We start from the raw sequence: 144,179 nt of genomic DNA on the forward strand, positions 1-144,179 counted from the left end.
TCTCCCCCGCAGAGGAGACCAACTGGGCTTACGATCAGGGAACCTGCCATCCCCCATCGAGCGGAGAAACCCTTGGTCCCCGAGGGCAAAGGGAAACAAAAGGTTGCTGAGCCTACCGAACTTTCTGACGATTCGTCGGACGAACACAGTACAATAATCTCACTTTTAAATCATTTGCCAATTCCCTCTCATCTATTTGATGGGGATGGAAACTTTAGGAATGCTCCCTCTTTAAACTCAGATTCCTTCCAGGAACTAGGTAGTTCAGTAAATAATGCTACGACTAGTAGTTGTAGCCTGGGTACTTTACTTGTAATCCTTTTACTTTTATCCTTGTTCCCTGCATGACCATTTAGTCTTATTGCTTGAGTTGCTTCCTTTTGTGCAGGTATGGACTCCGAGGATGTCTTCGAGCACTATCAGGCTGCCGCTGCCTCTTCTGTCCCAAAGAAGGATAGCAAGAGGGCTCAAGGGGAAAGCAGCAAGACCCCCTCGAAGAAGGCTCGAACAGACGATGCTCCAGCCACCGCCCTTCCAAGGAGAACTCACCACCTCCGCCCCCCATCGAGCAGACGACTCCCACACCTGTTAATCCACAACCTTCTTCTAGGGCCGCTGACAAGGAGGCATTGGACAACTTGCCCGAAGGCTCCCTGCCCAGCTTCGTGGTCGGATCAGCCAGAGAGAGGATATACAAACTCTCAAAGCACAAACGCAATCAGGCCGCCATCACCGAAACTGCTTCAATGGAGGCTGATCAGGTCGTCAACAGAGGGCTGAACGAGATAGTTAGCGTAAGTCATCTCCTGCTACTTTATCATTTATGTCTGATTTTTTTTCCCTTACTTTGTCTCATTTTTTGTCTTTTAGGGGCTGCTAACTCTAACTGCTAGCTGGCGCCGTGTTGGGGTGTTGGTTTCTCGGGGCAAGAACTTTGACTCCAGGCTTGCCCAGACAAAGCAAGCGTTTGAGGCTGATAAGGACAAGCTGCTCGAGGAGAATAAGGAGTTGTCTAAACAGTACGAACAAATGTGTGAGGACCAAGCTACTCTCACCAAGGAGCTTCTGGACGCCCAAGACGCCTTGAAGAAAGCCAACAATGCCCAGGAGAAATTCAGGGAAAGTGCCAAGCTTATCGCCCAAGAATGTAAGCAGCTTGGATTTGATCCGACCGCCAGCAGGCAGGAGACGAGGGAGCTTGAGAAGCGAGTGCAGGAGCTCGAGGAGGAAGGGGCCAAGAATTTGAAGAAGTACAAGGAGGCCACTCACCTCTGCTTCTACGAATTCTGGAAGCACAACCGGGAGGCCAACTTCAACTACCTGTCCGAGCGGTTGAAGAGGACTCTGATGGCGTAGTGCGCCATCCGGCTGGAAGAAGAAGAGAAGGCCAAGGTGCCTGCCACTGACACTGAAGCTAGTCCTCCGGTCAACCAAGGCACTCCTCCTAATCCTCAAGACCCTCCTGCTCCTCAATAATTTTCTTTTTATTTCGTTTTATTTTTATGGCCCACGGGTCGTATTGTAAAGACAATTGGTTTTTATTGCTGCGAGGGCGGCTTTACTTTTAATTAAACAATTACATCCGAGCAGTACTGCTCGCAGTATAAAATAATGCCTTTTGATATTAAAATATTTCTGTCTATTATAACATCTGTTCGCATGACCGAACTTAGCATAGCACTTTAGTTTGATTTAACAAAATATAAATTTGGAAAAATACTCTAAGTACCATAGCATGCTTTCACTTGTTTTGTTCATGTGTTTACATACTTATTGGTATGCTTTGCTATCGATGTACCTTATATGCCCCCAAGTGATCGAGGAGCTTTAGGTCCTTGGTCACTTGCCTTGACCACGACATGTGCGAACATTACTGCTCGATAGGAAACGTAATACTTATAATACAGCAAAACAACACACGTAATGAACAAATACTTGTAAAAATAAATTTACAAAGGTTGGCAAGAATGACTGGTTGCGCACAGTCCCTTATAATCTCGTATTAAAAATGGACTAAACATGTCTTTACGAGTGATCTTAAAAAGATCTTACACTTATAAGCGATTAGCCATACAACGTGGCTAACCCTTTTTCAAAACTTGTAAAAAGTAAAAATTAATACAAGCCAGTCCTTTAAAAAGGACTGTTTATTGGTAATACTTGCGCAGGTGTTCACCATTCCAATAGCGTGGAACGAGATCTCCATTTAAGTGTGCAAGCTTGTAGGTGCCTGGATGAAGGACTTCTTCAATCTGCTAAGGTCCTTCCCAGTTTGGTCCGAGCACTCCAGTAATGGGGTCGCAGGTATTTAAGAAAACTCATCGTAGCACTAGGTCACCGACGTTGAATTTCCTTTCTTTTACTTTTGAGTTAAAATACCGGGTGACATTTTGCTGGTACGCAGAAACTCGGAGTTGAGCTCTTTCTCGTTTCTCTTCAATTGAGTCTAGGGACTCCATCATCAGTTGGCTATTCTGGTCCTGGTCGTATGTAATGTGTCGGTGTGAGGGGGGATCTAACTCGACAGGTAACATAGCTTCATACCCGTATGCTAAGGAAAATGGGGTATGACCTGTCGCTATTCGATGAGAAGTTCTATACGACCAGAGTACTTCAGGCAGCTGTTCTGGCCATGCTCCTTTAGCGTCTTCAAGTCTTTTCTTCAGGGTGTCCTTAAGCGTTTTATTCACTGCTTCAACTTGCCCATTTGCTTGTGGATGTGCAACTGAAGAAAAGCTTTTGACGATTCCATGTCTTTCGCAGAAGTCTGTGAATAAGTCACTGTCAAACTGGGTGCCGTTGTCTGAGACAATTTTTTGAGGCAAACCATATCAGCAAACAATGTTCTTGATGAAAAAGTCAAGAACTTTCTTGGTCGTTATGGTAGAGAGCGGCTCAGCTTCGGCCCATTTGGTGAAGTAGTCGACTGCTACGACTGTGTACTTCACTCCGCCTTTTCCCGTTGGCAGGGATCCAATCAAGTCTATACCCCATACTGCGAAAGGCCAAGGACTCTGCATCTGTTTTAACTCGTTTGGTGCTGCGCGTGGGATTTTGGAAAATCTCTGACACTTATCGCATTTTCGCACAAACTCCATTGAGTCTTCGTTCATAGTCGGCCAGAAATAGCCCTGCCTTAGAATCTTTTTCGCCAAACTTTGCCCCCCAGCGTGATCCCCGCAGAAGCCTTCATGTACTTCCCTCATCAACTCTTTAGCTTTCTCTGGTGTAATACATATGAGCAGTGGCATGGAATATCCTCTTCTGTAAAGAACACCATCGACCAGTATGTACCTAGCAGCCTGCCTTTGGAGGGTTCTGGCTTTATTTCTATCTGCTGGTAATACACCATTTGTAAGATATTCCAAGTAAGGCGCCATCCATGTGTCCCCCATCCGGATTTCCATACTGGTTTCATCTGCTCGTATGCTTGGCTCGCACAATCTTTCTACTAGCACAATATTCAAAGTGTCAGCATCTTTCATGCTTGCGAGTTTGGCTAAGGCATCTGCGTTCGAATTCTGATCCCGAGGTATTTGCTGGAGGGTATACTTCTCAAACTGAGCCAACAGATCTCTAGTTTTGTTCAAGTAGGCCACTATTTTGAGGCCTCGTGCTTGATATTCTCCTAGAACTTAATTCACTACCAGCTGTGAATCACTGTAAATATCCAGCACCTTATACTCATGTCTTTTGCCAGTCTTAATCCAGCGAGGAGTGCTTCGTATTCGGTTTCATTATTTGACGCTGTGAAGTCGAACCTAATGGCGCAGTGAAATCGATGCCCTTCTGGCGTTATCAATATCACTCCCGCTCCTGCGTGAGATTCGTTGGACGACCCATCCGTGAATAACTTCCACGAAGGAGTATCTCCTTGGGGCTCAGGCGCACTACACTCTTCGCACTGCTCGTTGTCTAGGAGCTCAGTGAACTCTACAATAAGATCAGCCAAGACTTGTCCTTTTACTGCTGCTCGCGGTGAATATGTAATATCGAACTGCCCTAGTTCGACTGCCCATTTTAATAATCGCCCAGCCGCCTCTGGTTTTTGGAGGACTTACCGAAGGGGCTGGTCAGTTAAGACTGTATTGGGATGGGCTTGGAAGTAAGGACGTAGTTTCCTTGAGGCCAAGATTAAACAATAGGCTAACCTCTCGATGGGAGGATACCTTAGCTCTGCTCCGATTAGCCTTTTGTTTACATAATAAACTACCTTTTGTACGCCTTCTTCCTCTCGTACTAGTACCGCACTAGCAGCAACCTCGGTAATCGCCAGGTAGATGAACAAAGTTTCTCCTTCGATAGGCTTGGATAAAATAGGAGGTTATGCCATATGGGCTTTTAAGGCCTGAAAAGCCTGCTCGCAGTCTCCTGTCCATTCGAACTTCTTGTTGCCTCTAAGTAGATTGAAGAAAGGGACGCATATATCCGTCGACTTGGAAATGAATCTACTTAGGGCGGCAATTCTTCCAGTTAAACTTTGTACATCCTTAATCTTTTCTGGCGATTTCATGTCGATCAGGGCTTTTATCTTATCAGGGTTGGCCTCGATTCCTCTTGAATTAACGATGAACCCCAAAAATTTCCCTTATCCAACTCCGAAGGAACATTTGAGAGGATTTAGTTTCATTTGGTACTTGTTCAATACATCGAAACATTCTTGCAAATCCTTCACATGTCCTTCTGCTTTTTTTTTAATTTACCAGCATGTCATCCACGTACACCTCCATGTTTACTCCGATCAATTCCTTAAACTCCGATCAATTTACCAGTATAATCCCGTATCGGTCCGAAAGCTGGTGTGATCCTCGTCAGGGGGATGCATACTAATCTGATTGTATCCTGAGTATGCATCCATGAAGGAGAGGATCTCATGTCCTGCAGTTGCATCGACCAGCTGGTCGATCCTTGGGAGTGGGAAGCAATCCTTTGGGCAGGCTTTATTGAGGTCTGTGAAATCCACACAGGTTCGCCATTTGCCGTTAGGCTTGGGAACCAGTACCGGATTAGAGACCCACGATGGATAAAACGCCACCCTGATGAACCCATTCTCCTTCAATCTTGCAACTTCTTCTTTTAAGGCTTTCGATCTATCCCTATCGAGCAGCCTTCTTTTGTGTTGCACGGGTGGAAAACTTTTGTCAATGTTCAGGACATGGCTGATAACTGCAGGATCTATCCCAGCCATGTCTTTGTGTGACCAGGCAAAAACTTCCTGGTTTTTTCTTAGAAATTCCACCAGTGCATGCTTCGTGGTTGGTTCTAAGTTTTTCCCGACCTTTACAACTCTGGTCGGGTCTTTTTCGTCAAGTTGGACCTCTTCCAGGTCCTCGACGGGTCCAACATTTTCCTCAAAATCCCCAAAGCGAGGATCTAAATCCTTATCCTCACTTTGGGCAACACCTATTTGGTGACTCTATCACCGGATTGGGCTTGTGTATCAATAGCCATCTACAACCTATATGGGGAAGTGCTTTTTGGCGTTCCCTTCTTCGCCTTTGTGACTGAGGCATTGTAGCACTCCCTGGCTTCCCTCTAATTTCCCAACACGCGTCCTACCCCTGCGTCTGTCGGGAATTTCATGGCTAAGTGCCATACTGAGGTGACGGCTCGAAGATCAACCAGTATGGGCCTTCCAATGACGGCATTGTACCCGAGGGACATTCGACTACTATAAAAGTAGCGAGTAATGTCCTGGTAGCAGGCGTTGTACCTTCTGTCACTGGAAGTCTGATTGACCCCGTTGGGGCGAGTCCCTCACCAGAGAAGTTGTAAATCATTTGGTTGCAGGGCTCCAAGTCCTTAACGGACAACTTCATGTGTTCCAGCGAAGATTTATACAGGATGTTCACTGAACTTCCTGTATCAACTAGTACTCTTTTCACCATCATGTTGGCGATTTGAACGTCCACGACCAGTGGATCGGAATGTGGGAACTGGACATGGTGGGCATCGCTATCAGAGAAGGTTATCTCACCACCCTCTGATTGAACCTTCTTTGATGCCCTGTCCTCCACAATCATCATCTCGATGTCCTGGTCGTGACGTAGGGTCCGAGCATATCGTTCCCTCGCCTTTCCACTGCTTCCCGCGAGGTGCGAGCCTCCACAGATGGTGAGTAAAGTGTCAGCAATGGGATCAGGCTGCAAAGGTGGCGAGCGTTGGTGTGTGGGCGCATGCTCGTTGCCACCTAGAGCTTCTCGTTGGGAATTTCCCGAGGCCCGTATATATCTTCTCAAGTGTCCTTGTCTAATAAGGAACTCGATCTCATCCTTCAGCTGGTTGCATTCATTGGTATCATATCCGTAGTCATTATGATAACGACAGAACTTGGTAGTGTCTCTTCTCGAAATATCCTTTCGAATGGGGGCAGGTTTCTTGTAAGGCACACTGGAACTCGTGGCCTGATAAACCTCTCCCCGAGACTCAATAAGGGCAGTGTAGTTAGTGAACCGAGGTTCATAACGATTACCCTTGGCTCGTTTATTGTCAGAGGTGGAAGGCTCATTGTGCGGCCGTTTCCCCCCATTCTTGCCATTGCCATTGCCGTTGCCGTTGGGCTTCGACCCATTGGCGGCTTTGGCGGGCTCAGCTGTCCCCTTATCTTTGCCTGGGGGCTTTCCTTCATTGGCGATGGCATCCTCGAGCTTGATATACCGATCAGCTCGATCCAAAAATTCCTGGGTAGTCCTGACCCCATGCTTTCTGAGGCTGTCCCAGAGAGGCGTGCGGTGCTTAACCCCTACGGTTATGGCCATCATCTTGCCTTCGTCTCCCACTGTTTTCGCTCCAGCAGCTGCTCGCATAAAACGCTGGACGTAGTCCTTCAGTGGTTCTCCGTCTTGCTGGCATATTTCGACCAGCTGATTTGCCTCAGTCGGGTGCACACGACCCGCATAGAACTGTCCGTAAAATTCCTTCACGAACATTTCCCAGGAAACTATACTTACAGGAGGGAATTTGAAAAACCACTCCTGTGCGGCATCAGAAAGTGTTGCAGGGAAGATCCTGCACCGAGTGTCTTCGGACACTTTCTGAATGTCCATTTGTATCTCAAACTTGTTGACATGAGATACCGGGTCACCATACCCGTCAAACTTCGGAAGCGTAGGCATCTTAAACTTGCTAGGAGTTTCTGCCATAGCTATCCTCTGGACGAAAGGAGTGCCATAATTTCGGCAGCGCTTTCCTGACTAGCCCTCAGATTGGCCAGTTCATCCTGCAATACCCCTAGGGTATTCCTCAACGTCTCGGAATCCATTTCTTCCTCATCGAATTCCAAATGTGGCTCATCCTCAGTCACATTTGGAGGAGGAGGAGGCGGGTGAGATGGTGCAGCGCTAGCCGCCGGTCCAGTTTTCTTGGTAGTTTTCGCCATTGATATTTCAATGATACTGTATCAAGCTCTCAACGAAAGCACCAGAATGTTGACCCTGATTTTGGCCAACTGACACGGAGTCAAATATGCTTGATGTGGACAAATACGTTGAAATGAATGTGATGACAAAAACGATAAAGCACACAAGAGTTTATAGTGGTTCGGCCCCAGAATCTGGTAACAACCTACATCCACTTGAACTGTTATTGATATAGGATTCAAAGGAGTGATCAAAGAACTTGGGTTCAATGAGTTTCACAAACCTTTGAAGAACAAAACAATATATCAAATATGGTAACTCTAATCTCAGATAATTAGAAAGTAAAGAGTCCCCCTTATCTTTCTCTATTTATAGGCTCAAGGAAGATTACATTAATTTGTTATAGATATTATTTCATAAATAATCAGATATTCAGGAAATCATGGGAGATAATTTCGGATTCGATCATAACTGCATAAGATTTTCTCTGTATATCGCGTGTATACGACTAGGCTGGTCGTATATAGAGATTGAGCATTGCGCCAATAGATATCTTCCTAGTCGATAGTTGAGCAAGAATTCTGCCAGATGTCAGCCACGTGTATTAAATGTCTGCCATGTCATCCATGCCTGTTTTTTGGATAACAAAACGGTCTCCAATATATTTTCTAAATTCCCAGAAATACCCCCAGACTCACCCCGAGCCGGGTATAAATCTCCGCCGTGACTTTTCCGCTAAACTACTCACTAGGATCGCCTCGAGTCATAAGTTACAAATATATCCACATAATAATGTGGTCTCAACAATTTATCACAAATATTTACATTTATGCCCTCAACAGGCCAAATTACGAATATACCCTTATAACCTAAACAAGGCCTACATGCATACTAGTATACATAGTCATGCATCACATTTATCCAATTAGTCATATAAGCATACATATAATCATTCAAACCACTCATAATCCAGTTATGCCCTCCCGACACACTAATCAAGGCCCTTAAGCCTTATTAGTAATTTTGGGTCGTTATACGCACATAACATATAATAGTCATTATTTAACACATGTATGCACAACACAATCAACATGTTTAATAAAACATTCTAAGCATGGTTATAACCATGTTCAATAACTAGGCCAAGCCTTAATCACAAATCGGGTGCAGTTTTCTTACCTCAAGACCTTAACGAGACACATATAGAGATCCCGAGCGCAGTCCGTTCCTCCCGAGCCTAACGGTATACCCTAGTCACAACCAAAACAAGGTACAACTATCAAGAAATGAATCTATAAAGGGTTTCGGACCGATTCCTAGCCTCTGGGACCTTGAATTCTACTAAACTGGGTAGTAGAACCATTCCCGAGCCCTTAGGTTTGGGTTCCCACAACCTGAAATACAATTTGGTCACTTTCCTCCATTTGAGCCGCGGTGCACCCTTAAACGAGCCGCGACGCTCAACTAGGCAGAGAGTGCCCAAAATCCCCTGCACTTGCGCCGCGGCGCAGCCTGCTAAGCGCCACAACGCTAAGGCGGTTTTAGGCAGGGGAGTTCATCTGGGCCGCGACGCCCTAAGAACTCAATTTTCCAATGATTTTAAGAATCACCCATATTCCCAAAATCATCCCACACATAATTTCAACTAATTTCAACCACAGAAATGGTCTCAACAACTCAGAAACATAGTAACCCACTTTAAAACTCAAACAAAAACTCCATCAAAACTCAAAATCCAATACAACTTAAAAAATTAAAAACTAGAACCCAGAGACATGGAATTACCTTAGCTAAAAACGTTTTCCCAACTGAGTACTAAGTTCCCAAGCTTCCAAGCTCTACCTAGAACCACTTCAATTCCTTGGCAAACTTGCTTTCAAGCTTTAGGATAAAAAATTCTAACGTTTGCTTCAAAGTGTAACGACTAGAGAGAGGGAGAGAGAGTAAACGAGAGAGAGAGAGAGAGAGAGAGAAATTGATTTGCTTCTAAGTTAATCAACTCAGCCAACTCAAGTAAATCTAATGGTTTAAAAGACCAAAATGCCCCTAAGGCAATACTTCCCTCTCAAAGCCCACTAAGGGCAAAACCGTCATTTTACACTCCCGTCTCACCCTACGCTTATAATTCCCAAACAAAAAATAAAATAAAATAAGCTATCAAAAATAAATTAACAAGAGAAAAAAAAAACTAAATACACACACAACAAGCTTTTTAAAAAAAATTACAACAATAATAAATAAAAATAGAGAAAAAGAAAACTAACAAAAGAAAAATAATAACAAAATAAACTAAGAATAAAACTAACAAATCCTAGAAAAGAAAGGATAGCAATTTTTTTTCTTTTAGCACAACAATGACAAAAAAAAATGAAAAACTAACTAAAAATGAACAATAAAAAAAATAATGATAGTAATTTTTTTTTAAGAATAGGTAAGATAAATCTAAAAAAAAAAACCTAGAGAAATATACACAAAAGGAAAATGATAGAATTACTTGCCTCTTTTGCGAAATTTATTGAAAACTTTTTTTTCCACTATTACCTCCCGACAACAGCGCCAAAATTGTGACAACCACTAAGCGGTGGTTGTAGTATAGATTGGGCGCCAATTCCACAAGGAGGCAAAGAAAATAAAGTTAACAATAAATAGAGTTTAGAGATAAACAATATGAGAAAATTAGAACAAATGGTATTTTTGAGATTTAAAGATTGTAAATAAAGATAGGATAAAAGTGTGATGTAACAAAATGTAACAATTAGGAAGAATCAATAACCGTCAATATGCATACTTATTTATTTGGATCTTTGATTCATAAGAATTACACAAATGAATAGTTTACATCCTAACTATTCATTTGGAAGATTGAACATTAAAGCACAAATATATTTTACAAAATGTATTTAAGTGATTAATATTATTTACTAAGGAATGATGAGATAAATCTTATGAAAAATCTAAAAGTGACACCATACCATTGACAATAATGCAATAAAAGATTGGACATAAAACCTAACACAAATATTACCTTTACTATTTATAAAATACATAGAAAGAGCATGACTAATTCTATATAGATTTAGCAAAAGTAAATATATATGAATGAGATGGAGAAAATGATAAATATATCATCTATATTATTTTCACTAATTTGATAATACATAGAAAGTGCTTGACAAAATCTATGTACTATTAGCAAACATAAATAAGGATAATAAGATGAAGAAAAAGAGATAAAAGAAAATAAATCACTCAAATATATAAATTTGAAGCACATTGTGAATCAAAAATACAAAATAAAGTCATAGTGCATATAGGATCATCCTAACCTTCCTAAGAATGTTAACCTTCCTAAGAATGTTAGCCTATTATGCTAGACATTCTTATAAAATTCTAGAGAGAAAATATGAGAAATGAGACTAAGATTTGGTACAGTTTTGCTACCTAAATATTACATTCAAAATGTGAAAGAAGAGTCCCTATTTATAGAAGAAGAAAATGACTAAAAGGAAATTAAACTACAAATGAGATTTACAAAATAAATCTGAAATATTAATAATAAAATATGATTTAAAAAAATCAAATCTTATTATTAATATTAAACTAGTTATTTTAATGAATGATCATCATGCCCATTTTTCTAAATCAACAACAAAATGTGAGCTTTAAAGCGCCCAAAATGCATAAGAAAATGGGATGGTGGCAGGCTGGAGCTTTGACACAGCCGCAACCAATGGGAGAGAGACACGTGGCACGATTGGGCAAGGAGAAAGCAACAGGTGGGCAGACGGGTGAGGCGCTGGGCTGAGGCTTGGGCATGTGGGGCGGATCCGGGCAGCAAGCGGGTCGACTGGGGCAGCTGACCTGGATGCGTGGCATGCATGGGGAGGCCATGTGGCGCTGCTGGGGAGAAAAGAGAGGGTTGGGTTGAGAGAAGTGGGTTGATTCTACTGGGCTTCTTTTGGGCTTTTTCTCCTTAAAAATGCCAGATTTTCCTTTACTTCTTTCAATTTTCATTCATTCTTTCTTCCTTCTTTTATTTATGCCAAAAAACATTTTATTCCTGAAAATTAAACACATTAAATTAAAAAGTAATATTTTCAATTATAAAATATATCATATTAAATCCATGAAAATACTATTCAAAACTCAATTTATTTTAGCATTTAAGATCAATAAAATGTGCATTTTCACCACTAATCAATGTTCCTTTAAATAAAAGTGGGTTTTCTATGCCCATTTAATACACTTAACACATGCAATATCAGTCATATAATAATATAACCCATGCAATTCACATAATCACATAAATATTCAATTAATTTACATATAAATACATAATATTCCAATAATGCCCTCCTGACCTCCTAATCAAGACACTAAATCTTATTAAGAATTTTGGGACGTTTCAATAGATTTATCCTCAACAACGCATTTCTATTAACAACAAATAAAGTGCCAAATAAATCCTTTGAAAAAGTTACTACATAAGTTGGTCTTATTAAAAAAGTTTGTAGAAAATTTGTTTTCTAGTTTATTTTAGAGGAGAAGAGAATATTTGTTCTCTCAATACATTAAAATTTTAAGGGAAATTCACAAAAAATACTTAAGATTCTAAAAAAAATATTAAAAATACGGAATCCGTAAAAAATTACAATAATATGGAGTGACATATTTGTAAATACATAATTTTTTTTGTAAACAAAATTTACAAATTTGTAACAATACAATTTTTTGTAACCAAAGTTTACAAATTTATAATTAAAATTTACAAGTTTGTAACCATGTGTTATAATTTTGTAAACAACATTTACAGACTAGATAAAAAATTGTAACATACGAATACAGAACCATAACAAACTGTTATCCTTATTTTTATAATTTTTGTAAAGTTTCGTACTTTTCAAATTTTTTTGAAATTTTCTGTACTAGGTGTAATTTTTTCAATTTTTTTTTTTTGATGTTATATGGTCCCTCCCATGAGTGGGTTTCTGCCACTAGTAGAAAGGAGTTTTACAAAGGTATATTTGAGAATAACATACAAAATGGTACATTTTGTTGGTCAACATTTGGATGTGAATTTAAAAAAAAAAAAATCAAATTGACATGTAATTGCAGAGAATCAAGTCCTGAAGCAGGGATGGGCAGTGACTCCTTAGCAACAGGGAAATGGGGGAGGAAACATAAAAGGAAGCAAAATCTAAAGTAACCCCATTAGCATTAGATACGGCAAAAGAGAAAATCAACGGTTCAGATTAAATCTCCAAGCTATAGGACAAAAAGGGAATAGTACCAAAGGAAGTTGGGTCTCTCTCTTGAGCGCATCTACAAGTTGGTTGTTATAGGTTTTGGCCGTTGAGCTTTCCATGTGGAATCTATGAATCGAATTAAACTTTTTACCAAATTAGCCTCATCCCAATATCATATTAAATATAAAATAAAGTAACATTGTAGGGTTTAATATCAATATCAGCCCTACTAACAGACCCGTACTGAGCAAGAAGAATTGCTCACCACATATTCTCTAACAACTGTGGACATGCCCTAAGGCCTAAACTGTAAAACCCTAATAAAGGGCATCAAGACCAAGAGAGGGGCATAGCACAGTAATTTCTGTTGTTCTTTCGGAGAAAATCTAAATTCAAAAGAAAAATCTGGTGAGAAAGCCAATTGGGTTTTGAACAAATGAGATGAAGACAAAGGATCTGCATGTGCAGCTGCTCCTTTGGCGCCGTTAAAGCTCTTTCTTACACGTCTCTTTCCACAGGCATTTGTCTCAAAACCCTTGAAAACACCTCTCTCTCTCTCTATATATATATATATATATATATTTTTTTTTAAATAACTATTAAAATTAACCCTAACAAAAAATATTGACCAAAACAAGATATGGTGTCTTAAATATTTATCTCCAAACATTCCTAATTGTATTTTACTTTTTAACACTATTCAATTTTCCTGTGTGCTTAAAATGGGTTGTGACTCATGAGTTAGGCAACTTCATTTTAGGGTTGTTTTAAAAAAAATCGACAAAAATTCTCTCTTAAAAAAAAAAGAGTGATTATATTATAGGGTACCTTATTCATTTAATAAAAAATAAAATAAACGATAATGGAAAAAATTAAGCCGTTGAGAGGTGATTAAAAAAATATTAAAGTAATCATGAGCATATTCTTTTCAAGTCAATGAACACTTTTAGAGTTACGTATCTGATTGTGTTTGGACACGTAGTATATGGCTCTTATTTATGTTGATTGAAGCACTAATACCGCGAATCATGGTCTTAATATCTCTTTGTCAATTCAAAATCCTCGTTATAATATCGTTTTCCATGCAGGTCTTATCTTCTTAATTTATAAATAATCACAGTTTTCCTCACAGTAAAGAAAAGCCCGCCATTTCTTTGTCCTTTATGAATATAATATATATTGGTTACACACACATTTACAGCTCTGCTAAACAATATTTAGTTGACAGATCATAAAAAAAATAAGATGACTATTTAAGCATAAAAATTCATCTTTTTTTGGTCACATAATAAAAAAAGACTAGCATTTTTTTCTTTCTTTCTATTTTCATGAAATAGAAGTGAGAACAAACAAAACAAAGGGTACTCTTCAATAGATGCTCAGATTTGTAGTAACAAAACAAAGTAGCCCTCTTTAATATATTTTGTTAAATTTACATTTACTAAGGAAAGTTTTATATGCTTCTAAATTTTTAACATGCAATCATAAAAATTCTCTCATTAATGTACCCCTCTCTTATTTTGGACAAAAATACCCTCATCAGTTAAAATATGAGAAATTTAACACTTCACACATTTATCTCTCTCCCTCTCCTCCATCATTTACAGTCATTTTCACAGCAACCTAAATAGTATTGTCGAATATACTAAAATTGGTGAAGAAATTGGACTGCTTGAATCTGGAAGTTTTATTTCAAATAAAGAAATTGTCATCCTTGGCGTTTTTTATGAGAAAAAATCATGGGTAAGTATGATTTCATTTTATCTACTTGTGAATATGAAATGCCACAGTTAGATATTATATTCGAACTGTTCTAGTGTTGAGTGTGGTATTTTTTCTACATTTTTTTATCTGTTCTTCAGATCTGGAAATATGTGGGTACCATTCAAAATTGATGCTGAATCGATGGCATTTCGATGGTACATCGATTGCATTTCGATGATACATCGATGTTATTTCGATGATGGGGTGAACATATAATTTAGATGTTATTTTCGGTATAATATCGATGGTATATCGATGCTGAATTGATATCATATATGTTGATTTGGTTCAGCATCGATATGACATCGATATACCATCGAAATGGAATTGCGTACAGATGGTGACCATCAGCATCGATTATGCATCGAAATGTCATCGATGTTGAACTGTAATACAGATAGCGTTACGTAGGCATCGATTCATCATCGATTTACCATCGATTATACTTTATTTTTATAATTTTTGTTGTTGTAAATTTGCATGTTCCAGAATTAATATAATTATTTCTTACAACAATGTTTGGGAACGGAAAGGAGAGAAATGGAATTTTAAAGTTGGTTTGAACACTATAATACACATACCAATTAATGTTGGTTACATAGAATTAATGGAGAAGTTGCATTCAAAGTTGAAAGTGGATAGGTCATTGTTCGACATAAAGTTGGAAGTGTCGTGTATATGCAATGATTTTGGCCTAGATCCCATTGAAATCACGGATGATGAAGGAATTAGTGCTCTTATTCTTGACAATTCGAAGTCCTTAAGACATCGGGTTCCTTTATGCGTTAGTTCGATTGCAAAGAACATTGCTCTTCTTGATCCATCTCCTAGAGCGAGTGTTAATATGGAAAATCATAATCAATCATGCACGATTGTTCCACAAACAGCTCTTGGGGCAAGTGTATGCATGGGAGGTCCTAGTCAAAATGAAAAAAAATTCCCCCAACAAATCTCCCACATGATGATGAGTATGAGTATGAGCCTTATGTCAATGACGATCCAGTTTACCATTTTGGTGATGATGATGAAAGAGTTGAGGGGTGTAGTAGTTCTGATGATAACTCCAAGGATCGGTTGTCGATGCTACCTGTGGAGCAAGTAGATAATTTAAATGTACAACCCTTGCCAAGATGTCAAGAAAGCCAAGGACGGAGGACTCCTGGCTCAGAGAGTAGTCATCCAACTACACAAGACAATAGAAATAGATGGAGTTCTCCGGCATGTACTACTGAAGATATCCCATGCTCCTCTTATGTTATCCCCACATTATCTAGAGTGAGTTGTGGAGTAATAGAAGTTGGGAAGGTTTTTGAGAACAAGTTAGAGTTGAAGACGAATGCACACTTGTATGCAATGAAGCAAAGCTTCGAGTTTGTGGTGAAGAAGTCAAGTACTGAAGTTTGGTATATCACTTGCAATGATCCTGATTGTGGGGGGAGATTGAGGGGGAAGAGAATGCTTAAATCTAATATGTTCGAGATAACTCGTTTCACCAATAAACACACTTGCTCACTTGACCTCCGACATAAATTCCATCGCCAAGCTGCACCTTGGGTTATTGGTCATTGCATAAAGAAAAAAATATCAAACTGGATTGAATGCGTACATGGCAAACAACATAAGAGAAGCCATTAAGAATGATTATGGCTTTGAGTTGTCATATGGAAAATCTTGGAGATGCCGAGAGAAGACTCTTTCTTATGTCAAAGGGACACTGGAAGCATCCTACCAGAAGTTACCATCGTACCTGTTCATGCTTCAATAGAAAAATCCCGGGACTTTGACAAATTTTGTCACTCAGGAGGATCGATTCAAATATTGCTTTTTCTCACTCGGAGTTAGTATAAGAGAGTTTCGTACGTGTCGTCCTGTGTTATGTGTGAACTACACTTTTTTAAAGACAAAATACGTTGGGCAAATGTTATGTACAGTCGTGCTGGATGCAAATAACCATCTATATCCAGTTGCATTTGGTATTGTGGATAGTGAGAATCATGATTCTTGGAAGTATTAGTCAAAGCTAAAGGAAGCGATTGGGGAAGTTGAGGACCTGGCGTTTGTATCTGACAGGCATACAAGTATTACACATGCCTTGGAAACTATTTTCCCCGATGCCTATCACGGTGCTTGCTACCACCACATTAGTATGAATGTGGTTGCTAAATTCAAGACTGATCATTGCCATAAGCATCGATGTGGCATCGAAATGGAAGGATCCAATTTTAATCACAAAATATACTATTGTGTACCATCAAATAGCCATCGAAATGACATTGTTTATATACAAAACTAAGGAGAAATCAAAATAAATGTTCTAACATATAGAAAAAAGTCAAGCGTACAAATTCTCGTAAAAAATGTCGATGCATAATTTATCCCTGAAGTACTGAATGTGGTCCACGATGGCATATGATAAGGGAATGTCTCCAAAAATAAACTCCAATTGGTTGATGGCGAATACGCCGCAATCTCTGTTGAAACCAAGAAATCGCATTTGTGAGTTAATTGAAAATTAAAGGAGAATAGTGTTATGATAAACTGAAGTTAGTACGTCTAAATACTTGGTTCTAGACTGTGGGACAATATCAGTGGACATGCGCTGCCAATCAAAGTTTGGAACGGTGATATTCGGTCTAGCTATTTTCAACTTGGGGTGTCCTTTAAACATACCAGAAACGTTGAGTAAAGATGGAAGCATCCTAGTCCAAGGCTTGATCAACTCAGTCAACTTATCATAGCTAAAGTTGGAATGATTTGAGTCAAATACACTGATCATCCAATTAGTGAAATTTATCTCGCAAATGACCCAATGACGATTTTTCAGGCACTAGTAGAAGTAGACCTTGTTGCAATCACCCCAAGGCCTCTTGTATTTTTTAGCATCTCCTTTCGTGAAATTAAGAATGTCCTCATCCCATTGGTAAGTCCTGCTCTTGTCCTTTAAGTCCTCATATCTAGTAGGAATATACTGTGCAAATGATGAATCAAGTACGATGGTTTTCACGGGGTACGTCTTCGACAACTCAAAAAGACGTCTCCTTATAAGATAATTTGCAGTGTCAAGATGCTGCAAATAAATAGAGTATTGTTAAAATGAGATGAATGTGTTGACTGCAAATATAAAAGACTTACAGTTTCTCCCAACCATTCTTTTGCCACCTTCAACTTTAGGAACCAAATAGGGGTGCCATCACAACCTTCCAACTTTCTCAGTCTGCTTTTGTCAATCTCACTGAGCACCCATCGGTTAAAAGTTGTCAACATATCTTGATCCAACACTTTTAAAGGATGGATCGTAACTGGGTCCTTGAACTTTGGTTTCTTGGCTGCTGGAGTATAGTCTTCATACCTTACTGGTCTCTATCTAGTGCGCTTACCTATAACAAGAGCAATTCGTATACAATCTCTTTAAAACATGTAAAAACTCATGGAGTAGTAGTACCTAAGACAGTCTGCATTGGCTGAGGAGGTGTGACTTCTCCAACAGGAGGCTCGTAACATGTGGGGAGAATGTCGTACTCTACATCCTTTGTTGGAGTAGGTGCAGGAGTAGGTATACCACCAAGTGTTGCCAGCTTCGCCAATATGACTTCTTTATTCTTAAGGACGATACCTAGAGTGGCCTTAACCTCATCCACTGCACTTGATAGTCTGGCCATCTCACCCAACACAACCTCATAAGCCCCAGGAGCAGGAGCAGAAGTAGGTTCTACACTAGTATTTGGAACAATCTCCGTCGGGGCATCATGTACAAATATGCCAGCCTCCACGGCTATCTCAGCCACCACAACAGCCTCTGCCTCAAGATCGTAAGGTCTTCCATCCTCTGGTGCAGGTTGGATCATATCTTGCAGCATCACATACCTAGAAGCATCCCCCTCTGTCCTCTGATATATGGTGCCGAAGAAGTCTCGCTCGTCTGGTCGAGGCCTTAGGATAGAAATGCATGACAGCTGTAATGGAAACTAAACAAGAAAATTAGAAATGACATAAGTTGATTAATATAATTCAAAAGTTCTTGAATTGTTTAAATTTAAAATAACTTACACGTCTCCTCGCAAGTACATCCTTCACATGCGAATGCTTCAGCTGACCTGTGCTCTCCCACTGTAGCATCCTAGGGAACTTGAATCCACAGGGCTTGGCGTATTCCTTCTGCAAATCAAGAATCATTTCGTATGCCCAATATTGTAAGGCTGGTGGATACCCCTTGCAGGTATACTTTGCCTCCACTTGAACACCCTTAGAATACTCCACCTCAGTCTTCTTCGCCTTCTTACCAGGTATTGTAGCACTAATCACTTTCATATCTCTATTGAATTATTTAAAAGTTGTATTGAATGAAAGGGATCCCCATGGATACTTCTCAAAATAATCTAAATCATCGACCATCGACAATGAATCTCGCCAAATAGCATTGTCGTTCTCAGCGCCCAATAGTATCCCCTCCACAAAGTAAACCAAATCGAGCTTGTACAAATCACCAGGTACATCGCACATATTAAAAGCTCGTTCCAACATATTGAACCTAATGTCTTTCTCGGGTTCCACATTGAAATATGTATCAAGTAGGCGGGAGGACGTAAGGTGAGGTTGAATGTCAACGGCAAGTGGTGGACAGGAGCAGCTCAGGCCAGTCATAATGGCAAACTCGTGCACCTCATCGCCACGCGGAGACTTCACCTTCCGCAAAAGCAGTGTGTGCACCAATGTCCTAGAGAACGAAAAGGCAGGGGCTATGAAGAATGGTCCAAAAACAAACTCATTCACCCTTCCCCAACAATTAATGCTCCTCAAACCTTTTCTTCAATTTCGTTAACCTCTCGGAGCCCCTATAGGTAATACGACCGACATAATGATCCTCTATAGGGATCTCAGCGTGGGATACGTTTGGGTGGCATCTGCAAAATATCCAAAAAAAAAAGAGAGAGAATTAGTTGAATTTACAAAAAAAATAATTAGTATGTTGTTGTCATCGAAATGCCATCAAATTACCATTGATTTGACATCAGAGCAAAAAGCAAAAATCAACATATACAAGTATGCATCGAAAAAACATTGAAATATTATCGATATACCATCGAAACTGATTTTACAAATAAACAAACAAACTATTGATATGCCATCGAAATGCATTTAACAAATAACAACTGACTAAGTCACCCTCAAATCAGCATCGAAATAACATCGAAATTGCATCGATTATATACAAAATAAAATCAACAAACAATGTATCGATATGCCATCGAAATAGTATTAATTATGCATCGAATATCTTTCAAGTAGATAACATATAAAAGCCATCGACATCGCATCAATATAGCATCGACTTAACATTGATGCATCACTATTAAATTAATGTGCTTGAACAACCATCGAAAGGGCATCGAAATAACATCGACAAAGCATCGAAATTAATTGATTTATCAAAATATAACTAAAACCAAGAAAGCATCGAAATACCATCAAACTAGAATCGAAATTTCATTGAAGTCAGCATCCACATATCATCAAAATTTCATCGATTTTATACAAAAAAAAATCTGAAAAACCATGCAAACATCAAAATAGCATCGATATACCATCGATTACGCATTGATTGACTATCGCTTTCATCTAATGGTCCATCGAAATACCATCGATGAAGCATCCACTGCGCATCGATGACATAACATTTCAATTATTTAAAAATACACACATGTACTGTATGTCATCGAATTACCATCGATTAAGCATCGAAATGACATCGATGTAGGATCGAATGAACATCGACCCACAAGTTTTTTGTAGAACTTAAACACAATCTTCCGAAACGATGCACATAGAATCAAGCCCATTTAAAGCTACATTTTTGCAAAATAGAGATTAAAATCAAACCTATTTCATCGATTTTATATATTACGATTCAAATTAAAAAAAAACATAAAAATTGACTTATCGTTGCTGGCGATGAAAAAAATGGTGGTGGCGGCGGCGATGGAGAAGATGGTAGCCTGAGAGAGTTTCGCTTGAGAAATAGTGAGAATGTGAAGTCTGAGAAAAAAATGAAAAAATACAGCTGGGATGAGAGTGTTTAATATTAGGAGTATTTTTGTCAAACAAAATTACAAATGACATATATTTAGGAAGTTAAATTATGTTGATATTTAAAAAAAATTAATTATGTTATAAGCCATAATGTAAAATTTCCCTTTACTAAACTGTCATTCCAACAAACCCCTTGGTTGTACGTCGTTTCAATAAATGAGTTTGAGCTAGTTTTCAAATTGAACAAGATATTGTAGTAATAAGGATGTCATCAGCCACGTGCTTGTGGCCATAACTTTTGCCGTGTTTCAAAGCTTTTTGATAGAATCATATGCAGTAGGTACTTTGGGACGTGTCTAGTCGCATCGCATATGGGCCGTTCATCAGAACAAGAAATGGGCCCCATTAATTAGAGGGAAGAAGAAATGTGAAGGGTGCTGCATGCGCCCTGCGCAGCTTTTGGAACCGTACACACCTATTCAAACTATATTCAATGGTGAGAAACCATTAAAAAAAAAGAAAAGAAAAAACTTAACAGAAATAAATACATACCAGGAATTTAACCCCTTTTTACCAGAGAAGATTTGGTGACATTAAACTCTTCCAACTCCTAAGTTCAGTCGCAATAAACGGCTGTGGAATCAAAGAAAAAGGGGCTTAATATGACTGCAAAAGACAGAACAAAAAGTAAATGGAGAAATAATTATGTCTCTTTATTCTCAAAAGCAGTTTAAAAATATATGAATTAAGATTAACTGGTTTAGGTGATTTATTTTTATCTTAGTAAACTAAAACCCACTTCACTAAGAAAAGGCTTGAGAATTACGTTGTTGTAGTTTTTTTTTTTTTTTTTCATTAAGAAAAAGTAGAGAGAGGAAAAGCAGAAGGAAACAAAATAAACAAAAGATATCGCGGCAAATGGTCGATGATTGCATGTGGGTTATTTGGTGTGTTAGTTTGTTAACCATATAAGAGCTAAAAGCCACTATGCCCCACTTGGATTTTGGGAGGATTTTCCCATTTGAGATACCCACAAAACCACACGGTTTTCCTTTCAAAACCGGCTTAGCTTCAAAACCCCAAAAGGCCGAATAGACTTGTTTAAGTTGTTTTTAAGACTAGATTAGATGAGTTTGATGAAAAACATCTTAAAGCTCAAGCCGTTAGTGGTCCCCATAAAGCTTTTTCAAAAAAGGGTGTTAGTTGTGATAGTGGTTAAACAGTGTCCTATCCTAAGCCCTCCCTCCCACCCCATCCTTTCCCTCCTTAAAACCCCTCTATATAATAACCCCAACCCCCAGCCTATTTCCTACACTCAGCTGCTCACATTTTATTTTACCCTTTCAGCTCCATTACTCTTCAAAGTAATTATCTTTACTTTCCTTCTCTCCCACATTTTCCTCTACTGGCATCTAAGTTTAATAAAGTCAATTCAGAGATACCGAAAGCTAACCCTTTTATTTCTTCATGCAGGTGAAAAAAATGGCCCGTGCTGGTGTTTTCTTGGTGGGTTTTTTGACAATGGTGTCCTCTGCCTGTGGTTATGGTGGGGGTTGGACTAATGCTCATGCTACATTCTATGGAGGGAGTGATGCTTCTGGGACAATGGGTATGAACTATTAACCTATGGAGGGCTTAGAGTTTGCAAATCTCTATTTTTTATTTATTTTAGGTCTTTCATTTCTTAAGAGGAGTGTCTTGCACTTGACTGAGATATTTCTTTGTGAAAACCTTTTTCTAGGTGGGGCTTGTGGATATGGAAACCTCTATAGCCAGGGGTATGGGACCAACACTGCAGCTCTCAGTACTGCTCTGTTCAACAACGGGTTGAGCTGTGGATCTTGCTATGAGATTAAGTGTGCGAGTGACCCCAAATGGTGCTTGCCGGGCTCCATTGTGGTCACAGCCACCAATTTCTGCCCACCTAACAATGCCCTCCCCAACAATGCTGGCGGCTGGTGTAACCCTCCTCAGCACCATTTTGATCTCTCTCAGCCAGTATTCCAGCACATTGCTCAGTACAGAGCTGGAATCGTTCCCGTGGCTTACAGAAGGTAAATTCAAGTTTCCTTCTTTGTTTATATATTTTAACTTAACCAATTAAATTTATAATTTTGGGAAAGTTTGATAAAAAAAAAATACATATAATTTCACTATTACATGCTTTTATGAGATGTCTACCTTGAAGTAAAATGATCATAAATATCAAACAAGAATTGAAAACATATAAGTTACCTTGAGAGTTTCCTTCCTACTTTTACACAAAAAGTACCATAGGGTTGGCCACTTTTTTTTTTCACTGTTGAAAACTCTGCTTTTTGTCCAACTCAGAAAGTAAATATGTTTGTTCTTGTTTTTCTGTCTTTGTAGGGTATCCTGCAGAAGAAGGGGAGGTATTAGATTCACCATCAATGGCCACTCTTACTTCAACCTTGTCCTAATCACCAACGTTGGCGGTGCTGGTGATGTCCATTCCGTTTCCATCAAAGGGTCCAGAACTGGTTGGCAAGCAATGTCCCGAAACTGGGGCCAGAACTGGCAAAGCAACTCTTACCTCAATGGCCAAAGCCTCTCGTTCAAGGTCACCACCAGTGATGGCCGCACCGTGGTGTCCTACAATGCTGCCCCAGCTCACTGGTCCTTCGGACAGACCTTCTCTGGTGCTCAATTCCGCTAGAACGTGTCCTCGTGATGAAGTATTTAGCCATAAATTTATATACGCTTCTAGGAGTATCTTTTCATTTATATATACTGGAGTTATCTATACTAGTGTGACTTGTAGTGGTATACTAAGGTATTATATAGTATACTATGTTCTACTGGAGTCGGCCTTTCTGGCCTTTAGGGAGTCGATATTTGAAGGGCTTATTTTAAAAATGGCTCTTCATTTTCATTTGACCAAGTATTGTTGTAGGGTACCCTATGTTTATGGGGCAACAACCCTACTCATTCTTGATGTGTTTTCTTTTTTTAACTTCAAAAGTAGTGATGGCAGAGGTGGACTCCTCTCACCACCCGCCCACACCAGTTTGAAGTGTTGTTATTGTTCACTTTGGAATATGTTGGATCATTTTTGGCTTTCAAAGTTGGTTGTTGCTGGCTTTTGTTGAGCTGAGTAACACCCCTTTTGTTCCTAGTTTGATTGTATTTGAAGAATTAAAAATGTATATTTACAATTGCTATCAATGGAGTGCTAATTTTCTATGTTTTATTTTTCTCTTAAAGAGGTAAATCATTACAAAAAGTCACAGATTGTTGCAAGTTTGCAACCAAAATTAATATTTGGAAATTTAGCAATGTAAGATGTGAATGTGATTTCAAATAATTGGGCTTCCTTTGAGTCCATTAAGTCATGGTATATGGTATCTAGATCCGAAAATCAGGACCTTTTGAAATTTTTATTTTATTGTCAGTCGTGGTTGACAATGTAATTAGAAAAATATCAACAAGATTTAAGAAAGCAGTAACTGGGATGTGACTAGTAATTAAATAAATACAAATCGAACTCTTGAGTTAAGTCTGAGTCAGTGTGATCCAATCTGAAATGTTGATTTTGCATCAGAAATTAGGAGTCAAAGGTTATGCGTTCGAGATTTGTAAAGAAAAGTCTTTCTTGACATCTGTGTTACTTATGCAAAAGTCAGTCTAGCCTAACATGGGAGACTCACATCTGTAATGTACAGTGGATATATAACTGGTAATTCTGCTATAAGGGTGCTGAAATGGTCCCTACCAATAGGGATCTTTTATTGGTCCTTGATCCTTGATCCTTGATCGTTCATTCAAAGGCAGTAGTTGTTTTGATTATCGTGAGGTTGAGTGTATTGGATTCTTTTAAATGGCAACATGCCTGTTCTCTGAGTTGATGGAGAATGGTGTCTCAAAACTTTTATTAATATTTTATTTAATTATGAGACCGCAGCACATAAAAAGAAATGCACTTGTTATTTCAAGCACCCCACATTAACTTTTTTACTATTATTATTTGTTTTCTTAGTTGCATGTATTTAATAATTTTTTCTTCAATTCTTTTTGTTTTTTATTTGTATTTTTTTCTACCTGTCGTAGAACATTTTCTTTCCTCTTTCTATATCTTGTTTATGTATCTTTCTTTTTCTATTTCATTTTTTTTCTTAGTCATATATGTATATATATGATATATATAATGTGACTAAAAAACATTACATCATTATTCTAGGTTGGTAACACATCAATGAGCTTTTGGAACCTCCGCTAGGGTTGTGCAACCATCTTTGTCTTTGTCCGGAGCTGCCATCATCCCAACTTTGGTCCACCCTCCTTTGTATTCCACTTACCTCAAGCATTTACTTCACTTTATTACCTGACCACTCTTTAATTCTTTTCTTTTCTCTTCACTTCCTCATAAATATATACTTTTCTCTCTTTACCTTCTCTCTACCTTTCTCCTCCCTCCATCTGTTTTCCTCCAGAGCACCGCCGTTTCTTCCCCTTGATGGATTTCCCCACGATAAAACCTAGCATTAGGACTTTAGTATATGGATTTGCTATTAAGTTGCAATCATTCCAATGTCCATTTTTTGATGCCGAAGTCAGGTATCTCTTTCCCATAGGTTTACGCTTTGTGGTATGCTCTAAAATTTTTGCATCTGTCTGATTGTTGCATGCTCATATCTGTTATGGGTTTATTACGATATCTGGGAACCTTACTGCTTGGGCCTATTGAAATGGATACTTTTTAAAGTAGTCTCACTAAACACTTTAACCCTAGAGCAAGAAGAAGAAACCATACATGCCCTTGTTGAAGTCCTTGGCCAATCCCCCATCAATGATCCCATATACCCAGTCTTTCGTCTCTTTACAAACCATCCTTTTAGGAAAGAACCGATAAAAAATAGACTTATTGAACTTTGACCTACCCACTTCCCTGCTGCGATCACTAACCATGCACCTGGAATCTTCCTAGCTCAGTTTGTGTGTGAGGGTAATAGGCAACGTGTTCTAGAGGGACAACCATGGCACTTTGACCAGAGTATAATTGTCCTAGGACACCTTGATAGTGTCACCTTCCCTGATCCTAACCACTTGCACTTTACCCCTTTATGGGTTCAGGTCTACCATATCCCTTTTGGGAAGAGATCCTCTAAACTTGCCCAACTTATCAGCAGAGTGGTAGGAGACCTTTGTTGGTAACTGTTGACGCGGTTCTTCGCCAACAGATAATTATACGAATAAATAAGATGGATTAGTGCTAATTGGTGAACCGTGATATGAAAATAGTTTAATTCTAGACTTGAGAAATTAATAATATGGGAAGGTGATCACTCTTTTCTTTTTAGGTGGTTCGAAGGTTAAAATCCCTCTAGTCCACCAGTCGATATTATTGATTTATCTCGGTTAATCCTTACAAAGTACTTCTTTACAAAAAATATGCCAACCCCTTGCAATGCCCAGGGTCTTGGTATTTATAGGGGGAGGATACCTGGGTTGGCAAAGGGGTCATCCCGTGACCTCTTTATCCTTCACGCCATCTCTGTGACACTGATGATTAATTCCTAAAACCTGTTAGTGAAGTGTGGTCTAATCAATAAGTAAGGAGGGATAATGGGCCGCATGGCCCAAACCAGGCGTGAGATGTCTGAATACGCACGTTTATATAGCGTGTCCGAGAATTCAGGAATGGAATAGACACGTGATGTCTGATATATGCACGTTTACATTGCCTGGTTGTCTTTACAAGGATTCAGGTGTCAGATCTATGCCGCACCACGAGCTTGAAGTAGCGCTAGCTCGTGATATCCATACCGCTGACCCACTGCCTTCGAGTAAACTGCTAACTTTCTAATCAACTCGGGCTGAACAGGTGGAAACCCGTAACAACAGCTCCAGGTAGATGATTTACATGTGGCGGATCGAATTAGGCCCTTTTCCAGCTCACCAATAGCTTGCGGATATTTAGGGCGTACATTTGCCCCCCAAGCCCCTGCTCGTGACCCATGACATCATCTGTGACCTTCACAGCGGGGGCTTTTAAGTTTCCTTTTCGACTCTTCATGTCCCGTCCACTGTGCATATATCGGACACGTGGAGCGCAGTGGTTGGCGAGTGTCCGGCTTCCGAGAATTGCATTAAATGGCCTAGCCTATCTTCGGTTGTCATTTCGCCTCTCGAGTTATGACCCTCGTATCTCGCATTAATGCGATTGAACGATCCTCATTCCTTTGTCTCTTACGTATATATAAGGTTGGCCACCTTCCGCATTAGCCACCCTTTGTTTGAAATTTTTTCCTCATCTTCTCTCCTTTTTAGCCTCAGAAGTCTTTCTTCTTCCGGTTATCATCCCAAAGATCCCTACGCTTTTTGCCATAAGAGTTTCTTCATGAATCCAGTTCTAAAGGCTCCACCAGGATTCCGATTCCTACGCGTTTTGCGACTTTCACACGGCAAAAACACTGTAAGTCCTCTGCCTGTTGCACGTTTTGATATTTCCGTTTCTCTATTAGGTAAACTTCTTTCTTAGTTGCACACTGTAGGTTGTTTTTGGCTGGTGTTTTGTGAGTAGGTTTTGATCCTAGGAGTATCGACCATATGAGAACATGTCTAGGAATGTGATGTATAGGACAAGATAATTTTTAGGTAACTTTTCTGGGTAGCTTTAGGGAATGCCTGTTTGGAGAGGGGAAGGCGAGAGGTTTCTGGGGTGCAAAACCGGGTAGCTTAGGGGTCACGCTTCCTAGGCGGTTTTGCTTTTTGAAACTTTCCCTCCAAGGCAAGCATTATCCTGACCCTCTTGACACACAGATCCCGAGCAATCGGGGATCCGTTGGAAACGTGGGCGTGTGACCGTGGAAATGCGTGGCTTCACACACCGCAGGCTGAGGTTACCTTAGCCCGTGTGCGAAAATCACTTCTCGTGCTATATTCCCTTTTCTATTTTTAGGTCGCCTATTTAAACTTTTCTTCATCTTTGTTCGTTAGGCGACCAGATGGGGCCCAGGAAGAGCATACCTAAAAAGAGCGCTGTCGACTCATCATCCCAGCAGGCTAGCAAAGGGAAAGAGATAGTTGCGGAATCTCCAATCCCCCACTTCGTTCCCACCGTGGAGAAAGAGGTCGAGGTGGGACCTGACGCCTTCTTCGAGGCAGAGAGGATAGTCTCGAAGATTACGACCCAAGGGAGGGTCAACAAGATCCTGCTGTCCCACAACATCAAAATTGGGATAGGCGCTCTTGTTGTCCGACCTCCCCTCGAGGGCGAGAGGAGCTGCACGCCCCTTGACGAGGAGTTCGTGGCCTGGAGCGATGAACACCTCAAGGCCGGGGCCTTCCTACCTCTGGACCAGTACTTTGCGAATTTTCTGAATTACGTGACGCTGGCTCCCTTCCAACTGCCCCCTAATTCCTACCATCTGCTAGCGGGGCTGAGGTACCTCTTTCTGAAGCATGAGTGAGAGGTCCCTACACCAGCGGACATCCTTTATTTCTTATGCCTCAAAGCCAGCCCAGATCAACGGGGGCGAGGCAACAGGTTCTACTACCTGACCTGTTTTCCCAACTCTCCTGCAGTCATCGAGCTGCCCAGCCACCCCAACGACTTCAAGGACCAGTTCTTCATGTCGACGGGGTTTCGCAACTGTGATCACCACTACTTCAACTGTCCTCGTAAGTTCTTTCTATCCTCAGCTCGCAAAATTGCCACATTGCTTTATTTATTTTCATGTGTATTGACTTGAATACCATCGTGCAACCATTTTTGCGAGGATGGCCAAATCGGTGACCCTCGGGGGCCAATATGAGACCTTGGCGGGGCTCCCACCAAGTGAAAAAGACTACCACCAGCTCGTATCTAATGAGACGATGCTGTCGTGCAAGTTAATTTCTCCGGGCCAGACCCTGGCCTTGAGGGGGTCGCGGGCTAACCCAGTACCTCGCGAGTTGGTGCCCATCCCCGAGGGGGATGGTGCGGACAATGATGAGCAGGATGAGGAAGACAAGGTGCCGCTCGTGCATCTGAAGCGGGCTCTCGAGGTTGCCCAGGGCCTCGACGCGGATCGGATCCAGTCTGGGGCAGCAGCCGGCCCCTCCGGCCAAGGTAACCCATACCTGTTTAGGGACTTAGACAGGGCTGTCGCAGACCTACGACTTGCTAGGTTTAACCAAAGCCAGCTCATACATCGTCATCAAGATGACCCAGACCTTAACATAACCATACTCCAGTGTGTAGATCAACTAGTGTTGCGCCATGACATGGGCCGCCATCGAACTTAGACAGGTGGGGCATCCGGAAACCTGGCGGGTATGTTGTGGCTGCTATGCTGGGGGCGAAAAGCTCGAGTTCGTCCCTCGAGTCGTACTCGTCTTTTTCCTTTTCTGACAAGAGCTTCTTCATTAGCTCCTCCATCTGAGCTAAATGCTCCAGGGCTTGGTCCTTACTTCCTCGGTTGTTCTGGGGCTGTTCAATAGCTCCAGTTCCATTGTAAGCGTTAGGCGGGTTATTGTTCCTCCAAGCTTGAGCTTGGTTAGGTAGGACATTCCCACTGTCACGTACTTCGGAAAGACCATCCCCTCGGTGAGCATGACTACCATTTCTAGCCGGATCTTCCCTCTGTGAGTTGAGGCGATCTCGAAGGTCGGCCCTCGGGGTGGCCCGAGGACTTTGCGCTGAACTCAAGTGATTGCGCAGGTCTTCACCGGATCTGCCACTTCGGTGGCTCCCGGTCCAGTAACTCACATTTGAAAAGCTTGGAGCCCGCTGCTGGGGGTGAGGATCCGGGACTTCCCTGCGCGCTCGGTTACGATGGGAAGGACCGGCGGAAGGAGGATTTCTTTTGCTGCTCCCGTGTGCCGGAATGTCCCGAACTGGATGGGGAGGAGATGGGTATCTTATTGGCGACGGGGGATGCCTTACTGGTGACGCGATCCTGGTCTCGTCCGGACAGATCAAATTAGCTCGCGGTCGTTCTACTCTACCATCTTTAGCATCCTGTGTCCGGCGGTCGGACCGCGGCACTAGAGGGCTGGCTGGAGCAGTCTGTCTTCGCGAGCCTTCTCCGGATCTCCTCCATGAGCTGCCTCGAGCCCTTCTGGGCGTATTCGATGGTGGAATCGAGCTAGGGGTTGAGGTTCGGACTGATCGGCTGAATTGCTGATTGGCCCTAGGAAACTCCTCAAACACAGTTTCCTGGTGGTGATGTGACGTGGGGGTAGAACTCAGAGTTGAGGTTCTGACTGATCGGCTGGGTCTTGACCGGTTATCCCGGCGAGACTTGTGAGTCCCACTTTGCCTCTTTCCGATGTTAGCGTCGGTTGTAAGAGGGGGTAGCCGGGCCAAGACTTCTTACATTTGCTTGCTTGCTCTGGACAATTGACTCCTCAACTGTATGTTTTCCATCTCTATCGCCATCAAGAAATTCGGGTTCGGATTTGGTGGCTGGGGCGCCGAACTCCCAATGTCGTCCTGGCCCATCGGCTGCTTTCCCGGTCGCTGCTGGATCTCAGGGTTTTGCTCATCGGATATGGCGGCATGGTGGGCCTCCTGCCCATCATGTTGATCCGCCTCATTACCATGTCTCGAATGGGTAACCACCATGATCAGGTTTTTACGATAGCACAAATTTAAATCCTCTCAATGAAAGCACCAAACTGTTGACGCGGTTCTTCGCCAACAGATAATTATACGAATAAATAGGATGGATTAGTGCTAATTGGTGAACCGTGATATGAAAATAGTTTAATTCTAGACTTGAGAAATTAATAATATGGGAAGGTGATCACTCCTTTATTTTTAAGTGGTTCGAAGGTTAAAATCCCTCTAGTCCACCAGTCGATATTATTGATTTCTCTCGGTTAATCCTTACAAAGTACTTCTTTACAAAAAATATGCCAACCCCTTGCAATGCCCAGGGTCTTGGTATTTATAGGGGGAGGATACCTGGGTTGGCAAATGGGATAATCCCGTGACCTCTTTATCCTTCACGTCATCTCTGTGACATTGATGATTAATTCCTAAAACCTGACAGTGAAGTGTGGTCTAATCAATAGGTAAGGAGGGATAATGGACCGCATGGCCCAAACCAGGCGTGGGATGTCTGAATACGCACGTTTATATTGCGTGTCTGAGAATTCAATTATGGAATAGACACGTATGTCTGATATATGCACATTTATATTGCGTGGTTGTCTTTACAAGGATTCAGGTGTCAGATCTATGCCGCATCACGAGCTTGAAGTAGCGCCAGCTCGTGATATCCATACCGCTGACCCGCTGCCTTCGAGTAAACTGCTAACTTTCTAATCAGCTCGGGCTGAATAGGTTGAAACTCGTAACAACAGCTCCGGGTGGATGATTTACACGTGGCGGATCGAATTAGGCCATTTTCCAGCTCGCCAATAGCTCGCGGATATTTAGGGCGTACAATAACAGGTTTACCATATGCGCAACGAAAAGCACTAGGTGGTGGGCCCAGAGATTTAAAAAAAAAAAATATTTAAACAATCTTTAAATAACAAATCCATTAATATGCAAAACATTAATCATAGAGAAAGAAAAAATGATGATTTTCCAGTTGTAAAACAATCAAGAATCATCGCTATCTTTTGGTACCTTCAACGAACATCTAATCCAAAGTAGTCTCTTGAATACTCAGACCAAGATCTTCCAAGATGTATCTCTACACCTCAAGACGTGTGTGGGCACGTAGGTAATGGTGGAATAATTTCTGATTCACAAGAAGTGCTCAACTCATAAGATCTTGGAATATTAGGTATGAGACAATTTTCAAGGATAGAGAAAAATAATACAATATATTATTCTCTTTGTGAAAAGATTTTGAATTCTCTAAAATCTTGTCTTTAGGAAGCGTATTCTGAAACTAATTTCATCTCATAGATTTATAAAAGAATTAATTAAATAAAAAATTAAAATTATAAACCAATTATTAAATAAATAAAAGAAATATCAAAGACTCATGCACTATAGTTGACTTGTTGATTTCAGGTTTGTGTTCCAACCACTTTTTTTTAAATTATTATTTGTTAAAAAATATCTAAACTTGATAACTTATCTTATTAGATTAATTAAAGAATAAATATCATTTCAAATTCAAATCTAATTTTAATTATCAGAAATATCTTGTCACATTATTTAAATAAATAAAATCAATTAATTATCTTAATTATTTAAATAGCCATTTTCAAAAATGCCATTTTATTTTAAAAAATAAATTTCAAAATTTATATTAGTTAATTTATTAATTTCAAAAATTAATATATTAATTAATCAATTTGTCTCAATTACATATTTGACCATGAAGAACAAATTTTATCTAAATATGCTATTTTCTTGATTTTTCCCAATTTCAACTCTTACCTTGAATAATGTTTGATATAGCCATCTCAAAGACTTATGGACCTATAATTTCAAGCTCCAATAAATCTAGATTATTAATTAAAACTCTTTAATTGTAACGCTCTAATTTCTCATAAATTATAGAGAACACAACGTTGGATCATAATTGTAACGACCCAAATTCTCTAATGTGGCTTAATGCCTGGATTAGGGGGCCAAGAGGCCATAATTGTTTTATTATGCAGTTAAATGATTATATGCATGATTATGTGAGTTATATTATTATATGATGATAAATGCATGCATGTGGGTCCACTTTTCATTGTAAAGGTATCTTGGTAATTTGGCCCGTTGATGGTATATTTGTATTTTTTCATGCATGTTGGTGAGGTATGGATGAGGCCACATTATAATGTGGATTTTTTTGAGTTATTCGGCATGAGACGATCTTAGAATGCAAGTTAGCGGTTTGGTCATAACGGGGTTAAGTACTGGGCTCGGGGTGAGTCTCGGGAGTAATTTGATGATTAGTACATTACCGGGAATTAAAGGGTAATGGGATATGGTTTATTTATTATTTGAGAATATTGGGAATAACGGTAATTGGAGGACGTTAATTATAATTAACGGGATAGACGGGAAATGACACTTTTGCCCTTGGGGGATGATAAGGAAATAAATTAGGCTTGGGGGCATTTTGGTCATTTGACCTTAGGATATATTTAAACTAAGGAAGGTTGTAGAAGAAATAAGGAAGAAAAATCAGAGGCTCTTCTTCCTATTCCTCGATCATCTCCTTCTCTCTTTTCCTTTGGAATTTTGATGCTTAGTTTGAGGATTCAAACTTGGGAATCAAAGCTTGAGGTTCTAGGCTAGTGTTCAACCATTGAAGGGGATTCAAACCTGAGTTTAAGGTAAGGTTTCAACCATGGTTTTTCTGGTTTTGCTCTATTTTTCAGCTGGTTTTTAATTGATATTTTGGACTGAATAGATGGGAATTTGATGAGGTTTTAAATGATTTAAAGCTTAGGTTTTGTTGGTTGAGTGATGGATAAGTTGTCGTAATGTTTGGGTGTGATTTCTGGGTTGATTGGTGAAGGTTTTTGGCTGGTTTTAATGGAGAGAATGGCAAAGGGGCTGTGTTCGTGGGGTCAAGTCGTGACTTGGCCCAGGCAAGTCGCGACCCGCCCCTGGTACCCTAGGCAGAGTGCTCTCTGACTTGAGGTGCGCCGTGACTCATTAGGCCAAGTCGCGGCCCGCCCCTTCCTTTTGTGCCAGGGAGGAGTTTTTCAAGGGTTAGGCTCGTGGTTTTTTTTTCCTAAGGCTCGAGATTGAATCTACTAACCATTTTACTTCAATTCGAGGTCTCGGAGTGATGTTTAGACCATGAACCCTTTATGATTTATTTTATTAATGGAATTCCATATTTGGTTATGACTAGGTGACCGCTAAGGAACTTAAGGATTGATCCTTCTCAAAGGTCGTTCTTTTATTATTCCTCGCTCGAACCAGAGGTAAGAAAACTGCACCCAGTATGTGACATGCATGGTTATTGATGAAGCATGTTGAGTGCTCTATATATTGACATTGATTGCATAGTAAATGCATAGCAGCTTTGCTTATTTGTGTATGGCACTGACCTATGAGTCAAGAAACGACAATGGTGTCAGTATTGATTGTGAAGCTGTGACTTATTAGTCAAGTTCGACAGTAGTACTGAGCACTGGTCGTATGGTATTGGCTTATGAGTCAAGAACGGTATTAGCGTGTTTAATTCAAGCCAAAAATATTAGATCTAATTGACATAAGCATTATCAACATAAGCATAAAATGCTTGACCGAACTCAAGTTCGATGAAAACAAAAGCGCTTGTCTAGTGTAAAGGCTGGTTACTTAGAGCCAGAGCCAAAAGGCTCAGGTGACCGTAATGTCGCATGGCTAAGGGTGCATAGCCCAAGTTCGTGACTTATTAGTTACGTATCTGATTCAAGTTCATGACTTATTAGTTACTTATCCGGTTCAAGTTCGTGACTTATTAGTTACTTATCTAGTTCAAATTCATGACTTATTAGTCACTTATCTAATTGGACTGCAAGCCCCAGTATGATTACCAGAATCATTATTGATATTTATTTATCTGATTGGGCTGCAAGCCCCAGCATGATTACCAGAATCATTTATTGATATTGTATACATGCAGTAATAATTTTTCTTGCTGAGCCTTGGCTCACGGGTGCTATGTGGTGCATGTAAAGGGAAAGAAAAGCTCACCCAGCCTTGAGTGGAGAGCTTAGGTGGCGATGTGTACATATGCAGCTGCTTGACCATCACGGCCAATGTGTTTCTCAAAGGAACTAGGGGTTAACCCTATTTTTTCGCTTAGGTCGGCGGGTTGTAATTTTTACACTATAATGACCATTTTGGATTGTAAACATTTTTATGGGCCCATGTACAGTTTTATGTTTTAAATAAAATATATCCATTCCTTTTGATCACAATTTTTCACCTTAGCCTATTAATAACAACTAGATACATGTTTATAACCAAATGACTCGTTTAACGAGTTAAGCACTGTTTAAAGTCCACAATAATGGTCTTAGAGTAACCAGGGCGTTACAACTTGATATCAGAGCATGCTAAGGTTTAGGGGTTCCTGTAGACTAGTTGGGCATGTACACTCGCCACTGAAGACAAGCTCGACTCATGGTTTGGTAATTATTTATGTGGTTATGTGTTTAACTAAATAAATAGAATATAAATGCTTTACCTGCTTACATGAGATATATAAATGCTTTACCTACTTGCATCATAAGCAAGAACGTGCTTATTAGTATTGATATTGCTAGAACATGCTTATTTGCATTGTTATCTGATAATGGTTAATTGCTAAATGTCAAATGCTAAATGCTATGATCATGTATCAATATGTTTATCTGTATGATTGTGAAATATGGATGATATCTGCTTGTTCTTGGACCGTGAGGTGTCAAGAGGTTTAGTTATCACTACCTAACTGGCCGCATTGATTGTTTCAGCAAGGCTTAAGTTGATAATATGATTCCAAGACAGACAAATTTGAGAGCTGAGACTATTGGTATACGAGTTCGGGAAACTTCTCATTTGAAGGTGAATTGTTCTTTGCCTTCTGTTTGAAAGTTGACTGTCTTACCCTTACAGTGTATAGTTGCCCCATATTTTGCTAACTAGTCCATGTCTAAAATTACATCATAATCCTTAAGGTCTAACTCGATCAAATCCATTGGTAATTCTTTTGCTCTGATTCTAACTACGACGCTACACACCCCTCTACTAGATATCATTCTTTCCCCTGAGGGTAACTCCATGAACAACTTATCTCTAAAAAGTTTTCATGGCTTATCTAAGCTATCAATCATATTCATAGAGACAAAAGAATGCGTAGCTCCCGAATCGAATAAAACATTGCATAGTTTACCAGAGATAGTGACCTGACCTGTTACCACTGTATTACTAGTTTCTGCTTCACCTTTAGTATAAGCAAAACCTCTGGCTGGCATAAGCTTGTCATCTTTCTTTTGATCTTTCATCTTTGGGCAATCCTTTTTAATGTGTCCTTCTTCTCAACAATTGAAACAGTCTTTTGTATTATATCGGCATTCTCCTGAATGCTTCCTCTTGCAAATAGGGCACTGGGGATGTTCCACATAGGCTTCTTATTCTCATTACTTTCTGATGCAGTCTTATTCTTCTTGTCGGCTTTTTGATTTTGACCACCGTCATGTTTTCGTTTGTGGTCGTTATGTTCATTGTTATTCTTTTTGGCGTCCCATCTGGCTGTGCCTTCCTTCCAGATCCTTTCTTCCGCCTGCTTAGCTTCCAAGGCTACCTCTAATGTTTCTGCATAAGTGGTTATTCCTCGAATCAACTTTACATCACGGGCTATCATAGGTTTCAATCCTTTCACGAATCTTTGAATTCTTAGCGTCTCGGTGGGTACCATGTCCACTGCGAACTTAGCCAGCCTATCAAACTTCTTGGCATACTCTGTCACAGTCAAATTCCCTTGAGTAAGCGTGATGAATTTGTCCAACCTTGTGGCTAGAATCGCAGGACTGTAGTACTTCTTGTTGAACACTTGGATAAACTCATCCCATGTCATAACGTTCACATCTCTAGTCTGCTTCACTATATCCCACCAAATGCGGGCGTCTTTCTTTAGCAAGCTTGAGGTGCATGAGACTCGATCTTCGTTTCCCAGCCACATGTGATCTAGAATGGACTCCACTAATTGAAGCCATTCTTATGCTTTTATTGGGTCAGATCCACCATCAAAGTTTAGGGGTTGTTGCTTTCTAAAGCGTTCATATACTGCCTCGTAGCGAGGTTCTGCCAACTGTAGTAATTGTGCTAGAGGAATGACTTGCCATGCCACTTGTTGTTGTTGCCCTAAGTTTATTTGGAACTCTTCTTCCCTTCTCCTTAGCTCTGCTCTAAGACATGCATTTTCTCTTTCCAAATTTTCTCAAGTAACAGCAACTGCCGAATCTTCCACTACATTGGGTGTTTCTGGCACTCCTGGGGCTACTGGAATTTCTTCATATATGGGGGTGGCGGCTACTCCTCTTCCTCGCCCCCTTCCCCTTCCTCGGCCTTTGCCTCAGCCTCTTCCTTGGCCATTTAGTCTTTCAGATCTTCTTGGTTCCTGCTCCATGTGTCTTTTCTGTTTCCCCAAAAGAGAAAAATTTGAAAAAAACTAAGACAAACAAAACAAGTAGAGGCTATAACTCAGCCTATTGTACTACTGTCTATTAGGTCCATCTATCTATTAAAACTACCCTATTACAATTAAATCCAACTCAGATAAATGGGTCTTAACAGTTGAATCTTCCATGGAGGAGGGCTGGGATCAGTATATCGTACCCACTATTAAGGCCCCTAACTTCCATTTGAACCCAAAAGACATGAATTTGAACCCTTGCTTTATTAATGATATTTGTTTAGGCCTTCACAAATGGGCTAACCCATAAGAGAGGAATTTAAACTTTACACTTTCAATTGAATTCAAAATTCTTAACATTTACTAAACAATGAAACAATAACAAAAGCAAATAACATGTTTTATTAAAACAAGAAATTAATTACAAGCTAGTGAAAAATTCTAAAACAACATAAAATAAAATTTAACGATGTGTTCATATATACGTCTGTACGCCCTGATTTTCCTACGGGCTGATTAACGAGCTGAGATACGGCCTAATCATGACTACCACGTGGACATCCCCAAGACCGGAGCTGCCGTCATAAGATCCTACCTCCTTAGCTTGAGGTAACCCAAGGGTTCGCCAAGATTGCTTAAGGACTGAGTCTGGACTCTGAAGACCACAGGTCGAGGGAATCATCCAGCTCGTGGTACGAGCTAGAGTTGGAGGCTGTGACCCTTTATAAAGTCAACCACGCAAGGTAAACGTGGATATATCAGACATCACGTGTCTGATATACCCCTGACTTCTCGGACACGCAGCAGGAACGTGTGTATTTAGACACCCACGACTGGGTTGGGCCGTGCGGCCCATTATCCCCTTACCTATTGATTTGACCACACTTATGTGTCAGGTTTAGGAATTAATCATGAATGTCCCAGAGTTGACATGATAGGTAAGAAGGTCACGGGATGACCTTCTTACCAACTCTCAGGTGCCTTCTCCTATAATTATGGAGACCCTGGGAGTTATAAGGGGTTGGATTCTATATTGTAAGAAATACCCTGTAAAAGAATACCCAGTATATAACAATAATACTGACTGGTGGAGTAGAAGGATTTTAACCTTTGAACCACCTAAAAACATATTTTGTGTCACCATTCCATTTCCAAGATCATTCATCTATTTCGGTTCAACATAAGCACTAATCCCTTTCTCTTTCTTTTCTTATTTACCTGTTGGCGAAGAACCACGTCAACAACGTCTAATCCTCCACATCGGATCCTTCTTCTAGCATATCATGAGTGAAGTCCTCATAATCCTCTCGAGTGTAGATAAACCTTGAAGTAAAAGGAACTTGATTAAGAAATCCTTCCCTAAGGTTATCTGATAACTGATGAACCCTTTCTCCTATTTCTCTATTTGGTAATATAATATCCTCGAATATTTTAAATTTTCGTGCAAACCTATCCATAAATATGTCATGTTTATCTTCAATAGGTACATCATTATCAAATAAAACTTCATTCCATGCTATCCTTATGCTTGGTTCTGTTAACGGTAGTTTGACTGAGTGCATGAGAACTATGAACTTCTCATGTCATTTTAAAAGGGTTGTATGACTATCAATAATCTTTTCTATTTCCTTGTGACGACCCCACAAAAAATCACTAATAAGGCTTAAGGGCCTTGATTAGTGTGCTGGGAGGGCAAAATTGGTTTATATGTGATTTAAATGATTTAATGCATGATTCTGTGATAAGCTTGCTTATATGGTTTTATGGATAAATGAAATGCATATTTATGGGTATTAGTATGCATGTAGGCTCTGTTTAGCTTAAAGGGACATATTTGTAATTTTGGCCCATTGAGGGCATAAATGTGATTATGTGTTATAATTGTGGAGACCACATTATTATGTGGATATATTTGCAGCATGCGACTTGAGGCGATCCTAGGGAGTCAGTTAGCGGGAAAGTCACAACAGGACCCGATACCCGACTCAGGGCGAGTCAAGGGGTATTTTGGGCATTAGATATTTATTTGGGTTATTGAGTTATGAAAATAAATAATTGGAGATATATTTGAAGTTAGAGAGTTTAGGAGGGAATATTGGAGAAATTTACCATTTTGCCCTTGGGGACGTTTTTGGTACCCCGAGCCTTGAGATTAACTTAAGTAAGATAAAACAAAACAAAGGAAATAGCTAGAACTCTGCCAAAATGACCCACCTCTTCCTCTCAGCTCTCTCATCTTTTCCTCGAACTCTCTCTCAAGAAAACCATTGAAACCAAAGGAAGATTTGGCTAGAAACTCAAGGATTTGAGCTGGAATCTTGGGGAATATCTCAGTAGCAATTTGGAGGTTCAGACAGGACTTTAGGTAAGCATTGAATTATGGTTTTAGCTGTCTAAATCCTGTAGTTTTGGCTGGGTTCTAAGTGTTCTTGAGTTCTTGGTATTGAAGATTGAGTTGAGGCTAAAGACTTGGGGATTAGCTCAGCAACTACTTGGTGGATTTGTTATTCAATAAAGGTAAGTTTCTAATTGTAGTTTAGCACTTGAATTCTATGAATTGCTGGTTGTTCTAGGAGGTTTATGAGCTTTTGGGTTTCAAGGGTTGAAGTGTGATTTTAATGAGTGTTTAAGCTAGGTTCTTGTTGGATTATACTGCTGAGTGCATGTTAGGATGTTTGTAATAGTTAAATTGTGTTATTGGGATGGTTTTGGGTTCAATTGAGTGAGGTTTGGCTACTGGAAATGATGGATTTTATGGGTCTGAAGGGGTCGGGCCGCTGCCCTGTTCTTGGTGTGTCGTGGCCCTCTAGAACAGGTGGGAGCTGAAGAGAAGGGCAGGCCGTGGCATGGGGAGTGCTGGGACGCGGCCTGTGTCAGTTGTTTTGGGAGGCTGGGTCTCTAGAAGGAGGCGGGCCGCGACATAGGGGGCTTAGGGCCACGGATCTTAAGGGCATTTTTGACTTTGAGGAGGTTTTAGATGTGGGAACCTAACCTAGGGTGCTCGGGATCGATTCCACTACCATGTTTGGTGGAATTCGATCTTCCGAAGGCTAGAACTTGGACCGAAAATCTTTATTCATTTATTATTGATGGAATCCCTTATCTTGGTTGTGACTAGGTGTACGCTAGGGCTCGGAAAAGGGATCGTGATCAAGGGTCATTTCTCGTAATCAGAACGCTTGGAATTAAAGGTAAGAAAACAACACCTGGTTGTGTGGCTATGATCAGACTAAGGGTTCCCTATACTTGTATGCTTTATTGTATGGTGGTATTATGCCATGTGAATATGAAATAAATGGCCTAAGAGTGCCATAATTAATATTGGCGCACAGGACGCGGCTCAGCCACTGGTAGCTGAGGACAACTTAATATTCACTGAGCTCGGTTTAAGCGGACCAGAGTCAGTGGGGTAAACAGATGGTGCGATCTAAGGGCGTCGACCCTGGTTATTGGATGATTTGGTTATTACTGTTGATTTGATGAATTTGGTATGCTAAATGTCTGATTATGTGGATGCTGTGGATTATTGAGTATATGGTTATGCTTTATGAGTTATCTGACTATTGTCATTGATCATATTGTGATATTATGGTTTTCTTGCTGGGCCTTGGCTCACGGGTGCTATGTGGTGCAGGTAAAGGCAAGGGTAAGCTTGATCAGCCCTGAATGGGAGAGCTCTAGAGGCAATATGTACATAGTCAGCTGCTCGGCCGCCACAGTTGAGGGATGGACAGGAACAAGAGAACCTTAAATGTCTGTTTTGCCCTTAGAGTGGTCAGTAGTCGTATATACCCTGAAATTTTGTAAACTGTCCTTTAAACTCTATTTCTTTTGGGATCCCATGTACGAAATGTTTATTTTAATGAAATGTATCTTTTATGTCCAAAATATTTTAACCCTAGTTTAGTTATAGTTTCAGTAACATGTTCTAACTAAATGACTTGATTAGCGAGTCTTGCACCTTTATAAACACACAGTGTAATAGTTCTGGCTACCCAGTGCGTTACAGCTTGGTATCAGAGCGGTCTAGGTTTAAGGGTTCATGAACACCGGCTGGACATGTACATTCGCCGCTAAAGACAAGCTCGACTCAGGGTTTAGTAAATGTGTATACATGTTTATGTGCTTTAAGTGATTAGAAGTAACTAAGATTGTTGTTATCTGTTTGATTAATAGGAAGCATGAGATACTGATATGGCCTAGCCCTTGACTGCTGTGTGACAATATTAAGGCATGCTTATTAGCATTGCTATGCATGTAAATGAATATGTGAAATAATTATTTGTATATTGCTTATGTATGGATGAACATATGAATAAATGTTTATATTTTGATTGTTGTATGATGATATTGAGGCATGCTTATTAGCATCGTTGGTACATGTGAATGAATATTTGAATGAATTGTTATATCTTGATTGCTTGTGTTTGGTGGTTTCCCAATGGTGGATTATGGAAAGCCTATTATCCTGTCATTATAGTCTGATCGCCGAGTCGTTGATTGCAGATTAACTTGGATAGCTATGCGTCCAAGGAGATCTATGCGACTAGTCGGCACCAGGTCTGAGACTAGCGATGATGACTAGGGCCAGAACCCTCCACCAGTCCCTGAGAACTGGTAGCAGATTATGGCAGATATGCAAGCCCAGTTTCAGAGCCAAGATGAGCAGATCCATCTTCTGAGGCAGCAGGCTCCGTCGGGGAGTGCTGCATCCATTGTGCCACCTGCAGAGGCACCAGTTGAAGTTGGGAATAGGTGGGAACCGTTGTATGAGCGGTTCAGGAGACAGAATCCTCCAACCTTTGAGGGAGGACCTGATCCACTGAAGGCCGAACAGTGGATGAGTATGACTACTACTATCTTGTATTTTATGAGAGTAGAAGGTCATGATAGGGTGGCCTGTGCCACTTATATGCTGAGAGAGGATGCCCCATCTGGTGGGAAGTGGCATCATAGACCAGGGATGTTGCTACCTTGAGTTGGGATGATTCAAGGACTTATTTAGTCAGAAGTATTACAATGTTGCCATTAGGGCAGCGAAGGTGAATGCATTTTTGGGTTAGTACACGGCAACATGATAGTTACTGAGTATGCCCTGAAGTTCGACAAACTTGCGAAGTTTGCACCAGATCTCGTGCCTACAGATGCAGCTTGGCAGGACAGGTTTATCAGAGGGCTTAACGCTATGATAGCCCGAGATGTGAGAATTACAACAGTACCTAGGGGGACGACCTATGCCCAGGCTATTGAAAATGCTCTTGCCGCTGAGGAAGCGGAGAACAAGATTTGGAGGGAGAGTGCTGCAAGGCGAGAGAGTCGTAGAGCGGTGCCTCCATATTCAGGGTTCGGTAGGGGCAGAGGCCCCAGTGATCTGAAGAGGAAGTCCCTTGACACTTCGACTGCTACTGGTCCTGATAGGAGGAGTCAGAGTGTTCAGGGTGGCCGTCAGGGAGGCAGTGACGCATGGAGAAGTTACCCAGAGTGCATGAGGTGCAGAAGACGCCATCAGGGTAAGTGTCGGGCCAAGGCTTGTTTTGTGTGTGGAGCAATGGGACACCTCAAGAAGGATTGCCCAACTGCAAAGAAAGGGGAAGCAAGGAAGGTGGACAGCTTGACTCCAGCTCGAGTGTTCACCTTGACACAAGCAGAGGTTGAGGCTAGTCCCTCGGTGGTGACAGGTCAGCTTTCTAGCGCTGGCTCTCCTTTTACTGTATTGATTGACTCTGGTGCTACACATTCGTTTATTTCTAGTAAGGTGATTGATAGACTGTGTAGACCTAGTGAGTATTGTACTTCAGGGTATGGGACTATTTTGCCTACAGGGGAACTGGTAGTATCTAGGAGGTGGATTAGAGCACTGCCAGTGATAGTTGATGGTAGAGAGTTGTCAGTAGATTTGATAGATTTGAGTATGGAGGACTTTGATATGATTTTAGGTATGGATTGGCTGGTTAGATATGGAGCTACTATTGACTGTAGGAAGAAGATGGTGACTTTTGAACCTGAGGGAGAGGATCCCTTTGTGTGCATGGGTATGGTATGTGGACCCTGCATACCCATGATATCAGTGTTGAGAGCCAGATTCTTATTACAAGGATGATGTACAGGTTTCCTGGCTAGTGTTGTGGATACCACTAGAGTTTTGCCAGCATGGTCGGGAGAGACTAGATTGGTTTGTCAGTTCTTGGATGTATTTCCTGAGGATCTACCAGGGCTGCCGCCGCACAGGGAGATTTAGTTTGTCATTGAGTTAGCGTCGGGGACAGAACTAGTGTCAAGAGCACCATATAGGATGGCACCAGCATAATTGAAGGAATTGAAGATACAGTTACAAGAGTTTCTGGATTTGGGGTTCATGAGGCCTAGCTATTCGCCATGGGGTGCTCCGATTTTGTTTGAGAAGAAGAAGGACGGGACTCTGAGGATGTGTGTAGACTACAGGGAGTTGAACAAGTTGACTATCAAGAATATGTACCCTCTACCAAAGATCGATGACTTGTTTGATCAGCTGCAGGGAAAGCTGGTATTCTCGAAGATTGATCTTCGATCTGGTTATCACCTACTGAGGATCAAGGACGAGGATATACCGAAGACGCCCTTCCAAACGAGGTATGGGCACTATGAGTTTCTGGTCATGTCATTTGGTTTGACCAATGCCCGGCAACCTTTATGGATTTAATGAATAGGGTGTTCAAGGACTTCTTAGATCAATTCATCATTGTCTTCATCGATGATATTTTAGTGTACTCTAGTTTAGAGGCAGAGCATAAGCAGCATCTTCGACAGGTCTTGCAGAGGTTAAGGGAACATCTGTTATATGCCAAGTTTAAGAAGTGTGAGTTTTGGCTACCAGAAGTGGCATTTCTTGGACACATAGTTGGCGCAGATGAGATTAAGGTGGAGGCAGTGAAAGATTGGCCGAGGCCAAGAAACGCCTCAGAAGTTCGAAGTTTCCTCTGGTTAGCGGGTTACTATTGACGATTTGTAGAAGGGTTTTCGAAGATTGCTGCACCGATGAAAGAATTGAAACGAAAGAATCAGAAGTTCATCTGGTCAGAGAAGTGTGAGAACAGTTTCCAAGAATTGATGCGACGACTTATTACTGCACCTGTGCTGAGTCTTCCTTCGGAGAAAGGAAAGTTTGTCGTATATTGTGATGCATCAAGGTTAGGCTTGGGCTGTGTGTTGATGCATAATGAGAAAGTTATAGCTTATGCATCACGATAGTTGAAGGAGTATGAGCAGCGGTATCCTACCCATGATCTGGAATTGGCAGCAGTTGTATTCGCATTGAAGGTGTGGTGACATTACCTGTATGGGGAGAAGTGCGAGATATACACCGATCACAAGAGTTTGAAGTATTTCTTCACCCAGAAGGAACTAAACATGAGGCAAAGGCGTTGGTTTGAGTTGGTAAAGTACTATGACTGTGTCATTCTTTACTACCCAGGGAAAGCCAATGTAGTGGTAGATGCATTGAGCTGGAAAGGCTCGGGGCAGTTATTTAGTTCTACTCAGATTTCCAGAGAGTTGGCTGATGAGATGACCAGAGCAAGGATAGAACTGGTGGTGGGTCGATTGACCAACGTTACTTTGTAGTCGACCCTATTAGAACGGATCAAGGAGGGTCAATTGCTGGATGCGCAATTACAGGAGATTAGAGAGAATGTCTTACAGGGGTAGCTAAGGACTATTCTATTTCTAATGGTGGTATGCTACGGTATCAGGGGCAGATTTGTGTTCCAGCTGATGTTGGGATGAGATGAGAGATATTAGATGAGTCCCATACTACGCCGTACTCACTTCATCTGGGTACCACAAAGATGTATCAGGATCTACAAACATTGTATTGGTGGCCTAGGATGAAGAAGGATGTAGTGAAGAACATGGCCAGGTGTTTGACCTATCAACAGGTGAAAGCTGAGCATCAATGGCTAGTGGGGTTGCTTCAGCCTTTGGGTGTTCCTGAGTGGAAATGGGAGGATGTTACAATGGACTTTGTGGGAGGTTTACCCAGGACAGTGGGGCTTCATGACTCGGTGTGGGTGATAGTGGACAGATACACCAAGTCAGCTCATTTTCTTCCAGTGAAGTCGAATTATACAGTGGATCAATATGCATAGTTGTATGTGAGGGAGATTGTGCGTCTCCATGGGGTTCATAAGTCTATTGTGTCAGACCAGGATACTGTCTTTACCTCCAAGTTTTGGGGTAGTTTGCAGAAAGCTATGGGAACACAGTTGAAGTTCAGCACAACCTTTCATCCTCAGACTGATGGACAGTCTGAGAGGATGATTTAGGTGTTGGAGGATATGCTCAGGGCATGTGTAATCGACTTTGAGGGATCTTGGAGTAAGTATCTCTCATTGATTGAATTCTCATACAACAACAGTTATTAGTCGACGATTGGAGTGGCTCCGTATGAGATGTTATATGGAAGAAGATGTAGATCGTCCATTCATTGGGATGAGATGGGCGAGAGGAAGTATTTGGGGCCGGATATGGTTCAGAAGACCAATGTAGCTATTGAGAAGATTCGAGCTAGGATGCTTGCTTCACAAAGCAGACAGAAAAGCTACGCTGATCCTAAGCGTAGGGACATGGAGTCCCAGGTTGGGGACCATGTGTTTCTGTGGGTTTCACCACTGCGAGGGGTGAGGAGATTTGGAAAAAAGGGCAAGCTGAGCCCTCGATTTATTGGACCTTTTGAGATCTTAGAGAGGATCGAACAGGTGGCTTACATGTTGGTTTTTCCACCATCGATGTCGGGAGTTCATGACGTATTCCATGTTTCTATGCTTCAGAAGTACGTCTCGGATACGACACACGTGTTGAAGTATGAAGACTTGGAATTGCAGATAGATTTGTTGTATGAGGAACAACCGGTTCAGATTTTAGACCGGAAAAACATGGTTCTATGGAACAAGATGATTCCTCTAGTCAAAATATTATGAAGAAATAGCAGGGTTGAGGAGCCGACCTGGGAGCTTGAGTCAGCAATGCGGATTAGTATCCCGCGTTGTTTAAGTAAATTTCGAGGATGAAATTCTCTGTAGGAGGGGATAGTTGTAACGACCCAACAAAAAATCACTAATAAGGCTTAAGGGCCTTGATTAGTGTGCCGGGAGGGCATAATTGGTTTATATGTGATTTAAATGATTTAATGCATGATTCTGTGATAAGCTTGCTTATATGGTTTTATGGATAAATGAAATGCATATTTATGGGTATTAATATGCATGTAGGCCCTGTTTAGCATAAATGGGCATATTTGTAATTTTGGCCCGTTGAGGGCATAAATGTGATTATGTGTTATAATTGTGGAGACCACATTATTATGTGGATATATTTGCAGCATGCGACTTGAGGCGATCCTAGGGAGCCAGTTAGCGGGAAAGTCACAACGGGACCCGATACCCAACTCGGGGCGAGTCAAGGGGTATTTTGGGCATTAGATATTTATTTGGGTTATCGGGTTATGAAAATAAATAATTGGAGATATATTTGAAGTTAGAGTGTTTAGGAGGGAATATTGGGGAAATTTACCATTTTTCCCTCGGGGACGTTTTTAAGTAAGATAAAACAAAACATAGGAAATAGCTAGAACTCTGCCAAACCGACCCACCTCTTCCTCTCAGCTCACTCATCTTTTCCTCAAAATCTCTCTCAAGAAAACCATTGAAACCAAAGGACGATTTGGCTAGAAACTCAAGGATTTGAGCTGGAATCTTGGGGAATATCTCATTAGAAATTTGGAGGTTCAGACAGGAATTTAGGTAAGCATTGAATTATGGTTTTAGCTGTCTAAATTCTATAGTTTTGGTTGGGTTCTAAGTGTTCTTGGGTTCTTGGTATTGAAGATTGAGTTGAGGCTAAGGACTTGGGGATTAGCTCAGCAACTACTTAGTGGATTTGTTCTTCAATAAAGGTAAGTTTCTAATTGTGGTTTAGCACTTGAATTCTATGAATTGTTGGCTGTTCTAGGAGGTTTATGAGCTTTTGGGTTTCAAGGGTTGAAGTGTGATTTTAATGAGTGTTTAAGCTAGGTTCTTGTTGGGTTATACTGCTGAGTGCATGCTAGGATGTTTGTGATAGTTAAATTGTATTATTAGGATGGTTTTGGGCTGAATTGAGTGAGGTTTGGCTGCTGGAAATGATGAATTTTTTGGGTGCGAAGGGGCCAGACTGCGGCCCTGTTCTTGGTGTGCCGCGTCCCTCTAGAACAGGTGGGAGCTGAAGAGAAGGGCCGGCCGCGACATGGGGAGTGCTGGGCCACAGTCCGTGTCTGCTGTTTGGGGAGGCTGGGCCACTGGAAGGAGGCGGGCTGCGGCATAGGGGGCTTAGGGCCGCGGCTCTTAAGGGCATTTTTGACTTTAGGAGGTTTTAGGTGTGGGAACCTAACCTAGGGTGCTCGGGATAGATTCCACTACCGTTTTGGTGGAATTAGATCTTCCAAAGGCTAGAACTTGGACCGAAAACCTTTATTCATTTATTATTGATGGAATCCCTTATCTTGGTTGTGACTAGGTGTACGTTAGGGCTCGGAAAAGGGATTGTGCTCAAGGGTTATTTCTTGTAATCAGAACGCTTGGAATTAAAGGTAAGAAAACTGCACCCGGTTTTGTGACTATGATGGGACTAAGGGTTCCCTATACTTGTATGCTTTATTGTACGGTGGTATTATGCCATGTGAATATGAAATAAACGGCCTCAGAGTGCCGGAATTAATATTGGCGCACAGGATGCGGCTCAGCCACGGGTAGCTGAGGACAGCTTAATATTCACTGAGCTCGGTTTAAGCGGACCAGAGTCAGTGGGGTAAACAGATGGTGCGACCTAAGGGCGTCGACCTTGGCTATTGTATGACTTGGTTATTAATATTGATTTGATGAATTTGGTATGCTGAATGTCTGATTATGTGGATGCTGTGGATTATTGAGTATATGGTTATGCTTTATGAGTTATTTGATTATTGTCATTGATCATACTGTGATATTATGGTTATCTTGCTGGGCCTTGGCTCACGGGTGCTACATGGTGCAGGTAAAGGCGAGGGTAAGATTGATCAGCCCTGATTGGGAGAGCTCTGGAGGTGAAATGTACATAGTCAGGTGCTCGGCCGCCACAGTTGAGGGATGGACAGGAACAAGAGAACCTTAAATGTCAGTTTTTCCCTTAGAGTGGCCAGTAGTCGTATATACCATGAAATTTTGTAAACTGTCCTTTAAATTTCTTTTGGGATCCCATGTATGAAATGCTTATTTAAATGAAATGTATCTTTTATGACCAAAATCTTTTAACCCTAGTTCAGTTATAGTTTCAGTAACACGTTTCTAACTAAATGACTTGATTAACCAGTCTTGCACTACAAGAAAAAATAGATTTTATAACACTTGAAAACTGCTAACCGGAAGTATTTATAACACTTTTCAAAACGCTAACGTAGCCCTTGTTATTAAAAGTGTAGAGTTTTCGATAACAGTTTTCAGATGATATGTTTAATGCTATCTTAAACTATTCAATAACACATATTAGTTGCTATAATATTAGATAATAACATTCTTTTAGAGTAATTTATTACAAACTTGTAGTTTATTCTTAAAAATTTTGGATAACACTTTCCAAATGTTATAATTGATTATTTTATAGCATTTTTAATTAATTATATTTTGTAAAGTATAACATTTTGTCACACTTATAATATATATGCAAAATAAGCATAAATATTATAAAGGCTCCACATTATTTTAATTTTGTAGTCTACACATATAATAGATTTGTAATTGTCTTGTAAAACGCTATTTATGATTTTTTTTCTTTTGCAATTAAAAAACTTTTATTGTATTTTGATTAAATATATATCATAATTGATAAAAAAAAATCTAATATTAAATTGACATGATAAAACATGAGAATTATAACATATACCAATTCAAATCCTTTACAATATTCAATTCAAACCATAGTTATCACCACTTCATAAAATTCTTAGTTGAATTTTTGAAGTATACTCAAGACATAACGAACTACTAGTCCTCCACATGTTTACTTAAAAAGTGAAGTAAACATAATCAAATATTTGAAGTTAGTTCTGCCATCCAATCAATGATTCATTATGATCTTGTTTTAGTTGTGAGTCTGTGACGCCGGTTCGGTTAACTACATAAGAAATTAAATGATTAATACTCAAACTCATACTTAATAGTAAACTAAAAGAATACAAATAAAAGTACTAAAAAAATGCAAGACAAGAGGAAATTTATAAAATAAAAATCATTTAGTCAAAGAAAATATTCAGTCATACTAAGAAAATGAAAACACTAATGTTTAATACAATGTCAAGTAGTAATACAAACTCAATCACTCTGATTATCTTATACTAATCCTGCCACAATATGTGATAATTTCTAAATATGTATGTGCCTTTTATACCTTAGGCAAATCTGAGTGAAAGTATACCTTAGGCTTTTATTGAAGACTCAAATTCCTAAAATCAGCAAGCAAAAAAAAATGAGTGAAAGTATACCTTAGGATTTTATTGAAGACTCAAAAATCCTAAAATTAGCAAGCAAAACTATGATTTTATGTCTAAAAGCAACAACTCAATAGATCAAAATTTTCATATGATGGTCCGAATATAATATAATGAAAGAAAATTTATACACCCATGTTCAGGCAGCATAATACCAAAGCATAAGAAAAAAAATAAAAGTGAAAAGTAGAAGCAAAACACAACAACGAAGAACAATAATACCTTCAAACCATTAAATTTTACTTGCTGCAACAAAATTCCTATAAAGAAGTCATTTATATATATATATATATAATTTATACAAACCATTATAAAGCTACAGAGACAACAAAATCACCAGTAAAAACTAGAAACCACAGAGGCAAAGGGACAACTTCATGACAAACAAAACCAGGGGAAACATAAAACAAGGAAAACACAATAGCTCAAATATGAAAATCGAAATCAATATCAATATCAATAAATACAAACATAATTTACAATTTGGCCAGATATTACAATCACAAACATAAAAAACATTACTAAATTTATTTTAAGATGTGATGAGTTATAGATGAGAGGCAAACCTCGCTGTAAGAAGATGCACTGCTCCATGATAGCAGTGAAAGTGAAATTCTAGAAGGAGTGGCCATGAAAACAATTTACCCAGCTGCAAAAACAAGAATCTCATAACTGATTATAACAGACTTAGTTAAAAGGAGGCAAGTCACAAATGTCAACATCTTCTCAACTATAGCAATAAAATAAAGGTGTTAACTAGTTAGTTAACCTGTAAAAAAGATGTCTCTATAAAAGTAGATTCTAGTGTTTAATTTTTAATTTGATTGAAACACATGCTCTTCAAGATTTTCAAATGAAACTAATAAAATAATCAGTACAGACTAGTTTTAAGATTAGTCTCTATATTGATTTTTTTGTAGCCAATGGGAGTAGTTTTCCTTTAGATATTATCTGTACATGTATTATTCATTCACACAATAACAAAATATCCATACAACAATATCCTTCAATATTCATTTTCGAAAAAAAAAAACAATATACAGTACCACCAATGGAAACTAGCAGTAGATGATAAAGATGCCATTTATTTTCCATCTACCAAAGACAAGGGAAGATGATTTTGTATAACCAAACATAAGAAAAACATATATAATTGAAGTATATATATCATTGTCTCTGATAACCAAATAGATTGAAGTGCAAACACATTTTATCCTAATCTTCCAACACTAATTAACTATAACCACCAACAGAAACTAGAGTTGGATATAAGAGTAGAATTTCAACTTCATATCAAAGCACACGAATTATGGATTTGTCCTATTATTAATAAAGAAATCTCCATATCTATGTATCCAAATGTGCACATATTAAGCTCATAATTTTGGTAAAAATCAAAATTGAAAACCCATTCAAGAAAAAGCACTAAAACCTAAAAGCCAAGTCACATTGAATTTTTCAATATCAATACTTAAGAATTGGAATTGATAAAAATCTATTTCAAGTGATGCACATACCTCAAGATCCACATGAACATTTTGGATCTTTCAATACTCCCTGAACCTTGTGAAAACAATGATTAGTTTTTTCAAAATTGATAAAGCAACTCAATAAAATTACTTGTAAACAAAGGAGATTACATAGCAAAAAAAGATTGAGGCATAGAGAATGTATCTTAATCAATGGAAAAATAAATAAAAATCAGTCGAAAGAAAAAAATAGAAGGAAATGAAAAAACAGAGGAAAGAGAAAATGGAGCTTTGAAAGAAAAATCTGAATAAATCAAAAAAAAAAAAAAAAAGAGTTAAAGAAGCAAACAAACAAAATACTAACACTAATACATAACTAAGGATCAAAGCAAATGATTTACCCATTCTAATTTTAGGGTTAAATCTTATGAGTTGCAGAAAAAGAACAAGTGTTGAGAGAAATCATGGGTACTTATGTAAGCTACTAAGCTGAAATATCTACACTAGCAGCAATTTATTGTTTCAACAATTTACTAGTTGCTTCATTAACATAGATATGAATATAGTAGACAATTTTATTGAGAGAGCTATACAAAGAAAATGCCAAGTTTGAAGAATTTCTATCAAAGTGAGCAACGAGCAGCTTCCATTTCATTTATCTAACCATCTATTTCACTTGAATTAATTCACAAATGGGTGAGAAATACAGTTTTTTCCTGCTATGATAACCATTAACAGCCATAAAATCCGAGTTATTGAGAATAATTAGCTTGGCACCAAGAAAATGAAGACATACTCAAAGAAACAAAGAACAGAAATATACAATTTCAAGTCTAAATTAAAAGCATATACATATTTACAAATAACAAGTCAGCTTATTTGAGAAATATACTATTCTAAAAAACACAAGCTTTTAATTCCAAATGAAGACAATGATATATCATATCATCTATCGTTTATCTAAACAATAAATTTTGAGCTGACCTGGTACAAAACCACCATCAAGAATCATGAAAGCATCTTTTCTTACTGATTTCCCATATCAGATTATCAAATCTATTTAAAAAAAAAAATCAAAATATATATTCCTAATTAACAAGCAACAAAACCAGAAAAAAAAGCTTCGAACAACTAAGAAAATCAAGAACACAAGATTTACAAATGAAAGAAAACCTATTGTAAAACTTCCAACTCTGTCTAAATCCAAAACAAACAATCAGAAATACATATAGCTTATTCAGCCATTTTATTAAAAAGAAATAAAAAAAATGGGAAAAAGACCAACATAGAGAAGGGAAGAGAGAAATACAAAAACAAAATAGATATGGAAAAATGGACTTTCAGTAACAAAACAGAAGGGAGGGTACAGAGATCCATTTGCCAACATCCCAAGCTCCCTCACCGAGAGCCCATCACTGCTGCCACCTGCAGAGGACAGAGACAAAGATGAGAGGGTAAGCAAAAGAAAGAAGAGAAAAATGAAGGTTCTCCATTACTGTACGATCCATCATCCAAGCCTCGTTGCCTCCACCATCCCTACTTCACCCATCCTTTCTCATTCATATAACAACGCCTAAGTACCATTAGACAAGGATTCCAAATTTTTTTTAAACCAAGTAATCTATATTCATAATTCTACTTTGGTTAGGAGTGCCCAACAAGAGTAATAGTGGCACACTTAATTGCTACATTGTACCTAATGAGATGAAATGATAAAAGAAAAATTATGCCAGGCATAAAGAGTATAAGCAAGTGAAAATGATTTCACAGCACAATAAGATTAAAACAAAAGGAATTATGTATATGTATAAGACAATGTACAAACATGGGTTTCACAAGTCCATTAAAAGTAGGGATAAGTATATTGTTGGTTCAATAACAAACATATAAAATAGCAAAATGAACTACAATTAATACTTATTTCTTTATTATTTTTTATTTTTATTGCAGAGAAATATTTCTACATGGTATCTGTAAATATATAAAGGATTCCTTTTTACATATAAAGTTTAACTCCAAGCATAGAGAACAAGCCTCATTTCAATTTATTTGCTGCTAGTTAAAGAGCATAGAGAAAGAAAGAACAGTGACACTACAAGAAAAAGTCTTTTATACATGCTGCAAAACAAAAAAAAATCTCAACTAAAGAAAGTGACAACAAACAACATAAATCCAGTAAAAAGAATCTTCAAAATCAGAATAAAACCCATTGATAAAAAAAATCACAAGTCAAAATTAGAATCTATATACAAAGAAAACAAAACCAAAGTCAAAATCAAACTCAGAATAATCAAAAGCTAGATACTAAGAATCAAACACAAAATAAGACTAAAAATCACTCAAATCAAACCGCTCTATTCACACAAACATATATAAAAACATAAACAAAATAAAAGAATTGGCAACTTACAACTAGCATGGCACAATTGTGATTAAATTAGCTTTTAGCCAACTACTACAAGCCATCCCTTAGGTGCCTATACTCACAACCAGTTAAGTCTATCAATGACAGTGTCTATACACACAATTCATGTCCTTAAATAGTCCCAAACAGACGAGACAACAGCAAGCTAATAACAATATATAAACCAAATGTGTCATTAAATATAAATTCTTATTTCTTCAAATTGATCAAACATTAGACAATCCTCATTGGTGTGATTGTACACATGGATAAAAGTTTTTTTCCTTAACTGAATCAATAGGCATGGAGATGTGTATATATATTAATAGAAGCTAAACTCACAAAAGATAAGAAATTAAATTAACAGAACAAGTGTAATTGTGTGCACTGAGATTAAATAATAGAAAAAGAAAGAGATATTACCCACAGTTCGAAGCCCCTGCCAACAGTCTCAAATCATTTAGCATCAAATGAAATTTCAACATTGGACTTTCATAACCCAAACTTCAACAACACAATTAGTATTTAGTAATTCTACAAAAACTGGCCAAAAGCAAATTTAAAAAAAATGCCTTTAATTAATACATAAATTTCAACGAGTTGTTGTTATTGGAAAGGAAAAAATAGAAAAGTAAGAAACTAAACCTGGAGTGTTGATTATTTGGTTTGATGCATTTGTATAATATCTTCACCTTTTGGAAATGGAAGTAGGATCTTTATATATGTACATTTGTGTGTGTCCATATACTGAGCTATCAATTAAGGGTTACAGTATCCCCAAATCACTAATATAACTCACATATTAAATCTCGAAATCAAGAGTTTGGGTATCTCACAATAAAAAAAAAAAAAAAGAACAAAACTTAAAAATGGAGTACATATGAGCAAATAAGGTCCAAAATTACCATCAGAAGAAAGATTTGTAGCTGCAATTTAAGGCAAAAAAGAAAGATAAATGGTGAAAGCTAGTAAATCCATTCAGACATGCAACAACAAAAGCAGAGAGAGAAGGATATCGTCGGCCCACGTAAGGTCCATCCCCGTCACCATCTCTATCGAGCTTCCTGCACTAGCCACCTGCAAGAGAAGACTTGGAGAGAGATCTGGGAGGTTAGAAGGGAGATAGAGAGCTGAGAAGAGAGAGGTTGAGGCTAAGAGAAGAGAGTTGAGAGAGGAAATGCGATAGGTTACTTTAGAGAAAAGAAAAAAAAGGACTCGTGTATTTCATTTGGCGCCTGTTTTTTTTCCATTACCGCCTTTTATTTCATTTGACTCCAAATTTTTGTATGTGTTTTTTCTCATTTACACAATGCATTAATAACGCTTTTTAAACTCCGTGATATATTACCATAATATTTGGTCAAAAATATTGTAGTGTTTCACCTTTATAAACACACAGTGTAACGGTCTTGGCTACCCAGGGCGTTACACACTTACCCCTTTATTGTACCTGAAATATTAAGTCATACAAAATATAAACTAGATCATAAACTAAACTACCTAATTTTCCTTACCAAAAACCAGGATATTGGAGACAAGAGCGGGATTGGAAACTCCTAAAATCAAACATAAAGAAACCATAAGTCCTCTAGAGAAAAGATGATGAATAGAAGATCTAATCCATTGGAATAAAGACTTACAAAAAACCTTAAGTTTCAATGAAATTGAACACCTAACCAAAAGTCATTATAGCGAGTTAGGATTTGAAGAAAATGAAAAGAATAAGAGGAACTATAATGAACTAAACCCGAGGATAAAGAATACCTTGGATAGCTTAGTACTTCAATCTACACCTCAATACCAAAAAATCACTCTATCTTACTTCCCAAGTGTTTATAGAGCTTAGATTGGAAAGATTTTAACCCCAAAACCCTAGTGTTTCTCTCTAGAATGAACTTAGCAGCTTGGAGGCTCTGAACTGTGCTTGAAAGATGATGAAAAATGGCTGAGTGAAGGGTCCTATTTATAGAGTTCAAGGAGTGAAACTAACTCCCATTTCAATGAATAAATAAATGTTTTAAAAATACATTTTTCGCTCAATAGATGCCTATAACTCAGTCAAAAATGTTCAGGAATAAGTCAAAGTTGTTGAGGGATGTTTTTAGCTTCGGATTCCATGAAAATATAAAAATGGTCACTGGAGCTGATATATCGCCTGCACCATAATCCCGAGGGTCCGTGGTTTCATTCGTGCAAAGTTGACTTGTTTTCTATATCAATCATATGTGATATCAACATATGCTAATATATCAAACACGTTTTTGCACACTTTCAGCATACTTGATTTTTTTTAAACCACTTTGACTGAGGAAAACGTGATCATAGCAGCTGGGGGAAGGTTCTAGACTTCCTAGTCCTGGCTTGAACCAATAACCATGAAAACTAAAATACCAAGCTACTACTACTACTACTACTACTACTACTACTACTACTATCTAGATATGTAGAATTTCGAGACGCTACATTAATATAATAACCTTAATTTATTAATTTCAATATTATTCAACTAAAAATATGAGACCACACTTTTTTAATTATAGACATTTATTTATTAAGTACTTTTAAGTATAAAAAGTGTCAATCGAATTAATCACAACATACAATTTAATCCTCTATTAATGATTCATAATTAAAGTAGGAATTAATTACCATTTAACCTCTTTAATTATATCTTGTTTCCTTAAGCCTTAATCCTCTCTTAGGACCTCTATTTTTTCACTCTATATGCCAGCAGTCTTCCATGTCCCCACCTTTGAAACTAATTACCCAACACACGTTCCACCTAGACCTACATTCCCACCCCTGTTTGAAGCTAGACCTTCCAATATCCACCTAGTTATCCCACAACTTTCCTTATGTATGTTTCTTGCCCTCCTACAACCATACAAACAATGCCTAACACCCAGGATGTCATCCTCCAATATGTCGTTAGTCACCCTCCTAAATCTAGATCAACCCAAACCCCACCAATCACTACTTCCTACCCACACTCCCCATTTCGAACCCTCACTTCCCCATCAGTAATGGTTCCCTCCCCAATTAACCCAAATACCTCACATGGATCACATAGTGTCACTACCCTACAAGCCTAGTTGTTCAGGATCATGTTCCCAGTCCTACCAGAGAAGTAACTGCTCCCACCCCTCTTAGACTCACTCCTAATCCAGTCCGAGACTCCCCTAGATCCAAAAGGCCCCATTTCATACAAAACTCCACTGTTGTTGGAGGAAGCATTCTTTCCACACTCAAAAGAATTCGAGGCTTGCCTCTAAGGACTTTTCTGACCCCTCCCAAGCTGAAGATGAATAGACGGGTGTTGCTGAGCAACCCTGCCCAAAATTATGAGTCTCATCAGTTGGAATGCTTCGGGTTTAGGGAGTCTCCATGCATTCCGGAAGCTCTCTCTCCTTCTTTTTCGAATCGTCATTTCACTTGGACTTTGCTTTCTCGACTACATGATACTGCTCCTTCTTTGCCATGGCTTATTATGGGTGATTTTATTGAGTTTATTAGTGCATCTGATAAGTCTACCAATGTTACATCTTCAGCTAATTCTATGGAAGATTATAATGATTTTATCAATAATTTTAACATGTTTCCCCTCCCTTTTGTTGGTTGTAAATATGCCTAGAATAATAATCGAACTTTTGAACGTTTGGATTGGGAAATTGCTAATGAGGATAGGTGTGATTTATTTCCTTTTGCTACTTTGTTTCACTTTGATTTTTATGGTTTTGATCATAAAGCTATCAAAATCACACTTGCTGAGAGCTCCTTATCTTCTTCTCAGGCTAGATAAAAAAAACAGATTCATGTTTGAAAATAATTGGTTAACTAAGCAATCCTATTTTGACATTCTTAAAAGATTTTGGTCCTCTGAAAGACCAAATTCTAATCAAAATCAGTTAGAATTCTTTCTTGGAAAACAAAAAGACAGTTTCGATGCTCTCAAAACTTGGAGCAACAATCACTTTCATCTTTTCAAACACAAAAAATTTCTCAAATTCTGAAAGATATTGCTAAATTGAATGGTAATTTTTTATTTGGAACAAGGTGATATTGCTCAGTTAAAAGCCCTTAACTCCCAATTAGATGCCCTCCTTTATAAGGAGGAACTTTATTGGAGAAGAGGTCTAGAGTGCACTCGGTGCAAGCTAGTGATAAAAATACTAAATTTTTCCATAGAACTGCTTCGAGTAGAAACAAGACTAATATCATACACAAGCTCATGCTTTATGATGGTTCTTACATGTTCTCTTTTTCTCAAATAAGTGCAGAAGTCACTAACTTCTACTCCTCACTATTTACTTCGGAGGGTGTCTCGAATGAGGATGTTTCCTATGTTCTGTTAGGAATCACAACCTGAATAAGTGAAGATCAATCAACCTCTTTAGAGGCTATATTCACTGAAGAGGAGGTCCGAACAACTCTTTTCTAGCTCTCAGTTGATAAAGCTCCATGTACATATGGCTATAACACTTACTTTTACAAAAAAAATTGGACTATCTTAGGTTAGGATTTGACAAAAGCCATTCTTGCTTTTTTAAATAATGGCGAGGATATTGAGGCTGTTAACTCAACACTTTTGGTCCTAATCCCCAAAAACCAAATGCTGTCAAGCTTCATAACTTTAGACCGATTAGCCTCTGCTCTATCCCGTATAAAATTATTTCTAGGATGCTAGTCAATATACTGAAACCTATCTTAGTATCCTTAATTTCTAGTTCCCAATGTGCTTTCCTACCCGATAGGCTTATCTTTGATCATATTATGATTGCACAAGAACTTACTAATGCCATTAGTCACCGTAGAACGACATCTATGGGATGGGCCATTTTAAGACTAGACACGACCAAAGCCTTGACAGAGTGGAATGGCCATTTCTAAAGGCTATCATATAGAGATTCAACTTTCCTAATTAATTCATTACCCAGATAATCCACTGCCTATCCCCTGTCTCCATAAGTTTCCTCATCAAAGGCCAAGTCTCAGGATGCATTCACCCAACCAGAGGTATAAGACAAGGTGCCCTTTCTCCCCTTACCTTATTAGGATTAAGGAATGAAACAATGAGTTGTAAGGGATTCACATCTGTAGGAATGTGATGGACCCAAAACGGGTATGTTTTAAAAATTTATACTCGTAAGTGCACGAATCGTATATGGAATATAGTGTTCGTGTAAACACGAGATTGAACCCAAATGAGTTGTCTAAAATAAAAAAGAAAACTATTTTAAACCAAAATTAATAAATTCTAACCTAGCTCCAAAGATTGATGAGTTTTAATGTTATGAACATAAAATAAAAGATTGAAAGTAAAGCTATTTAAGAGAATAAAAATAAACCAATAATAATTTGAAAATAAATGGTAAAAGGAAAGATTATTAAGATAGTAGAATCCACAAAATGTAAGTTTAATAATATTTATTAGTATATTGATTCCCAAGTTTTAGTGATAGTTAAATTAAATCAAACTATCATTTTCCAAATAGATTTATAATTTTAAGCACAAATTACTTCTAAAAAGATAGGATTTTTCTTCACTTTTCAAAAATTATAATTTCAAAGTATTTAATAAGAATCAACCTAATAAAACAACAAAAAATTAAATAACATTATTTATATGGCAAAACATAATATTTTTGTTCTAAGCATGGATGTGTACAATTTAATGACACATCTTACACAAGGAATATTATGTTTTTTTTTTTTGCAAAATGAAGAACAAAGTGCATATTATCTAACAATAAAATATATGAGATATTAAAGATGAAAGACATATATGAAGAAGAAAAATCCATAAACTTTGTTGCATGACAAGGGAAATCAACATACAACATAAATATTACCTAGTTACAAGTTGCTTCATCATGATCTTAATAATCTTATGAAAAAGATTAGAAGCACATAACTAGAGTAGAAATTAAAAAATAAATGACATACATACTTGCAAATGCTCTTGAAAAAACCCAAAATGGAAGAGAGACTGGTGGAGAGAAAAGAAGATGGTAACAAAAAATTAAGCACCCAAAAAATGGTCTTGAAATTCCATATTTATAGCCAAAATGAGAGCATTAAAATAATCAACTTAAATTAATTAGATTGATTAAATTAATTAAATAAAGTAAATATGGCATGTAGAGGAAAATTATAGGGTGTAATGATGATGTTGTGGTGAAATATGTGAGAAAATTGGGTAAAAAGGTGGCATTTTAGACATAGGGGACAAATGTACAAAAATGAAATTATTGGGCTCAAAATGGGGGAAAAAGGCAGCTTGTGGCTGCTGGTGGTAGGTGGCTATTTGGGCTTGGGCCTTGGGTGGTTCGTAGGTCCACGTGGCTGGTGAGGCAGCTATGGACTTTGTCTGAAACGTGAGGGGTGTTGGGCCTTGCTGAAGGGACACGACTGAAGGAAGGAGGAGGTGCATGGCTGGGCACGTGAAGGGGCTGGGGCAGCTTGGATGGCTGGCTGGGTGAAGGTGCTGGGAAGAGTGGGTGCACGTGGAGGAGAGGAGGAAATGGAGCAGCAACTGGTGGGCATCGGGCTGGTGGAATTGGGCCTGGGGAGGCTGGCTCATTTCCTTTGTTTTTTTTCACAAAAATGCCACTTTTTTTCCTTCATTCTTCTTGCTTTTCAAGAGCAAATAAAATACAACAACTTCCCTATAAAACAAACATAAATTAAATTAAAACTAAATATTCTCAATAATAAAATTTACAACAAAAGTTTCATGAAAGTATTAATTAAAACTTAATTTACTTAAACATTTAAGCTCAAAATTGCATATTTTTACTCATAGCTTAACAATATTAATTTTAAATAATTAAACTATAATATTTTACAATAATATAACTATAAAAATACACAAAAATTTATAAAATTAAAGTAAACCGAATAAATTCAAAATTACTTAAAAACTTAATAAATTACTTAAAAACTCAAAGATTAAGCAACAATTAGCATAAAAAATGTGATAAAATAACTCTATTTTGTAGAGTTATCACACCCCCAAACTTAAAGTTTTGCTAGTCCTCAAGCAAAAAAAATTAAAAGCACACATTTTTTTTATTCATATTGGTGATATAAAAAGGATTTTCTCAAAAATTGCACAATGAAAATAAATCTAAAAAATTTTTATGAATAAAAGTTAAGCTTATGTAATTAATTAAATTGTCAATTTTGCTTTTAAAAACAGGTTTTCATTAAAATTATTTTTCACTTAAACTTATAAGAAATAAGAGTGTTCTTATTATGAAAAATGTAATTTTTGTTATAAGAAAAATTGACCCTACAATTAAAAACAAAACTTAAAAATTATTCATATTGTTAAGAGAATTAAACTCAAACTCAATAAATATTTTTATTATTGAAAATGAAAAATATCACCAAATTTTTTTATTTTTAATTTTCTTGTTTTTTAAAAAAAAATATTTTAACAAGACAACAATATATATATATATATATTTACAAAACAACACAAAAATTAATAATTTTTTTTTGTTTTTTTTCAAACAAACATATATAAAAACAAAAATTAACACAAAACATAAAAAATAAAAACAACGCAAAACATAAACACAATAAATCATACTCTCCTTAATGATAATAACTATATAAACTCGAAACCCCCAAACTTAATTTAAGCATTGTCCTCAATGTGTCAAAATATAAATATAAATTAAAATTGACAAGAGTTTAAAGTTTAGAATGGTTGTACCTTGATATGGTGCATCGCTAAGAGAGTAAAAGATACAACAAACAAAAATTAAATCACACATAAAACAAACAAAACAAATAAAACACAAGTTATCAAGATCAAATAGGAATCGAAGAGCATGGTAAACAGGGTCCTCAAGGAGGATCTCATCCACATCATCGTTTTTCAATTCTAAAAATGGTTTTAATTTTTGTCCATTAACTTTAAACATATCACCAATTTTAGGATCTTCAATTTCAATAGCTCCATGTGGAAAAACAGTACGAACAATGTAAGGACCGGACCACCTAGAGCATAACTTTCCCGGGAATAAATGCAAACGAGAGTTGTATAAAAGGGCTTTCTGACCTGGAGAAAAATCTTTCTCAAAATATTTTTGTCATGGTAAATTTTCATGCGATCCTTATACTTTTTTGAATAGTCATATGCATCCCTAATTTCGTCTAGTTCATTTAGTTGAAGTTTTCTTTTCTCACCTGCTTTGTGTAAAGAAAAGTTTAACTGTTTAATTGCCCAAAAGACTCTATGTTCTAACTCAACAGGTAAGTGGCACGCCTTCCCATACACAAGTCTGTAGGGGGACATGCCAATGGGTGTTTTGTATGCGGTACGATACGCCCATAATGCATCAGTGAGTGTTAAGGACCAATCTTTCCTAGTTGGATTCACAATTTTTTTCTAAAATGTGCATAACTTCCCTATTAGACACTTCAACTTGACCACTAGTTTGTGGGTGATATGGTGTTGAGACTTTATGCGTAATGACCGTTATCATTAATGATAGCACGTGGTGAACCAAAATGGGAAAATATATTTTCTTCCCATACACAAGTCTGTAGGGGGACATGCCAATGGGTGTTTTGTACGCGGTACGATACGCCCATAATGCATTAGTGAGTCTTAAGGACCAATATTTCCTAGTTGGATTCACAGTTTTTTTCTAAAATGTGCTTAACTTCCCTATTAGACACTTCAACTTAACCACTTGTTTGTGGGTGATATGGTGTTGAGACTTTATGCGTAATGACCGTTATCACTAATGATAGCACGTGGTGAACCAAAACGGGAAAATATATTTTCTTTCAAAAACTGAAGCACAACTTTGTGGTCATTAGTGTGGCATGCAATAGCTTCAACCCATTTAGACACATAATCAACTCCAACAAGAATATAAAGATTACCAAAAAAGTTAGGAAAATGTCCCATAAAATCAATGCCCCAAACATCAAATATGTCAATAATAAGAATAGGATTTAAAGGTATCATGTTTCTTTTAGTTAAACTTCCTAACTTTTGGCAACGTTCACAAGCTTTACAATAAACATATGTATCATGAAAGATGGTAGGCCAATAAAAACCACATTGTAAAACTTTAGTAGTTGTTTTCTTACCACTAAAATGTCCTCCACATGCATGATCGTGACAAAAAGATATGATTTTAGATTGGTCACAATTTGGAATGCATCTTCTAATTATTTGATCGGGGCAGTATTTAAACAAGTAAGGATCATCCCAAATAAAGTTTTTCACCTCATAATAAAATTTAGATTTATCATGCTTAGACCAATGAGATGGTATTTCTTTAGTGACCAAATATTAACAATATCAGCATACCAAGGCAATGAAGAAACATGCATCAATTTTTCATCATGAAAAGTTTCAGTGATAGGAATGGAGTCATGTATAGTTTCAACAACTAGTCTAGATAAATGATCAGCAACAACATTTCTAGATCCATTTTTATCTCGTATTTCTAAATCAAATTCTTGTAAAAGTAGGATCCAGCGGATCAAATGAGACTTAGCATCTTTTTTCGACAAGATATATTTTAATGCAACATGATCAGAATAGACAATAATTTTAGATCCTAACAGATAAGACCTAAATTTCTCTAATGCAAAAACAACAGCAATCAATTCTTTCTCGGTTGTGGAATAATTTAATTGAGCATCATTTAAAGTTTTGCTAGCATAGTAAATTACATGAGGTATTTTTTCAAGTCTTTGTCCTAAGGTAGCACCTATAGCATAATCAGAAGCATCACACATTATTTCAAAGGTATTTTCCAATCAGGGGGTCGAATAATGGGTGCGGTAGTCAACAAATTTTTTAATTTTTCAAAGGCAACATGACAATTATTATTAAAGACAAAAGCATTTTCTTTTCCAAGTAAATGGCATAAAGGCCGAGAAATTTTGCTAAAGTCTTTTATAAATCGTCTATAGAAACCGGCATGGCCTAAGAATGATCTAATTTCTTTCACAGTTTTAGGTGGGGGAAGTTTTGAAATAAGATCAACTTTTGCTTTATCAACTTCTATTCCCTCAGATGAGATTACATGACCTAAAACAATTCCTTTTTTAACCATAAAATGACATTTTTCCCAATTAAGCACAAGGTTTTTCTCTTTGCAACGAATTAAAACAAGTGAAAGATGGTGCAAACATTCATCAAAAGAGGAACCAAACACAGAAAAATCATCCATAAACACTTCAAGAAATCTTTCAACCATGTAAGAAAAAATTGAAATCATACACCTTTGAAAAGTCCCAGGTGCATTGCATAATCCAAAAGGCATGCGACGATAGGCAAAAGTTTCGAAAGGGCATGTAAATGTAGTCTTTTCTTGATCTTCTGGGGCAATGGGGATTTGGTTATATCCCGAATACCCATCAAGAAAGCAATAGTATGCATGGACAGCTAAACGTTCAAGTATTTGATCAATAAAGGGCAATGGAGAATGGTCTTTTCTAGTAACATTATTTAGCTTTCTACAGTCTATGTACACTCTCCACCCCGTTTGTACTCTAGTAGGGATTAATTCATTTTTTTTTTGTTTTCAACAACTGTGATCCTAGACTTCTTAGGTACAACTTGAACTGGACTAACCCATTGACTATCAGAAATAGGGTAAATGATACCTACGTCTAATAATTTTATGACCTCTTCTCTAACCACTTCTTTAATATTTGGATTTAACCTTCTTTGACATTCCCGAGAGGTTTTAGCATTCTCTTCTAGATGGATTCTATGCATACATATGGATGGGCTAATTCCTTTAATGTCTCCAATGGTCCAACCTATGGTTTCTTTATGTTTTCTAAGGACATCTAACAATTTATCTTCTTGTTTTTTATCTAAGGCGAATGCTATGATAGCAGACAAGGTTTCAGACTCTCCTAGAAAAGCATATTTTAAATTTTCTGGCAAAGGTTTAAGGTCTAACTTTGGAGACTCAGAAATTGATTGAACATGATCTAAGGGTGAAAAAGGTTCAACTTTGGTTTCATTTAAGGGTATAGGCTCTAGCAAAGAATTCACATCATCATTAGATTCATCAACATGCAAGTTCATACCAAAGTATTTTTCACAAAAGTCAAGTAATCATTTCCATCATCTTCACAAATACAATCTATCATGTTAACTTCATGCACTTCCTCACACTCAACAGATTTAACAACATTAAATACATTCAATTCAACAGTCATATTTCCAAAAGATAATTTCAAAACACCATTACGAAAATTTATGATTGCATTAGATGTAGCTAAGAATGGTCTACCTAAAATGATAGGACTTTGAGCATGCACATTTTCCATAGGTTGAGTATCAAGAACAATGAAGTCAACAGGAAAATAAAATTGATCAACTTTTATCAAAACATCCTCTATAATGCCTCTAGGAATTTTCACAGAACGATCGGCTAATTGAAGAGTTATAGAGGTAGGTTTTAGTTTACCAAGACCAAGTTGCTTATAAACAGAATAAGGCAATAAATTCACACTAGCACCCAAATCAAGTAAATCTTTGTTAATAAAATGATCACCAATAATGCATGAAATTGTGGGACACCCAAGATATTTATATTTAACAAGACTCTTATATTGAATAATGGAACTAGCTTGTTCAGTTAAAAATGCCTTTTTAGGAACATTAGTGTTTCTTTTAACAGTACAAAGATCCTTTAAAAATTTATAGTAGGCAGGAATTTGTTTAATGGCATCTAAGAAAGGGATATTGATACTAACTTGTTTAAAAACTTCTAAGATGTCATTATATTGGCCGCCTTTTTTAATTGGAAGTAATCTTTGTGGGAATGGGGTTTTTGGAATGAATGGATGGATTGAATTTTCCTTGTTTGAAGAGTCATTGGCATTAGAACTAGAAGGCTGACTCTTTTCTTTTTCTTTTTCAACCTCGGATATGTAATCGAGTTTGACAATGTTCTTTCCGGACCTAAGAGTTGAAATTGATTTGACTTCTCCATTATGACTAGACTTTCCTATCTCATATTGACCTTTTGGATTAGGGATAGGTTGACTAGGGAATGTTCATTTTTCTCTATAAGCTAATGCAGTGGCGAGTTGTCCTACTTGTGTCTCGAGTTTGGTAATTGATTGAGATTGATTCTGTAGGATTTGTTGAGTGGATTGCATAAATTGTTGTAAAGTATCTTCTAAGGAAGGTTTCCTTTGTTGAGGATATGGTTGATTTTGCGGGGCATGAGTTTGGTTTTGTGTTGTATTGGTGCCCTTGATTCATTTGGGGTTGGTTTTGTCTCCATGAAAAGTTTGGATGGTTTCTCCAATTTGGATTGTAGGTGGATGAAAATGGGCTATCATTTGGTTTCCCATAAGAATGAAGAGCATTGGCCTCCTCAGAAAAGGCTTCTTGGTAGGAATGACATGATTGGGCATTATGGCAAGGACTAGAACATATAGAATAAACATCTTTTCTTGGTTGTATTGGAGAATTTATAGTTTGGCTTATGGCTAAAGCTTCTACTTTTCTCGCTAATTTGTCTAAGATGTTCTTAAGTCTAATTCATCTTTTACTTCATACCTTCCTCCTCTTTTTGGTGAATTAGTTGACCTAGACCTAGGATCAAAATAATTCCACTGTTGCGAATTGACAGACAAATCTTCAAGGGCGTCCCAAGCCTCTTGTCCTTGAAATTTTAAAAATTTTCCAGTATGCATAGATTGAATCATTTGACGATTAGAGGGAGTCAAACCATCATAAAAATATTTTACGAGTCTCCATTTTTCAAAACCATGATGAGGACATTTTAATAATAAATCTTTAAATCTTCCCAACATTCATAAAACTCTTCATTATCTTTTTGAAAAAACTCGGAGATTTCTCTCCTTAGACTATCAGTTTTAGACATAGGAAAAAATTTCAACAAGAATTTATTATAAGGTTGATCCCATGTAGTTATAGACCCCTTGGGAAGGGAATTTAACCAAGCTTTTGATTTGTCTTTTAATGAAAAAGGAAACAATCTTAGTTTGACCGACTCATCAGAAATTTTTTGAAATTTAAATGTTGAGCAAATTTCTAAGAAATCTTTGACATGAATGTAAGGATCATCTCTATCTAACACATAAAAAGATGGCAACAATTGAATGATTGCTGGTTTAAGCTCAAAATGAGTAGCAGAAGTGGTTGGAAGTACAATACATGAAGGAGCATTAGATGAAATAGGTGCAACATATTCAAGCAAAGTTTTTTCAAGCACAACATTTTCATCAAAAGGATTAGCAGTTGGTTCCATGATGCTCAAATTTTTACTAACACTTTCAATTTCAAACAAAGATAAACGTCTTTTTACTAATCGATTTTTAGAGTTACGTTCCCAATGATGCATACAATTTTCACAAACAAGGCAACGAGGATAATCTCAAACAAGCAATTTTCTGATGTGGAAGATCAGTTAAAACCGCAACCACAGAGCATACTTAATTTTTTTTTTTAGAGATTTCACAACAATTTAATTTTTATGGTTTACTTGTCCCCATTCCTATTTGATTCCACTTACTCGTGCATTACTAACAACTACCCAAGTTAATTAGTAAACGCGGATTGAGAATTTTGTTTAAATTTCCTTTAAGAAAATATTGCTTATGGTGAAAGGACAAGATTTAGGTTTTTTTTTCAAGTATTTTTCACAATATTACACTAAAATATTATAAAAGGCAAAGAAAAATAAGGCAAAAATTAAATAAGACTAAAATTTAGGCAAGAGTACGGAGGCATAGCATGCCATCAACCATAACAAAATTAAGGTAAAGATTAGGAGGTACAAGTGCCATCAACTAAAACATAAAATAAAAGACTAGGAGGCAAAATTGCCATCAACTAGCTAGGAGGTGAAATTACCATCAACTAGTAACTTGCAAAAATAAAATAAAATATAAACTACAACAAGATAAATAAAGAAAATTACAACAAAGGTTAGGATGCACAAGTGCCGTCAACTAACAAAGAAATACAAGGAATAAAACTATAACAAAATTAGGAGGCACAAGTGCCATCAACTATAAAAATTAAAAAGATAGATAGGAGGCACAAGTGCTGTCAACTAAAAAAACAATAAATGTAAATATATAAGTAAGTTTTTTTTATGGATGGTAGAACCGTCCCAAATTTTCTTTTTATCTTTTTTGTTTTTGTTTTTTTAGATATATATATTTTTTTATATATTTTTGTATATATAGTTTTTTTTCTTCTTTTTTTAAGTGAAAAAAATTAAAATAACTAGTAGAAGAATTCACTAACCTTGAGATAAATTTCGTTTCCTTTCTTGCAAGTCCCCGACAACGGCGCCAAAAACTTTTTTTAGCAGCTGTTACAAAACACTTAACCAGCAAGCTGCTATTGTAGCAACAACACACAAGGAAAACACTACCAGCCCTCTACAACATTAAGAAGATAATTGTCCCTTTTTCTATGAGTAAGAAGACCCATGCCCAAGACTCTATACTTAACTATTTTCTTAATTTCCAAACTGATGTTATTGGCCAAATTACATACAGAATCGAATATGCACCTGTTCCTGTTGCACCAAATAAAATACCAAGAAGCAGATAAAACAACATTTAATATCTGGTTCTTCAAATCTCGCACAACTACCAAACACCACAAATGAAGCTCCTCAAACGATTTCGGCCACTGAAAATAGCCCAGCCAACTACTGATTTCCTCAAAAACTTTCCTGGAGAAAATACACTTCATGAACAGATGGCTGTGAGATTCAATTTCAGATTCACAAATAGGGCAAAGAGCAGAGGTGAGAGGCAAGAATCAGCTCAAATGATCTCTTGTAAGCAACTGATTGTTGAAAATCTGCCAGTATATAAATCTATGTTTGGGCACTATCAGCTTGTTCCACACAGTTTCAGCAAAACCAACTGTTTGAGCAGTAACAAGAGAGGTATGAAAGTGTTTAATTCAAAATTTACCTCCCTTAACAGCTTGCCTCAAGGAACCCTCATCAATAACTTGTCTCAGCCTCAACAATTTCTTAAAATACCAACTCATTTCCTGATTAATTGATACACTCCAAATGATATGCTCTTTCAGGTAAATGGCATTAATCCATTTAACCCAAAGGCAGTCTTGTTTGGTTGATGTCGCCTATATAAAATTCGCCATCAAAGCCATGTTCCATTTCTTGCCTTCTCGAAATCCAATACCACCCAGCTTTTTAGGGAGACAAACCTTTTCCCAAGAAGGGAGATGAAGCTTGCTCCTATTCCCACTAGAGCCCCAAAGAAAGTCACGACAACTTTTATCAATGGCCGCTGTGATTTTGGACGGAAGTACGAATATACTCATCCAAAAGTTTCTAATACCAAGCAAGACCGAGTGTATAAGTTGGGCACGACCAGTAAAAGAAAGATTTCGACTCGCCCAAAAGTTAAGTTTCTTGTTTAGCTTATCCAGGATCACCCCACAGTCTGAAGCTTTCCACTTGGTAGGCCGAAGATGAACCCCCAAGTACTTCAAAGGAAAGGAGCCTTCTTCCATTTGCACCATATCAAGAATCTCAACTTTAATGGTTTCCTTAACCCCTCCAAAGTAGATTTGAGATTTGGATTTGTTCGCAGAGAGACCAGTAGAACCACAAAACTTATTGAAAGCTTCTTGAATCTTGCTCATTGAACTAACATTGCCTTTACAAAAGATAATCAAATCATCTGCAAAACATAGGTTAATTAACCTAAGTTATTTACACAAAGGATGAAAACCAAACCCTTTTTTACCAGAGTAATGGGCCAATAATCTGGTAAGGTATTCCATTATTAGCACAAACAAGAGAAGAGACATTGGGTCCCCTTGCCGAAGACCTTTTTCCCCTTTAAAAGAGCCCTGAATTCTACCATTCATTAGAAGATTATAGCTTGTACCCTTCAAACAAACTAGAACCCAGGCTATAAATCTAGAAGGGAAGCAAAGATGCTTAAGCAACTCCTCCACAAAATGCCAGTCAACTGTGTCATAAGCCTTGCTCAGATCTATCTTCATTATACATCTTGCTGAAATATTCTTCCTAGTATACCCTTTGAGGAGATCCTGGAAAATCATAATATTATGAGCAAGAACTCTGTTCTTAATGAAAGCCCCTTGATTGCTATGAACAAGGAAGGGAAGCACTTCCGAAAGTCTAGTACAGATCATCTTCGATATACACTTGTAGAGTGTATTACAGAACGCAATAGGCCTGTAATCACTAGTTGAATTCGGATCTGCAATCTTAGGAATGAGGGAAATCACCGATTCTTCAGAGCCTTCGGCAAGAACCCATCCTGAAAAAACTCTAACACAGCAAGAGAAATTTCATCTCCAATATCTGTCCATAACCCCTTGAAGAAACCTGATCCAAAGCCGTCCAACCCAGGACTTTTAAATGAGTGAATGCTGAAAAGAGCCTTCTTCACATCACCCTTACTAAACGGTCTTAATAATCTGACTTGCTGCTCCAAAGTCAATCTGTTTCCTTGGCTCAAACAGTTTTTATCAATCTCCTTAGAAGCCAAACTTCTCCTCCCCATAAAATTCTTAAAATGGGAGAGAAAGTGCTCAACGACTTTCGAATAATCATCTTCTATTTTGTCTCCAAGAGTGAAAGTCGTAATTCTGTTTTCAACTCTTCTTTTCCTCATAACAGCATGAAAGAACCTCGAATTTTCATCACTGAATTTGACCCAATTTATTTGACTCTGCTGCTTGAGAAAACTGGCATATCGACTCTGCATTACAGTAACATTTTGCTGAGCTTGACTGACTGATTGATGCAGAGAAAGATCAGAGGGATTAACAACCAAGGCCTCCTGAGCTTTACAGAACTCCTCCTTAGCCTCCCTATACTTCAAAACTACATCTCCAACCTCTTCCCTGTTAAACCTTTTCAAAACGTGTTTAACTCTAAACAGTTTCTGAACCACCTTGCTAAGACCTCTTCTCGAACCAACAGTAGCATTCCAACACTGTAAAACAGTTTCTCTGTAACCATTATAATGCAACCAATGGTTACAGTAACGAAAAGGAATGAACCCCACCTTGTTAACTTCTTGACTTCTAATCACATAGTAACTATGATCTGATATACAGTCCCATTTGAAGCATGCTTCAGTTTTTGGGAAAGAATCCAGCCAGAAATCATTAGTAAAAACTCTATCTAACTTTGAGAAAATTCTGTCTCCTACTTCATGTTTGTTCGTCCAGGTATAGAGAGCACCAGAACATTTAAATTCCTCTACTTGGCCTAAAGCCAACCAGTCTTGAGCATCAGCAATGTCCTTTGCTAGGATTTGTCTCCCACCATTCCTATCTTGGAAGCTAAACATAGCATTAAAGTCTCCAAAAATAATCCAAGGATCATTCAGCTGACCAATACTAGCTAACTTGTCCCATAATTTTTTCCTCTCCCCCATAGAGTTACTACCATAAACCACCGTGGCAAAAAACAACTTCTGCTGGCAACACACTCTAATCTTACAATGCACAAGTTGAGGATCTTCTAGCAAGATGTCAACCGTCACAAACTTTGCTTGCCAAAAAACCAAAATACAACCAGAGGTGATAGGACTAGAAAAGTAATCCCAATTGTGGAAATTATTTTAAAAAACTTCTTGAATCTTCTCATGTTTCACCTTAGTCTCAAAAAGAGCACCAAAACCAACCTTATTTTCCTTGCAAATACTAAGAATAACATTTTGCTTATCTCTTTTATTCATACCCCTCACATTCCACCCTATCATATTACAAACTTCCATCACTTAATTGGGTTAGAATTGGTTACCAAATGCCCATCCCCAGATTCTTGAAGAACCGCATATCCATTACCCGAAATAGCCTTGCCTAGAGCTGTATCTGTCTTGTGAGGAGCTGCCACTACCTGTCTAGTCCATTTCCTTCTGGGAGTAATCCAGTTTCCAGCAAAAACAGTACTCCCTGTTTCATCTTGCTGAGCATCATTTGACATGCCCTGCATTACACAACTCTCCTTTGGATCATGTCTCTCATGTGTGCTCTTTGTCCTCTCCTCATCTTCATTATTTGAAGGTCTATCCGCTCTGATTTTAGGACTAACAGACCCAGATGGCTGCTGTAACTCCTCCTCTGTACTAACTTTTTTCTTGTCTAATTTTGCTCCATTCTCAACAATGGGTTTCTTCTTCCAAATCACTCCATTTTCCTTGTTACAATTCGCCACTACATGACCTAAATGCGAGCATGCATCACACTTAGAAGGGAGCCATTCATACTCCACCAACTGTTCAACTAATTGATCCCTTTCATTGATAAAAGTAATAGATTTCGGGGGGTGATCCGTAATCTCCATATCCACCAATACCCTTGCATATTTCACCATCGATCTACTTTGCGTCACCTTATCCACCATAATCGGCCTACCAATAGTACTCACCATAGCACTGAGACTATTTTTACCCCAGTATTGCAATCCCAAACCATTCAGCCTAATCCAAACCAGCACCGACTTGACCATTCTCACTGAGTCCATATCTGAAGTCCAAGGATGAAGGACCACCGATTTTTTGTCAAAATGAATGACTCCCGTTTCCAAAATCAGGTCCAGAGTAGCTTCATCCCTGAAGTTAACTAGGGTAAAACCTGAGTGCATTCTCACTATCTTATCAACACCTAAGTTTCCCCAAACTCTCATGACAAATCCTTCAAACATTCTAAAAGGTGGGTTAGCACCCAGCACAATACAAACAATGGCATTTTTCCAGAACGAAGCTTCAATCTCCACCTCCTCCATATCTAGACGGGAAACAATTTGGTCACCCTTTTTTAGGGGTTCAGTGAAATTCAGACGAGTAGAAGGGGTAAGAACCTGGTTCGATTTAAATTTACTCCAAACGTCCTTGGCCGACCTCTGATAATCGATTCCCTCTGCCTCCTTAGCCTAACTCGCTGATTTGGGAGAGGTGCGATTCATGCTTGATGGACCCAAAATAGGTATGTTTTAAAAAATTATACTCGCAAGCGCACGAATCGTATATGGAATATAGTGTTCGTGTAAGCACGAGATCAAACCCAAATGAGTTGTCTAAAATAAAAAAGAAAACTATTTTAAACCAAAATTAATAAATTCTAACCTAGCTCCAAAGATTGACGAGTTTTAATATTATGAACATAAAATAAAAGATTGAAAATAAAGCTATTTAAGAGAATAAAAATAAACCAATAATGATTTGAAAATAAGTGGTAAAAGGAAAGATTATTAAGATTCTAGAATCCACACAATGTATGTTTAATAATATTTATTAGTATATTGATTCCCAAGTTTTAGTGATAGTTAAAATAAATCAAACTATCGTTTTCCAATTAGATTTATAATTTTAAGCACAAATTACTTCTAAAAAGATAGGATTTTTCTTCACTTTTCAAAAATTATAATTTCAAAGTATTTAATGTGAATCAACCTAATGAAACAACAAAAATATAATAACATTATTTATAAGGAAAAACATAATATTTTTGTTCTAAGCATGGATGTGTACAATTTAATGACACATCTTACACAAAAAATATTATGTTTTTTTTTTTTTTTTGCAAAATGAAGAAGAAAGTGCACATTATCTAACAATAAAATATATGAGATATTAAAGATGAAAGACATATATGAAGAAGAAAAATCCATAAACTTTGTTGCATTACAAGGGAAATCAACATACAACATAAATATTACCTAGTTACAAGTTGCTTCATCATGTTCTTAATAATCTTATGAAAAAGATTAGAAGCACATAACTAGAGTAGAAATTACAAAATAAATGACATACATACTTGCAAATGCTCTTGAAAAAACCCAAAATGGAAGAGAGAATGGTGGAGAGAAAATAAGATGGTAACCAAAAATTAAGCACCCCAAAAATAGTCTTGAAATTCCATATTTATAGACAAAACGAGAGCATTAAAATAATCAACTTAAATTAATTAAATTGATTAAATTAATTAAATAAAGTAAATATGGCATGTAGAGGAAAATTATAGGGTGTAATGATGATGTTGTGGTGAAATATGTGAGAAAATTGGGTAAAAAGGTGGCATTTTAGACATAGGGGACAAATGTACAAAAATGAAATTATTGGGCTCAAAATGGGGGAAAAAGGCAGCTTGTGGCTGCTGGTGGTAGGTGGCTATTTGGGCTTGGGCCTTGGGTGGTTCGTAGGTCCACGTGGCTGGTGAGGCAGCTATGGACTTTGGCTGAAACGTGAGGGGTGTTGGGCCTTGCTGAAGGGACACGGTTGAAGGAAGGAGGAGGTGCATGGCTGGGCACATGAAGGGGCTGGGGCAGCTTGGATGGCTGGCTGGGTGAAGGTGTTGGGAAGAGTGGGTGCACGTGGAGGAGAGGAGGAAGTGGAGCAGCAGCTGGTGGGCTTCGGGCTGGTGGAATTGGACCTGGGGAGGCTGGCTCATTTCCTTTGTTTTTTTCACAAAAATGCCACTTTTTTTCCATCATTCTTCTTGCTTTTCAAGAGCAAATAAAATACAACAACTTCCCTATAAAACAAACATAAATTAAATTAAAACTAAATATTCTCAATAATAAAATATACAACAAAAGTTTCATGAAAATATTAATTAAAACTTAATTTACTTAAACATTTAAGCTCAAAATTGCATCTTTTTACTCATAGCTTAACAATATTAATTTTAAATAATTAAACTATAACATTTTACAATAATATAACTATAAAAATACACAAAAATTTATAAAATTAAAATAAACCTAATAAATTAAAAATTACTTAAAAAATTAATAAATTACTAAAAAACTCAAAGACTAAGCAACAATTAGCATAAAAAATGTGGTAAAAAATGTCGTATTTTTCTCTTGAAGATTCATTGTAGTTTTGACGTCTACTCGTCGTTGGCCGAAATCGTGGTCAACATTTTGGTGCTTTCATTGAGAGCCTGAAGAGAAGAAACACACGACTATCATATCGAAATGGCGCCCAAGAATACCAATGTGGCATCCAAAAAGTCAGGCACGTCAAAAGAGCCTGCTAGATTAGAAGATCCTGGACCGTAGAACCGAGAGACTGAGCCCAGGGTGTTTCTCGAGGAGACCACGAAGTTGAACAACTCTAGGAAGCAATAGGCGCTTTCCAAGAGGAGATGACACAATTCAATGATCGACAGGAGTCTTTTGTTGAAGAGATGGCCAAGCAGATAGCTGTGTTGGAGCAGTAAAGGCGCGATATGGAGGCAGAAGCGAAGAGCTCAGACAGCAACAGGAGGAAGTCGACCAGAGACATCATGAAGCAGCACTTTCTCTAGAAGCGGCTACCCAATTGGCCAAAGCCAATGCTCAAGCCGCGACTCGAGCAGCCTCCCAGGGAGCAAGAAATAATAATGCTGATCGGAGGACCACTGACAGACCGATTCTCGTGGACCGGACAGAAGCAGGAGTAACCCCCCTGGTCGGGAAGATGATGGGGTCCACTCTAGAACTGCATCAACACAGAGGGAGAACTCTAGAACTCCCTCCAGGAGCCAACGATCAGAAACTTCAAGATCGGGAAGTCACCGATCGGGCAGTAAAAGCACTCCACCCAGACAGGATCAGACCAAGACTCCTCGAGATAAGAGAACTTCACAATTCAAAGATGGGGATGGTCGTGATGAGGCTGATAGTCATCACACCGACCAGTCAAAGGAAAAGGGGGGCAATGACCAACAAGGAGGAAAAGACTGCCCGGGACGTACCGAAAAGTCTTCACTGCACCTCGGTCAGCTGCGTAGTAGGAGAGAGCAAGTCCCGCGTAGTGAGCCCTCTAGAAAATCAAAGAGTCCGGTGTTCGATCGAGTAGGAGAGCATGCTTCCCAGAAGGATCTAAGGGATGTTATCACCAACAAGAAGAGGACCATCCCGGTCGAAGGGCAAAATCTGAACCGCCCTGCCAGTCAAGTATAAATACTTGACGACAGTGCACCAGATAGTAATGCCCGACCAGGCGGTCAAGAACCTGAAACTTCGTCAGTTGCACCAGCCATCAAAGCCCAGCTTGACGTGCTAACAGCTGCAGTGCAAGGTTTGTCAAAACGACCTTCCAGGATAGATGTGATAGACCACCGGAGTGGCAGCCCATTTTGTGCCCGGATTAGAGCAGCCCAGCCTCCGGCAAAATATAAAGCACCGGTTCTGCCAGTATATACAGAAAAGGCAGATCCCATTAGACATGTTGGGAAGTTTGAGGACCAGATGGAATTGCTCAGAGTAAGTGACGATTATCGATGTAGAGTTTTCCCGACTACTTTGTCAGATACTGCCCAGGAATGGTATTGGAAGTTTAACCCGAACTCCATAACCTCTTGGGAGGCATTCAGGAAGGAGTTTTGTAGACAATTCAACACTGCCCAGACCCCACTAGTTTATGCCAACCACCTGGTAGATATCAAACAAGGAAAATATGAGTCTTTAAAGAATTATATACAGAGATTCATGAGAGAAGCCAATAGAGCAACTGCTGTAGGAGACGAGGGGAAGATGGTTGCCATATCCCCTGGGATAACTTATCGGAGCCCTTTGTGGGATAGCATACATAGAAATCCAATTTCAACACTTCAACAATTTCTTGACCGAGCAGACAAGTATATGAAATTGGATGATGCAATCGAGAAAGAGGAGAATGGCATAAACAATCCGGGCGGATCAACTGACCCTCGTAAGGATGGTGGAAAGAAACGTGGAAATAACAGGTCTGAACACCATGAGGAAAAGAAAGAAAAGTTGAGTTCAAATGAAAAGCCAACCAAGTATGAGCTTCCGTTCACTAATTACACCACTTTCTCGGCCAGCCGAGCAGAAATATATCTTGCTAGTCATGAAGAGGTTCCCTACAAGAAACCTCCACCCCTCAGGAAATAGATGAGGAAGAGAGATATGAATAAGTTTTTTCGTTTCCATGGAGATTATGGTCACGAAACAAATGAATGAAATCCCCTCAAGGACGAGATAGCATTTCTTCTCCGGTCGGGCAAGTTGAGAAAGTACCGGGCAGAGACACCCCAAGGAGAAGGAGGCAGCAGCAATCCTGGTTTCAAACGAAAAAGATCTCCACCCTTGCAGCCCGGGCCTGTGGACTTTACCTTAGACACTATATGTGGAGGTCCACACTTGGCTGAGGATAGCAAGAAAGCAAGGGAGAGGTATGCCGAGACACTTCGACATGGGCGGGAGTACTAGGATCAGGAGCCACTGGAACGGCGAGCGTCTGTGAATATATTATTTCTAAATACCGCTTTCAGAGTGGTAGTTTAATTTCAAGTTGTTTAACTTGTTATTTAAATTTGGTTTATGAGCTGGTTATTTGATGACCAGTCATCTATTTTTGAACAATTTTTGTTGTTTAAGACTCGTTATTAGACACGTTTTGTCCTTTTTAATTTACGAGTAATAAAAGAGACTACGTGCAGCGTGGTTGATTCTTGCTACAAATGTGCATGTGTGTTAATTATTCGAAGAGTGTTATCCTGGTCGGTAAAATCGGACAGTGTTCAACTGCTCGGATATTTTCAATATATTCTATGTGTTTCACGAGCAATAAATTGCTCGAACAGATTCGGTTAAGTGGCAAGCGACCCATGATCTTTCAACCCTCGATCGATTGGGGGGCCCATGGGGTATGCTGGTATATAATTTAACACAGGCAATAAGAGCACGAGTTAAGATGTCTGTTTTTAGGCTAACTTGTAAGTTTTCGAAGTCCAGAAAGGCCATTAAGCTAACTTGTTTGAGAAAGCTTAAGTAACTTGGAATTTTTTTAAAATTTTCAAGTTAGAAGCAGATATTCGTGTGACAATAAACATTGTGCTCATAAAATGTTAGAGCAATAAGAGTGTGAGAAAGTATACTTAGTATGGACTTATGAAATGTCTGGAATTTCTAAAGTTAGAAAACTAAGTACTCATGCGAAAATATAAGGCATACATAAGAGTGACTTTACTATTCACAAAAAACTTATAACTTTTTAAGTCTAAAATGACTTAGAATGTTTCAAGTTAGCAAAGAAAAGTAAAGTATAAAGTCCAATAGCTCGGCTGTACGAGAAAAATATCAAAGTTTCTAAGCAACAATTGCTTTCACAAGAAAAAAGAGTAAACTACTGGCCAGGTACAAAGTTTAGCTGATCAGGTGCAAAGTTTTCCTGGTCGGGAGAGCAGATACAACTTCCCTGGTCAGCTGAGCATATATCACTGGTCGGGTAGTCTGTTGTTGAGCATGACTAACAGCGATGAGTCCCAGGAATATATCAAACAAACACGAACAAATGAATGCAAAGTAAATACTACATAGTGAAAAAATGTCTTTGAGAAGAGAAGTCAGTTTTTCCCCAAGATTGATTAAGAGAAATCAATCTCTCAAAATACTTTTGGGAGATTCGAACAAGGTGCTTTGATGATTTTTGGTGGGGCAAGTTATAGGCATAGGCTTAAGTGGCTATGCCATATGCCTGAGCGGATGTCGAGTGTGCCTAAGCAGGCTCGCGCGCGCGTCCGAAGGTTGGTGTCCGAGCAGCTGGGGGGCTGCGTCTGATCGGTTGGCTGCGTGTCCGAGCAGCTGGGGGGTTGCATCCGATCGGTTGGCTGTGTGTTTGATCGGATGGGGCGTGTCCGAGCAGCCAGACGTGCATCCAAAAGGTGGTTCCCTGGCGTCCAAGCGAAAGGTGAGGGTGCGTCCGAGCGGCTAGCATGAGTGTTCGAACAACCTGGAGGGTGCGTCTGAGCGGATGGTGCTGCATCCGAGCGGCTTAAGTGAGTGTTCGAGCAATCTGACAGGCATCAGAGCGGATGGAAGAGTGCCCTGACCGGCTGGGTGATGGTCCGAATGGATGCCGTGGTGCCCGAGCGGATGATGCGGTGTCCAAGTGTTTAGGCCAAGCATCCGAGTGGTTCGCATGGAGTGTCCGAGAAGCTTGGGAGAAGAATGTACAAGTGTTCGAGTGGTTAGAAGAGGATAACTGGTCGGCCATACACATGCACTTCCAATAAGCTATTTCGGAGGAGTTAGGCTATCCTACAAGTCATGTACGAATATGAGGGCCAAAAATAGTAACCGATTGGCTAGAGGATTCCAAGGCGACAACAAATCTCAAGAGCATGGGGCACAAACATGTTTTCCTACTCATGGGATACTACAACAAGATCAAAAAATAGAATTTGAAGAAATCAAAAGACAAGTTCAATCGTGGGTTTATGTGAAAGTTATCAACTGGATGGAAGCTTTTGGATGACCTCAAAAACATTTTGCTAGAAGAAAAGTTTATCATACGAGTAAATCGTATAATAAACTTGGGGGGCAAATATTATCCCCAAAATTTCAGTTTGATGACGTGGCAATCATAAGTGACAAGTGGAAATGCATGGTTAGTAAAAGGCACGTTAATAGTCAATAAATGTGTTGGTTCTTTAGAGTTGTGATAAAGTGATCTGACCGATCTGATAGAATTTCTGTCCGATCGGTGAAGATTTTTGACTGACCAGTCAAGTGTCATGCTAGAACAGAGATGTGCCATGTTAGTCCAGAGAAGTGTCATGACCGACCAGTCAGGTGTTTGTTCGACCAGTCAGGTGTTTGTCCGACCAGTCAAGTGTTTGGCCGACCAGTCACTTGTCTTGGCCGACCAGTGAGGGTTTGGCAGACTGGTGAAGTGTTTTGGGTCTCCAGTTTTCCTTCTGGGTGTGATGTGGACCGACTAAACAGATCATTGCTACGCAAGAAATCCCAGTAACGGCTTCAGCTAGAATCGGTCATACCTGTGCGGGAATCTCTCATATTATCCCAAAGAATCGCATATTTTTGTATTTTAAATATTATTATTAATTAAATATTGTAAGAATAACATAAAGGACCCGGTCAAAGGGAATATCTGATGTACGATCCATGAGCCTATAAATAAATGGCTCATGGTATCATTTTAGGGATCTGATCTTTTTAGACTGAGAAAACTCTCTCGTTTTGAGATTTTTGGGACTGTTACTTGGGGCATTCTTGGGGCATTTTCTGGGAGGTTAGAGAGATAAAACTTGTATTCTATAGAGAGAGAAACTCTATATTTTTTTACGTGCACTTAAGAAACTCAGTTGGCTCAAGTTCATCTGATCTTAAGTGTAGCCTAAATATATCACAACTCCAAGTAGATTAGGCTATTACCAACAAATTGGGGCTGAACCACTATAAAATTATTTGTGTCGTTTTATTCTCTTGAAGGTTCATTGTAGTTTTGACGTCTACTTGTCGTTGGCCAAAATCGTGGTCAACAGTTATTATATTAAAGAGTTTTAATTAATATTCTAAATTTATTAGAGCTTGAAATTATAGGTCCATAGGTCCCTGAGAAGGCTCTTTTAACACCATTCAAGGTTCTTCAGGGTCAAATATGTAATTGAGACAAATTAATTTTAAAAAATCAGGAAAATGACATAGTTGGAAGATATTTGTTCTTTAGGGTCAAATATGTAATTGAGACAAATTAATTAATTAATATATTAATTTTCAAAATTAATTTAGTTTTTGAAATTTTTTTTTTTTAAATAAAATGGCATCTTTGAAAATGACTGTTTAAATAATTAAGATAATTAATTAGTTTATTTATTTAAATAATGTGAAAAAATATTTGTGATAATTCAAATTGGATTTGAATTTGAAATGATATTTATTCTTTAAATAATCTGATAAGAAAAGTTATTAGGTTTAGATATTTTTCAATAAATGATTGTTGAAGCAGTTTGTAGCATCCCTGTAACGACCCAAATTTACTAATAAGGCTTAAGGGCCTTGATTAGTGTGACGGGAGGGCATAACTGGATTATATGTTATTTAAATGACTAAAAGCATGTTTATATGATTATTTGGATATCTGTGTGCATGACTATGTGTATTAGTATGCATGTAGTCCATGATTAGGTTAGTAGGGCATATTCGTAATTTTGGCCCGTTAAGGGCATAAATGTAAATATTTGTGATAAATTGTTGAGACCACATTATTATGTGGATATATTTGTAGCTTGTGACTCGAGGCGATCCTAGTGAGCGGTTTAGCGAAAAAGTCACAACAGGGATTTATACCCAGCTCGCGGTGAGCCTGGGGGTATTTATGGGAATTTAAGAAATATATGGGAGATTATTTGATATTGAGGAATATAATTGGTGATTAGTTAGGTGTTGGGAAGTAAGCGGTAAATATTAGAGACACTCAAAGAATTAGCGAGAATTGTGAGTAATGACTAAAATGCCCTTAGGATGTTTAAAAGCTTAGTTTTAATTGGGATGACAGTTTGGTCTTTTGGTGTTTAAAATCAGAGATAAGTGTTGTTTTTGGATTTATTGCCTTAGTGGAACATGTAGAAAGCTTTAGAAGTCTGAAGAGAAGAAAATAAGAAGGAAAAGGAAAGAAGGAAAAGTATGAGTCTTTTCTCTCTCTCTCGGTTTGAGGTTTCTTCCCCATTTCTTGAAGGAATTTGGAGCTGTAACTCAGGGAGAGTTTGGGCTGGAGCTTGAGTCTAGGGTTCTTATTTTGGCTTGAGGAGTTAGCAATAATAGTTCATCCATTTGAGGTAAGTTTCAAGGTTGTATTTTAGTTCCTGGTTTTTGGTGTTGAACTGGTTTTCTAAGCAGAGTTTCTGTGGGAATTCTAGGGAATTAAGCCTAAGGATTTGAGGAAGTGAAAGCTAAGGAAGTGTGGAAGATAACCTAGGTCGAATTCATCCATCAAAGGTAAGAAGTTCTGGTCTTAAGTTCTGAAGTTTCTGTTGTGTCCTGTTGAGTTTTGAGCTTTAAGCTCAACCATGGTGATTTCTTTATTTTGAGGTGCATGTGATTAAATTTCATATGGTTAGGTCATTTGAGGTGAGTTGGAGATGTTGGTAGGCTTGCTTTGGGGTATGGTTGAGGTTTGGTTGAGTTTTGGAGAGGTTTGGCTCGGGGAAAATCGAAGGAAGAGGAAAACAGGGTTGGCTGTGCTGTGACTAGCGCTCTAGCGCTAGCCTTTGGGCGCTACAGCGCTAGGCCTTGTGGTCAGAGGGTTTTTGGGCTCTGTTTTTAGTGCTATAGCTCCCACTTTAGGGTGCTGTAGCGCTACCCTATTCCTAGAACGAGGTTTTTGGGTTATTTCCTAGGATTTTTTCCAGGGGGCTCGGGGTTTGATTCCACCACCCCGTTTGGTGGTATTAGGGCTTCCCTTGGGCTCAGGATTGGTCCTGAGGTTGGATTTTTTGGATTAAAGTTTGGTGATGATTCTGATCTATGGCTGTGACTAGGTGTATGCTAGTGCTTGGACGAGATCGTGCTTAAGGGTTGAATTGAACAAAGGTATCAGAATCTAAAGGTAAGAAAACTGCACCTTTATAAACAGACAGTGTAACGGTCTTGACTATCCAGGGCGTTACAATCCCAAATTTTCTAATTAGGCTTAGGGCCTCGATTAGTGTGCCTGAAGGGAAATAAGTGATTTAATATTATAATATGTGAATTTGTATGAATATGTGATTAGAGACACATGTTTTGGTGAATTAAATATGCATGTGGGTCCCATTTGGTTGTTAGGGGCATGCTTGTAATTTTAGCCCATTGAGGGCATAAATGTGATAATTGTAATGATTGTGATATATTTGTGATATATCTGCGTTGCACGATCTGAGACAGTCCTAGGGAGTTGTTAGCTAGAAAGTCACAACGGGGTCGAAAACCCGACTCGAGGCGAGTCGAGGGGTATTTCGGGAATTAGACGTTTTATGGGGTTATCGAGTTATGGAAATAAATATTTGGAGATATATTTGAAGATAGAATGTTTAGGAGGGAATATTGGGGAAATTTACCATTTTTTCATCGGGGATGTTTTTGGTACCCCAAGCCTTGAGGTAACCTTAGAGACTAAGTTAAATAAAACAAAACATAAGAAACATTGAGAATTCTCTAAACTGACCCTTTCTCTCTCTATTTCTCAATTTCCTTTTCTCTCTTGGAAGCTTAGTGAGTTTTGGTGGAAACTAACCAAAGATTAAGGCCTTTTTAGCTTAGATTTTGGGAGCTAGAAGCTTGAAGCTTAAGGACCTAATTCAGGGATTCATTTCTGCTCAAGGTAAGCTTTTAAATGTGTTGAGTTGTGTTGAATTGCTGCTGGTATTTTAGAGTGTTGCATGTAAGCTAAGTTGAGAATTGCTCTTGATTATTTGGGTGAGTTTTGGGTTAGTTTCTGTTGGGTTTTGCTACTGGGACTGCTCTGGAAATGTTGAGATGATTGAGTGGGATTGTTAGGTTGATTTTGGGGTAAATTGGCTGGGTTTTCGTGGTAAAAATGGAGGATTTTTCTGGGTTTGAAGGGACGGGCCGCAGCATTTTTCTTGCTGAGCCGCGATCGTCTAGATCATTTTGGTGGCCAGGAAGAAGGGCGAGCAGCTGCATGCCCTTGCTTGGGCCGCGGCGTGCCTGCCCTGTTTTGGGGTTGGAGGTCTCTGGTTGGGGGTGGGCCGTAGTGAATTTTTGAGCTTTATAGAGGTTTTAGGTTGGGAAATCCAAAAGTTAAGGCTTGGGATGGATTTTATCACCCAGATTGATAGAATTCAAGGTCCCGAAGACTAGAATTATGACCCAAAGTTATTTGATGGATTAGAACTTATTGGATGGATATTTTTGGTGCATTGTGACTAGGGTTTTAGCAAGGCTCGGACTAGGGGATTGTGCTCGGGACATCGATGCTTGGAAAACTCGGGACACATGTAAGAAAATTGCTGTACCCGTAGAGCTTGTGTTGTAGGGCATGACCCTATATGATTGTGTTGCAGGGCGTAGCCCTTTGGTTGAGTTTATACATGTTTAAGTATCTGCTTAATTATGCTATGTGTGCATATATGTGAATGAACGGCAAGAGTTGGGAACGGCGATGGCCGGGAACGGAGAAGGCCGAGAACGGCAAGGGGCCAGGAGCAACGTTTAGCATGCGGAGTGCAAGTTTCCATGGCGAGACCCTAAAGGATACGTGGGATATCCTCACGGTGAGGTCCGCGAACCCAGGGCCTGGTAAAGCGCCTGGGACGGCATGGTCGTTCGTGTTTAGCCTGATGATGGCTTGATTATATGTTGAATGTGAAATGTGCTTATGTTATTTGTTTGTGAGGGTTTTCTTGCTGGGCCTCGGCTCACGGGTGCTCAGTGGTGCAGGTAAGGGCAAGGGGAAAGTCGATCAACCATGAGTACGGAGAGCGTGAAGCTGCGCGTACATGTTTGGCCTACCTGGCTGCCACGGCTAGGGGTATTTGATTTGGGAGATGATTGTACTAAACCTAGATTTTGCAATTTAGCCAACTCTGGTTATATTTTTTGAGTTGTAAATATTTCTAAACAATATTTTGGGATCCCAAATGTTAAATGCTTTAAGATTTTCAGTAAATGGAATTAGTTACAAAGTATAAGACTCTGTTTATGGTTTTACTACACTTTTGTCTTAAAACCTCGATTAGCGAGTTAATTGCACATTTTAAACTCACTCATTAACAACTCTAAGGAAGTAGGGCGTTACAACTTGGTATCTGAGCGAGCCAAGGTTTATGGTTTCTGGAGATTGACCGAACATGTACGCTCACTGTCAGTGACAAGCTTGACTCTGGGTTGGTTGGTAATGATTGACTTATATGCTTGAATATGTGCTTAAATGCCCTGTTTGCCTGCTTGTTTCATATAGAGCATGATGAATGAGTTAACATATGTATGATGCCAGGGCATGGCCCGTTGAGTGTTATATGCTATTTGTATGTTATGTGGATTGTTGTTTATGGTTAACTGATACGATTTGGGAGGTGGTTTTGGATGTTGTTATCATGCCTGATGAGCGACGTCGTTGATTGCAGGCGTATTGTTGAGATGCCTCGACAATCATCGAGACTCCACGGCTAGCTCTTGCTAGCTACATGTTCAGAGAGGATGCCTGCATCTGGTGGGATGTAGCAGTTCAGAGGAGGAATGTGGCAGTTATGACCTGGGAAGAGTTCAAAAACATCTTCAACGAGAAGTATAACAGTGTTACAGTTCGAGCTGCAAAGGTTGACGAGTTCATCAACCTGACTCAGAATTGGTTGAGATTTACTACGAATGCTTTGAGATTTGACCGGTTGGTGAAGTTTGCGGGGGATTTAGTGCCGACGGATGCGGTAAGAAGAGATAGATTTTTGCGGGGATTGAACGTTATGATCGCCTGTGATGTAAAGATCACCTTGGATCCAGAGACTACTACCTATGCTCAGGTTATAGACAAGTCCCTTACAGCTGAGGGGGCCGAGGACCAGATTTGTTGAGAGAGCGCTGTTAAACGTAATGCTAGGAGGACAGTGCCTCCTTCTATTGGAACCAGTCGGGGTAGTGGCTCCAGTGAGCAGAAGAGAAAGGCCCTAGATTATTTTGTTCCTCCTAGCTCAGATAGGAGGGCACGGGGTGCTTTTAGTGGCCGTCAGGGCAGAGGTGACAACTGGAGGAGTTTTCCAATATGTCCTCGGTGCAGACGATGACACTAGGGTGAGTGCAGGATTAGGGTCTGCTTTGTCTATGGGAGTGCCAATCATCTGAAGAAGGACTGCCCACAAGCTAGGAAAGAGGAGCCGAAACAGGGTGACAGTCTCGCTCCTGCCAGAGTGTTTACTTTGACTTAGACTGAGATGGAGGCTAGCCCCTCGGTTGTGACAGGTCAGATTTCTAGTGCTGGTTTTTCTTATACTGCATTGATTGATTCGAGAGCTACTCATTCGTTTGTGTCTGCTAGAGTGATAGATCAGCTATGTAGAGCTAGTGTTTTGTATGCTAGGGGTTTTCAGACTTTGTTGCCAACTGGGGAACTGGTAGTCTCTAGGACATGGATTAGAGGTTTACCAGTAGAGGTAGATGGTAAGGAGTTGTCTGTTGATCTGATTGAGCTTGCGATGGATGACTTCGATATGATCCTAGGGATGGATTGGTTATTGAAGTATGGGGCAACGATTGACTAGAAGCGCAGGATGGTGACTTTTGAACTAGAAGGGAGGTACCCTTTGTATTTGTGGGGAGAGTTAGTGGACCGCGAATACACATGATTTCTGCACTAAAGGCTAGAGACCTAATGCAGGAAGGTTGCATAGGATTCCTAGCGAATGTTGTGGATACCTCTAGGATTGTGCCGGTTGGACCGGGTGAGACCAGATTGGTATATGAGTTTCCAGATTTATTTCCAGCGGATCTGCCAGGGTTGCCACCGCAGTGGGAGATTGATTTTGTTATAGAGTTGGCGCCAGGGGCGAGGCCAGTATCTAGGACACCTTACAGAATGGCTCCGGCGGAGTTGAATGAATTGAAGATTCAGTTGCAGGAATTATTGGATTTGGGGTTTATCAGATCGAGTTTCTCGCCATGGGGTGCTCCGGTGTTGTTTGTCAAGAAGAAGGATGGATCTCTCAGGATGTGTATTGACTATAGGGAGTTGAACAAGTTGACCTTTAAGAACAAGTATCCACTGCCTAGGATCGACGATTTATTTGACCAGTTACAGGGAAGAACAATGTTTTCCAAGATTGATCTCCAATCAGGTTACCACCAGTTAAGGATTAAAGAAGAGGACATACCAAAGAACACTTTTCGAACGAGGTATGGACATTATGAATTCCTGGTTATGTCCTTTGGATTAACCAATGCCCCAGTAGCTTTTATGGATATGATGAATAGGGTTTTCGAGGACTATCTGGATAAGTTTGTGATTGTGTTTATCGATGACATTCTAGTGTACTCTCAGTCAGAGACAGAGCATGAGCAGCACCTACGTTTGGTATTGCAGCGGTTAATGGAGCATAGGTTATATGCTAAGTTCAGCAAGTGCGAGTTCTAGTTACCGCAAGTTACATTTCTTGGCCATATCGTCTGTAAGGAGGGGATTCTGGTTGACCCAAGTAAGATTGAGGAAATGTGAGAATGGCCTAGACCGAGCAACGTTCCTGAAGTGAGGAGTTTTCTGGGATTGGCAGGATATTATCGGTGGTTTGTTGAGGGGTTCTCTAGGATAGATATGTCGTTGACAGAACTGACAAAGAAGAAGGCAAAGTATGTTTGGACAGACAGATGTGAGAACAGTTTCAAGGAGTTGAAGCGGCGACTGATCATCACACCAGTGTTAAGTTTGCCAACAGATAATGAGAAGTTTGTGGTTTATTGTGATGCTTCCAGACAGGGTTTAGGGTGTGTGCTGATGCAAGTTGGAAAGGTTATAGCCTACGCATCGAGACAGTTAAAGGAGTATGAGCAGAGATATCCCACGCAAGATCTGGAGTTGGCAGCGGTGGTATTCGCACTTAAGATTTGGAGACATTATCTATATGGTGAGAAGTGCGAGATATACACCGACCATAAGAGTTTGAAGTACTTCTTTATTCAGAAGGAACTGAATATGCGCCAGAGGCGGTGGCTGGAGTTGGTTAAGGATTATGATTGTGATATCCTATACCATCCCGGGAAGGCTAATGTGGTGGCTGATGCATTGAGTCAGAAAGGCCTAGGATAGTTGTTCAGTTCGAGACAGATATCCGATAAGCTGGCGAAGGAGATGACTAGAGCGGGTATAGAGTTGGTGGTTGGTCAGTTAGCCAACATCACTCTTTAGTCTACACTCCTTGAGAGAATCGAGGAGGCACAGGGGAAGGATTCCCAGTTGAGAGGTCACATGGAGAATGTCTTAGTCGGAGCGGCTAAGGACTTCTCTATCACGGAGATGGGGTTACTAAAGTACAAGGGTCGAATCTGTGTTCCGATGGATTCTGATATCCGGCGGGAGATCTTAGATGAATCGCATACCACTCCTTATTCCTTACATCAATGTACGAAGAAGATGTACCAGGATCTGAGAGCTTTGTATTTGTGGTCGGGCATGAAGAGGGATGTGGTGGATTATGTGGCCAAGTGCTTAACTTGTCAGCAGTTCAAGGCTGAACATCAGAGCCCAGCAGGGTTGCTGCAGCCTCTAGGGATTCCAGAGTGGAAGTGGTAAGATATCACTATGGACTTTGTGGTTGGTTTTCCAAAGACCCTGGGATAGCATGACTCAGTGTGGGTGATTGTGGATAGGTATACCAAGTCCGCCCACTTTTTACCTCAGGATGACTTATACTGTGGAGCAGTATGCCGAGTTATATTTGAAGGAAATTGTTCGACTCCATGGGGCTCCGAGGTTGATAGTATCTGACAGGGACCCCACCTTCACCTCCAAGTTTTGGGAGAGTCTGCAGAAGGCTATGGGCACGCAGTTACGGTTTTGTACCGCTTATCATCCTCAGACAAATAAACAGTTTGAGAGGATGATTCAGATATTGGAGGAGATGCTACGAGCATGTGTGCTAGATTTTGGAGGATCTTGGAGTAAGTATCTCCCTTTGATTGAGTTCTCGTACAATAATAGTTATTAGGCAACTATCGGAGTGGCTCCGTATGAGATGCTTTATGGGAGGAAATGAAGGTCACCTATCCATTGGGATGAGACGGGTGAGAGGAGATATCTGGGTCCTGAGATGGTTCAAAGGACCAATGAGGCGATTGAAAAGATCAGAGCTCGAATGCTCGCCTCCCAGATTCGTTAGAAGAGTTACTCGGACTTGAGACGCAGAAGCATAGAGTTTCAGGTTGGTGACCATGTGTTTCTTAGGGTTTCACCTTTGAGGGGAGTGAAAAGGTTTGGTGTTCAGGGCAAGCTGAGCCCTAGGTTTGTTGGCCCCTTCGATATTCTTGAGCAAGTTGGCGAGGTAGTTTACAGACTGGCAATGCCTCCAGCCTTATCAGGGGTTCATAATGTTTTTCACTTATCCATGCTCCGGAAGTATGTATTTGATTTGACGCTTGTACTAAGTTATGAGAATTTGGAGCTGGACCAGGATTTGACTTATGAGGAAAAGCCGGTTCAGATTCTTGACCGGAAGGATATAGTCTTGCGGAGCAAGACCATCGCCTTGGTGAAAGTGCTGTGGAGGAACAACAAAGTTGAGGAGGCAACATGGGAACTTGAATCAGAGATGCGGGAGTGGTATCCCGAGTTGTTAAGCTAATTTCGAGGATGAAATTTCTGTAAGGAGGGGATAGTTGTAGCGTCCCAAATTTGCTAATTAGGCTTAGGGCCTCGATTAGTGTGCTTGGAGGGCAATACGAGATTTAATATTATAATATGTGAATTTGTATGAATATGTGATTATAGATGCATGTTTAGGTGAATTAAATATGCATGTGGGCCCCGTTTGGTTGTTAGGGGCATGTTTGTAATTTTAGCCCGTTGAGGGCATAAATGTGATAATTGTGATATATTTGTGATATATCTGCATTGCACGATCTGAGACAGTCCTAGGGAGCTGTTAGCTAGAAAGTCACAACGGCGTCGAAAACCCAACTCGGGGCGATTCGAGGGGTATTTCGGGTATTAGATGTTTCATGGGGTTATCGAGTTATAAAAATAAATATTTGGAGATATATTTGAAGAAAGAATGTTTAGGAGGGAATATTGGGGAAATTTACCTTTTTGTCCTCGGGGACGTTTTTGGTACCTCGAGCCTTGAGGTAACCTTAGAGACTAAGTTAAATAAAACAAAACATAAGAAACGTTGAGAATTCTCTAAACCGACCCTTTCCCTCTCTATTTCTCGGTTTCCTTTTCTCTCTTTGAATCTTAGTGAGTTTTGGTGGAAACTAACCAAAGATTAAGGATTTTGAGCTTGGATTTTGGGAGCTGGAAGCTTGGAGGTTTAGGACCTAATTCAGGGATTCATTTCTGCTCAAGGTAAGCTTTTAAATGTGTTGAGTTGTGTTTAATTGCTGCTGGTATTTTAGAGTGTTGAATGTAAGCTAAGTTGGGAATTTCTCTTGATTATTTGGGTGAGTTTTGGGGTTAGTTTCTGTTGGGACTGCTTTGCAAATGTTGAGATGATTGAGTGGGATTGTTAGGTTGATTTTGGGGTAAATTGGCTGGGTTTTCGTGGTAAAAATGGAGGATTTTTCTTGGTTCGAAGGTTCGGGCCGCGACATTATTCTTGCTGAGCTGTGGCCCTCTAGAGCATTTTGGTGGCCAGGAAGAAGGGTGGGTCGCGACATGCCCTTGCTTGGGCCGCGGCACGCCTGCCCTATTTTGTGGTTGAAGGTCTTTGGTTGGGGGCAGGCCTCGGCATGGCCTCATGGGGCTGCGACGCTTAGGGCATTTTTGGGCTTTAAAGAGGTTTTGTGCTTTGGTATCCAAAAGTTGAGGCTCATGATGGATGTTATCCCCCAGATTGATAGAATTCAAGGTCCCGGAGACTAGAATTATGACCCAAAGTTATTTAATGGATTAGAACTTGATGGATGGATATTGTTGGTGCGTTGTGACTAGGGTTTCAGCGAGACTAGGACTAGGGGACTGTGCTCGGGACATCGGTGCTTTGAAAGCTCGGGACACAGGTAAGAAAACTCTTGTACCTGTAGAGCTTGTGTTGCAGGGCACGACCCTATATGATTGTGTTGCAGGGTGTAGCCCTTTGATTGAGTTTATACGTGTTTAAGTATCTTCTTAATTATTCCATGTGTGCATATATGTGAATAAACGATAAGAGCCTGGAACGGCGAGGGCCGGGAACGACGAAGGCCGAGAATGGCAAGGGGATGGGAGCAGCGTTTAGCACGCGGAGTGCGAGGTTCTAGGACGAGACCCTAAAGGATACTTGGGATATCCTCCTGGTGAGAACCGCGAACCCAGGGCCTGGTAAAGTGCCTGCGACGGCATGGCCGTACGTGTTTAGCCTCATGATGGCTTGATTATATGTTGAATGTGAAATGTGCTTATGTTATCTGCTTGTGAGGGTGTTCTTGCTAGGCCTCGGCTCACGAGTGCTCTGTGGTGCAGGTAAGGGCAAGGGGAAAGTCGACCAACCATGAGTACGGAGAGCGTGAAGCGGCATGTACATGTCTGGCCTGCCTGGCTGCCATGGCCAGGGGTATTTGATTTGGGAGATGATTGTGCTAAACCTAGATTTTTCCGTTTAGCCGACTCTGATTATATTTTTGAGTTGTAAATATTTCTAAACAGTATTTTGGGATCCCAAATGTTAAATGCTTTAAGATTTTCAGTAAATGGAATTATTTTCAAAGTATAAGACTCTGTTTATGGTTTTACTACACTTTTGTCTTAAAACCTTGATTAGTGAGTTAATTTCACGTTTTAAACTCACTTAGTAACGGCTCTAAGAAAGTAGGGCGTTACACAGTTTTTTGCCAACAGTGGATTAAGAAATCTGATAATAGAGATATAGGCTTTCTTACTAAACCATGATTAAACAAATGAACAATATCACAAACACTCACACTTTTATGTGGTTCAGTAGTTAAAATTCACCTAGTCCACGAGACAATCTTATTAATCTCCTTTAGTCTCTAGGTGAAATTCTTTCTTACATTTTCACCAGAGTTTCAGTCTCTCAAGAAGCAGTCCCTTTTCTGTCCATTCTCGTGATATTTACAGAGGGTTTTTCCTAGACAACTTTGAGTAACTGCATGCATAAATAATGTAAAAAATAAATAATAATAATAATTTCTCATTTACATAGAGATATGATTGCCTATGGAATTTACATCCGTTATCTCGGGTAATAAATGTGCAATAAAATATGGGCATTAATGAGCGTATAACGAATCTCTGAGTCTTTTGGGATATATCATTATGTGTCATGATCAAGCTTCTGTGAGCTGAACACTTCCCTCGAGTTGGATGTCGAAGAGGGTGATGTCATTACCATTTGGAGTGAAACTCTTTCCCATACAGAAATTCTTCCAACCACTCCAAAGAAAAATGAGAGCTATTATACTAATGTGATAGACTTAATCGTTGAGGAAATCATAAACATATTTTCAATGAAACCTTCACCCGATTTCCTCCATGATTTTGAATACAAACATTTTCTTTATCTTGAAATTGTTACTAACACTTTGATTTTTGAGACACATGATAAAAGAAAATTCATTTTTGATATGGGATAGTACGCAAATATGTAGTTGGTAGACTTACTTGAGAGCAATACTTTTGTCTACCAAAGAATGACCAAGTTTTATCTTTCTTTTTAGTGTGCTTTATTTTAATTTGTGTCTTTATTTTATGTTGCTAATTTCACTTTTTGAGGTTTGTTGTTGTTTGTTGGTCATCATTTTCTCATTTCCGACCACAATGTGCATAACGTTAGACATTGGGGATAATGTCTCATTTAAAGTTGGGGGTAGTGAGCATATTCATGCGTTGAAATATATTTTGATTACCATTTTGAAATTTTGAGTTAACTTTTTGCAAAATTTATGACAACAAATTTTTGCGAGATAATTTTTTCTATTTTTACTATTGGAATGTAATTTCATGGACAACGAAACATTGAAAAAAGAAATTGTTAACACATTCAATTGAGAAAAATTCATAAAGTTTAAAGCTTTTAATTTTCGTGAGTTGTGAGAATGGAAAACAACATTGAAAACTTCTATTGATCACTGGAGTTGGTAAAATTAATTTTTGAGATTTTAAAACATGACATTTACTAGAGGGATAATTTTATTTTAAAGAGCCTTTGTTGTATTTAATTTCTTTTTTAATTTCTTGTATTTTTCTGTTGTCTCTTGTAAAAAAAAATTATAGAAAAAAAAAGAGAAAAGAAGAAATATATTAAAAAATGAATGAAAAGAAAAAGAACAAGAGCAACATTTTCCATCTTCATCTTTTGTAGTTTTGTTGAAGAAAAAAAATCGTAAAAAAAAATCAACTTTACTACATTTGTTTTCAATTTATGTCATAAAAAAAAGAAAAAAAAAGAAGTTTGTGTATTTTTTTTATCTAATTTTGTTTTGTTCTTTATGTTGAATCTTAATATCATTTTGTAAATTCCTGAAGGTTCTTATGTCATTTAGATTCCAAGTAATTGATTAGCTTGTCTTTTGATCAATATTCGTTAACATTGATTGTCCTAAAATGATAACATCCATTTTGGAGCATTAACTGATAAATTTCCAACTCCAACAGTGTCAACCATCACCCGTAAAAATATTTTCAATACCTTTGTGAGGATTTGGAGTTGAGACTTTATTCTTTGGTGATTTTTCAATAATGTTTGTGTTATAAATTTTGGAAAGAAGGATATGGTTTGGTGCACACATACAAAGCTCTTGAATTGCAACTTTGATAGTTTTAAATAGCACTTTCTAAATTCTCACTAAACATTTTGTTAAATGATTTTGCATTATTTGAGTCACAATTTCATCTTGGTAACATTTTTATCCACTTGAATTGCTAGGGACTAGCAATAAGCTAGTTGGGGGTTGTGATTAATGGTGAAAAATACATATTTATTGATTTTAAATGTAAAATTAAGTTTTAATTTTCATTGAGTTATGATAGATTTGATGATTGAAAATAATTGACTATAATTTAATTTATTGTTATTTTGTAGGAATATATTTCATTTTTGGCATTTAAGAAAGAAATAAATCTGAAAAAGAAAGGAGAAAAGTGGCATTTTTGAAGATTAAAGCCCATGAAAACAGGCCCAACCCCTTTTCTCTCTCTTTCACCAGCAACACCACGCGTCCCTAGATCTCAGCTGACCCGCGTGCCTACCTCCATGACCCGCCCGCACTGCGCGCCAGACTCGTGCCTCTGCCCGCGTGACCCGCACCACGACCCAACCATAGCCCACCTGCCTAGTTTCCCTCCTGCAACCAAGCCTCCAGCCGCAACACTTGGCTTCCTTCCATTGGTTGCGTGTTGGTCAAACCCACCAGCTGCCACATTGTGTTTCTAGCCCCTTTTGTGTGCCCTTTGGGCCTTGGACCTTTCCATTTTGAGCTTTAAAGCACATATTTTGTGTTAATTTAGAAAAATGTGCATGATGACTATTCACTAGAACAACTAGGTTGATATTAATAATAAGATTTGATTTTTGAAAATCATATTTTATTATTAATGTTTCAGATTTATTTTTTAAACCCCATTTGTAGTTTAATTTATTTTTAGTCATTTTCTTATTCTATAAATAAGGACTCTTCTTTCACATTTGATATGTAATTTTAGGTAGCAAAACTCTACAAAATTTTAGTCTCATTTCTCATATTTTCTCTCAAGAATTTTATGAGAATGTCTAGCATAATAGGCTAACCTTCTTAGGAAGGTTAGGAGAATCCTATATGTACTATGACTTTGTTTGGTATTTTTGATTCACCATGTGCTTAAAGTTTATATATTTGAGTGATTTATTTTCTTTTATCTCTATTTCTTCATCTTGTTATCTTTATCTATGTTTACTAATAGTATATAGATTTTTTCAAGCACTTTCTATGTATTATCAAATTAGTGAAAATAATATAGATAATATCTTTATCATTTTCTTCATCTCATTCATATATATATATATATATATTTACTTTTGCTAAATTGTAGTACCCTAATTTCAGCACGAGTCCTTAACTCACCTCGAGTACATCTGACAAATAAATATACAGAAAAATAACCAAGGAAATGATATCTGTTTACTATCCCGTAAGTAACTTTGGTGTTAGGCGTCCTGGGTCTAATCCGAGCTACAGACATGAAAGTTGTGAAGAACGAGCTCAAGATATCCAAATGGCTGCCAAAGTACGAGCTCAGAGAGATATCTAGCTTGTGATAATTCAAATATATTGCGTACCTGCAGAACCCCAAAGACTCGGGTACTTTTATACAATTGTTTATGACTAGCCTGTCATATTTAATGTCCCAGATATTAGGAGACCATTTATTTTATGATCAAATCATATCCCAATATAAATGGGAATTGTTTGTATTAAATGTAATAAATATATAAATTCGTGATTGACTCACGCAGTTACCCAAACCTGATCATGGAATTTCTCTATAAATACTCATAATATTGGACAGGGAAATGGAGGATCATTCTGTAATACTGAAACTCTGCAAAAATAGAGAGAGAAACAACAATAATATAGACTCGTGGACTAGGTGGATTTTAACCACTGAACCACATAAAAAGATTTGTGTTCTTGGGTATTTATTTCATATTTCAGTTTATTCTTAAGCACCAATCAACCTTATTGTTTCTTAAATACACTGTTGGCAAAAAATCGCGTCAACAGTTTGGTGCTTTCCTTGAGAGGAAGAAATTAGTGCTTTCATCAAAACCCCAGTCAAATCTAATGATGGTGGTCACTTGCTCAATGCATGACAATGAGATAGAACAACCTGGTGGGCAGGAGGCCTATCATACCGCTGTTTCAAACGAGCATGGACCTGAAGTTCAGCAACGTTCGAGAAAGAAACCGGTGAGTCACGGTGATACTGGGAGTTCAGCGTCATTGCCATTGAATCCAAACCCAGACTACTTAATTGCAATTGAATTGGAAAATATGAAGTTAAGAAGCCATCTTGCCAAGGAAAACAGGCAAATTGAGGAGATTTTAGCTAGGTTACCCCCTCTTGCAACCGACGTTAATGTCGGGAAGAGGCAAAGTGGGTCTCATAAGTCCCACAGGAATGACCGATCCAAAGCAAGTCAGTCGGTCAGAACTGCCACCCCAAGTCTTGTGCCTACAACCTAGTGACCCTCATAGGGGTCAACATCACGTCAGTCGATCGGTTAGAACTGCGACCCCAAGTATGGTGCCTCCTTCAAACGCGCTTGGGAATACCCATCCCAACCCACGAGGAGGGGCTGGGACAGGCTCATAGAGACAGAATGTTCTAGCTAATCCTCCTGCGTCACGATCGAATCGTCAGGCGCAGAGAGCAAGAAATAATGGGACAAAATAGAGGCGGGCTAATTTAGTTTTCCCTGATGGGACAAGGAATGCCTCACTAGTAAGGTATCCCCCATCACATATTAGACATCCAACACCACCTTGGCCTACGCAGGACATTCCTGCTTATGGAGACAGTAGGAGAAACCCTCCTCCGTCTGCCCATACATATGTCCCATGGACACGTGATTAAAATCCAGGTCCTCAGCCTCAATCGTGAGCTGTAAGCTTCGGAAATGGAAGTTATTAGATTGAAAGTGGTCAAAGTGGTAGGTCCGAGGGTGATCTAAGAAATCATCTAAGTTTGGCACAAAGCCCTCGATACGATTCACAGCCTGATCTGCGGGATCGCCTGAATTCGTAGAGAAGAAATTCAGCTCGAGATGAGGATGTTAGTCACACTCATCAAGAAGGAGGTCCTACCATAGTACGTGATAATGAGATTACCCCACCAAACCAAGCTCGAGCTAGGAGGGACAACAACCCCTCAAACGCGTACGATAGGATGGGAGCTATTGAACAGTCCCAAAATAACCTAGGGACTAAGGACCAAACCCTCAAGAGGTTAGCTCAGATGGAGGAGCAAATGAAGAAGCTTCTATCTGAAACAGACAGAGACGATTGTGACTCAAAGGATGAGCTCGAGCTTTTCGCTCCAAATATTGCGGCGACCACATATCCGGCGGGCTTCAAAATGCCACACTTGTCAAAGTTTGACGGAGATGGGGATCCGTCTGATCATCTTAGGATGTTTAACACCATGATGATGGCCCACAGCATCAGACCTAACCTAAGGTGCATTTTATTCCCCTAAACTCTAATTGGGCCAGCCAGGCAGTGGTTTAAACAATACAAGAGGCATTCAATTAGCTCGTAGAAGAAGTTTTCTTCCGATTTCAAGAGAGCATTCAGGGCTTCCCAGATAGCTCGAATTAAGGCTAATTCATTGGCTAATGTAAAGTAACAACCCGACGAACCATTGAAGGCATATCTAAGTAGGTTTGCCAATGTCGTTGCACGAGCTAGAGATGCCGATGATAGCTCTAAGCTCATGGCAATGAGGACACGAATCCTTGTTTGAGGCGATTTGTGGCAAGAATTACAGAGAAAAGGAGTTAATAGTGTGGACGAGTTCTTTTCATGAGCTCAAAGATGGGTTAACCTGGAAGAGGCGTGAGCTTCTGTCACAGGAACCAGCCAGAACCGTGTCCAGCCCGTTGGAGCGGTAACGGATGTTGCAGCTATGACTCAAACCGTTACCCAGAATAACCAAAGGGAAAATAATAAGAGGAAGGGAAATGGTGAGGGCGACCAGAGCGGAACAAAGAAAAATAAGTCCGGGGAAAAATTCAAGCCTCTTTACGCAACCTATATCGACCTCACAGATACTAGGGAGCGCATCTTCCTAGCCAATTCTACTCGCCTTCCATGGAAGAAGCCAGAACCACTGAAAAATCAAAGAGTGAAAGGAGATCCTTTGAAGTTCTGCTGATTTCATAATGATATCGGTCACAACACTAATGATTGTAGACAGCTGAAGGATGAGATCAAGACCCTTATCAGGGCAGGACCTTTGGCCCAATACGTCCGAAATCGAGTGGTCTCTAGTTAGCCCGCTGGACAAAACCCTCCGCTAGCTCCTGAAGCTCCAATGAATCAAGCCAGAGTTCAAGCGAATCAAAATGACCCTCCTCCGATAATAGGAGGAGATATAGCCACCATTTCGGGAGGATCCCATATGGCAGGCATGAGCAGATGAGCCCAGAAGAGGTACATTAACGAACTAAAATCCCATAACGGAGTGGAGTTTGTTCCAGAACAACGGTTGTCAAAACAATTGCGATTAGAAAAACAACCAATGATTTTTACAAAAGAAGATGCTAACCATGTCCAGTTCCCACATAACAATCCTTTGGTCATAACCGTTCAGCTCGCCAACCAGAGAGTACGAAGGATTCTAGTAGATAACGGGAGTTCTGTGAATCTACTTTTTAGATCCATCTTGGAAAAAATGGGGTTGTCTGTAACAGAATTGAAGGCAACCTCAATGATTTTGTACGAATTTTCTAGTGAAGGGTCAGCTTCCATCGAAACGATTGAATTAGTTGTAACATTGGGAGAAGGCTTGCGAACTGTCTCCAAGTTACTCGAGTTCATTGTGATCGACTGTCCAGCTGCATACAATGCAATTTTATGCCATCCTGCATTGATGGCATTTGAAGCCATAACCTCTATCCGCCACGTAGCAATCAAGTTCCCCTCAGCTGCAGGGATATGCATCGTTAGAGGCGATCAGCTCGCAGCCAGGGAATGCTATAACATTTCTATGAAGGGAATATCACAATCCGAGCAGCAAGCTATGTCCATAAGTGACGGAGGTGAAGAGTCCCATGAAGTGGAAAACACTTGTGGGGCGGAAGAACCTCAAGAAGCAAAGAATAGCGATGTCATCCCACATGATGACATTGACCCACGAATGGGAGAGGACAAGTCAGAGCACCAGGCCATTGAGTAAGTATAGATCCCAAAAAGGCTTCAAGAGTTGTTAAGATTGGAAAAAATCTTGATGATGAAAGGAACAAGGAGCTGATCAATTTCTTACAAGAGAATCTGGACGTTTTCGCCTAGTCACATGAAGACATGGTGGGAATAAGCCCGAGTGTAATCATGAACACTCTAAACTTGGACAAGAACATGCCTGCAAAATCTCAAAAATAGAGGCGTTTGGGAACAGTCCGAGCTAAAGCACTAGAGGAAGAAGTAGCTCGATTGTTAAAGTGCAGGTTTATTCGGGAATGTTATCTTGCCAAGATCCAGAGCCGACTCTAGTAAGAGCCCTCAGAGACCGCAGATGCTTTTGGAGCTACTGAGGGGGCGACGAGGAGGTGTCATCACAAGGTCAAGTTACTAGAGCTTAGCGATGTTTTAAGGATCTTTATTTTTTGATATCCCTTGTAACTATGATTTCACAAGCTGAGATAATCGCCTTCAAGCTTAGTTCAAGGTTATTTTTCCTCGTGATATTCATATACTTGTTTAATACATTTTCAATACTTTATGATCTATTTTTATTCCTCTTAATCTATTATCTTGCCATGCTTATGAATTTCAAATTATTGCACACTCGTAATCATGGGGGTTATCTTTAGATCGAGATAAGTTTCTGATGGCTTGACCAAACAATTCTTGTCGATATCCTGGTTATACCCAAGAATTTTTCTGCCTAATAACGTTATACCTATTAGGAATCAGGTCTCGGACATGGTTATGTCCAAGAGTTTGTCCGCTTAATAGCATTATAATTATTAGGAATCAGGTCTCGGACCTAGTTATGTCTAGGAGTTTGTCCACTTAATCGCATTATACGTGTTAGGAATCAGGCCTCAGACCTGGTTATATTTAGGAGTTTGTAGTTGAATTTGGTTTCTTTGGATTTTCATAACTTAGTTCGTATTTGGAATTTCTTTGAAAATTCAAGCTAGCTATAAAAAGCCGTTGAATAATCAATTTTCCAAATTCTACGTTTCAAAATTTATCCAATCATACAAAAATCACACTATATATTTTTTAAACTCATTGAGGGTTATATGCCCCCAAGTGATTAGAATTTATGGATATTCTAGGTTGCTTTTACAAAATGAGTATGTAATACATCACAAGAATAAGATAAACACATAGCCATCCCGTGTCATTTAAATAGAATGGATTTTTTAAACAAGCCTTGCATAGAAAAATACTAAAAGCATCAAAAAGCTAACAAAATTGTCTTATTACTAATAAATTTTATTAAGATGAAGAACATTCCAGGTCCGTGGTACCAACTCTCCACTTAACCGGGATAACTTGAATGTTCCTTCACATAAAATCTCCACGATCTGGTATGGTCCTTCCCAGTTCGGTCCCAATACTTCGTCTTTAGGATCCTTACTCGCCAAAAACCCTCTTCGAAGCACCAAGTCTCCCAGCTCGAGTCTACGTCCTTTTACCTTTGAATTAAAGTAACGCGTAATCCTCTGTTGATAATGGGCGAGCTATAATTATGATTCTTTTCGCTTTTCTTTCATTAGATCCAGGGATGCATTGAGCAATTCGTGGTTTCGATTTTGATTGAAGGTTTTTTTGTCTATATGTCATCACTAGCCCTTCAATTGGGAGCATAGCCTCACTTCCAAAGGTTAAAGAGAAAAGAGTGTGCCCTGTGGAGGTGCGATATGAGGTCCTACAGGCCCACAATACTTGTGGAAGCTGCTCAGGCCATAATCTCTTGGCTTCTTCTAATAATTTTTTTAAGCTCGCCTTTTTGGTTTTATTTATAGCCTCAACCTATCCATTAGCTTGTGGATACGCCACTGAAGAGAAACTTTTGATTATGTCTTACTTCTTCACAAAAGTTTGTGAAAAGATCACTATTGTACTAAGTTTCCTTGTCAGACACAATCTTCATCGGGAGCACAAAACGACACAAGATATTCTTCACGGCAAAATCCAGGACTCTCTTCGAGGTTATGGTCGCTAGAGGCTCGACCTCGACCCACTTCATAAAGTAGTCAATGGCGACAACTGCATAGCGAACTCTTCATTTCCCTGCTGGTAATGAACCGATCAGGTCGATCCCCATACTGCAAATGGCCAGGGGGTTGAGATCATGGTTAACTTAATGGGTGCTGCCCGAGATATTGTGGCGAAGCGTTGGCATTTGTCGCATTTTTGTACATACGAGGCCGAATACTTTTTGAGTGTAGGCCAAAAATAGCCTAGTCTCAATATCTTTAAGGCTAAGTTTTTCCCCCTATGTGGTCTCTGTAGAAGCCTTCATGTATCTCTTGTAGGATGGTATGTGATTCTTTGGGTAGAACACACTGCAAGAGGGGCAGCGAATGCCCTCGTCGATATAGAACTCCCTCAACCATAAAATACCGTGGGACTTGATATAACAATTTTCTTGCATCCTTTTGGTCATCTGGTAGTTTACCGGTTGTGAGGTATTCCACTATGGGGGTTATCCAGGTCGATTTTGTGTCAATCACTCCCACCTCAACTGATTCTTTCTTTATCCTTGGTTGTTCTAAGAAATCCACTGGGACTACGTTTAGTGTATCCGCGTCTTTGGTGGTGGCAAGTCAGGCTAAAGCATCAGCATTTGAGTTCTGCTCGTGGGGTACAGGAAAACTCAAATTCAGACAACTCATCTTTTACCTTAGCTAGGTAAGTCGCCATTTTGATACCTCAAGCTTGATACTCCCCTAATATCTTATTAACCACGAGTTGGGAATCACTATAACATTGGATCGCCATCAGTTTTAGTTCTTTTGCCACCCGTATTACTTCCAATAGAGCTTCGCACTTTGCTTCATTGTTGGATGCTTCAAATTCGAACCTTAAAGATGTATGGAATCGATGTCCCTCAGGTGAGATCAGAATTATCCTAGCTCCAGATACGTTCTCGTTAGATGACCCATCAATGAAGAGATTCCATAACTCTTACACTGGTTCTCTTATTAGCTCGTCTTGGAAACTAGTTCATTCAGAAACAAAGTCAGCGAGCGCTTGGCTCCTGATTCCTATGCCCCGAATATACAATATCTCGAACTGTCTGAGTTCAATGGCCCACTTAAGCAAACATCCCGATGTTTTAGGCTTCTACAAGACCTACCTTAAAGGTTGATCAATTAAGAGGTGGATGGTGTGGGACTAGAAGTATGGTCTGAGTTTTCTCGAGGCCAAGATCAAGTAGAGCGTGAGATTTCTATTAAAGGATATCAGGACTCAACTTCCAGAAGTCTTTTACTCACGTACTACACCGATTTCTGCGCTCGATTTTCCACTCGAACTAATACGGTGCTGATTGCATTTTTTGTCACAGCTAGATATAAGAGAAAACAGTCTCCAGCTGCCAGTTTCGATAGTATGGCGGGCTTGGCCAGGTGAGGTTTTAGATCTTGAAATGCCTGCTCACATTCTTCGGTCCACTCAAACTTTTTGTTTCCTTTGAGTAAGTTTTAAAACAAGAGACACTTGTCGACTTTGAAACGAAACGGTTTAGGGTCGTTACTTTCCCAGTCAGGCACTGTACTTCCTTATACGACCTGGGCGAGGGTATTTATAATAACGACCTTATCTTCTCCCGGTTCACTTGTAACGTCCCAAACATTCTAATAAATTTTAATGATTTAATTAGCATGCCTGGGGGGGGGGGGGGCATAATTGGGTATATGTGTAATTAGTTGATTAAATGTGTGACTATGTGGCATGAATGATTTATATGATAATATGATTATAAATGCATGTCTATAAGTATTAACAATGCATATGGTCCCGTTCTTGTTTATAACGACATATCTGTAATTTTGGCCTATTGCGGGCTTAAATATGATTATATGTGTTAAATGTTTGAGACCAAAATATTATGTGGATATATTTGCAGTATATGGCTTAAGGTGATCCTAGTGAGCGGATTAGCAAAATAGTCATAGTAGGGTTTAATACCCGGCTCGAGGTAAACCTAGGGGTATTTTGGGAAGCTTAACGTATATTTGGGAATTATCGAGTAACGAGTATGTATTTGGTAATTAGTTGGCATGACGAGACTAATTGGGAATTTGTAGGACGACTCTTGGAAATAGTGGGAATTGGGGCTAATGACCATTTTGCCCCCATGGGCAATGAAGGAGATGGGTTATCTTTAGGGGCATATTAGTCTTTAAGTTAAAATATATAGTTAGAAAGTATCATACTTAGGCTAGAACATATCAGAACACTCCCCAACACACTCTCTCTCTCTCTCTTACTCTCACGTTCTCTCTCTCTCTCTCTCTCTCTCTCTCTCTCTCCCCCTTTGGAGTGCTTTGAAGCTGAAGGAATTCTTGAAGAGAAACCTAGGAATTGATTTGGGAAAATCTGAGGAAGTTAAGCTAGGAACAATCAAGGAATTTATGAGGATTAAAGCTACTAACTGAGGTAAGATTACAAGTTCTAATATGTTAAAATTCAGGTTGGGTTTGGACAAGCTTAGGGATAATTGGGTTAGTTCTGATTTTAGGATTTGAGGAAGTTTGAACTGATATTATAGGCTATTTGTGTTGTTGGTAGGGTGGTATTGAGAGTTCTGAACCTATTACTGGCTTTGGTATATATTTAAGGTTAAAATTGTGAGGCTTTAAGTTGGGGGAAAATGCAGAAAACCCAAGGATTTCGGGGTTCACAAGGGCACGCTGTGACCCAATTCATGGACGTCGCGACCCACGTTACCCAAAAGGCCCTAGGGGGCTTGTTGGCTTGTGGGCGCGCCGTGGTTCTAGATGGTAAGTCGCGGCCCACCTCCCCCTGGGACAAGAAGCTGACGCCTCTAACTTGGGGCACACTATGACCCTTAGGGTGAGGTCACGACCCACCTAGGCAGCCATAGCCAAGATTGGTTTTTAGGCTCGGAGGGGCTCAAGGACTTTAACCTAAGCACTCAGAACGAATTCTGCTACCCGGTTTAGTAGAATTCGAGGTCTCGGAGGCTAGTATTTGATTCCAAATCATTTAATTGTATTAGATTTTGATAGTTATCCATTGTCGCTTGTGACTAGGGTTATCGTTATGGTTCGAGATTAAGGATCGTGCTCGGGACCGCTTCACATCCTCCACTCAGGACTCAAGGTAAGAACATATGTGTTATGTAACCTGTATATCTATTATGTGTGATGTGAAAGTATGGCCTAAAGGAGCTGGGGCTGATGTTGAGTGTACTGAACGTAGCTCGGCCTATGCGAGCTGATAACAGCTAAATAACCAGAGTGCTTGACTTAAGGGCGACAACACCTAATCAACTGTATTAAGATTGGTTTATATGTTTGGATTAAACTATTACTGTTGCCTAGTTTAGCACTTGTATTCTTGTGTTAATTGAACTGATTGATCTAAAGTTTACTATGTACACCTTATTGTTATCTATCCTTGTTGATTATGGTTTTCTTGATGAGCCTGGGCTCACGGGTGCTACGTGGTGCAGGTAAAGGCAAGGGTAAGCTGGACCAACCATGAATTGGAGAGCTTTGGGGGCGGTGTGTACTTCGGTAGCTGCTCGACCCCCACGGTCGAGGGAATTACAGGGACTAGAGCCAAAAATTTTATTTTGCCATTTAGGCTTGCTGCAATTGTATTAGATTTTGAGGTTTGTAACCACCATGTAAACATTATTTTTGGTTCCTATGTATCAAACTCTGATTTTAATGAAAGTCAACCATTTTACGATCAAAATCTACTAACCCTAACCTATCTGTTGACCTTAGAAACACATTTACGTTCAAACGACTTGGTTAGCAAGTCTTACACTATTTAAAACACACAGTGTAACGGTCTTAGTTATCAAGGGCGTTACAACTTGGTATCAGAGCCGTATAGGTTTAAGGGTTCCTGAAGATCGGCTGGGCATCTACACTCGTCGCTAAAGACAAGCTTGACTCAGGGTTTGGTAACCATATACGTGATTATATGTTTGAATGTTTAAATGAAATATAAATTCTTTATTTGAAAGTTAATTAGGGAGCATGAGATATACAGATAGGGCCTGACCCTTGACTGTTATGTGAATATGATATGGCGTGCTTATTAGCATTGCTACTGTGTGTGAATGATTATTTTCATGCATGCTTGCATTATGATTGTTTTTTGTGGCTTGGATATTGGCGTTAGACCGTGGAATGAATATAAACCTATTATCAATGCCTGACCACCTGAGTCGTTGATTGCAGATAAACTTGGATAGTTATGCATCCAAGGTGATAAATTTGACTAGCTGGCCTCGGGGTGGGGGTTAGAGATGATGAGCAGGGCCAGAACCCTCTGCCATTCCCTGAGAACTGGCAGCAGTTGCTTGCTGATATGCAAGATAGACTTCAGAGCCAGGAAGAAGAGATTCACCTTCTAAGGTAGCATGCTCTGTCAGGGAGTGCTACACCTAACTTGCCACCTGTTGTGGCACCATTTGACAGCCGCCTGATACTGGGAATAGGTGGGAGCCACATTATGAAATATTTAGGAGACAACATCCTCCAATATTTGAGGTTGGACCAGATCCACTTAAGGCAGAACAATGGATGAATATGATGTTGGGTATTGTGCCCTGAAAGCATATGTAGTAGACATTGTTTTTAAGAAATAAATAAATAAATTGAATTCGTTATTCATATATTTTATGGACTATTTTATTATGTGATAATATTAAGTAAATATCAGAAAAATTCCTAAGTTCAATTATGTGATCTCAACCACGTATTGGTATGGGATGATTGTGATTGAGATAAATGAACTTGAATAGTTCGCAGTAAAATAACGTTATGGAATCTTTAGATTAATTACTGCAAGTACAATCCACTAGTATTATGAATACATGTGATCTAGATCTGGCTTACTAATGTAGTATGACACTTTAGTGGATGTGCTTTATATATTAGAGAATATATAGAACTTGACCAGATATGTTTATTAATACTTAGTTAAATACCATTTCGAAGTATTAATTAAATGTATCAACTGATGATCATATACAAATTGATCTTAATCCTGAAGTTACTATGAACTCCTGTTTATATTATATGAGTTCTTTGATTCACTTGTTAGGGTCTGTCAGAATGATCAGGCTAGAAACTTTTGTTTTGGGAAATCATTAATGTAAATGGCTGGAGACATAACATACAGATAAGGAATCTATACCTTCTCATAAGAGATTGAATAATGGTTCTCTTAAGGGTTGAATTTTGGGACTGAAAGGTTATTGAGCTGAAATTCATAATTTGGTTAGGAATTAACCTTCACTAGTAAAGTCGATGGTACTTAAGGAAACACGATATAATTAAAAGGGTAAAACAATAAGTTTATTCCCGGTTAATTATGAACCATTATTAGAGGGTTAATTTGTATGTAATGATTATATCAATGGGTGCTTTATTGTTATAAAGTACTCAGTAAATGAAATGTCTATAATTACAAGAGTGCAGTCTCATATTTATAGTGGAGTAATCATGAGATTAATAAATTAAGATTGTTTAATTAATAATCACAAATTTATTGGAGCATGGAATTATAGGTCCATAGGTCCCCACAACGGCTCTATCAACACTATTCAAGGCAAGAGTTGAGATAAATGGTAAAATGATAAAAAGACATATTGAAGAAGAATTTTGTTCTTCGGGCCAAATATGCAATTATTTGATAAAATTGATTAATTAATTAATTACAAATTAGTTGTAATTATCAAAATTAATTAATAATTAATTATTGTATAATTTTTGAAATTATATAAATAATTAATTTATTATCATTTTTCAAAATTATAATAAAATGAATATTAAATTTTCGAAATTATTATTTAATTAAAATTGGTTTTAATTAGTTAGTAGAATTAATTAAATATCTTTATTGGAGTGGGAGATAATAATCTGACAAGTTCAAATTGGATTTGAATTAAAAAAGATTAATATTTATTCAAATAATAAATTATATGTGATAATTAGTTAAAAAAATAATATATTCAATTTTAATTAATTATCAAGTTGTTGGATTTTATCTAAAAAGGTAGTTTGAATAAATAATTAAATAATTGTGGAAAAATTACATTCCCTTATTTTATAGGGTGCTGCACGACACACACAGTCCCTGGACTGAGTGTGGCGTGCAGCTATAGAAATCAGAGAATTAATTTTTCACTTTTATTTATTTAATTAATTAATTAATGAAAAATTTAAAAAGATAGTTTTGATATTTTCATTAATAAGATAATTAATTAATGAAAAGATAAATTGTAATTGGTTACATATTTATTTTTTAAATTTAAATATTTTCTATATAAGTTAGACTTATCAGAAAATAACAAATATACCCAATACTCAATTATTTGCTCTAAGAAAAGAACGATACTTTCCATCTCTCCCTAAAAAGATACAGAACCAATCTCATACCTATTTTCTTGATCTCACGTGTTGAGTACATCAATTTGAGTCAGAAATATACCATCCTTTATTCTCTAAGTGCCCACACACTTCTTGAGGTGTAGAGAACGCTATGGAAGATCTTGGTATGAGTACCTGGGAGAAGCTTGGATAGGAAGATCGTTTATTTTACGAAAAGATAGCAAGGACACTTGATATGCATCAAGAGGTATGTTCTTTATTATTTTCTTGTTCATGATTAATGCATGTATATTAATAGCGCATATTAAAAAGTAGTTTAAATATGTTACAAAAGTTTTTGTTGTACACTAGCCAACCCATCACACAATTCCGTTGCGTATTAGGAAACTTGTACCTAACATATGATCACCTCCATCTTGGACTTTATGAGGGTGGAATGTATTGACAAGGTGACCTGTGCCACCTATATGGTTAGAGAGGATGCACGCATTCTATTCCCTTATAGTAAATTGCTTATATTTTTCTATTTGAATGTTATGAATCTTGTAAAATATTGTTTAGATGGCCACTAATTAAGGTTTTTCATTGTTCTACTATCATCTTAGGATTTATATTCACCTAATAATTTAGGATTCTAAGTAAAGTAATAAATTGGAATTAGAGTATTGTGACTGGTATTTTGATTGTGATAAAAAAATAGAACCTAGGTTAAATGAATGGCATGCTGAATGAATTTGTTGCCTAGATTAACCTGTTTCCATAGAGTGTAATGATTTTACTAGGTTAAATAGATCACATGCTTAATGGTTTGATTGCTGGTAAAAATCGTTAATTAAGAGCGCTTAGCTTTAATTAAGTATAATAGGGAAATTGAGATAATTGACTGCCTAAGATTTATCTATGGGATTAATAGTATAATTGGGAATATGGAATATTATTCGTCATTGTTGATAGATTTATTGTCGAAGGTGGAGAGTAATTCTTGACTATTTCTTTAATATTGTTATTGTTAGGAAAACTTATACAGGATCTTTATTTATTTTCATGTAGATCTAATATTAAACAAATTAATATGAGAGAACCTAGAACATGTTTCTAAAATTGAATTCAAAGAGAAACAAAGACAAGAATACTTACAGTATATGCAGCGGAATGAAATAGTCCTTCCTTCAGTTTCTCTAACTCTTGTATCCTCTCTGTCGCGGAGTATTATCGAGAAATTGAACCGTTCTTCTATTTTCTTCACAGTCTTCCAATGTATCCTTAGAATCACCTAGACTAGTGTGGGCAATTCTCAACACATGAGATAGATATAGAGAGAAGAATAGAAAATAACAAAGAGGCTTAGAAAATGACTTGTGTTTAGAGAGAATCTAAAACTATCAGAAAACCAGTGATTAAACTTATCTGTCGTTTCTCTTGACTTCTCTCTAAGCACTCCTTTTATGGCTCAATTAAGCCATTTAATTTAATTGAAAAATCAATAAAATAATAGCCATTTTAAAGCCCTAGGTCGAAATTATCATGGGCTTTAGGCCCGTGAAATTTTCTATTTGATTATAACCCCGTTGGACTTAAAATCGAGGCCTGTATTATTTTCTATTGATTTAATTAATTAAATCCTTTATCAAATTAATTATTTATAATGTGAACCTTGATTTAATATTATTTATTAATTTAGATACCAATTTATCTTAATTAATAAATCTGCCATAATTTCTTTTTTCTTCTCTAAATTACATAACTCTGTGAAACTATCTAAAATTGACCTGGTCATCTTTGATAATTCTAATTGATAGTTAAATCAATTAATTGAGACTATCTAGATGATTTTACCCAAGGTGCAATGGGGACCATGGGCCTATGATATCAAGCTCCAATAACTTATCATAAATCTAACAAATAAATTTACTAACTTATTAATTCCTTGTGACTCCACTATAGACTCAGAATTGCACTCTTGAATTCATAGAACGCTCTATAACAAATATAGATACGCTACTAATTATCCATTGTTACAACCATAATTGTCACTCAATCCTCTATAGATGGTCTACAATGAGATAGGACTAAAATACCGTTTTACCCTTCATTGTATTTTATCCTTAAATCACTTAGTTCCTTGTAAATGATATTTCAGTAAACTAATTTAATTACTGAAATTAGATCTCTATCATTTAACACTTTGAACCAAACTAAAAGGAAACCATCGTTTCACTTCTTCATCAGAAGCTATAGATGTTCATATCTATGATTAACACTCCCACTCAATTATACTACCGAGTTCCCACAATGTAAGTATGGGCTAGTCCGAAGGGTAAGATGGTAACGAACAAGTCAAAGAATTCAAATAATACAATTAGTTAGAATATTAACCACTCAGAATTGAGATTGAATTGAACTATGGTCGACTATATGATATGACTAGAATGGATAATAACAGTATGTTTACTTATCTTATCAACTGTCAATATCGGTCCAGTCCGATGTAACAAATACATCTGATCTTATCTACTTTGCTAATGTTCTGGAAATATTATAACACTGTAATGTGTAAGTAGATCATATCGTAGATTGGCAAGTCAATGTAAATCCTGTGCACTGATTAATCTTAGGACTAACTTATTTTGAGCATATAATCATATTTATATTCCACTGTGATCACGTCACTATAAATACGATCAACTATATGCTCGGGATTTAATAGAAGTTTATATTAAAAAAATGATCATGAAAATAAAACATGTAAGCAAAGTGATTGACCAAGTCAAAAAATGATTTCTATTCTTTTATTGGTAATAAATGAGATTACAAAGAATTTGAGTTTTAATTAGGGCATAAAACCCCAACAGTTATATCCTTAGTTATTCAATCTTTGATATTTATTTCATTTTATGTTTTCAGCTGTTAAAACTAAAACCCCTTTCTAATTTCAGTTTAATTCTTATTTTGAATAATAATTTGATCATAGTCCCCGTGGGTTTGACCCTTATTTACCCCTATACTGAAGTAGCTGATGTAAGTGAATAAAAAAAATATATATTTAAATTTGATACGACATACGACACCCATCAAATTTTTGGCGCCGTTGTCGGGGATTATTTTATTTAATTTGTTATTCATTTTTTTTTCTTTTTACTAACTTGGTCTATTAGTTGTGGTTGATGATTTTAGGGCTTGCATAAAAATTGATTTGAGACATGGCAATGTACTCTCAACACTATTATGATCCTCAAATGAATAGATATGACCCTTATTCTAACAATTACAATTCACAATGGGAGGAATATTCTAATACTTTCTATGGTGGAAATCAATATGTTGAGCCAAAATACAGCTCTCAATCAGAATATAATGAGTTCACGCCGCAATATTCAGTCCCATCAATTGGAGATCTCATCAATGCACTGTATGCCAGCAATCTCCAACTTCAACAGATGTCAAAGCAGGCTTATGGGCCTTTTTCTCAACAACCTCCTACAGGAATGTCACAAGATCAGGAACCATCCATTTCAGATATGCTAAAAACATTGGTGGCTTCAACTATACAAACCCAAGTTATTCTTCAGAGTACATAAGCGTCCCTCTAGAATTTGGAGAGTACTATGGGAAAATTTTCTACATCATTGAATAATCTTGAGGTGGAGAATATTGGAGAATTACCCGCAGAATTAGAGAGTAATCTGATAGAGAATGATAGTGCCCTAACTCTCCAAAATGGTACACAACTTGACATGTCACCTCATCCAGACATAACATTTGATCTAATTCCAACTCAAGAAGTCAACAATTCAACCCCAGAAGCATCTTCTCCACCGGAGATGAAAACTTTCATGTCAGTTGGTCCATCATCACAGAACATGCTACACAAACCAACTGTCAGATTGTATGTCCCTATTCCTCCTTTTCCGAGCAGATTGACAAAATTTAAGAATGAGGAGGAAAATAAGGTGATCCTTACAATCAATATTTCTCTCCTTAAAAACATTAAGCAAGTACCACCATATGTTGAGCTTCCTAAGGAGTTGTCCACAAATAAAAGTAAACTGAAGGGTGATAAAAAGATAAGTGTGAGGGAGAATGTTTCTGTTATTATCCAAAGGAAGTTGCCACCCAAGTGTCAAGACATTGGGATGTTTATAAATCCATAAACTATCAGTAAAAGCATATTTGATCATTGTATGATAGATTTAGGAGCATCTATTAATGTTATATTTTATTCTATTTTTGCTTCTTTAAAGCTAGGGTTATTAAAAGAATCTAGTGTTATTATTCGATTGGTTAATCGCACTAATATTTATCCCCTAGGGTAGTTGAAGATGTTTTGGTGCAGGTTCAATTTGGTAGGCCATTCCTACTGATTACAAGTACAAAGATGGATGTCAAAGTATGGGTACTTACAATAGAATTTGATGATGAAGTTATATAGTTTGATATGTTGAATTCTATTGATAAGTACAAGAGGAAGAAAGTTCTATTAAATGACCCACCATGACAATCATGACCACATCATTCAGTCGAGCTAACAACGTTAAACAAAGCGTACTTGAGGGAGTTTTCTTACCCTTATCTTTTTATTTTTCATTGATTTTTTTATTATTTATTTAGTGTATGCCTTGAGGGCAATGATTAAATTAAGTGTGGGGGGAGGGAAAACTGCCTGTTTAATTTTTATTTGTCATTTCTTTAGTTGTTATTTGTGTTTGTGTTGTTTAGTTGTTTCTAGAATCATTTTTAATTTTTTTTGTTTTAGGTTGTTATAAGCATGGTTATGTTGAAAGTTGTCTGTCAATGATAAAACCTCTGATTGAGATAAGAATATGTCTAGGAACTTGATGAATTTTGCATGAATTGTGTGCTTAACTCTTGTGTGGTTGTTACTTAAGCTTGATCTTAGATTTTTAAACATAATGAGTGTACAGATAGATTTACCTTTCACTAGTATTTGGAGATATTTATGCATGCTATCATCTATATATATAGTCTCGACCACTCTAGAAATCATTCATTAATTGTTTGAGGCAAATCCTAAGTACACATGATTAGGAAGATGATTAAGGCATCTTCTTTGGATCGTTTAAGCCTTTCAAGCTTACCTATGAAATTGAATATCCTAGCTTCCCATTTTTGAGCCATAATGACTAATCTTTTTCTTTTATAAGCCAATATCTAAACCTTTTGCAGCTTAATTTTTTTTATTCTTTTTGTGACCCATTACACCATAGTTTTATATACGATTGTTTGATTTGGTGGGTTAGGTTGTGGATTGTAAGAAGGGGAAGTTGTATTGGTTTGTTGGATTATAATGTGAAAGTATATGATCTACTATTTCTTCCAATGAGTTGAATTGAAAAGAAAAAAAAATAGAAAAAAGTCTGCACTGAGAAATATGAAAAAAAAAAGTATTAAAAAATATAAGTGTGGGGGAAATAGTAAGATCAATGTGGAAAGAAAAAATGAAAAAATTATGTATTTTCTTGAATTTTTTGGGAAATTTGTGAGAAGATGTAGAGAATAGAAAATATATATATAGGCTATGGTGTGATTTAAGCTTAAATATTCATGTTTCATCTACCTCTAACCTTAGCCTTACATTACAAGCTTTTAAAGACATTTTGATTCTTAATTATGCGTGTTTACATTAGTGGAGAATAATAGGTTAATGTCTATGGATTGGATGCTTTTCATGAAAATATGTACTATAAAAGAGACTTTAAAACATACTTTAGCATGTATAAATTAATTCAAATGTTTGTATTTTGGTTAGTTTGATTTTGTATGATCATAAAGAGATAAAGTTTAAGTGGTGACTGGGTATTGAGTTGAAATTCTAAGGATTGTGGAATTCATATTTTATTATGAAGTAGTTGCTTGATCAATTTTTGAGACAACTAATGCTTTCAACAAAACCATTGCTTATGTGTTTAGTATTTATTTTGTTTGCTCGAGAATGAGCAAATGTAAGTATGGGGGGATTTGATAAGTAACGAATTTGTCTATTTTTAATTCATTATTATTCTATGATTATGCACTTGATTATTTATTTATATATGTTTAGTAAGTTTATTTTGTGTTTTAAGGATTTTCAAGACATTTGGATGAAAACGAATGAATTTGGGGTGTTTTACAAGCAATGGTTAAGCTCGGAATTACAAGTCTGAAACTTCACATTTGATTTTTATAATTTTCTAATACTCTTTTGGAAACCTACCTAGAAACAAAAGTTTTATATATTTTTCTTATCTTTCCATATCTTTTTTAATCGTCCAATTCTGAGTTATATCGAGGAAGTTATGCTTAAAATACTTTCAGTCGCCGCAGTAGAAGAAAACTAAAAAGCGGGAAAATTGCTACGGCCGTGACCAGCCTTATTCCAGGTCGCGGCCTGGTGCACAAAATGTAGTGGCCGCGGCTATGTCCCAGGCCGCAGTTGGACCCCAATTTTCTAGAAAATACATGTTTTAGTGGCCGCGGCCGCCAAGAAACACTGGCCACGGCAGGCGATCGATTTTTCCTTAAATTTCAAATTTTAAATGTAATTTTTGGTTGGCTAAAAAAGGGTTTAGGGTTAACTTTGAATACAACTTTGGATTGCGAATTTTAGAGGCTAGAGCAGCAGAGGAGGAGAAAAGACATCATCATAAACATTCTTCAATCTATTTTTTCTTTCTTCTCAAAACTCTTTTATTTTCATTGAATATTTATGTTTATGAATATGAATATGATTATGGAGTAGTTTTCTTTATAGTTGAGGGTTATTTCAAAACTCTAGACATGAGATCTTGAATGCATTGATGAATTTTAGTCCTTCTATCCCCTTATATTAAATTGCTTCTATTTTTCTATTTGAATGTTATGAATCTTGTAAAATCTTGTTTAGATGGCCACTAATTAGGGTTTTGCATTGTTCTACTATCATCTTAGGATTTCTATTCACCTAATAGTTTAGGATTCTAATTAGAGTGATAAATTGGAATTAGAGTATTATGACGGGTATTTTGATTGTGATGAAAAATAGAACCTATGTTATATGAATTGCATGTTGAATGAATTTATTGCCTAGATTAACCTATTTCCATAGAGTGTAATGCTTTTACTAGGTTAAATAGATTGCATGCTTAATGGGTTTATTGCTGGGTAAAAAGGGTTAATTAAGAGCGCTTAGCTTTAATTAAGTGTAGTAGGGAAACTAGGATAACTGACTGCTTAAGTAATATCTGTGGGGTTAATAGTTTAATTGGGAATAGGGAATATTATTCGTCATTGTTGATAGATTGATTGCCAAAGGTGGAGAGTAATTCTTGACAATTTCTTTAATATCATTATATCCTTAGTTATTCATTCTTTGATATTTATTTCATTTTATGTTTTCAGCTGTTAAAACTAAAACCCCTTTCTAATTTTTGTTTAATTCTTATTTTGAATAATAATTTGATCATAGTCCTCGTGTGTTCGACCCTTATTTACCGCTATACTAAAGTAGCAGGTGTAAGTGAATAAAAAATATATATTTAAATTTGATACGCCATACGACACCCATCAGCCTGTTACTTATGCGGGGTGGTTGGACACCTCAAGAAAGATTTCCTGGCATTGAAGAAAGAGGAACCAGGGAAGGCGGACAACTTGACTTCAGCTCGAGTGTTCGCCTTGACACAGGCAGAGGCTGAGGCTTGTCCCTCGGTAGTGACAGGCTAGATTTATAGCGATGGCACTTTGTATACTGTATTGTTTGACTCTGGTTCTACATATTCATTTATTTCTAGTAAAGTTATTGATAGATTGTGTAGACATAGTGAGTATTATACCACGGGGTTTGGAATTATACTGCCTATAGGGGACTGGTAGTTTCTAGGAGATGGATTAGAGCACTGCTAGTGATGGTGGATAGTAGGGAACTATCAATAGATTTGATTGAGTTGGGTATGAATGATTTTGGGGATGGATTGGCCTGTTAGATACGGGGCGACTATAGATTGCAGAAGGAAGATGGTGACATTCAAGCCAGAGGGTTAGGATCCCTCTGTTTTTGTGGGTACTATAGACATACCCCGCATTCTTATGATATCAACGTTGAGGGCTAGAGACCTATTCCAAGGAGGTTGTATAGGTTTTCTAGCTAGTGTGGTTGATACCACTAGAGTTACGCCAATGGGGCCAAGAGAGACTAGACTGGTATGCGAGTTTTTGGACGTTTTTTCTTGAGGATTTACCGGGATTGCCGCCGCACAGGTTGATTCAATTCGTCATTGAGTTAGCGCTAGGTACAGAGCCAGTATTGAGGGCACTGTACAGGATGGCTCCGATAGAGCTAAATGAGTTGAAGATACAATTGCAAGAGCTACTGGATTTGTGATTTATCAGACCTAGCTTCTCGCCATGGGGTGCTCCAGTTTTATTTGTGAAGAAGAAGGATGGAAATCTGAGAATGTGCATAGACTACAGAGAGTTGAACAAGTTGACTATCCAGAACAAGTACCCTTACTGAGGATAGATGACCTATTCTATTAGCTGTAGGGTAAGGCGGTATTCTCAAAGATTGATCTTCGATCTTGTTATCACCATCTGAGGATCAAGGACGAGGATATTTCGAAGATGACTTTCCGTACGAGGTATGGACATTATGAGTTCTTGGTCATGTTGTTTGGATTGACCAATGCCCCAGCAACATTTATGAATCAGATGAATAGAGTGTTCAAGGATTTCTTAGATCATTTGCAATTGTCTTCATCGACAACATCCTGGTTTACTCTTGTTCCGAGGCAGAGCATGAGCAGCATCTTCGACGGGTACTGCAGAGATTGAGGGAGCATCGGTTGTATGCTAAATTTAGGAAGTGTGAGTTCTGGCAGCCGGAAGTGACATTCCTTGGACATATTTTCAGTGGAGATGGTATTAAGGTGGATCCAACTAAGGTAGAAGCAATTAGGGATTGGCCGAGACCAATGAACATGTCAGAGGTTAGGAGTTTCCTTGGACTAACTGGATATTATAGATGGTTCGCGAAAGGGTTTTCAAAGATTTCCACGCCGTTGACTGAGTTGACGCGGAAGAATCTGAAGTTCACATGGTCAGAAAAATGTGAGGGTAGTTTCCAAGAGTTGAAGCGACGATTGATTACTGCTTCGGTATTGAGTCTTCCTTCGGATGGTGGCAAGTTTGTAGTGTACTACGACACATTGAGACTAGGATTGGGATGCATGCTGATGCAGAATGAGAAGGTTATTGCCTACGCATCACGGGAACTGAAGGAATATGAGCAGCGGTACCCTACCAATGATTTGGAACTACCAGCGGTGGTATTCACACTGAAAGTATGACGACATTATTTTTATGGAGAGAAGTGCGAGATATACACCGATCACAAGAGTTTAAAGTATTTCTTCACCCAGAACGACCTAAATATGAGACATAGACGTTGGCCAGAATTGGTGAAGGATTATGACTGTGACATCCTTTACCACCTGGGAAAATCCAATGTAGTGGCAGATGCTTTGAATCGGAGGGGTCCAGGACAGTTGTTTAGCTCGAAGCACATATAGAAGGAATTAGTAGAGGAGATGACTAGAGTGAGGATAGAATTGGTTGTGGGTTAGTTGGCCAATATTAATTTATAGTCTACCCTCTTGGAGAGGATAAGAGAGGGTCAGATGGGTGATGCACAGTTGTAGGAGGTTAGAGGAAATGTCCTAGATGGAGTGGCTAGGGATTATTCCATCTTAGAGACAGGTTTACTGAGGTATACAGATCAGATATGTGTTCCGATGGATATGGGTATTAGACGAGTGATTCTTGATGAATCCCATACTACACCATACTTAATCCATCCAGGCACCACAGAGATGTACCAGGATCTACGGACTTTGTATTGGTGGCCTGGGATGAAGAAGGACGTGGTTGAATACGTAGCCAAGTGTTTAACCTGTCAGTAGGTAAAGGTTGAACACCAGTGACCAGCAGGGTTGTTACAGCCTTTGGGTATTCCTGAGTGGAAGTAGGAAGGTATTACTATGGATTTTGTGGGAGGTTTGACCAGGATGGTGGGGCAACATGACTCGGTGTGGGTGATAGTGGACAGGTACACCAAGTCATCTCACTTTTTGCTAGTAAGAACGCCTTATACTGGGGATCAGTATACAAAGTTTTATGTGAGGGAGATTGTACGACTGCATGGGGTTCCTAAGTCTATAGTATCGGGCTGGGATCTCATATTTACCACCAAGTTTTGAGGTGGTTTGCAGAAGGCTATGCGAAATCAGTTGAAATTTAGTACAACCTTTAATCCTCAGACAAACAGACAGTTTGAGAGGAAAATTCAGATATTAGAGGACATGCTTAGAGCATGTGTGCTAGACTTCGAGGGGTCTTGGAGTAAGACCTCCCGTTGATTGAGTTCTCGTACAACAATAGTTATCAATCAATGATTGGAGTAGCCCCATACGAGATGTTATGTGGATGGTAGTGTAGATCGCCCATTCATTGGGATGAGGTGGGGGAGAGGAAGTATTTGGGACCGGAGATGGTTCGTAAGAATAATGAAGCTATTGAAAAGATCCAAGCTCGAATGCTTGCCTCGCAGAGTAGATAGAAAAGCTACGTTGATCCCAAGCGTAGGAACGTGGAGTTCCAGGTCGGGGACCACATATTTCTGCGAGTTTCGTCATTGCGGGGAGTAGAGAGATTTGGGAAAAAGGGCAAGCATAGCCCTAGATTCGTAGGATCTTTTGAGATCTTGAAAATGATCAGGCATGTGGCCTATAGATTGGCTCTATCCCCATCAGTATCAGGAGTTCGTGATGTGTTCCATATCTCTATGCTTCAGAAGTATGTATCAGATATGACCCATGTATTGGGATACAAGGATCTGGAGCTACAGACAAATTTTTCATATGAGGAGCAACTAGTTCAGATCCTAGACAGGAAAGACAAGGTTTTAAGGAACAAGACAATTCCTCTGGTCAAAGTCTTATGGAGGAATAGAAATGTCAAGGAGTCGACCTGGGAGCTAAAGTCGGCTATGCAGGATTAGTACCCCGAGTCATTCAGGTAAATGTCGAGCACGAAATTCTTAGTAGGAGGGGATAGTTGTAACATCCCAAAAATGCTAATAAAGTGTAATGCTTTGATTAGCGTGTCAGGAAGGCATAATTGGAATTTGTGTAATTAGTTGATTAAATGTGTGACTATGTGGCATGCATGATTTATATGATAATATGATTATAAATGCATGTTTATAAGTATTAAATATTTCTTATTTATAAGGGCATATCTCTAATTTTGACCTGTTACGGGCATAAATGTGATTATATGTGTTAAATGTTTGAGACCACATTATTATGTGGATATATTTGCAGTGTACGACTCGAGGCGATCCTAGTGAGCGGATTACCGGAATAGTCACAGTAGGGTTTAATACCCGACTCGAGATGAACCTATGGGTATTTTGGGAAGTTTAACGTATATTTGGGAATTATTGAGTAATGAGTAGGTATTTGGTAATTAGTTGGGCATGACGGGACTAGTTGGGAATTTGTAGGATGACTTGAGGAATTAGCGGGAATTGGGGCTAATGACCATTTTCCCCCATGGGCAATGAAGGTGTTGGGTTATCTTTAGGGGAATATTGGTCTTTAAGTTAAAAGATATAGTTAGAAAGTATCAGACTTAGGCTAGAACATATCAGAACACTCCCCAGCACCCTCTTTCTCTTACTCTCACATTCTCTCTCTCTCTCTCTCTCCCTTTGGAGTGCTTTGAAGCTGAAGGGATTTTTGAAGAGAATCCTGGGAATTGAGCTGGGAAAATCCGAGGAAGTTAAGCTAAGAACAATCAAGGAATTTCTGAGGATTAAAGCTACTAACTGAGGTAAGATTTCAGGTTCTAATATGTTAAAATTCAAGTTGGATTTGGACATGCTTAGGGATAATTGAGTTAATTTTTATTTTAGGATTTGAGGAAGTTTGAGCTGATATTATAGGCTATTTGTGTTGTTGGTAGGGTGGTATTGAGAGTTCTGAACCTAATACTGGCTTGGGTATATATTTAAGGATGAAATTTTGAGGTGTTGAGTTGGCGGAAAATGCAGAAAACCCAGGGAAATCTGGGTTCACAAGGGTGCGCCGTGACCCAGTTCATGGGCGTCGCGACCCGCGTGACCCAAAAGGCCCTGGGGGCTTGTTGACTTATGGGCGCGCCGCGGCCCTAGAGTGCAACTTGCAGCTCGCCTCCCCCTGGGATAAGAAGTTGGCATCTTTGACTTGGGGCATGCCGCGACCCTTAGGGCCAGGTCACGGTCCGCCTAGGCAGCCATAGCCAAGATTGGTTTTTAAGCTCAAGGACTTAAACCTAAGTGCTTAAGACGAATTCTTCTACCCAATTTAGTAGAATTCAAGGTCCCAGAGGCTAGTATTTGATTCCAAAACATTTAATTGGATTAGATTTTGATAGTTATCCATTGTCGCTTGTGACTAGGGTTACCATTAAGGCTCGGGATTAAGGATCGAGCTCAGGACCGCTTCACATCCTCTGCTCAGGACTCGAGAAAAGAAAACATCACCCGAGTTGTGAATTGGACTCAGATTCCCTGTAAATGAACATATGTGTTCTGTAACCTATATATATGTTATGTGTGTTGTGAAAGTACGACCTAAGGGAGCCGGGGCTGATGTTGAGCGTACTGAACGCAACTTGGCCTATGCGAGTCGAGATCAGCTAAATAACCAGAGGGCTCGGCCTAAGGGCACCAACACCTAATTAACTGTATTATGTTTGGTTTATATATTTGGATGATTGATCTAAAGTTTACTATGTACACTCTATTGTTATCTATGCTTGTTGATTAGGGTTTTCTAGCTGAGCCTTGGCTCATAGGTGCTACGTGGTGCAGGTAAAAGCAAGGGTAAGCTAGACCAGCCATGAGTTGGAGAGCTTTGGAGGCAGTGTGTACATCTGCAGCTACTCAACCACCATGACTGAGGGAATTGCAGGGACTAGAGACAAAATTTGTATTTTTCCATTTAGGCTAGTTGCAATTGTATTAGCTTTTGAGGATTGTAACCACCATGGAAACATTATTTTTGGGATCCCATGTATCATACTCTTATTTTAATGAAAGTCAACCTTTTTACGATCAAAATATTTTAACCCTAACCTATCAGTTGACCTTAGAAACACAATTACGTTCAAACGACTTGCTTAGCAAGTCTTACACTATCCCCCTTGTGTTGACTATGAAGCCCATAAAGTTTCCCGATCAAACCCCAAAGGTACACTTCTGGGGGTTTAGCTTCATGTCATATTTCCTTTGCACGCTAAAATATTCTTCCAGGTCGAATACATGGTTAATGGCAATCTTTGATTTAACGAGCATACCATCGACATATATTTCAATATTTTTCCTGATCTAGTTAACAAACATTTTGTTGACCAGTCGTTGGTACGTTACACCGACATTCTTCAGCCCGAATGGCATAACCTTATAGCAGTATACGTTATGCTCAGTCATGAAGCTAGTGTGCTCTTGGTCTGCAAGGTTCATTGCGATATGTTTATATCCATAATATACGTCCATGAAAGACATGAGCTTGTGACCGGCTGTGGCGTCTACCAACTTATTGATTCGAGGTAGTGGAAAACAATCCATAGGACATGCCTTATTGAGGTCGGAGAAGTCAATGCAAGTTCTCCCCTTCCCATTGGTTGTTGGATTTTATAGATCAAATCAGAGATTATACGTAGCAAAATAACAATTAAAATTGTTAATTTATGCCCACAAGATTTCTAGATCTACTTCTTCACATACATATATATATATATTGAATCAAAGAGATGAATAGAAAAATTACCTCAAGTCCTTCCTTGCTGCTATCATTTTGTATGGAAAAATCCTTGAGATCTCACACCAAGATCTTCCAAAATGTTCTCTTCACACAAAGAGCGAATGTGGGCTCGCTATACAAAACAATAGGCAAAATCTATTTATTAGATGTTCTCAACACATGAGATCTGATAAAGTTTGGACCTAAATTTGTGAAGAACAGTGACCTATGCCTGTGACACTATTCTATTTCTCTCAGGGAGATTTCACGATATATTTTCTATCTCTGAAAAGTATCGCTATGAAAAACTGATCTCCTTTATTTAATATATCCTATATATATTAAAATAAATGATATTAGTTATTTTAAACAATTTAAAAATAACTAATACGTTATCAGGTTTTTGTTTAAATAATAATATTTTAATCATATTAAAATATCTCATTATTTATTTAATATTTAAATAACTAAAATTGTTTAACAAAGATTCCTCTGGAATCTTCTTGTGCGTGTAGCACAGTGTCTATGCACTGTGCTACACGCCCAACCCATGCCAGGGAGGGCATGTGATTTTTCCAATTTTCATAATTATTTAAATACCAAAAATCCCAAAAATAAATTAATTCAAAATTAATTATATTTTTGTTAAATCAAATAATTAATTAATTAGACATAATTATACAATAATTATGTTTAGTGCATAGAAAAATATTTTACTTATCAAATAAGTCCTTTTGTCCATTTTTGTATTTATCTTTGTGAGTGTTTGTTTGAGCTATTTCGGGGACCATGGACCTATAACATTAAGCTCCAATAAATTAAAACTAAATAATTAAACTCTTTAATCATAATAGTTAATTTATTGATTCTAATATTTCTCCACTATAAATTCAGAATTGAACTCTTTATGTTATAGATATACTTTTATAGAAATCTTATTTTAAGTTGTCCATTGATATAACCATCTTACAATAGTTCAACCTTCTAATTAATTAGTTCATAAATTAGAATGGAAGAATTACCATTTTACTTTTCTAATTTACTTCTTATTCCTTAAGTACGATTAATTCACTAGTGAATAATTAATCTATAATCTAATTATAGATTTGAGCTCAAAATCATTCAGTTCCAAAATTAACCCTTAAGGGAACCAATATACAATCCGTTAACAAAGATTAGATTCTGTATTGTTGATACATGTTCCCAGCCATCCATGATATTAAATCTCCAAAACAAAAGTCATTAGCCTCAATCTATGAAGAGACCTTAACTAATGAATCAAAAGATTTAATAAACATAAACAGGAGTTCATGAACACCCAGGATTTAGGTTTATCTATAAATGATCATCAATTATGATATGAATTTTAAATCTTTATTATTAAATGGTTTTTGGATAAAGAATTTATTCATATCGGTCCTTGTCATATATAATCATATTATATAAAGCACCTTTACCGAGATTTCTTACCACATCAATAATCCGAATCTAGATTATTTGTATTAACATGATACTAAGTAAACCATACTTACAACCTTAATTAAAGAATTCCATAACTTCAATTTGTTGTTGACTATTTTTATTCATTCATGTGATCTTAATTCTCTCGTACTAATACAAGATCACATTCTCAATGATGAATATGGATTTTTTCTGATATTTACAAAAACCTATTCAAACAATAATTTAAAAATATAAATATAACAATAATAAACCATTATATTTATTTATTCATTGAAATAATAAATGTCTTTTACATGCTTTTAGGACATACTCCTAACATGATCGACACTCTCAAGACAAAGATGGAAAATGTCGAGACGACCTATGAAATTATGGATCAGCTCTGAGACATTTGTGGTGCAAAGTCTATGCAGACTTGTTTTGAGGCCACCAATAAATATGTCAATGCTCGGATGGCACCGTCTTAGCACATTCGTGATCACCTGATCGAGATGACCAACTACTTTCAAGAAGCTGAACTGCATAGAGCAATTATAGATGAGGAGACTCAAGTCGGCTTAACCCTCAACCGACTCTCTCCAACTTTCTTGCCATTCACCACAAACTATGTGATGAATAAACTCAACTATGGTCTGATGTAGCTCATGAACGAGCTTCAGACTTTCGAGTCTATCATTTGTGGAGGGAGGAGAAAAGAAACCTACTATTGTTGTTGTTGATCTAGCTAAGGCTGGCTGGAAACAAGAACAAAGATGGACAAAACAACAACCCCAAGCATGCAAAGGTTGCAAAGACGAGTGACAACCTAGTGCACAGACGTCTAAGGGGAAGAAAAAAAAACAACAAAGGTAAAGGTGAGTGTTTTCACGGCAAAGAGAAGAGGCATTGAAAACAGGATTGCCCCAAGTTTCTAGCAGCGAAAAACAAATGTAATGGTTTAGTTCATATATCTTAGAAACATGTGTTTTAGAGAATGATAAATCCATTTGGATTATTGAATATGGATCTATTAACCATGTTTGTATATCTTTACAGCTTCTTAAATCGCGGGAGGAAGTGGATGAAGGCAGCTTAAAGCTTAAAGTTGGGAACGGAGCGTTTGTTACGATCCATGCTAGAAGAAAAGCTCGCCTGAAGTTTGGAAATTAATATTTAATTTTGAAAGATGTATTTTTTATTCCGGATTTTTAGTAGAAATTTAATTTCCGTTTCCATGTTGCAATTATAACAATTTGTTATGACTTTCACAAGTTCTAATATATCTATTTCTTTCGATGGATAACAATTGTGTATTGCATGTCTGGAAAATAGGCTTTATATTCTGCGACAAATTCCAAGAAAGAACGTCTACCGTCTCGCCATGGAATTCATCTTTCAAAGAAGCAGTCTCCCCAGGCTCCTGAAGAGGAAGATGAAATGAGAAAAGTTCCTTATGCATCTGCAGTTGGAAGTCTAATGTATGCTATGTTGTGTACTAGACCAGATATCTGCTATGCAGTGGGAGTAGTGAGCAGGTATCAGTCAAACCTAAGACTAGAACATTGGATAGCACTTAAGCATATTCTGAAGTATTTAAGGCGGACTAGGGATTATATATTAGTATATAAGGGTGGATTATATGTTAGTCTACTAGGGATTATATGTTATTCTGGGCAGCAGGTTGAGCCATAGGTGCAACACCCGCCACCGGTCCAGCGGGCTGAACAGGGGTCTGGATGGTTCCTGCGATAGCAGATCGCACCTCATCCAGATTTATCAATTCCTGAGCCCAGGCCAGGAATTCATCTACACTCTTTACTCCTTTTCGCTGGAGTTCTTGCCACAAATCACCTCCTACTGTGATCCTTGTCCTCATTGCCATGAGCTTGGAACTATCATCAACATCCCTTGCTCGTGCTACTGCATTGGTGAACCTATCCAGATATGCTTTCAGGGACTCACTTGGTTGTTGTTTTATGTTTGCCATCAAATTAGCTTTAACACGAGTTTCCTTCAAAGCTCAAAACTGTCTCTTAAATTCAGAAGACATTTTCTTCCACGAGGTGATTGAATATTTTTTGTACTTGTTGAACCAGAATCTGGTGGGTCTGGTCAGAGTTGCAAGGAACAAGATACATCTTAAGTTGAACCTGAAATTGTGGGCCATCATTGGCGTATTGAATGCACAAGGTGGTTGGACGAGTCAGTGTTTTCGCATATGTAGACATGGCCGGCATTCGAAAGACAACAGGATACGGAGTTGTCACGATGTTTGGAGCAAAAGGCTTGAGCTCCTCATCGGAATCACAATCATCAACTCCTTTTCCAGATAAGAGCCTCTTCATCTGTTCTTCCATAAAGGCCAGTCACTCGAGGGTTAGATCCTTGGACTCTAGGTTATTTGGGAGCTGATCACCAACCCCCATCCTATTGTACATGTTAGATGGGTTGTTTTCCCTCCAAGCTTGAGCTCGGTTAGGTGGGACGTTCCCATTGTCGTGTACAGTCGGCGGATCTCGCCTATGGTGAGTATAACTCACATCATCATGGAGACCTGGATATCTCCTTTTTGAATTAAAATGATCATGTAGGTCGAGATATGGGTCGGAATGAAGACTTTATGTGAAGCTCTAATGATTCCTCAGGTCGTTCTCAAACCTGCCTCCACACTAGCTCTCCTTCCAGTAAATTCTGCTAGCGAAACTTGCAGCTCGTGTTTGGAATTGAGGACCGGGATTATAAGTGTGAGGTCGTGCGACATAGATGTCTTCTGAGGTAGGAGGATTTATTCTGCTATCCCTTCGAGCTGGAGCATTCCTCTGCGGGCAAGGTGGCGTCGTATGTCGAACTAGTGACGGCGGGTGTCTTATCTATGAAGTTATCCTCATTCCATCAGGGCGCACTAGGTTAGCCCATCTTTGTTCTACCCTAATCTCTCATGTTGGAGGGTAGAACCAGTTCATTACTTTGTGCCAAAGGCTTTGATCGTGGCAAAGATGGATTTATTGGGGTGTTTTGCCCCATTGAATTGGTCCCAACTCGTCTTGTTCGGTTGTTCTGTAAATTTCGTGGAATCTACTCAGAAGGCATGACGCTCGGGGATCGCAGTTCTGACAGATTGACTGACATGGGACCGATGGTTCCTATGAGGATTGGCAGGTTGAGTATTTCGCTGATTCCGCTCTGAAGGTATGGAGCTCGGAGTTGCAGTTCTAACAGAGCAACTGAGATTGAGTCGATTATTCCTGTGGAACCTATGGGACCCACTTTGCCTCCTTTTGATATTGACATCAGTTGCAAGAGGAGGTAATCAAGCCAAGATCTCCTCAATCTGCTGGTTAGCCTTGGCGAGATAATTCCTTAACTAGGCATTTTCCATCTCGATGGCTATCAGATACCCCGGATTGGGATTTTGTGGGTGTGATGCTAAGCTCCCAGTATCGTCTTGGCCCACATGTTGCTTTCAAGACGGTGCTAAGCGTCTAGGCCTTTTCCAGTAGGAATGGTCGTCTGATGCACCTCCTGATCACCTTGTTGTTACATCTCGTTGTCATGCATAGACCGGGTGACCACCATGGTGAGCGTTGGGTGAAACTTGCGTGGGGGATTAAGCGCTAATAAGCTCTCAATGAAAGCACCAATCTGTTGATGCAGTTTTTCTCCAATAGTGGATTAAGAAATCCAACAACAGAGATTTTAGGCTTTCTTGCTAAACCGTGATTAGACAAACAAGCAGTACGCCCTGATTTTCCCATGGGATAATTAACGAGCTGAGATATGACCTAATCATGACTACCACGTGGACATCCCCAAGACCAGAGCTGCCATCATAAGATCCTACCTCCTTAGCTCGAGGTAACCCAAGGGTTTGCCAAGATTGCTTAAGGACTGAGTCTGGACTCTAAAGGCCGCAGGTCGAGGTAAGCATCCAGCTCGTGGTACGAGCTAGAGTTGGAGGCTGTGACCCTTTATAAAGTCAACCACGCAAGGTAAACGTGGATATATCAGACATCACGTGTCTGATATACCCCTGACTTCTCGGACACACAACAGGAACGTGCGTATTCAGACACCCACGACTGGGTTGGGCCGTGCAACCCATTATCCCCTTACCTATTGATTTAACCACACTTATGTGTCAGGTTTAGGAATTAATCATGAAAGTCCCAGAGTTGACATGATAGGTAAGAAGGTCACGGGATGACCTTCTTACCAACTCTCAGGTGCCTTCTCCTATAAATATGGAGACCCTGGGAGTTATAGGGGGTTGGATTCTATATTGTAAGAAATAACCTGTAAAAGAATACCCAGTATATAGCAATAATACTGACTGGTGGTGTAGAAGGGTTTTAACCTTTGAACCACCTAAAAACGTATTTTGTGTCACCATTCCATTTCCAAGATCATTCATCTATTTCGGTTCAACATAAGCACTAATCCCTTCCTCTTTCTTTTCTTAATTACCTGTTGGCGAAGAACCGCGTCAACACGAGCGATATCACAAACACTCACACTTTTATGTGGTCCGGTGGTTAAAATCCACCTAGTCCACGAAATAATCTTATTAATCTCATTTAGGCTCTGGGAGAAATTATTTTTTACAATTTCAACAGAGTTTCGGTCTCTCAAGAAGCAGTCATTTTTCTCTCTCAATTCCCCTGATATTTATAGAGAGTTTTTCCTGAACTGCTTTGGGTAACTGCGTGCATAAATATGGTAAATAATAAATCAGAATAATCTCTCATTTACATAGAGATATGATTGCCTATGGTATTTACATCCATTATCTCGGGTAATAAATGTGTAATAAAATCTGGGCATTAATGAGCGTGTATGGTATCTCCGAGTCTTTTGGGAACCTTCATTGTGCGTCATGATTAGGCTTCCGCGAGCTAAACACTTCCCCCGAGCTGGATGTTGATGAGCTAACTGAACTTGACACGGGCCAAGTTTAGAGTATCTACAAGGCGATCTAACCATCACACATCACGAACTAGGTTGTTGGTGCAAGAGGCGATCTGAAGATTATCTGGTTGTCATGCTGTTAAGCTTGACTCGAACTGCTCACACCTGAGTTAGCTATGTGTTTTACCTGTGTGCTTTCTCCTTGCGTTTATCTCCCAGTTGTACCATGTGCTTAGTGATTCAGTTCGAATTTATTTTGGGGTACAACAATGATATTAAATAATAATTAAATAAAAATGGTTAAGACAAATATCCCTGAAATTGAGATATGTGTGTGACTATTTCTTTTATTTATTTAATAATTGGTTTATAATTTAAATTTTGAATTTAATTAATTCTTTTATAAATCTATCTGATAGAAATTAGTTTCTACAATATTCTAGAGAATTCAAAAAGCTTTTCTCGTTGAGAAAAACACATCGTATTATTTTTCTCTATCCTTGAAAATTGTCGTAGACCTAATATTCCAGAATATCATGAGTTGAGTACATCTTGTGAATAAAAAAATTTCCCACTATTACTCTAGGTGCTCAAACGCGTCTTGCGGTATAGAGATACATATTGGAAGATCTTAGTCTGAGTATTCAAGAGGCTACTTTGAATTGGATGTTCGTTGAAGGTTCTAAAAGATAGCGATAATTCTTGATTGTTCTACAATTGGAAAATTCTCATCTTTTTCTTTCTCAATGATTAATACTTTACATATTAATGAATCCTTTATTTAAATACTTTTTTTTAAATCTCTACACCCACACCCCGTGCTTCCCATGCTTTCCGCTGCACATGTGATAAACCAACTACCAACACCAAATGCATTTCTCTTTGACACATTTCTTTAATGACCGAGGAGTGAGAGGGAAAGCCAAAGGGTTGACGATCCGTGAGTTGGGCCTACCGCTTTCTTCAGTTCACTGGTTTCACACCGTCATAACCCCTTTTGTTGACCACGATTTTGGCCAACGACGAGTAGACGTCAAAACTACAATGAACCTTCAAGAGAAAAATACGACACAGATAATTTTATAGTGGTTCAGCCCCAATTTATTGGTAGTAGCCTAATCCACTTCGAGTTGTGATATATATCCTACACTTAAGATCAGATGAACTTGAGCTAACTGAGTTTCTTAAGTGTAAGTAGAAAAATACATAGTTTCCCTCTCTAAACTCTCTTAGAAAATGCCCCAAGAATACCCCAAGTAACAATCCCAAAGTTTCCAGACTAGAGAGTTTTTCTCAGTCTAAAAAGACCAGATCCTCAAAATGATGCTGTTATCCCCAAAATTTGAAATCGATGACATGGTAATAGAAATGACAAATGGCAAGGAATGGTTGGGTAATCTGGATTAGGAGTGACCCGATAGACTAGTGAAGAATTTTGACTAGCCAGTCAAGTGTCATGACCGACCAGTCATGACCATGACCGACCAGTCACATGTTTGTCTGCCCAAGCATGACCTTGGCTGACCAGTCAGGTGCATGTCTGCCCAGTCAGGTGCGTGTCCGCCCAGTAAAATGTTTTGCCGACCAGTGAAGGTTTGGATGACCAGCCTGAATGTGATATGGATCGACTAGACAGAGCAGGGCTACGCAAAAGATCCCAGAAACGGTTTCAACAAGAATCGGTCTTAGCTTGCGCGGGAATCTCTTAGATTATCCCATAAATATAGTGTATCGTTATATTGTGAATATTATTATTAATTAAATATAGTGAGAATAATAAAATATCCTGATTATGGGGGACATCATCTGTACGATCCTGAGCCTATAAATACAAGGCTCATGGCACCATAAAAGGGGTTCTGAATTCTAATTTTCTAGAGAGAGAGAGTAATTGTATCAAGAGAGCTCGTATTCTTGTAATTTTCACTGAAGAAACTCAGTTGACTCAGGTTCATCTAATCTTGAGTGTAGATCTATAATCATAACTCTAAGTGGATTAGGCTATTACCAACACATTGGGGCTGAACCACTATAAAAATTGTCTGTGTCGTTTATTTCTCTTGAAGGTTTTTGTCATTTTGACGTCTATGCGTCGTTGGCCAAAAACACGGTCAAAATTTTGGTGCTTTCATTGAGAGCCTGAAGAGAAAGACAGATGATCCCTGTAGCATTATGGCGCCTAAGAACACCAATGCAGCCTCCAAGAAGCCAGGTTCCTCTAAAGAGCCTGCTAGATCAGAAGGTCCTGGCCCTCAAGACCATGAGACCGAGCCTAGAGTCATGCTCGAGGACGTTACTCCAGAGGTTGAGCAACTCCAGGAAGCCATGGGGGCTTTCCAGGAGGAAATGGCACAATTCAACGCCAGACAGGAGGCGTTCGCTGAAGAAATGGCTAGGCAGAAGGCTGCATTTGAGCAGCAAAGACGGGAGATGGATGCTAGGAGTGAGGAGATGCGGCGACAGCAGGAGGAGGTCGATAGGCGACATCACGAGGCTGCACTCGCTCTGGAGGCAGCTACGCAGCTGGCCCAGGCCAATGCCCCAAGCTGCTGCATGAGGAGCAGCCACCCTAGGAGCAAGGTCCACAGAAGCTGGTCGCAAAAACACTGATAGACCCAACTCTCGAGGGCCAAATAGGAGTTGTAGTACCCACCTGGTCGGGAAGAAGATGGGGTCCGATCGGGCACTGCCTCAACCCAAAGGGGGAACTCCAGAACCCCCTCTAGGAGCCACCGATCAGAGACTTCCAGATCCGGAAGTCACAAGTCAGGCAGTAAGAAAACTCCTCCTGAGCAGGAGTGAAATAGTGCTCCTCGGGGTAAGGAAACTTCACACTTCAAAGATGGGCATGGTCGTGATGAGGCTGATAGTCATCACACTGACCAGTAGAAGGAGAAAAATGATAACAACCATCGAGGAGGAAAAGATCACCCAGCGCAGACAGGAAGGCCACCACTGCATCCCAACCAGCAACGCAGTGGCAAGGAGCATGTCCCGCACGGCAAGCCTTCCAAAAAAACTTGGAGTACGGTGTTTGATCGGTTAGGCAGGCATACCGCTCAGAAGGATCTAAGAGACGTCATTGTTGACAAGAGAAGGACCATCCCGGTCGAAGGGCGAGATCCGAACTGACCTACCAGTCAAGTAGAAATACTTGATGATGGTGTGCTAGATAGGAGCGCCTGACCAAGCGGTCCCGAGAATGAGTCCCAAGCAGTGGCCCCAGGCATCCAAGCCTAGCTTGATGCTCTGACAGCAACAGTTCAGGGTCTGTCGAAATGACCTTCTGCAATCGATCCAGTAGACCACAGGAGTGGTAGCCTGTTTTGTGCTCGAATTAGAGAAGCCCAGCCACCAGCGAAGTACAAAGCACCGGTACTGCCAGTTTATACAGAAAAGGCAGATTCGATAAGGCATGTGGGGAAATTCGAAGACCTGATGGAGCTGCTCGGAGTGAGTGATGGCTTTCGGTGCAGAGTCTTCCCCACTACATTGTCCGACACTGCCCAGGAGTGGTATTGGAAATTTAAGCCAAATTCCATCACTTCTTGGGAAAGTTTCAGGAAAGAGTTTTGCAGGTAGTTCAGTGTTGCTCGGACCCCTCCAGTTTACGCCAATCACTTAGCGGATATTAAACAAGGAAAGGATGAATCTCTCAAGAACTACATACAAAGGTTCATGAGAGAAGCTAACCGAGCTACTGCAGTTGGAGATGAGGGGAAGATGGTGACAATTTCTTCTGGCATAATCTATCGGAGTCCTTTGTGGGACAGTATTCATCGCAACCCAATTTCAACGTTACAACAATTTCTTGACCGGGCGGACAAGTATATGAAATGGGATGATGCGATTGAGAAGGGAGAGAAGGGCTTGAACAATCTGAGCGGATCGACTGATCCTCCCAAGAATGGTGGAAATGATCAAAGTGGTGGTAAGAAACGTGGGAATAACGGGTCTGACCGCCACAATGAAAAGTAGGCTAAGTCGAGATCAAATGACAAGCCAACTAAGTATGAACCTCGGTTCACCAATTACACCACTCTTTCGGCGAGCTGAGCGGAGATATATCTCGCAAGTCATCAGGAGGTCCCCTACCGAAAACCCCCACCCATCAAGAAGGAGATGAGTAAGAGAGATATGAAAAAGTTTTGTTGTTTCCATGGGGACTATGGTCACGACACGAATGAATGCAATCATCTCAAGGATGAGATAGAGTTTCTCCTCCGGTCGGGGAAATTGAAAAAGTATCGAGCAGAAAAGACCCAAGGAGAGGGAAGTAACAACAATCCTGGGTACAAGCGCCAACGATCCCCACCTTTGCAACCCGAGCCTGTGGACTTCACTCTAGACACCATATGTGGAGGTCCACATCTGGCTGGGGATAGCAACAAGGCAAGGGAGAGGTATGCTCGAACCCTTCGTCATGAGTTGGATGCAGCATCAACCTCCGAAGTCATGGCTGTAGAGGAGTGGCCTCCGAAGAACCCACGATACGAAAGTGAGTCCCTCACTTTCATTGAGGATGATGCTCGGCACGTGAGATATCCTCATAATGATCCTCTTTTCATGACAGTCCAAATAGCGAATATGAAAGTGAAGAGATGTTTGATCGACACAGGGAGTTCTGTGAACATCATCTATAAATCATCCTTTGAGAGGATGAAGCTATCTATCAATGACTTGAAGCCATGCTCTCAAGTCATTTATGGATTTACTAGAGAAGGATTAACACCAACTGGAGCGATCAAGTTACCAGTCACAACGGGGGATGCTCCCAAGCATGAGACAGTCATGACAGAGTTTTTGATAGTCGACTGCCCGTCCACCTACAATGTGGTTATTGGTTGACCACTACTCACAACTTTGCATGCGGTAGTCTCTATATGGCACCTTTCCATGAAGTTCCCGACCAGTGCAGGCATAGGCTGCGCCTTAGGAGACCAGAGAGAGGCCAAGGAATGTTATAATGCCTCAGTAGCTAAAGCAAGAAAGGGGGCCAAAGAAAACAACATGATTGTATGTGCCGAGAGAGAGGAGGTAGATGAGATGGATGTCGATCAAAGTTTCATAGTCGTAGCCGATAAGGAAGAAATGTTAGAAGAGTTTGGCCAAGAAAGCACTCTTGGTTTAAGAGAACAACAAGCCCCATTCGGTGATGAAGTCACCAAATACGGCGTTGCCCAAAGCGAGGGAAGGGACTTTGATCCTCACTTTGCGGATTATGAAAGTGAGGTGGGACCGTTCGAGGAGTTAGAGGAGGTTTCAATAGATGAGAATGATCCGACCAGAGGGATCAAGGTTGGAAAAAAGTTGAAGTCAGAAGTAAGAGCACAGCTGATAGAATTAATGTGAAGGAATTAAGATGTCTTCGCCTGGTCTCACAAGGATATGGTGGGTATCTCACCAACTGTGATCAACCACGTGCTCAATGTGGATGAAAGCTACCCAGCAGTGCAACAAAAGAGAAGATTGCTTGACAAAGATTGAGCAAAGGCTCTTAAAGAGGAGGTAGAACGGCTAAAGGAAAACGGGTTTATAAGGGAAGCATATTACCCTGCCTGGGTTTCAAACCCAGTGTTAGTGCCCAAGTCCAATGGAAAGTGGAGGACTTGTGTGGATTTTACCGACCTGAACAAAGCATGTCCAAAGGACTGTTTTCCTTTGCCAAGAATAGAACAGTTGGTGGACGCGACCTCTGGTCATGAGACATTGTCCTTCATGGATGCTTACTCGGGGTATAACCAGATTAGCATGCATCCTCCCGACGAAGAGCATACTAGTTTCCGAACAAACATAGGGCTATATTGCTACAAGGTCATGCCATTCGACTTGAAGAATGCGGGAGCCACCTACCACCGTCTGGTGAGTGGTATGTTCCATGATTTAATCGGCAAGAACATGGAGGTGTACGTAGACGATATGCTGGTAAAGTCAAAGGAAGCAGAAGGACATATGCGAGATTTGGAGGAATTCTTTGCAGTACTGAGAAAGTACAACATGAAGTTGAATCCCCTCAAATGCTCGTTTGGAGTAAGTTCTGGAAAATTTCTTGGGTTTATTGTAAACTCCCGAGGAATAGAGGAAAATCCAGAAAAGATAAAGGTGCTCGCAGAAATGAAGTCGCCGGGCAGAATGAAGGATGTGCAAAGCTTGACTGGGCGGATTGCTGCTCTAAGCAGGTTCATCTCTAAGTCGATGGACAAGTGTGTTCCATTTTTTAACCTGCTTAGAGGAAGCAAGAAGTTTGAATGGACGGAAGAATGTGAACAAGCCTTTCAAACCATAAAGGAGCACATGGCTCAACCTCCTATTCTTTCGAAGCCGGTTGATGGGGAAGACCTCTTAATTTACCTAGCTGTTACAGAGCACGATGTTAGTGCTGCTCTAGTACGAGAAGAAGATAGAGTACAACATCTAATGTACTAGGTTAGGAAGCGACTAGTAGGAGCAGAGTCCAGGTACCCCGCGATCGAGAAGTTGGCCTATTGCTTGGTACTTGCATCTCGCAAGTTGTGACCGTACTTCCAGTTGCACCCCATTAAAGTCCTTACCGACCAACCCCTACGTCAAGTTTTACAGAAGCCGGAGTCATCTAGTCGGCTACTTAAATGGGTGATTGAGTTAGGCCAATTCGAAATCAAGTATCAACTGAGATCTGCTATTAAGGGTCAGGCTTTGGCAGATTTCATTGCTGAATACACTGGGATTGCTGATATTCCCGACCAGCAAGAGCGTACAGCTGGCCAGAGAGAGGATCTTCCTACTTGGCAACTTTTTGTTGATGGGTCATCAAACGAGCATCATTCAGGAGCTGGAATTATATTGGTCACGCCAGAGAAGCATCGAATTCATTGTGCACTGAGGTTCGGATTTAGTGCTTCTAACAATGAGGCGGAGTATGAAGCCCTCCTAGCAGGCTTGCGCTTGGCTAGAGATGTTCGTGCCCGGTCGGTTGAAGTGAATAGTGATTCCCAATTGGTGGTCTACCAAGTCTTAGGGGAATATCAGGCAAGGGGCCTGCGCATGATTGCGTACTTGAATAAGACTAAGGACCTGCTAGCACAATTCGAGGAGTATACTCTTAAGTTGGTACCACAGGAGCAGAACTCTAACGCAGACGCTCTAGCAAAGCTAGCTAGTGCGAAAGATGCTGAAACTCTGAATATAGTACCAATGGAATACTTAGTAGAGCCGAGCATTAATGAACAAGAAGCCATGCCCATCACAATAGTTGACACTTGGAGGACACCCATCATTGCTTACCTTGAGCAAGGAACCCTCCCAGATGATCGTAATGAAGCAAAGAAGATTATGAGGCAAGCTGCTAGGTACATTATTATGGATGGGGTGCTGTATAGAAGAGGGTACTCTTTACCTCTACTCAGGTGGATAGCACCCGACCAGTCAAAAAACTTATTAGCTGAAGTGCACGAGGGGTTCTGTGGAGATCATGTTGAGGGGCAAAGTCTATCCAAAAAGATTTTGCGGCAAGGATTTTTTTGGCCTACAATGAATGAAGATTCCATGGAGTATGTGAAGAAATGTGATAAATACCAAAGATCTTCTAAAGTACCCAGGGCACCTCCGAATGTCTTGAAGCAAATGCAGAGCCCATGGCCTTTTGCAGTAAGGGGCATTGTTCTAATCGGGAAACTACCCAAAGGGAAAGGAGGAGTACAGTTTACAGTGGTTGCTGTGGATTATTTCACCAAGTGGACTGAAGCCGAACCACTAGCCACGATCACCTCAAAGAAAGTGTTAGACTTTGTGGTTAAGAATATAATATGTCGCTATGGTCTACCCAAGAAGATGGTGTCTGACAACGGCACTCAGTTTGACAGTGACATATTTACTGATTTCTGCACTCGGCATGGCATCACAAAAAGTTTCTCCTCGGTAGCCCATCCACAAGCCAATGGGTAAGTTGAAGCCGTAAACAAAACTTTGAAGGATACTCTAAAAAAGCGTCTAGAGCGAGCTAAGGGTGCTTGGGCGGAAGAATTACCAGAAGTCCTTTGGTCATACAGGACTACTGCCCGGACAGCAACTGGTCATACCCCCTTTTCCTTGGCATATGGGTATGAGGCCATGTTACCTGTGGAATCAGACCCACCATCTCATCGAAGGACCATGTACGACCAGGAGGAGAATCACCAGTTGCTAGCTGAATCTTTAGATTTCCTTGAGGAGAGACGAGAAAAAGCAAGCTTGAGAGTTGCTGCTCATCAGCAAAAGGTGGCCCGCTATTTTAATTCCAAAGTCAGAGATCAAAAGTTCCAGGTCGGAGATTTGGTCCTCAGGAAGGTGTTCATCAGAGCCCCGGCGGCTGGAGTACTAGGACAAAACTGGGAGGGACCGTATCAAATTGAGCAAGTCTTGCCACCCGGCACTTACAAACTTGCTCGATTAAATGGAGAGTTGGTTAGGAACTATTGGAATGGCGAGCACTTAAGGAAATATTATCAATAAATACTGCTTACAGAGTAGTAGCTTTGTATCAAGTGTTTAACTTGTTTTTTAAGTTTGTTTGTGAACTGGCTATTTGCTAACTAGTCATGTTATTTTGAACAGTGTTATTTAGTTTGAGACTCGTAATTAGACACGTTTTGTTTTTTTCTTACGAGTAATAAAAGAGATCACGCGCAGCGTGGTCGAATCTTGCTACAATTTTTGCATATTTGTTGATTATTCTTGCTTTGACAGTGTTCAACTTTCATTACAACTTAAAACAAAAAAGGTCTTCTAAGAGAAATACCGGGCAGTGTTCAACTGGTCGGTGTCCATCAGATGAATGACCAACGTTTAAATAGTTGCATGTTTTTGCAGTGTTTAACTGCTAAAATATCTTATGTATATTCAATGTGTTTCACGATTACTAACTGCTCGAACAAATTTGGTCAAGTAGCAAGTGATCAAGGATTTTTCAACCCTCAATCACTTGGGGGCACATAGGGTATACTAGTATATACTTCAACACAAGCAATAAGAACACAAGCAAAGATATTTGTTTTCAGGCTGACTTGTAAATCTTTGAAGTCAAAAGGGCCGTTAAGCTAACTTGTTTTACAAAGCTTAATTTGTTTTCAGGTTAAGTTAACTTGTTTTACAGAGCTTAATTTGTTTTCAGGTTAAGCTAACTTGTTTCACAAAGCTTAATTAACTTGGAATTTTTTCAAAATTTTAAGTTAGAACAGATATTCGTGTGACAATAAACATTATGCTCATCAAATATTAGAGCAATAAGAGTTTGAGAAAGTATACTTAGTATGGACTTATGAAATGTCTAGAATTTCTAAGTTAGAAAACTAAGTACTCACATGAAAGTATAAGGCATCTATCTATGTAATAAAACTTTTTAAAGATTAAGTCTATAAAAGTAAAGCGTTCATAGCTCGGCCATACGAGCAAGAGTACATAGCAAAATAGAAAATAAAAGTCTACTAGTCAAACTGGTCGAATGGAGGCCTTTCTGGTCGAATGGGAGCTCACTTGGTCGGCTATGGCAGGTTGATCAATGCCATCCTCAGCATCAGCTACTTCTTCCGGTCGGAATGACAGTGTGGGGGAAAAAGGTGTAGTGCCAGCAGGATTAGCTGCTTCCTCAGCAGCCTTTGCCTCACATTTCGCAAGCTCTTCTGCCTTGGCCTCCTCTGTGAGAAAGTCGAGGTTGAGAGGCTCGTTCAGCTTCCACACCTGGTAAAAGTAGTTGAAGCAGATTTCTTCGTAGCGAGCAAGATCGGCTTCTTTCTTTCGCCTTAGCTCCTCATTCTCACGAGTCAACTCCTCGTTCTCACGAGTCAGTTTCTCCAGCTGATCGGTCAGTAAACTTGTTGATTTGGGTTTGTCTTTGGTTCTCGTCGACTAGCCCCCTAAGAGACTCATCCCGCTCAGTCACGGTCTTCTCTGCCTGCTCCAGCTTGGATTTGAGACCCTTCTCCGAAGCAGTTAAAGTCTCCACTCTAGCTTGAGCATCCACTAGTTGATCATTTAGGACCTTGATCAACTCCTTATAGTCAACTGTTCGGTGCTGAGCGTGACTGATGGTGACGAGCGACTGCATCGAAAACAGGAGGTTATTACAAGTAAAAATATTAATAACAAACTGTCTTAAGATAGAATACTTACATTCATCAACTGAGCGAGCCCTCTTTGTAAGACGACTTCAACGCTAAGCCGAGGTAAGGATTCGAAGCTTTGAATAATTGAAGCATCATGGAGAGTCTGGTCAAGCAGTTCCTTCCCGATACCACCAGCGGTGCGAAGGGCCTCACCTAAGCCAGTCAGGCGAGTAGGAGTTAGACTCGCAGAGGGAGGAAGCGAGGAAGGAGTCAGCTGCGGGATTGCGATCGACTCCTCGGGTTGTCTTCCTTGGCTGGGCGGAGTGGTCCTTGGGACTTTGCTCGGTGGAGTGGAGCCACTTCCTTCTTCGGATTTCCTCTTTGAGGCGAGAGAGGTGTTGAATTGCTTAAACATCTCTGAATCTGCAAAAGAGAAAGCACAAGATTTGTTAGTAAAAAATTAAAGCAATATGTGGATAAATACATTACTACTACCAGACAGCTCTGTAAATCCCATATAACCAAGTTATCAAACATCTCACTATGACTACTAGACCTGAGTTTAGGATTTGGTCAAGGAAGTCTTCCTCATCATCAGATGATGAGCTTAAGTCTCTCTCAAGCTGGATGGTATTTCCCTTCCTAGGCTGTGTGGGAATAACAAGTCTGTGTTGGTCCTCTGGCTGGGGTTCCCTAATGATTAGGTCACCTGGTCTGCGAGAGTGGGGAGATGGTCCAGGAGAGAACTGATCGGTCACTACCTCAGTATCGGCATTGGACTGATCAGTTGCATTAGCTTCCTCGATAGGGCTCTCTACTGTGATGTTCTAGTTACTTGGTAGCAGGCCCACCATCTGAAGATTATCCACAGTAACCAACTCTTTCACGTCCTTCTCCTCAGTGTGCATATCAGCCAAGTCCTCTGCTTGGGCACGCATTTCTTTGGTAGGCAAGGGCTGGTGAAATGGACCCGCGTGTGTAAAGGCCAAGTTGTTGGCCTTGATGTCTGAAGTGAGAAAATACTCTATATAGTATTTCCCAGGATTCGACTTGTGAGCAATACCATGGAGGTATTTAATCCCTTTATGCCTATGGAGGAGGTTGAAAAAACTTGTGTTCTTGTGGTTCAGGTTGGTTTTGAAGTCGAACAGGTAGTGTATTTCGTGAGGAGTGGGTGGATCCCAGCCTTGCAGGAAGTAAAGGACGTATAAAGCGGACAATGTCTGAATCCCATTAGGAGCGATCTGGAAGGGAGAGACGTTGAAATAGTCCACTACTGACCGGAAGAAGGAATGTAGAGGGATGGTAGCTCCTGCGTATACATGGTGCCTAAACCAGGCACAGTAAGGTCCGCCAGGCCTATTAGCTCTCTGATGAGGGCACAGACATATCACATTAACCCCTCTCAGGCCCAAGGATTGGATGTGTTTATCGAACATCCCGGGGTTAAGTTTCGAAGGCTTAGTGGTAAACCAACAAGGTGTTTCTTCTCCTTCCTTTCTTGGTTTTTGGACAGCCAAACGTTGGATCTCGGTAGTGAATTTCTGAGTAATTTTTCTCCGAGGCTTATTTGGTTTTTACGTTTGGTGGGGTGGTCTCGAAGAAGCCGCAGTTCGGACCTCACTGCGTTCCACCACTTTCTGTACCGCTCTGCGGGCTACCTGAGGATTCTGGTCCTGTGGGAGTCTGTTAGACTTCTTTACCCTCATTTCTGACTATTCAGCCTGTTGATGGAGGAACTGCTCTTCGTGAAGAAAATATAAAGCTGATCGGGGGAGGATCTTCTTAAAACGGCGAAGGCGATCCTCAGGAGTGCGACTGTAGGAGACTTCGACGAAGATTCGCTGCTTTGAGGAGTGTCGCTCGATTGCGGGATGGAAGTGTCAGAATTTGTATGGTTGTCACCTCCCCTATAGTCGAAGCGATTCATCTACAAAAAACAATGGGGAGGTGAGTAACCATACAAATATAAATCAATCAGTTCAACAGGGAAATGTTTATTTTTCTACTTAGAAAAAATTTATCTGAGTAGTAAAAATATAACATGCATGAGAAAAAAAAAAAGAGAACTTTTTTGCTTAAAAATGCCTAAGGTCCCTAGAATGAGCATGTATGAGGAAAAAAAGCACATTAAGTGCTCAAAAGTGCCTAAAGTGCTATAAGTGCTTAGAGTGTCGAGGAGATGTCCGGTTGGGTGCATAACGGCTGGGGTGTGTCCGAGTGGCCCACCTTGTGTCTGAGGGGAGGCCTTAGGGTGGCCGAGCAGATCCCGAGGCATCCGAGGAGCCAGCATGCATCCGAGGAGCTAGTGTGCATTCGAGGAACCAGCGTGCGTCTGAGGAGAAGACGTGTGTCCGAGGGGCTCGCCTAGGGTCCGAGGAGCACAGCAGGTACGCGTGCGCGAGTGGCTTGGCAGGCAGCACTGTGCCGACCGATCGGATGCGTCTCATCTAGCTGGCATGTGTGCATCCGAGGAGTGCCAAGGGGCCTTGTCCGAGCAGTGCAGGCATCCGAGGGGCCATCTGAGCAGTGATTTAGGCATGAGATTTTGGGGCATGCCTAAGCAATCAAACAACAAGGGAAGAGCCATGCCGATAGGCCATGAAAACATTCTTCCTAAACCCATTCTGAAAAACCCTAAATCCCTAGGACATAAACACAATTCCTCATCCAAAATACACAACCACAAGATCAAAATGGGGAATTTGCAAGGTTTCAAATGTTCTAGAGATCCTATATATCATCCATTTCCCATAAACCCATATATGTGATTTAGGTTGAATAATTCATTTTTCTTTAAATTTTCATGAAATTGAAGATAAAATTGAGTTACCCATAACCTAAACAACATCAAAACAGCCACAAAACACATTGCATTTCAAAGATTCATACATAAATCCAAGGGGAAAGTTTCCAAGGAGGGTTTCGTCCAACACTCATTTTTTCTTGAAGTTTTGAAAAAAAAAACAACATAAGTAGAGATGAAAAGAAGGACTTACCCAATCATGAAGAGCCCTTGGATTTGCTTGACGAAATGAGAGCTTTCCTTTGAAGTCCTTGAAATTTTGGCCAAGAGGGAAGCTTATGGGGTTTCGGCCAAAGAAGAAAAAGAGAAGATGAGGGGAATTTTTTTGCTTTTTTGCTCTCTTGTGCTTATGGGAGTGTGGGCATGTATGGGTCTATTTAAAGAAAAAAAGTGGAAATTGCCACTTATTTTTGGACCCTTGGAATTCCTTGAATATTTTTTCTCCCCACTACTGTGAGCAATTAATTCCAGTGATCGTGGTCTGCTGTGGAGTCGTGGTTTGTTGCATGGGCGGGAAAATGAACAGTTGAATTTTTTGTTTTTATTATGCCGTCAGCTGTGGAGAAAAAAGTTTATTATGTGAGAACATCATATAATAAACTTGGGGGGCAAATTTTATCCCCAAAATTTGAAAATGATAATGTGGCAATAGAAATGACAAATGGCAAGGAATGGTTGGGTAATCTGGCTTAGGAGTGACCCGGTAGACCAGTGAAGAATTTTGATTGGCCAATCAAGTGTCATGACCGACCAGTCATGACCTTGGCCGACTAGTTACATGTTTGTCTACCCAGGCATGACCTTGGCCGACTAGTCAGGTGCATGTCTGCCCAGTCAGGTGCGTGTCCGCCCAATAAAATGTTTTGCCGACCAATGAAGGTTTGGCCGACCAGCCTGAATGTGATATGGATCGACTAGACAGAGCAGGGCTACGCAAAAGATCCCAGAAACGGCTTCAACAAGAATCGGTCTTAGCTTGTGCGGGAATCTCTCAGATTATCCCATAAGTATAGTGTATCGTTGTATTTTGAATTTATTGTTAATTAAATATAGTGAGAATAATAAAATATCCCGATTATGGGGGACATCATATGTACGATCCTGAGCCTATAAATACAAGGCTCATGGCACCATAAAAGGGGTTCTGAATTCTAATTTTCTAGAGAGAGAGTAATTGTATCGAGAGAACTCTTGTATTCTTGTAATTTGCACTGAAGAAACTCAGTTGACTCAGGTTCATCTGATCATGAGTGTAGATCTTTAATCATAACTCTAAGTGGATTAGGCTATTACCAACACATTGGGGCTGAACCACTATAAAAATTGTCTGTGTCGTTTATTTCTCTTGAAGGTTTTAGTCGTTTTGACGTCTACGCATCGTTGGCCAAAAACACGGTCAACAGATGCCATGAGCCATTTATTTATAGGCCCATGCATCGTACATCAGATATTCCCTTTGACCGGGTCATTGGTTCTTCCAACATACTTTAATTAATAAAAATATAAATAAATTTAAATAACAACAATATAGCTATTTTTATGGGATATCTGAGAGATTCCCGCGGCAGTTGAGAATTATTCGGGTTGAAGCTATTACTAAGGACATAGGCAAGCACCTCTCGTCGGCAAAGCACACCTCTCGTCAGTATAGGCAAAGCACTCCTCTAGCACACCTCTGGTCTAGCATGACACATCTCTAGTCTAACAAAACACTTTACTGGTCGGCCATCCACTCCACCCGTCGACCAAATACTCCACTGGTCGGCCATGCACTCCACCGGTCGGCCAAACACCTAACTGGTCGGCCATATACTCCACCGGTCGGCCAAATACTTCACCGGTTGGCCATGCACTCCACCAGTCAGCCAAACACCTCACTGGTCGGCCATGCACTCCACCGATCGGCCAAACACCTAACTGGTCAGCCATACACTTAACTGGTCGGCCAAGACAGGTGACTGGCCAGTCAAAAATCTTCACCGGTCGGACATAAATTCTATCAGATCGGTCAGATCACTTTATCATAACTCCAAAAAGCCAACACATTTAATGACTATTAATGGGCCATTTTACTAACCATGCATTGCCACTTGTCACTTCTGATTCCCACGTCATCAAACTGAAATTATGGGGATAACATTTGCCCCCTAATTTTATTATATGATTTACTCGTATGATAAACTTTTTCTCTAGCAAAATGTTTTTGAGGTCATCCAAGAGCTTCCATCCGGTCAGTAACTTTCACTTTTGTATTCTTCAAATTCCATTTTTTTGATCTTGTGTAGTACACCATGTGTAGGAAAACATGTTTGCTCCACGTTTTTGAGTAAACTTGTGCTTGCTTAGCAAATTGGAAATGCCTATTTGGACCTCGGGGATCCAAATAATTTCTTAACTGCTGACCCTTGGGTGCTTTGTTTTCTACTACTTGGACAACTGCCTTGTGGGTTGGGAATGCCCTCTCCGTTTGGGGCACATAACCTCCTCGGATAGCAGCCCTTGGCATGCTGGCTCCTCGGCACTAGGGCAGAGCCCCTCGGATGCGCGCCTCCCTTGGTGCACCTGGCTTCTTGGACACGCGGCACAGCCGCTCAGATGCGCACCTGCCAACTCCTCGGATGCATGGCAGCAGCTCCTTGGACGCACCTGCAACAGCTCTTTGGATGCGCGCCTGGCCGCTCGGGTAACTTCACACATCCGCTCGGATGATACGCTAGCTACCCAGACACGCGTGAGCCATCCGATCGGCACCACTCCACATCTGCTCGGATGTCACGCAGTCTACTTGGACACGCCCCAGCATCCGCTCGGATGCAGCACCATCCGCTCATGCTCTTGCCACTCGGACACATGTAGCCTCAGACGCAGCTCCTCGGATGCCTAGCCCATAGCTCCTCTGACGCCTAGATCCTCAGATACACAACACAGCCACTCGGACACGCCCCCTCACCACTCGGGCATGCCCCTAGCCACTCAGGCACGCATAGCCGCTTTGTTGCGCGCTTGGCTACTCGGACACCAGTGCCTAACCGCTTGGATGCATGCCCTTATGTCCTCAGGTTTGCACAAAATTTTTATGGTTCATGCATTTATACTTTACTTTTCTTTGTTAACTTGAAACATTCTAAGTCTTTTTATACTTAAAAAGTTATAAGTTTTTTGTGAATAGTAAAGTCACTCTGATGTATGCCTTATATTTTCGCATGAGTACTTAGTTTTCTAACTTAGAAATTCTAGACATTTCATAAGTCCATAATAAATATACTTTCTGACACTCTTATTGCTCTAACATTTTATGAGCATAATGTTTATTGTCACACAAATATCTGCTTCTAACTTGAAATTTAAAAAAATTCCAAGTTACTTAAACTTTGTTAAACAAGATAGCTTAATAGCCTTTTTGGACTTCGAAAACTTACAAGTCAGCCTAAAAACAGACATCTTAACTCGTGCTCTTATTGCCTGTGTTAAATTATATACCAGTATACCCCATGTGCCCCCCAAGTGATCGAGGGTTGAAAGACTCTTAGTCACTTGCTACTTGACCGAATCTGTTCGAGCAGTTAATTACTCGTGAAACACGTAGAATATATGGAAAATATTTGAGCAGTTGAACACTGCTTGAATGTATCGACCAGTTGAACACTGTCCGATTTTACCGACCAGTTGAACATTGTTCGGATAATTAACACACATGCACATTTGTAGCAAGAATCGACCACGCTGCGCGTAATCTCTTTTATTACTCGTAAATTAAAAAAGGACAACATGTGTCTAATAACGAGTCTTAAACAACAAAAATTGTTCAAAAATAGCTGACTGGTAAGCAAATAACCAGCTCATAAAGAAAATTTAAATAACAAGTTAAACAACTTGAAATTAAAGTACCACTCTGAAAACGGTATTTAGTGATAATATATCCTTCGATGCTCGTCGCTCCAGTAGTTTCTGATCCTAGCACTCCCGCTCAATATACCCCTCCCTTGCTTCGTTGCTATCCTCAGCCAAGTGTGGACCTCCACATATAGTGTGTAAGGTAAAGCCCACAGGCCCGGGCTGCAAGATGGAGATCTTTGTCGTTTGAACCCAGGATTGCTACTGCCTCCTTCTCCTTGGGGTGTCTCTGCCCGGTACTTTCTCAACTTGCCCGACCGGAGAAGAAACTCTATCTCATCCTTGAGGTGATTTCATTCATTCGTGTCGTGACCATAATCTTCATGGAAATGACAAAACTTATTCATGTCTCTCTTCCTCATCTCTTTCCTGATGGGTGGAGGTATTTTGTAGGGAAACTCTTCATGACTAACAAGATATATTTCCGCTCGGCTGGCCGAGAGAGTGGTGTAATTAGTGAACTGAGGCTCATATTTGGTTGGATTTTCGTTTGAACTCAACTTTGTTCTCTTTTCTTCATGGTGGTCAGACCCGTTATTCCCACGTTTCTTTCCACTATTCTGACTATTTCCACCATTCATAGGAGGGTCAGTCGATCCGCCCGGATTGTTTATGCCATTCTCCTCTTTCTTGATTGCATCATCCAATTTCATATACTTGTCTGCTCGGTCAAGAAATTGTTGAAGTGTTGAAATTGGATTTCTATGTATACTGTCCCACAAAGGGCTCCGATAAGTTATCCCAGCGGATATGGCAACCATCTTCCCCTCGTCTCCTACAGCAGTTGCTCTATTGGCTTCTCTCATGAATCTCTGTATATAATTCCTTAAAGACTCATCTTTCCTTATTTGATATCTGCCAAGTGGTTGGCATAAACTGGTGGAGTCTGGGAAGTGTTGAATTGTCTACAAAACTCCTTCCTGAATGCTTCCCAAGAGGTAATTGAGTTCAGCTTAAACTTCCAATACCATTTCTGGGCAGTATCCGACATTGTAGTCGGGAAAACTCTACACCGATAATCGTCACTTACTCCGAGCAATTCCATCTGGTCCTCAAATTTCCCAACATGTCTGATGGGATCTGCCTTTTTTGTATATACTGGCAGAACCAGTGCTTTATATTTTGCCGGCGGCTGGGCTGCTCTAATCCGGGCACAAAATGGGCTGCCACTCCGGTGGTCTATCGCATCTATCCCAGAAGGTCGTTTTGACAAACCTTGCACTGCAGCTGTTAGCACGTCAAGCTGGGCTTGGATGGCTTGTGCAACTGACGAAGTTCCAAGGTCTTGACAGCCTGGTCGGGCATTACCATCTGGTGCACTGTCGTCAAGTACTTCTACTTGACTGGCAGGGTGGTTTAGATTTTGCCCTTCGACTGGGACGGTCCTCCTCTTACTGGTGATAATGTCCCTTAGTTCCTTCCGGGAAGCATGCTCTCCTACCCGATCGAACACTGTACTTTTCAATTTTTCAGAGGGCTTACTATGCGGGACTTGCGCTCTCCCACTACGCTGCTGGCCAGGGTGCAGTGGAGGCCTTTCTGTACGCCCGGGCAGTCTTTTCCTCCCTGTTGGTCGTTGCCCTCCTTTTCCTTTGACTGGTCGGTGTGATGACTATCAGCCTCATCACGACCATGCCCATCTTTAAATTGTAAAGTCCTCTTATCTCGAGGAGTCCTGGTCTGATCCTGCCTGGGTGGAGTCTTTTCACTGCTCGATCGGTGA

The 144,179-nt window shown here is 39.3% G+C and overlaps 3 protein-coding genes and 1 non-coding gene across 9 annotated transcripts; 3 read left to right on the forward strand and 1 right to left on the reverse strand.

Moving 5' to 3' along the window:
* Positions 1-16,619: 16,619 nt before the first annotated feature.
* Positions 16,620-21,500, reverse strand: LOC133823025 (uncharacterized). 3 transcript variants are annotated; one of them, XR_009888098.1, is made up of 6 exons: positions 20,948-21,500; positions 18,416-20,879; positions 17,811-18,321; positions 17,501-17,745; positions 17,039-17,435; positions 16,620-16,839 (listed from the first exon to the last, which is right to left on the reverse strand). XR_009888098.1 is itself a non-coding variant. In XM_062255588.1 (4 exons), the coding sequence occupies exons 2-4, from the start codon at positions 18,674-18,676 to the stop codon at positions 17,729-17,731; spliced, it is 789 nt and encodes a 262-aa protein (XP_062111572.1). In that variant the 5' UTR covers positions 18,677-20,879; positions 20,948-21,500; the 3' UTR covers positions 16,620-17,728. The 3 variants fall into 3 exon arrangements, 1 of the variants encoding a protein (XP_062111572.1); XR_009888097.1 differs by having other exon boundaries at positions 16,620-17,435; XM_062255588.1 differs by having other exon boundaries at positions 16,620-17,745.
* A 118-nt stretch (positions 21,501-21,618) lies between these two features.
* Positions 21,619-23,599, forward strand: LOC133823024 (expansin-A10-like). The gene is made up of 4 exons (XM_062255587.1): positions 21,619-21,759; positions 21,869-22,004; positions 22,137-22,449; positions 22,766-23,599. Exons 2-4 carry the CDS (start codon positions 21,878-21,880, stop codon positions 23,070-23,072), a joined length of 747 nt encoding a protein of 248 aa, XP_062111571.1. The 5' UTR covers positions 21,619-21,759; positions 21,869-21,877; the 3' UTR covers positions 23,073-23,599.
* A 303-nt stretch (positions 23,600-23,902) lies between these two features.
* Positions 23,903-47,453, forward strand: LOC133823026 (uncharacterized). Of its 4 annotated transcripts, none has more exons than XM_062255591.1 (3): positions 23,903-24,970; positions 33,163-33,235; positions 40,052-47,453. In XM_062255591.1, exon 3 carries the CDS (start codon positions 41,492-41,494, stop codon positions 42,515-42,517), a length of 1,026 nt encoding a protein of 341 aa, XP_062111575.1. In that variant the 5' UTR covers positions 23,903-24,970; positions 33,163-33,235; positions 40,052-41,491; the 3' UTR covers positions 42,518-47,453. The 4 variants fall into 4 exon arrangements, with proteins under 4 accessions (XP_062111575.1, XP_062111574.1, XP_062111576.1 ...); XM_062255590.1 differs by lacking the exon at positions 33,163-33,235 and adding an exon at positions 34,757-34,847; XM_062255592.1 differs by lacking the exon at positions 33,163-33,235 and adding an exon at positions 39,536-39,608.
* An 18,138-nt stretch (positions 47,454-65,591) lies between these two features.
* LOC133827858 (small nucleolar RNA R71) lies at positions 65,592-65,697 on the forward strand. The gene has a single exon (XR_009890508.1). It is a non-coding gene; the product is annotated as a small nucleolar RNA R71 (small nucleolar RNA).
* Positions 65,698-144,179: the final 78,482 nt, after the last annotated feature.

Source organism: Humulus lupulus, chromosome 3 (genome assembly GCF_963169125.1).
Source record: "Humulus lupulus chromosome 3, drHumLupu1.1, whole genome shotgun sequence".
NCBI lineage: Eukaryota > Viridiplantae > Streptophyta > Magnoliopsida > Rosales > Cannabaceae > Humulus > Humulus lupulus.

Bases quoted from the DNA above. Each gene is read 5' to 3' on its own strand.
- LOC133823025 (XM_062255588.1), bottom strand. From the start codon at position 18,676: ATGAAAGTGATTAGTGCTACAATACCTGGTAAGAAGGCGAAGAAGACT. The intron at 18,322-18,415 runs GTAAGTTATTTT...TTTCCATTACAG, and splicing joins ATGTACTTGCGAGGAGACGT to CTGTCATGCATTTCTATCCT.
- LOC133823024 (XM_062255587.1), top strand. From the start codon at position 21,878: ATGGCCCGTGCTGGTGTTTTCTTGGTGGGTTTTTTGACAATGGTGTCC. The intron at 22,005-22,136 runs GTATGAACTATT...ACCTTTTTCTAG, and splicing joins TGATGCTTCTGGGACAATGG to GTGGGGCTTGTGGATATGGA. The intron at 22,450-22,765 runs GTAAATTCAAGT...CTGTCTTTGTAG, and splicing joins GTTCCCGTGGCTTACAGAAG to GGTATCCTGCAGAAGAAGGG.
- LOC133823026 (XM_062255591.1), top strand. From the start codon at position 41,492: ATGATAGTTACTGAGTATGCCCTGAAGTTCGACAAACTTGCGAAGTTT.